The sequence below is a fragment of the Pelobates fuscus genome, chromosome 2 (assembly GCF_036172605.1).
Source record: "Pelobates fuscus isolate aPelFus1 chromosome 2, aPelFus1.pri, whole genome shotgun sequence".
NCBI lineage: Eukaryota > Metazoa > Chordata > Amphibia > Anura > Pelobatidae > Pelobates > Pelobates fuscus.
The window spans coordinates 155,050,515-155,194,693 of NC_086318.1; the positions used below are offsets into that span (position 1 = coordinate 155,050,515).

Here is a 144,179-nt window from a genome sequence, read left to right on the forward strand (position 1 = left end):
GCAAATGCCTTGTTAGCCTTGCGGCTAACTGGGCTGCCGGTCGGGCTGATGGGCGGTGAGGGAGCTCTTCCTCTGAGCGCTCTGCTCAGCTCCCTCGCGCACCGCAGAGTGAGACTGGGAGCAGGAATATGACGTCATCTTCCGGCTCCCAGCCTCACTCTGCGGCACGCGAGGGAGCTGAGCAGAGAGCTCAGAGGAAGAGCTCCCTCGCCAGTGCACAGCAGCCTGCACGCCCGGCCGGCAGCCACTGGACCACCAGGGAGAAAGAGACCCCCCCAGCATTCCCAAAGGTAAGGAGGCTGGGGGGTAGGTTAAATTAAAAAAAATCTATATATATGTGTTACTGTGTGTGTGTGTATGTGTGTCTGACTGTGTGTGTGTGTGTGTCTGACTGTGTGTGTCTCTTAGAGTGTGTGTGTGTGTGTCTGCTAGTGAGTGTGTATGTGTCTGACTGTGTGTGTGTCTGTTAGTGTGAAAGTGTTTGTGTCTGTTAGCTAGTGTATGCATATCTGTCAGTGAATGTGTGTGTGTGTGTGTGTATATTTAGAAGGCGGGACGGGGGGGGGGAAGGGTTGGGTAGGGGTGGTGCGGGGGGGGGGGGGTGAAGGGCGCCTGAGTTTTGTCCTGCCTAGGGCAGCACAAAACCAGGATACACCACTGCCTGGCACCCAGACCACTTCATTAAGCTGAAGTGGTCTGGGTGCCTATAGTGGTCCTTTAAGCATAACTTTGCAATTCCCTACAATCCACAACTGTTTAATCCAGCACTGTCAGCGTTATTCACTGAAGTGAGAGAGTTCAATGTCAATTCAAAGTATATTTTAAATTTAAGGTTTAAAAAATAAAATAAAAATTAAGGACTAGAAAAATTCTGTTGGACATATTGCCACTTAGGCCATATATTTTAAATTAACTTTGACTTATTACTTTAGTAAAAACCCAGTAAGTGTTAACATGCAAATACGGACACTAGCTGTTTAACTCTTCTTGCAGAGATTGGACCGGTGGCAGTCACTAACATGTGCTTCCATTGATGCTATACATTTGTCAATATGCTTGTTTAACTTCACATTCTGTAGGAAACATGCTGAGGCTGCATATCCTCAGTTCCGTTAAGCAGGTGTTTCTCTGACTTGTACTTTCATTATTAGCTTTCTGATATTATTATTTATAAATTGCCAACAAATTCTGCAGCGCTGTACACTTTTAAATGATTTTAGTAAACCTACAACTCTCAGAAACCATTGCATTATAGGACACTAGAGAGACAAACAGAGTTGTAACTTGCAAGAAGAAAGTATTTAATAATGGAGGAGGATGCATAAAGCTGCTTTTTGTTTTGTAAGACTATAACCAAAAAATAAATAAAATACAAGTAGTCTTTTAGATCTTCAATTTAATATAGTTGTGTTGGAGCATGGAGCAGAGCTTATCCAATAATCAATGTTTTATAAATACAGCAAAGGTTTCTGTGAGTTGCAACTGACAAGTGAGCTGGAACTCCCACAACCCATAACAATTCACAGCACTATTTAAGTAAAAAAAAAAAAAAAAGGGGGGGGGGGGGGGAGGAGGAGACACTGCAGGCTGGGGAGAGTAAGAAATTGTGAACTTGATGGGAAAATAGCAAACCGAGGGGAAAATAGGCTTGCTGTGTCTTCAGATGAGTTGGAGAAGAATTTAGCTATTTTGGAATTGAAGAATTTAGTGAATAAACCCTTAACCCTTAAGAGCTGAAATGTTAAGAAACAGCAGAGAATACAGAAAATTATGTGGTAGAACATTAGAAAAACATTTTATTTCAATCAAAATAATTATAGTGGCTAAATAAGAACAAAAAACAACAGTGTGTTCTCAAAATGGTAGATTTTAATTCAAATTGCCACACCGTCTAAACAAGTATTAAGCAATTTAAAGACAAATACAGCAACATTTTATATTTATATATATATATATAACATTCTTAAAAATATGGAATGTATTTACAGAAATAAACAACCTGGAGGTTTCTTATAAATTGTGTCTAGTTTACAAGTTTCGAACTGTCGTTCTATTTAAAAAAAAAAAAAAAAAAAAAAATGTACATACACAAATGCATTCAATTTGAAAATTCCAATTATCTGTTCATTTTAACCATTCGCAATTTTATAGATACTATTTAAAAAGGCAACTAAATCTTGGTGATGTTGAATACTGGTTGTGCTTTTTAATATTATACAAAGCTTGGTAGACGTTCAGAACATCCCTTTTCTATAGAATGGAACCCTGCTCGGAAAGGTTGGTATAATCCTGCACCTATTAAACAGTGATGCTGTTTTGCGAAAATGTGGAACAAAGTGGTTTTGCCTCTGCTTACAATGTTTAGAAGTTGATAAGGTCAAAATAAAAATGTAATTGTATGAAAGAAACAATATTTATCTAAAAACAAGTGCTTTATTATCTTCTAACCAACGTATAGCGTTCTGTAATGCAATTGGCATTTATGTGAACATTTAAGACCTTCTGATTCTATATGGTGTTTGCTTTTAATGGATGACACAATGAATAGTCAATTTGTGTCTTGAGCAACTTATTTTATATTTATTATGTCAAAGGTTGATATATAAACAGAAGACACTCTGTTCCCAGAAAATTATTTGGTTGTCTTTACAATTTTATAGAAAAAAAATTGAAGGAAGAATTTAATTTCTGATTACATAAAAGTAATTCTTTATGTCACATGTTGCTGACCCAATTTCTATTTATTAACCACTTAAGGACCAAACTTCTGGAATAAAAGGGAATCATGACATGTCATGTGTCCTTAAGGGGTTAACGTGGATACTGCAGGCTTCTGTTTACAAGAAGCTGGACTGCATATATGAACTGTGAAAAGGAATTTATACCCAGTTATAACTTAGCATTACACTTTCTTTAAAAACGTACTAGTTCTCTAAAAGGCTTGTCACAAACATCCTTATATGTACAGAATTACAACAAATAGTACTATTATTAACTCACGTGCATTGTATACACACCAAACCTCAATTGTCCCAATATCGGGACAGTCCAGATTTTAGGGTCCTGTCTGGGATTTAGGGAACTATCCCCAAAAAGCATAGCAAGAATGCATCATTAGATACGTTCATGTTACACTGTCGGCACAAGGACCATGTAGAGAGAACAAACAACACTCCTTGCATAGTCCATCCTCAGTGAGACAGCTTGTTTGGTTGGTGAATATACACATGGTTGATCTGCCAGTAATTTAGGCAGATCTAACCCCATTCGGGTCAGTGCCAGTGACGAGATTTGCATCACTAACCCACCCTCTTTCCCCCTTGCCAATGGCTTCCGGATACTTGTGAAACTGATGCTAGAAGCTATGACATACAGACATGTCTATATAAAATTTTAGGAAAACCAAATGAAGTCAAAGTCTAGTTTTGGACACATGTTTTTGTTAGGCAGACTAACACCATTTATTCCCTTAAGGTGGACCTATTACTTCAAAAGTAGTATGTAAGCAGATCAAGAAAATTAAGTGCATGATCAAAGAGTTTTAAGGGGAGGGGGGTGGAGGGGTATTTCTACAATGTTGCACCATAAACAGGCTTCTTTGCTTAAAGCAGTTCAACTCAATTAGTGCTGTCAAATGGTTGAGTGTGTACATTCACAAATAAGGAAGTCTTCTAAGAATATGCAGGTGTGGCTACAGAGGTAGGCAAATGGTCCAGCATTCTTCAATTCACTTCCAACCCCACACATAAATGACAACATATTAGACCAAAACCTATAAAATACACGAAAGAAACTCATGAGAAGCCTTGAAGAAAAAGCATGCATGCACACAGGCAATCTACACAGTCATTCACTTATCTGTGAACTATATTACAATTTACTAAGTGTATGAATGACAAGTGCCAAGATCGGCAAAGCCCTTCACTTAAACTTTGAACTATAATTGAGAGGACACCCTCACAGATGCCTTATTGGCAGTTGGGAAGACGTGACAGATGTTTTCTAAAAGTACTGATTTTCTCCTGAAATCCGCACATTTATTAAATAAGCCTTCAGGGTCAGGCAGTTTAACTCTAAAGCAGATCAGTAAGCACGACTACATAAGGGAATTAATGAGAGAACAGGAGCAGCAAACCTTCCTCGAAACTGCACTTACACTATTTTGTTTCAGTTTAAAAAAAGGCATCTTTCAAAGGGTCTCTGTTCTGTTGCACACACACAAAAAATAAAACGTTTACAAAATGCTAAGAATAGAATGTCTTAGCATTTCAACTGAGATTCCAATGCAGTCAAAAGATGTCATAAGACTTACTTTGTCCTATGGCAAATGCATAACTTGACAAAACTTAAAAAGTTTTGTCACTTCCCAAAGCTGCTATGAAATAGCTATAGAGGCTTCAGTGGTCTTGTGGGATCCTCAATAGACATCAGTGTTGTACTCTCACGCATGTTTGAGAGTAAAGCACTGACATGGACTTGTGGTGAATGAAGCACCAGAAGCTGAAGATATAGAGAGGGCGGCGTCCGTGGGGGACAGCATCAGGTATGTATAAATCACCTCTGGCCACGGCAACACAATTGGCGATGTCAAAATATGCAAAGACCCCAGAAGGTGACTGAGCCGCTTTAAATTTAGCCTCCCCCAAAAAACATTCTCTGCAGTGATTTCAATTCAGGGTGGAAGAATAAACATGTTTGTTTTAATAGACAATTTACAATTTTAAATTCCAACAAATATATTACATCAATATTTCTTCAACAAACAGTCTATTTTTACAGTAAAATCAGATATTTAATTTGTACATTTTGAACATAGCAATGTTTGCATTAACTCAGTGCAGTTACACCGTTAACATTTATAGTAAACTGTTTTATATAGATGCAGATAGCAATAAGGAGATATATTTTAAACAAGCTCTTTCACTGCAGCGTACTAAATCCGCAGATCTGGGAAGATAACCTTGGTTCACATATACTATACAAGGTAGTTCCATTCATTAAACAGTGAGTTTGGAACAGACAAAACAATTGCAGAGTTTATATAGAAATATAGAGGGGGAGGGAAATACCTCTGATTCTGTTGAAAGCTTTTAACCTATATTTTGCAATTTGGTTTTGAAATCGGTGTAATACACCACACAGTTGGAAAAGCTCCATAAGGCAGTCTGTAGCAAACCAATTTGTCCACAGAAAATGAGATTCTATGTATGACTTTGTATAAAATTACTCCAATTAAGACAACTATCTAAAAACAACATATAAAATGCTATTAACCGCTATTGGGACAGTGTTTTGCAAATCCAAATGTAAGCGCAATCTGAAGAATACAGCTAATCACCTTGTCAGCCAACAATCCTTACCTTTCTTAATACTCTTGCTGCAATGTCAGTGGTTTGTACAGTTTTTTTTTTAAACTAGTGCATATAAATAGTTTAAGATGCATAGTAAAGGGAACCGTCAAAAACTAGGATTTTTAACTTTCTTATACTTATTTAACATTAATTTGGCATCCTGTCAATCATTGTCTTAAACTCTGCCCTTTTAGATAACTGTGCATATTATGTGGACATAGAAAACAGAAGCAACATTTCTACAGAAAAATGTAGCATCACGTGAAACAGGTTAACACAAATAATTTTATTCGATTGTGTCATTTCAAGAAGAGTGATGGTTCTCCTTTAACGTTTAAATATAAATGGACAAAAGAGAATCCCATGGACTGTTTTATAAGCTATAATTATAATACCTCCTGCCAAACATTGCACATGTTTTTATTGTACCTTGGAAAAAAACAGAAAATGGTGCAATATCAGATACGATTCCCCTTTTGTTTTTATATAATCTTTACGTGTTTATTGCATTTTCAGTTAATCAGATGAGATATTAAAAACAAAAATCTACATGTATTTTGTTTTTAAATGTCACGATCTGCTTGTTCTCACCATGGGCCATGTTTACAAATCCTGCAAAATACAATGGGTGAAATAATAAAGTTCAATAAGGTCATAATGCACAGAGACTGATACTGGGATACACAAGTTCAGTGCTACCTGAAATCCCAGCATATCACAAAAGGGAGGGTAAATTACTAATCTTAGACACAACAAACTTGTATGTCCCAGTGTTGTCCTATGATTAGACCCCTGAGAAAATTAAAATGAAATCCTGACAGTCCTGGAAAGTCATTAAGACCTTAATTTTTTTTATTTTTTTTAATAATATATATATTTTTTAAATTATGTAATCTGAAACATATTTAACACTTTGGTATTGTGTGTTATGAGGTGTCCAGAGCCAAATGGCATTCATTTCCATAATACACATTCCACTAATGTATATCCTCTACATACACCTATGTGTGTTTATATGTATGTATATACATATTGCTTTAATGATACAAAACTAAAAAGTCAGAGTGGACACATAAATCTAAGGTATCCAGCAATGGGGAGATCTCCATACATGATAGATACATCTTCAGGAGTTTCCTAAAGGATGACATTTTAGGAAAAACATGAAAGCATCAAACATCAAAGTTCTACAGATCTGAACATTGTGTCTTTGGTCTCCCCTTAAATTGTAATTCATTGTACACAAAGCATGATCAAAATGTGACCAAAATGTCAAGTAGAAATCTGGAACTGCTGGCATAAATTAACAACAACGAGGAACTATTTAACCATCATGTTTAAATAAATGTCAAGGCACTTGATGTAATAACCCCAATTAACCTTTCACGGTTAGTGATGACTTCAACAAACACATTAAAAATTTAACTATATTCTACAAACCTATAAATCAATAAAAGACCTAGTCAACAAAAGTTAGATGGTCAGAAAAAATAGAAAATGAGAACGCTAAGGAGTATATTTTGTGAGAAAAAATTCAATTAACATTTAGTAAAATTAACCGATTTAAAAAACTCTCCAACTCCAAGCTACAGTCACAGCTCAGTTATTTTAGCTTAAATGTGGTCAATTGGATTTTAACTCACTGCATTTCAGAATTGTGTGCATAAAGCCATTTTGTAACAAAGTAACATATTTTCTAGACTACAATAGAACTGTGAATTCTGTAGGAAATTATTTTATGCATTTTACTTACAAAATGTTAAAGTGAAACTGTAAATGAAGTGGAGTTTCAGAAAATTAACCGCATATACACCATTACAATATATACTACTGTTAATAAATTCTCTTGTGTGTATTGTATTCCAGTCCAGGCTTTAGCAGCATTTTCCTCTCCAGTGAATGTTAGCCTTGTCCTACAAAGATTTGCCAATCCTGGCAGACAGCATTGCAGGAAACATACAACTGAAGAGACAAATGTTAGATGGCCCTGATTAAGATCCTATGCTCTTTATGTCAGATCTTGGATATTACTGGCTGCAATTTCTAAGAAGCTTCCTCACATCTGCCTTTGTAAAGTAAGCCAATGGCCAGGGCCAATGTAATAATATTTAATGCACGCAAATAGAAAAAGACACAAAACCTGGAATATAAATTCAGATAATGCAGCTTGAATCACAACTAGGAGTGTTTGTGTATGTATAAACACACAAAGCTCACCCTTCATTCATATTTTACTCACAAGAATGACACATGGACATTAAGTTTGTAACATATCATTGCAAAAATATACTTCAGAAATGTAATAATTTAATAAAAACGAGATTAAGTTAAAATATGGGTTTCAAGACTCATTTGGTTGACTTACAATTACAGGTATACCTAAAATGCTTGAAGCATTTATGCTGTATGCTAGACTTAATTGTGTTCAAATGGCAATTCTTGTGATTAATATGTGTCTGAAGGCAATTTAACAAAAATGGTATTCGTTTGAGAATTTGACATAAGTGAATATGACAAGTCAGTAGAATGGAACTTCTATAAGTTCTTCTTTATATTCACTGAGCTATGCCTTCTCTCACAAGTTGACATGCATGAATTGAATTCGTACAATAGCCCTTAGTCATTTGTATTATTATAATGTGCATATCAGGAAGTTACTAAATTTCAGATTTTGCTGTTTTTAGGCAACATTGCAAAAGAGACATTTAAAGAAGCATAAGGGACATCAAAAATGTGATGTTGATGGCTTTGTACAGAAATATATTTAACACGTGCATTTACAAAGACCAAATATTTGAGAAATTCACAAGAAAGTGACAATCTACCTAGTATATTTTTTTCCCCCCTCATAATTTCAATTTAAGCGAAATGGAATCCTGTCAGTTTGTAGGGGTTGCAACACTGCACTGTACAAATAGTTTTGTGATCCAGGACTCATCCTCTCCCCCCCCCCCTTTTTTTTTCTTCTATTTCAATCTTTGTAAGTATGCATTACCAATCAAAATATATACATATGCAGGATGTCTGAAGCAAAGATTTCTTTATACATATATTCTCTAGCTCCAATTATAAACTTGTTTCGGTCTTCTGCCGTGCTTGTGTTTCCCAGAGCTGGGATGTCCTAAAACTTTAAAAGAACAAAATAAATAAAATCATAAATTAAAAAAACAAACAAAACCTCAGTCGGTCCCTGATGTATCACAGAAACTTGATAAAGGACTCAGAGCTAGCATACCCAAAGTGTCATCTCTGGCCAAAACATCCACAAAAGGAAATGGATGTAATGTGTACACATGTAACAATGTCAGTAATCTGCCCCAGTTTCCACAATCAAACATGAAAATGTTCTCTTGCCTTATGCATAGTCAATCTTCCCATACTAGTCCTGTCCATCACTTGCAGACTGTTTTGCAGAAGGCTATTGATGTTAGGCACACCGCGATAACAAGATTGATGTCTGCATTTGTAAATATTTTTTTTCTGCAACAGTCTAGTCTAGAATACAGAGATATGCACAATGTCACTGACAATGCAGGTTCTTCTCATACAGATAAAAATCATCTGGGTATTCTCCAAGTTTGGTGAGAGAAAAAAAAAAACATTAAACAAATGTTTCAAAATTCTATTCAGGTGAATAAAACCAGCCTTCAGTATTGCAGACAAAAGAGCTTCTCATTGTACCTCCTCTATTTGTCTATTAGCCCATCCTCTTGGTTGAGCCAACCACAAGTACACAAGAATGTTGCAGGGCATGAAGTGGGATTTCTTATGACAAATAAAACGAAAAAAAACAACAAAGTGCTTCAGATGTTGGGAGTGGTAACAGGGCAGTGTCTGGGTGCTTTTTTTTTTTTTTTTCAATTCATAAAATGTAACGAAAAAACTGTTGTGGACTGATTGAAGCTTTAGGTGTTGTGTGTCATGATTTTAATGATGCTGATCCTGCACAACAGTGATGGGAAACATGAGAGTGCATCAGTTCCGGATCCTAGATGAGGTTGTGGAATCAAACTGTGGTGGGGGACAGATGTTTTGGAGGTGCTAAATCCAGCAGGGCCTGCACGGTTCCTGCTACTTCCACCAAACCAGTTTCTTCAAGAATATGGGGAGGCAGACACAGACGGTCCTATACAGGATAGCAGTGGAAACAGGGACAACAAAAGACAAACAAAATAAAAAAAACAAAAAAACTAAATGAAAATAATGATAACATTAACTAAATGCAATAATACATTGAAACACAATATAGCAAATAAAATAAAACATAAGTGAAAACACAAAACGAAAAAAAATAAAATCACAAAACTGCTTTGCACTGCAAAACAACAACAACAATAATAATAATAATAAATAATCAAACTTGTAAGGAAAGATATAAATTTGAGTCAGTGACAGATTCCATTAGGCATAAAAACACCCAGATGACCATGTGTGATGAAAAGCAGGAAAGGGTTACAGCAGACAGACACCAAGGGTATGAATGAAAGCCACATCAATCTCAGCCAAGGAGAAAGAATAAGACACACAGAGAAGATAAGCATCCTTTGAAGTCTGTAGCAAAATTTATTTACAAAAGTTCAGCAAAAAAACAAAGTGCAGTTGGCATAAAAAGACGGAGGGAACAGTACATGTCAATGCTCTGACTTATGGTTAATCCAATACATTTTAATTTTATCCATAACAAGAAATTATCAAAAAATCATTGCTACAACTGGAATGAGAAATTCAGTATGACTAATGGGATAGGTAAGGCAATGTAAACAAAGTTAGCAAAACACCTATTTACCAATTGTTGACCTTCAATTTGCATAATGGAAAGAACACATCCACTGGCATAAAGGTGGCATTGTACTGATCACTTTATTTTGTAAAACGGAGATAACACATGCACTAGTTTCCTCTTCCTCACACTGCTGTCAATTAAGAGAGAAAACAAGGAAGAACACAGACAGAATATTTACATATTTTACAAAGACAGGACAAGAAAGAAGACTGTCAAACTCATTTCTTATGCCTCATAAACGCATGAAACATAATAAGCCCTTGTCAAAATGTAAAAATATAAGTGTCAAAACACCTTAGAATTTTTAATTTGTTGAATTTTGCTGACTGAAACTTAACTGACTTAATTGAAAATTGTCTTCTGATATGGGTTACGGGTAAAGACTAGCCACTAAACAAAATGTTTACATTAAAGAGAAACAAAGGGTTTAACTCGTAACCTTTTCATAATGCATGAAAATAATCTTGAAATAAAATACTTTCCAAGATCACCACACCAAGACACCATACAGCTAAGATAATCAACTACTTCACAGACAGTATCCTTGGCAGGATGATGCTCCACATATTAGAAGCCTTTAATGCTGGTCTATCTATGGGCCTGACCTTATTACATAAACCTCTGTCCAGCAGCAGTTTAAGGGATAAATACTTATCAACCATCAGATTTCCACTCATCATTCTTTAAAGTGACACACCAAAATGGCAGTGATACCTATTTTTTAATGCATTATAAAAACAAGGCATTACCAATAATTATAAAACAACACCCACAAACCTCACCATTGAAGATTTGTATTAGACTCTGCCCAGAGGGTCTAATTTTTCTCAATAGAGTCTCAAATTTTCCAATAAATTCCAAACCAGCAGGGGTTTGAAGCATATATATGATGATACAAAGGATAGATGCCTAAATTGTTAGCTGCTGGCACTATCATTGTGTTGCCTCACTCAGAGAACCTGTAAAGGGAGGTACGGACTATAAAGATCTACTCTGGGACAGTGTGTGCACACCATACAAATACTGCAGCAGGATTTTTGCAAATCAGTTCTGTAATAAGCAGCAGTGTGCAATGAGACATTGCACCATTATCTAAGGAGGGTAGGTTCTGGTGCTTGGAGTGTCGCTCTAGAATTTATGTGAGTGAGTTTTGAATAAACGTTATAATAGTAGGGCATTCAAAGCTTATAATGACTTGTTATTAAAATAAGGTTACAGTCGTGTAAACTGTGCAGTAAATTGTGGTTCAAGGAGGTTGTGGTTATCCCCATCATACCTTATTTGCCACGCAAACATACAACTAGCTACAGTCTCACATAAACACACAAGATACTAACAAACATTTAACATAATTATTCCCCCTTTACTGCTGCATTTCTGCTGTGAGTAGAGGAGGGATTTTGGGGGAGGAAAAATCAAGATGCAGTACTTACCGCCATGGTGCCCTGGGAGCACATGATGTCAAATTTGAGTCAGGGCGTTGCAGGAGAGTGCAAAGTGCTTGAAGCTATCTATAAAAACTATAGCACCCAGAACCCAGAAAGGAGCAGCTACCTTGCAGCCAGTGAGGGGAGATTTTTAGAATCTTTACGCCTGGTACCATTTCTGTGTAGTAATGGCAATTTGGCTCTGTGAATTTACCAGGCCCAGTTTTAGAAGTAGTGATACTTATACTAGAGAAAAACAAAAGCTTAACTGCTTTAAAAATATACTGAATACAGTCTTCCTCTAGTTAGCTCCCTTGGAAATGTAAATCACTGAAAAGCTAGAAACACATACACACAAATATACATTTAAAAGAAGAAATAAAGAATTGTTATGCTTTCCAATGCTTTAACACTCTATGCCACTGTGATGTGTTTCAAGTAGTATCCAGAGGGGAAAAAAAAGCTTTAAGTTGGGTTTACATTTTCTATCCTCCCTTATATCACATCACACAACCTTTCGTTAAATCAGTCTAACATTTAAGGACAATTTTGGTTGCAGTGCAGATCATTAACAACCCCAGCAAAGAAGGCACTGGATTATCACAGTTAAGTCACTATTCAAAGTAGTGATGCAGAAGACGATTTAGAAGAACACCTCAGTACACATCAGCTCAGATAGCACAGTTTCTTTCTTGAAATATCTGGTGCATGTTGATTCACAGATACTCTCAATGTCTTACCTGGTGTGGTAGAGGATCAGAAAGAAATGGTATAAAACTTTGGTAGAAATAAAGCACCAAATCTAGTTAGCTAGGGAGTTTCCTTTGCATAGGTATAACAGCTCATAAATATTACAGGCAGCTGTTAATAGGTGAAGACATGCTACAGGGATTTCCTCAAAATATTTGAGCAGTACAAGTGGAGCTTCATTTTACTGGCAAAACCTTAGTGGGGATACTGGTATTAGTCTTTGGAATAAACTGATGTGGAAGGTTTAAGGCTTCCATTGTTAATGTCTTTATGTTCAGTAAATACAGCATATAATAAGGTATTTGTGCAAATAACTGGACACCTAGTAGCATGGAGGGTAGAAAATTCAGTTTTACCCCTCATTAACAGTCAAAGCATAGAAGCAATATAGGTGGGTCTCTTTTTTTGTCAGTGTATTCTTTAACAATCATTTTGTGGTACCTGAGGCTGACCTTCATTTCCTAGATGTTTGCAAAAAATACTCTCTGAAGCCTCAAATTATGGCTTCTTCTTCGTCCCTTAATGAAGGTTTTATTAACAATACTTGTGACCATCTCTTACAGTAGCAACTCAACACTGAAATTGTGCTTTATGAGCAAGATTTTTGTGGAAGAATAGAAACGGTTAGGATTTTAATAAAACCCATCTCATAAGTTAGTAGAAAGCGTACCCCCCGCCTCTTCAAGCCTTTGTCCAGAAGGTAAAAACCCAGCGATAGAGCAGGAAGAGGAGAAGCATAAGAGTGCAGTAAAACACCCCAAAACCCAGGAGGTGGGAGGGAAGAGCAGGTGCTTGTGAGCCTTCTCCAAAAGAGAGAAGACTTTCCAGAGTCCCCATAACGCTGCAGAAGTTTAGCTGGAGGATATCTGAAGGAAGACAAACTTTGTCCTGTCCAGAAGGGGTGAGCAGGGAAGGAAAAACAGAAACGCAGAGTCAGTCATGCAAACACCAACATGCAGTTAGAGTCACATCACTGCAGATTTTAGAACCACAAATAGGGTAGACAAGCCAGGAGAATAGGCCATAGACAGCAAATGTTCTTACCCCATATTAGAAATTATCATGACAAAGCATTTTCCAGTTTAACTTGTTACATAAAGTTATCTGTTAACACTGTATTGCTCCTTTCAATCCCATGTCATAACTATTATGTTGACTACTAATTCATTATTACTCTATGGTCAAATATTCATAATGGTGATTAATGTCCTGATATAAAAGCCAAAATCCCCAGCACTTTTCTACAAATGTTCAGTGTGTTTCTTGCAAACTGTTTACTATTCCCAAGAACACCCAGAAAGTAGAAGTACAGAAAAGGTTGTGACAGAGTTAACCAAGATATAAATTACAGAGACAAAAAGTAAAATAGACAAAACAATTACATTTTACTAAAATTACACTAAAGGTTATTTTAACTTTTGCTTCATTGTTTCACAGTTTCTGCAAAAGAAATAGATGCATATTATGCAAACTCTAAGGATTCCGTGTAGAGTAATCATAGTAGTCATAGGTGCAGCCATTGTATTCCAGGTACACAGTTGTTTACTCACCTATGCTGCATTTTTAGCCCTCTATCAAACCATAATGATTCCTTCGGTGGATAATTAAAAACTGCCAGAATGTTGAGACCACTCCTGTTTAATCTTCCTCCATTACAAAAAAATATATATATATTTTCTCTTCCAATTGAAATTATGTAGTACACGGCTAGACAAATTTACTTTGAATCTGGAAGTCAGATTTTGTTTTTGTTTTTTTAAAACTAACAAAGCTTTAAATGTGTAAAGGGACAGTAGTGTCACTAGAACCACTACAGTTTAATATAGTGGATCTGGTGTCTATAGCTTGTACCTGCAGGCTTTTCAATGTAAATACCGCCTTTTCAGAGAAAAGGCAGTGGTTTATATTACTGCCTAGTAGCACTTCTAGTGGCAGTCACTAAGACGGCCACTAGAGGTGCTTTCTAGTCCAGTGCTGCAGCTACATTCAGTGTCTTCACATTCTGCATGAAAGCAGTGAAGGATTCCCTTAGAGATGCACTTATTCAATGCATCCCTAAGAGTAGATGCCGAATGGCACAGAGTGGCATTTTGCTGCACCTGAACAATAGCCTCCCAGTGATTTCCTGTGAGTGTTTACAATTTTGAGATGATCAAAATTGGTTCTCTCAGTCATGGAGGCAGGGCCAGTTGCAGCAAGATGAACACAGTGTGGAAGAAAAAAAAAAAAAAACAGAGTAAAAACACCTTTCCCATGCGATCATAGGGAGGCTGGTCATCTAAACAGACCAACTGACTGACAGACACATACATTTACTGACACACACTCTGACAGACACACACATTCAATGATTTGACTTAAATTTTTCCCATACACTCCCACATTATTGTTATTTTTTAAAATTATTTTTATGTCCACCCAACCTCCCTACCTAGCATTTATTTGTACTACTTTACTATAACCAAATAAGCTAAGCTTAAGTGGGAAAGTATTTGGAATTTCATACCGTTTGTTCTATCCTACTGGGATGCAAAAAGGGAAATTTGTCAAGGCTTTACAAATATGACCAGGAAGACAAATTAGGTGGGTGAAATACTCAAACCACTTATGAAAATACCTTTTGCTTGTGAGGAAGGAAGCAAGGTACATTTAAAAAAAATGAAGGAAATGTAACTTGTTTTTGAGGACTAACACGTATTTTTACTAGAGCCTCAAACCACTGAAAGAGAAAATCCAAATTTCTAGCAAACATGGAACACAAGTTACAGTAGTACTGCAAATGGTGGGCAGATGAACAGATGCTATCCATACCTGAGGAACACCTATTTTTCTGCAAGCTTCAAGGAAGTTTTCCACATTTCGTCTGCATTTTGCCATAGTGAGCTTTGGCTATTAAAGAGAGAAATTATTATTTAGGAGGAACCATACACACTCTTGCCTCTTTTAAAAAAAATACTGCTATATACTTACAACAGCTGGCGAAGGAACATGGATACTTGGTACTGATCTAGGCCGTACGTGATTGGCTAAATGGCACAGGACCACACCATCTGTCAGGGCAGCTCCCAAGTCGTCGGGGAGGGAAACTTTTAACCGTGACTCAATGTTCTAAAGAAAATAAAATATCTTGTCTTACAAATAAAGCCATAGGCATCTGCAATAAGGTAAGCTATGCACATTACCGATGATCTGTATACAAATAATAATTAACATAATTAGCATTAGCCAAACAAAGCAGTAATCAAATTCAAGATGAGAAGCATTCTTATTGCAGATATACCGTAACTACAAAAATACTCTCCCAAACAAAATCCTAATCACAGTTCAGTAATGAGAACCTCTATGGCCTAATGTTTGAAAAATACTTTATCAAAACTGATCCCAAAAAGGCAAACACTGATTTTGAGTTAAAGGACTGTGAGAAGGAGCCAAATCTACTCACACAAACTGATATAAGCTAAACCTTTTACAGGTCCCACCTCTAGGACTAAAAAGTAAGGTTGGGTACTAGTATCACTCCATGAAGTGATAGCCTCCATAATAGCCATTTGTGTAACAAGGAGGCTTTCTAAGGCAAACCACCATCCCACAACGGAGAAATTCTGAACACATATTGCGACTCCGATGCTAAACTATTCAATCCACAAATCATAGTTTGCAAAGAACTTCAACGCTAAAATTAAAAATTAAAGTATCACTAACTCAGAAGCTGTGTAAACCCTGGAATAGGCATTATACGTAAAGGGATACTCTAAGCAGAGCAAGCACCAGGACACATTTAGCTTTATGATGCAATTATAGTGTACAGATACAATTAGGTTTGGAAATATTTGGACACTAACACAATTTTCATAATTTTGGCTCTATACACCACCACAATGTATTTAAAATTAAACAACCAAGATGCACTATAAGTACAGACTTTCAGTTTTAATTCAAGAGGTTGAACAAAAATATTGTTTGAAACATTTAGGAATTGCAACCATTTTCATACACGGTCAATTTATATCAGGGGCTCAAGTATAATTGGACAAATTAACACAATCATAAATAAAATGGAACGCATGGAAATCACCAAACGCTCCTTTGTGGTGCTTTGACAGGCCTTTACTGCATCTGTCTTCAGTTGTTGTTTACTCATCGGTCTTTCTGCCTAAGGTTTTGTCTTCAGCCAGTGAAATACAAGCTCGATCGGGTTGAGATCGCATAACTGACTCCGCCATTGCAGAATATTCCACCTTCTTTGCCTTAAAAGAAAATCTCCTGGGTTACTTTTGCAGTATGTTGTGGGTCATTGTTCATCTGTAAAGTGAAGAGCCGTCCAATAAACTTCACTGAATTTGGAAATCTGAGCAGGCAATATATCCCTATACACTTCAGAATTCATTCGGCTGCTTCTGTCACATCATCAATAAACTCTAATGACCCAATACCATTGGAAGCAATGCATGCCCATGCCATCACATTGCCTCCATCGTATTTTACAAACTATGCGGTATGCTTCAGATCATGAGCTGTTCCAAGCCTTCTCCAAACTTTTTTCTTCCCATCATTCTGGCACAGTAGTTTCGTAGTTTCATCTGTCCAAAGAATGCTATCCAGAACCAGGCTGGCTTTTTTAAATTTATTTTTTTATGTTTTTTGGCAAAGTCAAATGTGGCCTTTCTATTATTGGGGCTTATGAAAGGTTTGCTCCTTGTGGTGAACCATCTGTATTTACTCTTCTGAAGTCTTCTCTTTATGGTAGAAATTAATATGCCTACCTTTTGAAGAGTGATGGTCACTTGGTTGAATGTTGTGAAGGGGTCTTTATTGAACCCCTTAAGGACACATGACATGTCTGACATGTCACGATTCCCTTTTATTCCAGAAGTTTGGTCCTTAAGGGGTTAAAGGATGGAAAGGATCCATCCTGCACTCATCCACCACTGTTTTCCATGGACCTTCAGACCTTTCTGTCTTATGATGCTTTGTTTTTTTTCCTAGAATCTACAGATGTGTGCTCCACCTATTGTATGTATCATTTGTATTTCTTATAAGTGGTAGAAGGGGTTCCCACTTAGGTGGTTTGTAGCTGTTCAGCTACCACACTTTTTTTTCTTACTGTATATCTATTTCTTTTCCACTTTAGAATGTAATAACTGTTGATTTGGCCACTCCTGCTACCTCTGCTATTTTTTTTTTGCCAACCTAAGGATGGCCTGTTTCACTTGCATTGAGAGCTCCTTTGAACGCATGTTGAGGGTTCACAGCAACAGCTTCCAAATGCAAATGCCACACCTAGAATCAACTCCAGATCTTTTTTTTTGCTTTTTAAAATTCTTTATTTAGGTTGTGCATGGATTAACAGACATGGTCACACCGCCACAACAGCCGGTGCCAACAATAGACAGTAATAAACAACAGTGTGGCTTGTTATGCAGTGCACATTTTGTTTTGTTTTTTTAATAGTCCAATGTTAACCAGTAGGCTAGAGGTACAGGTCTAGGCTGAGTATGTCCTGCATTTTCACACAGGCACAATTTCAAGATATAAGCAAGTGCAATTAAGTGTAATTACTAAGGTCGTTTATTAAGCTATTCAGTCGATTTTAACTGCTATCCGTCGAGACCTGAGCTAACACATTAGATTTAGCCAACGAGATACACTTTTAATATACTTGACTAGTTAATCAAGAATACATTGGTGGTAGTTTGAACGAGTGTTCTACGAGTGAGACCCCCTGGGATCCCCTACATGTGCAAACATAAGGACATAAAACAAAATAAAAAGAGAGTAGGTGTCAGCAAATAATATACTTGTCCAATTGAGGCATATAAAAACGGGTGGCATTGGGCACCTTGCCTGATAGCGTGTCACAGTCACTATGGGGTCAGCCGATGCCCAGTTGTGGCTGAGTGTTGTTCGCCGTAGCACTTGCCTTTTCTCCGGTGTGTGGGAGCTCCAAACCGCCGTCTCTTGTGGAGGTGTGTTTGTCGGCAGGTTTGTTGGTGGGTATGTTGCCCCCTTAACAGGGTGCTGCACGGCGTTCTCCTGTGTTTGGCTGGGGCAGCGCTGTTTGCTCCGTCTTATTGTGGTCGCCTGTTTGGGTCTTTCACCTCTCAGGATCGCCTGTCTGGTTAAGCTTATCTTTCCTTTCTGTGGCTTAGGTCTCCGATGAGGGTGCCGTTGGGCATTCTGTTTCGGTATCTCCTGGACCCCAGGTCCCGGTTTGCCGCTCTTCACCCTGTGTCGTGCGTGTAGTCTCGGGAGGGTGCCCTGCTGGAGCTCCGCTTTCGCGGGTGTAATTTTTGGAGGAGCTCGTGTTCCGCTTCTGCATGCCTCATGGTGAGTTGTTTGGCCTGTCGGCTTTTGGAGATGTGTGCACCGGGCACTGTAAGTGAGCCTTCAACCGCTGCCAAAAGGCGGTGAATGTTGCTGTAAGCCGGCGTTCCGTGTCTAGCCAGGCAGGTTGTGGACATGTGTGTGTGGTGTCCGCCATTTTGAGGAGCTTTGTGGTAGCACAGTCCGGGCTCGTTGTGATTGTCTCTGACCAACCGTTTTGCAGGGGGTAGACCGGGATGACCCCCACCGGTCCAGGCTCAAGGCTTGAAGCTTGGTCGGTCGTGGCAATGGGAGAACGGCCGTCTCTCCTGTGCCCGCCGTCTTGATAGGCCTCATCCTCATGTCAGGTGAATGGGGTTGGTTCGGCGCTTATTTAGTGTCTTCGTGTACACCCCAACATCACCCCGCTCCAGGTAGCCTTTCTGGCCCGATTAGTTGCCGTTTTTGGCTTGATAAGTCAGCTTTTTTTGTCGATATTTGCAGGAGCTACTGTAATCAGCGTCTTCCCTGCTCCATGGTCAGGCCCCGCCCCCCTACTCCAGATCTTTTACCTGCTTAATGGATGAAGAAATAACAAAGGAATAGCCATCACCAGTCCATGAAACAGATTTTGAGTCAATTGTCCAATTACTATTGGTCCCTTGAAAAAGAGGGGGCTACATATCAAATGCCTTAACCTAATTTGGATTTGAATACCCTCAAATTAAAGCTGAGAGACTGCACTTTAAGCTCATATTCATTATTTAACTGTAACTTGAATGTATTTTGGAAAACAGCCAAAATAACAAAACTTCTGTCAGTGTCCAAATATTTCCAGACCTAACTGTAGAAGTTAAATCACTTTGTTTACACAGCTTTTGCCACCCCTACCTGTCTGTGACTTACACCGTATCCATGAGGAAAAAAAATAATTACAAGTTCTTATTGCCTGCCTATTAACTGAACTTTACTAACACAAATGAGACAACTGCAGGCTCCAACAGAGCAGGAAAAAGTCTAAATCAAAAACACTGTGCAATAAGCAAAGCATTGTATGCTCTAGCTGTGCTCTGCATTATACCATAGTGTGTTTAGAGTTCAAATACTAACCTTCCTTAGCATTTCTGTCACTTCCACTTCTTCTTGTCTTAATTTAGGACTGTGTGTTGTTCTGGAAGTTGCAGACTCACTGGGAGAAGCATTGGGTGGTGGGGTGTTACCTAAACAGAAGCAACATTTTCAATAGGCTATTACTTGGATAAAAAACAGATGGAATGCACAACACTATTGCATAGTAAAGCAAAGACAAGGCTAAAGGTTAAATATCCATTACAAAAGCAAGCAGAATAAGACAATCTTCCAAATGACCAGCTAAAAGTGAGCACACAAGACTCCACAGGAATACAGAAATCCATTCTGCATTTTGGAATTAAGCATGAAGGTACAACAGTGATGTTTGAGAAACAATACCATCCAAACCAGGGTTGCAACCCTTGCTTACTACGATATGGATATGTCCTTTCTGTAATTTGATATATATAGCACTGGCCTTACATAATATTCATTTACACATTACCACATGTATTGTTTTTTCTATAGAATTTCCATCTGCTATTGTTATTTAAACAACCACTGGAAGGAATGTAATGTTGATGAGAAATCTTTATACAAACACGGGAGAATATAATTCAGTCTGTTGTATGGACACCATGTGTGGATTGGTAATTTTGTACACTATTTGAAAAAAATTCTGTAATATATAAGATGTTTCAAAGCTGTTAGACCAGGCAGCTGATACTTGCCTCTCTTAACTTCTTCTCGCACCGCAGCTCTAAACAAAAAACTCTCGGGTCGTTGTGGGGAGTATCGGTAAGCAGAGGAAGAAGCTGAAGAGTAATGACATGTTGAGAAAAAAAATTAACTAATTTTTGTAAACAACATATAAAGCCCCTAAAAACCATAGAACACTGTAGGGAAAGAGTACATTCCGTACCATTTAATAAGTTAAGGTTATCATTACTATGTTACTAACACTGACTAAAGTCTAAAGAAAGTGACTATAGTCTAAAGAAAGGGTTGTCATTATTCATTGTATGCCCTCCAGAGCAAGGCAATGCTGCCTTAATTTTATGGTGATGAGGTAATTTGGTCCTCTTATTACTAACCTATCTTCACTGTTGTGCAAAGTCTTTAGTACATTTTGTGTACAATAACCCACCTCAAACGAACTAGGGACTGCTACTTTGAAGTAGAAGAGAAAACAGAGCCAGACAGTAGATGAAACACATGTAAACCCTTTGCACTTTGCTTACTAAACTGATAGTTCCAGCTACTTTGAAAGGTAACTATAACAATTACTGACGGCAAACTGTTCCTTCCCTAAACTAAATTACCTCCTTTTAAACATTGCTTTGAAATTAACCATTTTACCTGCCTGACGCCACAAAGTTTACATATGTGAATAAAAAAAATGCAATGTGTATTAAATAATCTAATTTTTTTATCCTAAACGTACACACCTGAAGGCATAAATTCACTAAGGGTTTTTCTCACTTTGTGTTACAATTCATTGAAAAGTCAATATAAAGGTAATAAAGCATCTGAGATTTAAATACTTGTGGTTTCATTCAGTAAATGGAACTTGGCTTATTATGCCATTAAAGAAGTGTTTTAGAAAAAAAAACAAAAAAAAACCTCATCACATGGAAGAATCGATGGTTTCCCTAACTTGTTACATAGGTATCTCAATGAGAATGGCCCAGACAACGCTTTGCTCACTTGAGCAACCGTAAAAGTACAATGAAATCAGGGTCTATTAAAGGCAGTTGTGCAGCCCTGTCCATTTTCTTATTGTTTGGCAGACACGCCATACTTTTACATTTTTTTTTATATAATTTAGGTCTTTGCTTTAAAGGGACACTCCAGGCACCCAGACCACTTCTGCCCATTGGAGTTGTCTGGGTGCCAACTCCCACCACCTTAACCCTGCAAGTGTAATTATTCCAGTTTTTATAAACTGCAATAATTGCCTTGCAGGGTTACGTCCTCCTCTAGTGGCTGTCTGTCAGACAGCCAATAGAGGGACTTCAGTGTTCTTAGAATCCCGATAGGAAAGCATTAAATAATGCTTTCCTATGGGGAGGTCTAATGCGTGCGTGCGAGCGCAACCATTGCCACGCATTCGCATTAGGTATTCCCCGCCAGGTGATGGCGTGGTTGGAGCCTGACCCAGCGCCAAGGGAAATTGGCGCTGGATTCCGGTAAGTTACTGAAGGGTTCATGGGATGAGGGGTGGGAGGGAGATGGGCACTGCAGTGTCCTGCAGTGCCAGGAAAACGGATATGTTTGCCTGGCACTGGAGAGTCTCTTTAAGCGACTTAGTTTTGCTATTTTTACAATTTTGACACTCTTGCAGTTCTACCCAAATACTAATGGGAGAGATTTCAGCCCAGAAGAGCAAAATATAAAAGAGGACTTTGATAAATTACAGGGTTGTTGCTACAATGACACTTGTCTCTTAGAAGTTTTTCTTTTTGACAATAATTTTTTTTTCTTTTCTTCCATTTACACTTCATATACCTCTTATCAGATGTGCAATATGAACTGCAAAACCTCGAACTAAAAGGATGATGGCTGTCGGGATTGACACTATACTCGTTTTTCAAAGGGGCGGGGGAGGACAGTGCCGCTTTAAAGGGACTCTCCAGTGCCAGGAAAACAATCCGTTTTCCTGGCACTGCAGGTCCCCTCTCCCTCCCACCTCCCATCCCCGGTTGCTGAAGGGGTGAAAACCTGTCCCATGTCACTGCTTCTTCCTCCGCCGCCGCTCCTCCCCTTCATTACGTCAGCCGCCGCATGCGCATTAGACCTCTCCATAGGAAAGCATTGAAAATGCTTTTCAATGCTTTCCTATGGGTATTTTAGCGACGCTGGAGGTCCTCACACAGCGGGAGGACGGCCAGCGACGCTATAGCACAGATAATCTGTGCTATGATCCTGGAAGTGCCCTCTAGTGGCTGTCTAGTAGACAGTCACTAGGGAAGGACTTAACCTGGCAAGGTAATTTTTTGCAGTTTATGAAAACTGCAATAATTACAGTTGCAGGGATAAGGGTAGTGGGAGTTGGCACCCAGACCACTCCAATGGGCAGAAGTGGTCTGGGTGCCTGGAGTGTCCCTTTAAAGTTTGAATTTATTTACGTATAACTATTTATTTACAATAGGACACTGATCATCAGTTAGGCTTACTTGTCTGAGAAGCGGGTGAAACTGCAGTAAGAGACGATCGCTCATCGGTCTGTAGGTAAAATAGAAGTATAACGAATATTAAATACAACCTGCAATATACCAAAATTACTCATTATAACCAAACATGGCATTCTGCTGATTTAAATGACATCTGTACATATAAGCAAGACATTCAAGAATCCAAACTATATTAACCATGCAATGTAAAAGCTAAATCTGTTATCATCCCTACATACAAAGAAGGGCGAGACATAGCCAGCACATTGACATTTCAATACATACAAATATAAGAAATGCGGTATCTATTTCTACACCATATGTAAATGATGAAATTTCCTTGTTACATTTCCCTTCCTTTGGTTGCATTATAGCAGGCAATTACAGCTGTGCAGTATTAACAGGGCATGTGGGAGTTTCAGCACGACAGGAAATACCAAGATACCAGTAGTCTGCATGCTTGATTCACCTGCATGTGGTTTCCTGGCCTCCTCTTAATGGTATTGGTGCTATTGTCAACCTCAAAGAAAAAGAGTGGCTCAAAGCCATTCTGTCAGCGGCAGAGAGAAAGAAAGAAACAGAAAAGAAATATGGAAAGAATGCAGTACGAAGTTGTTAGGATGTACAGAAACAAAGTGTAAAGCAGAACAATTAATATTAGTACAATGTAAGCAAAGCTCACAGAAAGTTTATAGATACAAAGAAGATATGCATTTGAACTAACAAACTCATATCATAGGGATACAAGCAATTCCTAGATTTAAGACACCTATATAAATTCAAAGGAAAAAAATTAAAAAAATCTAAAAACTATTCCTAGCAAAAAACATTTATTATGCAGTAAACATCAGTATTGTAGCATTTATCAAATCAGTCAGGGACTTCTCACTTGGTAGTGAATATAAATATTCACTGGCATTCTTATCTGTAAAGTGCCTATTCATTAGAATGTTAGCTTGTTTGAGATGGGCCCACAGCACCTACTCTACCTTCATGTCCAACTGGATTTGCTGCGAATACTTGTTTGTTATTACACCAATTCTGCAGCACTGCATTATTTGTTGGCACTTATTATTATTATTATAATAATAATAATAATAATAATAATAGGGACAATTACCCACAAATACTGTTTTCTGAATACTTATAATATAAAACAAATCAGCCCAGAGTGCTACCAATCAGCATGACAGTTAGGGGTCTTCCCACAACGCCATTCCAAACATAGCTAAGATGCCATCAAAGCACATGTTCGACTTAAAATACACAAATACAAATACACTGAAAAATGCTTTGCTGGAATAAAAGGATAATGGACTCGTTTGTCCAGTGTCAATGAGCACATATTTGGGCCCCATACATCAGGACTATGTCAAACTTAAATAAAGAAAATACACAAACAAAAAAAGTAAAAACAATGGAAACAAGTTAAAACACAAGAATATATACACATGCCAAAAGAACAGATTACAAGGAGAATATAGCATAATTAAAGGTTAAACACAATATGGTCCTGCACAAAAATGATTAAAGGAACACTATAGGGTCAGGAACACAAATGTATTCGTGACCGTGTAGTGTTAAAATCTCTCCTCCCTAGAAAGGGATAAAACTTTTTTTTTTTTTTTACAGGGCTGCATGAGACCACAGGACCACAGACGCTGTCCCTGCCCTAACCCGCCTTTTTGGCTGACATTAGGGAAAGCATTGGACTGGCTGAGATTGTCAAGAAGGCGGTGTGGGGACAGGGTTAAATGCCTGCCTGGCCAATCAGCATCTCCTCATAGAGAAGCACTGAATTAATGCATCTCTATGAGGAAAGTTCAGCGTCTCCATGCAGAGCGTGGAGACACTGAACCGCAGTGCTGCACTGCCCCATGAAGCACTTGTAGTAGCCATCTGAGAAGTGGCCACTGGAAGTGTGCCTAGACTTCAATGTAAACACTGCTTTTTCTCTGATTAAGCTGTAGTTGTTCTGGTGACTATAGTATCCCTTTAATTGTAGTCATCAGGCAGAACAACTCACTTATTAAAGAGAAGTAATAACATTTCACATGGTTCTATGCAGGTTACCAGTTTTCCCACCCACCTTCACTCTTAGTATGAAGATGGTGAATGGGGGCCAAGCATTCTCATACAGTGTGGCCCCCTTGAAAACCAGGATGCAATGTCCGGAGCTCTGTCTAAGCTAGACAACCTATTTAATGAATTTTGGACGAAGCTGCAACTCGAGTACCTTATGCCTGTCCCACAAGCCTCACCACCGTACTCACCTGAGAGGTCCCCCCGATGTCCCCAGGGCTAACACTTGGCTTTGGGCTGTCTGGCAGTGCGCCTCAGGTGGCAAAGACTGCACTGGCCACATGCAGGGAAGGTGCCGCATAGACCTGCACTGAAGCTGGGCTTATACAAGCCGAGTCCTGGATTCCCAAGAGGGCTAGAGCGAGGACGACATAGGGGTTGCTCTACCATCCTGGTACCATATTGCAACACGCGTGTGGCACTTGTCTTGCTGAACAGCACTATTTTGAGGGACTGTTTCCTGGCAGGAATAGGCTGAATGGCATACGGGAGGTCTTCATTTATTTCCACTCATGACTAGACTAGCTGATTTACGGAGGAGCTTTGGTTTGAAGGTTTCCTACACTTTTTTTTTTATTGATGTTCTTTATGCCATTTTCTATCAGGTTTTGGAAATTTGCATTTTGCAGCTCATGAAATTTGTTACTTTGTAATGCGATGCACAAACAAAAATAATGCACAAAAAAAATGGAAATGGATTAAAAGGTAGACGGGGCAGAGACGCGAGTAGGCGGGGGTAAAGGGAGAGAGAAGCAAGTAGGCGGGGGTAAAGGGAGAGAGAAGCAAGTAGGTGGGGGAAAGAGAGGAAAGCAAGCAGAGGGGAATAGAAAGACGCAAGAGAAGGTGGTAAAGGGAGAGACACAAGTTGAGGGAGTAAATGGACAGACGCAATAGGAAGGGGTAAAGGGACAGACACAATTGAAAGGGTAGAGGGAGACAGCCAAATAGAGGAGGTAGAGGAAGAGGGTATGTGACAAAACACTCCAAAATAAAACACTCCTGCATTGACACACAATGCTACAAGTACTTGTTCACTAATGCTGCAAACACAGTAACATCTTAAAAATACATATATTTGTTTACACACATTGGTATTATACATAAATATATCCATATTTACTCATATACAAATGTAAAAAAATTAAATAAAAATAAATAAAAATCAACAATTGCAATCACACACATTCCATAGACTATATTCCCACAGATTACACAAAAAATCCATACATTTCAGATAGCAACACTATGCACTAATACAAACTTGAATTAACACAAACTTGGGGTACTAACACACAGTTCCTTGTATTCACACTGACAGACTGCAGCTATGTACAAATGCTTAGAAACATAGAAACATCGAATGTGACGGCAGATAAGAACCATTCGGCCCATCTAGTCTGCTTGTTTGTATCTTGCCATCACACACAAATACAAGCCTATAAAAACCCTGACACGATACCCATATACATCCCATTGGGAAACTATGTTCATATACACAAGCATACTAGTATTACCAGCAAATTCACACAAGCATTTACAGTGATTATATGCAAAAACACAAAATGGCACCTATATTCATCCTGACAAGACAGACTCAAACATGCATACACATGGGGTACACTATATGCAAACATGGCATTGTGGAGAACTGACAAGAGAAACCTTTCTCATCAAGTTTCCATGAAGGGGGCACAGAGCCCATGTTTGTCCTGGGTTCAGATTGTTCTCATTCTGTCCCTGCTTGGGATAGAATGACAAAAAACAAAAGCCAAACCGGTTGGTGAGGATTCATCAGCCAGCATATTAGAGAGTGTGAACTACAGCTCCCACAGCTAAGGCATGCAGACCAATCTATGTATAGATCAAGGAATTTATTAATGCTGGAAGTACTAGCAACATGGAGTGCAAGCCAAAGCCATACAAGCAGTCGTTTGGTCCTGATTGAGTTGAATAGTACTCTATCAAGTTAATCAGACGCATTTAAATACTGCACACCCCACCTCCCCCTTTTTAGAATAGTATTTCATAAAGATAAAATCCATTATGAAATACTCATTATGACTGTGTTGGTATCTCACTGAAATTCCAACCCAGCAAGAGATATACAGAGACAAAGTATGAACTACTTTGTCTCTGTATTTCTCTTCCGCCCGACTTGCTTAGACTTAGGGCTGAGTCTAAGTGTTATAGTGCAGTTTTATGTCACTGATCAAGAAATCATAAATGACTACCATACATACTATGAGGGGCCTTTTAACATTGCAAAGGTTACAGTAAATCACCAGCTAAGACAAGCACCAAGATTCGTGTTGTACAAGGCCATATTATCTGTTCACCAATCATTAGTGGGAAATTACATCAATATTCTAAGCAACCCGTAGTTAACTCTGTGGTAAGCATGCCAATTCTAGCTACCATTCTTAATGATGTATATGTAAATTGCAATCCAACTAACTGTAATGTGGCAGATTATTCAATAATTGTATTAAGGAGCACCAGATAAAAGTGAGATTATTCACATAAAGTAGCCAATTATGGGATTAATGAACATATTTTAGATCTATATAGCATTCATCTCAAATCGGTAAGCAGTTATACTTGTAATTTTAACTACAGCTATGCAGAAGACAAATGCACTTAGTCACTTCTTGGTATAGCACCAAGTGTAAATACATGGTTTATATGCTTCCCCATGCATTTGGGTCCCAATAATTCCATGTAAGATTGAGCCATGCTGAATTTACACACTGGATTGTGGTAGATTATTCCATGCACAGTTCTTACCACTAACAAGGCACTATCATCTGTGTGCTGGGAGCGTCTGGATGGGAGGGGACACTGGGATGAAAGCAGGGAGAGATGGAGCAATGTCAGAAACACACACACACACACAAACAAGGCAAAAATAAAACAAGCAGTAAAATGAGGATGAGAACACAAAAATGGCAATGTCCTATGAAAACTGAAAAAAAACAAAAAAACAAACAGAAAGTGTCAGTTTATAAAATAGAGAAGAGCAAAAGTGGAAATTAGGCATGTGCATCCATTGATTCGCTTGGCATAGAACACCTTTTGATTCATTTTTAAACTGATCGTTTCGTCTATAAATGAATTGTATGGGTTCTTTGTCAGATGAATCAATTTGTTGTCAAACTAATCGACATACTTAATGGTAATGCTACATCAACATATCACTTTGTCCCCAGATCTAGTCACAGCAAAAAGGTCATTCATGCACTCTTTTACTTGAGCTTGAAGTACTGCCCGATGCTAAATATAACACTCATTAAAAAAGCAGTCCCTACTTCTTCTAACAAAAAAAGAAACAAAGAGAGATAGAGAGAAAAATTATAATTTAAAAACAAAGCCTGTAAACAGACAGACAGTTTAAAGGATTTTTTCCTGCAAATATAGGAATCATAAATCATTGCGTATTAAAGAAATCAAGGCAGTTGACGGGTGGCGAACAACACTATTATATTGCTTCACCCCCTTTGAATGATCACCATAGTAACATAATACAGTCTCTCTAAGGCTGTAAAGTAAGTTTAGGTAAATGAGGATCCCAAAGCCATCAATCAGGTGACTTGAAATTCAGGCTTATAAGAGCTTTAAAACATGAGTAGGTGAGGGCACAACATGCTTTGCTCAATGAGCTATGCTATAGTCAAGCAACAGAAGGTGAACTCTTTCACCGACTGAAAAAAATGTGCATTTTTTTGCACCAGTTCAGTAAAGTGTTTGTCAGTTGAATCCCCAAATCATTATTGCTGATTACCTTTATGAGGTTTGTCATCATTGTTTAATAGATAAACACCTGTTGGGCAGCAGTACACACTTATGACTATATCAAAACTTTATTGAATGCGGACTAGGTAAGTGTAACTCATAGTCTATTGCCTTTGGAAAAGATGTGATAAATATGGCAGGCTCATTCAATTATCTGGATGTAGGAAGACACTAAAAATAATATTTTCTCCTGATACCAGTTATCAGCAAGTAGGAACATGCACCATCACCAATTGGATTTTCTGTGTTTTCATCAAACAACCTATTAGTATAGTTTAAAGCATTTCAAATGTACTATTAGACAATACTCATAAATAAGTGGTCAAAACAATGTTAGTATCATATGCGGACATGCTAGTGGAGGTGTTCGTTGAAATTAAAATACTATTATTATTTTTTTTAACAATTAAATACATCATTTTAATATGTGCTAACTAAAATATGATATTGTTGAATAATTTCCTTTAAGAAATGTTCTTTAAAAAAAAAAAAAAAAAAATTGCTATACAAATCCCTAACATTCATTATGGTGTAACCATGGTGGCATGCTACTGTACAGCAATAATAACAAAGTGAATAACAAAAGAAAATTAGTTAAAGCATAAATCCAGAAAAGCAGAGCGTTCAAGCACTTTAGATTATTGTTGTACTAATATAATGATCCACAAAGTGCCATCCCAGCATTCTTCTGAAGTGCCCAACCTGCTCTTTTAAGTTATGCCAAGTGCTAATGAGATATATAGCCTGCTCCAAGTGAGCAAGAGGTTTACATAAATACACACTGTTAGATTTCTAGTGGTTGTCTTGTCACATTCTAATAAAACAAACTGCCATATTTTACTTACCTCATTGCTCAGTGGACTTGGTTTCTGAGGGCTCACAACATTCTGCTGAAAAAGCAAAACATATTGGTCACTTGAACAGAAACAAAAAAGATTAAAACCCTACTGTACACCGCAAAAGATCCGTGATGGCATTGTTGGAACATGCCTGTAAAAAAAACTAGCTAAGACAGACTCAAACAGGGTAGGTCTAGACAATAAAACAAGACTAGCAAAGTCTCAGGAACCAGTCTAGGTACCATAGAAGGGATTTCAATAAACATAAAAAATGCTATTCTGGAGGCAAATGGTTTCCAGCTAAATCGGCACAAAAGAAGCTCCTGGGTAACAAATAACAGATTAACACATTACAGCTGTAATGTAGTAATAGATATACCAATTAGATAGTGAACAGTTGATAATTCCTGTTGGTGCCCCAGCTTCAATTACTTACAAACCCTCCGTTTAAAATCTGTGTTGGAACACTTACTATACTCTCTAAAGCATTATTTCTACAGTATTGTATTGCATAAAGAAGAAGACGAATAATGCTACCCTGTTGGCGAGGAAAAAAAAAAATGGCAATCCACAAAGGAAGATAGACGATTATCTGTTCTTTAGAGAAATCGTATAGAACACCAATGAGTAGAGTTTCTTACACCATCAGAAGCAGTGGTGTATCCTGGTTTTGTATCAAAATTTTAACATTTGGGTTTATTACAATTTTTTTTAACACAGAATTATTTATTTATTCTCTTTGTTTTTAATAATGACATTGCCAACAGTAAACACGTGATAAATTTAAATGCGTGAATTTGATAAATTGTGTTATTAAGTGCATGAAAGACAAGAGAGTATCAGCACAGTATCATCACAGTTTTCTGGCAAATACAAAAACAGATACAAATACTGCAGTATCCAGGGCCCAATGTTGAGTATGGGGGAGTAAATATCAAAGGTTTTTTTGTTCTAGAGTACATTTTCCTTATTTTTATAGATAAGCCAGGGATTCCATGAATCTCGGTAAGAGATAAATTTTCGAGAGGAAACTATACCATTACTTTCCATTGTATATTGATAATCTAGTTGATTAATTATTTCTTGCCATAAGGGAGGTTGGTTGGATTTCCAATTACGAGCTATAGATATCTTAAGTGCATAGAGAATATGGGTAATTAAATATTTATATTTTTTCTCCATTATGGGGAAATTTAGATAAAAGACGAAAAGGGAAGGTGTGAGTAAGATAGTGTCCGGAATTAGAACTGAGATCAGGGGGGGATATACGGACTTTAATATCTTTTAATATACCACAACTATACCATATATAAGAGTATCATACCAGTCTCTTTATTACATCTCCAACATAGAGGTGAATATGCTTCATATCTTTTATGTAGCTCAGAAGGAACCAAGTACCATCTATACATGATCTTTAAATGTAGTTCCAACAAAGAGCTACAATTAATATTTTATTTTAATTGGATAGTAGTTTGGTAGTAGTATCCACCTATTTATTTTTATATCTAATTGATTATCTGTTCTTTACTTTAAAATCAAAGAAGATTGATACATTAAACTAAACAAATTTTGAAAAACTTGGTATAGGACAGGTCTGTCAATTATGTAATTTTACTAATTATGCAATAACATAAGTAAAATATAAATTAAGATATTAAGTCACATTTCAAGATGTTAGAAAACATTAGTTTTTATTTTACTGTAGAGTACATGCTGAAAAAAAATATCAAAATGTATTTATAGTGTACTTTACAAATGCAAAGTGGGTTTTAAAAGAACACAGCAAGGCTCCTAAAAACTGTACTCTGAAATTTGGGTTGTACATGGAAAGTGCAACAAAGTCATGGAGAGCAATTCATACTTTATGAAAAATATATGAAAAGATTTTTATAATATATATATGGAAGGACTCAACTCTCATCATAGAAAGCCAGCGCCTGGGGAGCATTCACCTTTATTGTAACCAGCAAAACCAACATCTGAACTGCTGAATTTGGGACGCCGAGAACAGTATAAGGTCTGCACCCAGTATGCACTTTCTGAATTGATTTGTAGGCATATAATAACGAAGCCTCAGTATTACTTATTCAAAGATATCTGGAATTTGTTTTAATTTAAATTTAAATTTATTTTGAACCTTTTAAATATTGACACTTCGCTCTGAGCTGACTTTGAGAAAGTGAGTTTATTTTTAAACATATACGGATTGCTTTTTTGAATTGAAGCAGAAAGCTACTAATTTACCTTTTTCTTTGTATTTTTATATCTATTTCGGTCATAGAGTGACACTATCAAAGAAAACACCCAGAATAAAGGGACTTGCACAGACCATTATTGGACTTTATTATTTAGTCTGTTGCATTTATTATATGAGATATTCAATTTACTTTTATTTGTGTTTTTCTGCTGAGTATGCTATACCACTGTCTAACTATTTTATAGTTACAGTTTAGGTGGAAGAATCAGAATCATTATTTTTATAAAACTTGGATATGTTGGTGAACAAAACAGACAACCATATTTCAACAATCAGCATGACAGATTTTATACAACTTACCCTCGGAACACCTGCTTGCATGAGGCTGTCCTTCTTTCTCTCCTCTTCATACCTTTGAGCTGCTATCTGGGCCTGCTTTCTCGTATTTTCGATAATTTCTTTTCTACGGTCTGCATCTGTCTGTGGCACCAGGGAGAAGTAACTGAGTTATACAGCCTTTATGAAATCTTGCCTTATTAGCATAATGCTGTTAAGGTACGTGTAGGGCCTTGAGCCTGAATAAAACCGTAAACTAGCTGCGTTGAAATTTCACAAAAATTCCAATGCAATCCAAAGATAACACAAGACAAAGTAGTGACTACTCTGTCTTATGGTAAAGCCTGAGGTTGAAAAAAGGCAGATCTCAACTTTTGTCCAATGCCAGCAGCCATCACAAGTTATGGCTGTGAGATTCTGACATCTCATTCATTGTCAGGCAGGATCCTCCTCAGTGCTGAAGTCAGATATCAGAAAGAATATGTTGGGGGTTGTAAGGGACAGCTTCAGGTAAGTACACATGCCTTCCAGTGCATTCCAGGGGGGGGGGGGGGGGGGGGGGGGGTGTTTGTATCTGAATGATCTACCCAGTATCCTGCATTAGAGTGCCAGGAAGAAGTCCAATTAAAGCATCATAGCAGTCTGCAGTGACAGTCTGATTTGGTTTAAACACCAGAAATAATGCTGCAGAATTGCCCTTGTAGAGTAAATGGTTAAATAAAAATTTGCAAATTGTGCAATGGAACGACAAACATCTCCATTTTTTTTTTAATGTATTTATTTATTTTAAAAGTCTAATACTTTTACCAATATCTAGGATCTCACTTTCTTTTGTTTGGTCAATTTATCCATAAATTAAGAATGGAATTAAGCATAAGCATTACTTCTAGTTGTCTTTGGTGATGTAACATGTCATTAAAGGTTACCAACGAGCAATGGAAGCTTGGTTAAGCAAAGTTTAATTCTAAAGGAGTGAGGACACATCATTCGGACTCAAGCGAGGAACAGGTTTGCCAATTAATCTTTTTTTTATATTACCTGGTTAGGGCTGTTTGCCATAGAGATTAGGTGATTAGAATTCAGCACATTCCTAAAAGAAAAGCACAACAATGAAAAAGACAAATACTCTAAATAAAACCTGCTCCAAGTTATTAATGATTCAATAAGTAGGTTAGACATTCAGAGTAAATAAACAATATGCTTATAATTGTTTATGATATAAACACAGAATGAATGGACTTATCCTGTAGCTCCACAAATAACGCACTTTATCATGTCATAACCTCTTCTTTTAAATCGTTCAGTAAGGTCATTATGAACAATAACTTTTATTGACTGAAAAGATCACAGATACATTACAATTATTACAGTTTAAGTACCTGCAAAGTGTTTGCTAGCTACTCATTTCAACTACATATATATCGAGGAAAGAAGTATGACTGCGGCATCATGAGATTAACCCCTTAAGGACACATGACATGTGTGACATGTCATGATTCCCTTTTATTCCAGAAGTTTGGTCCTTAAGGGGTTAAACAATTCCTGACTTTCTGAACTAAAATGAAAACCTACTGCTAGACTTGGCCTCAGTTTTTATTAATCTGCCACTTACTTTCATTACACTCAGCCTCAAATTTATACTTTTCACTTTACCTGCATGGTGAAGGTTGTCTATCTTTGCTGTGTGGTAAACTTAGTGACTCTGGCCTTCTTAATTCTTCAGGGTCTCTGTGACAGATATAGTCATATCAAAATATACGTCACGTAAGACTCAAGAAGTATACACAGATAAGGTGAAATCATGGTACCACTTTGAAAGGAGCACATTTAGATGTGTTTTTTTGGGGTGTTTTTTTTTTTTTTACCTGCTTAAATGCCTCTGCCTTTCGTCAGATTTGTGATATCCTCTAGTTGGAGTTTGTTTTGAAGGAGACACCTACAAATAAAAAAAAATAAGCGTTAAAAGACTGAAATAAAAACCGATTATCACATGCTATTTTACCTTTATTTCAGTCTGATGCTGGCTCTGCCTCTTGTCAACCTCCTTGGCTGACATTATCAGAAGTAATGATCTCGGCAAAGCACAATCCTTTCCCATAGGAAAGCATTGGATTGGCTGAGATTGTAAATTCTGATGATGTAAGCCAAGTAGGCAGATCAGGGGCAGAGCCAAACACCACACTCGCCAATCAGCATCTCCTCATAGAGATGCATTGAATCAATGCATCTCTATGAGGAAATGTAAGAGTATCCATGCAGAGGGTGGAGACACTGAATGCCAGTGCTGCATAGCCATAGGAAGCACCTCTAGTAGCCATCTGAGGAGTGGCCACTGGAGGTGTCCCTAGACTGATGTAAACACTGCATTTTCTCTGAAAAGACTTTACTGTAAAAAGCCTTAAAGGATCACTATAGGATCAGGAACACAATCTTGTATTTCTGACCCCAAAGTGATAAACCCACCATCTGACCAATCAGGACTTCCTCATAGAGATGCATTGAATCAATGCATCTCTATGAGGAAAATTCAGCGTGGGGACGCTGAACGGCAGGGCTACTTAAAGGCAGTGGTTACTGCTCTGAAAAGGCAGTGGTTACTGATCTGAAAAGGCAGTGTTTACATGAAAATGCCTGAAGGGAGCTATTATACTCACCACAACAACTACATTAAGCTGCAGTTGTTCAGGTGACTTTAGTGCCTTTCTTTATCAGTCAGTTTTTCAGTACATTTGACAATATAAAGGCAAACATATAGAATCCTGTAACAACCTTACAATATTATAAAACATTCTATTAAATGCCAGAAATCATTCTACATTGCACAACAATTACATACATGGAAAGTAAAAGGGACAGGACTCCAAATTTAGAAACTAGACACCTAGGTTTCATACATGAGATATGTTTGTCTTGATATTTCAGAGCACAGCGCTGTCCATTATTACGTTTCTCTAGAAAATAAACCAGCCAGCACAGAAAAATCATCCTCCCTAAATTGGTTTTCTGCTATTAAGGTTTGACGAGGGGTATACAACAAAGTAATTTATTTAACTCTGTCTAAAAACAACTAACATTTCTATATTCCAGCAGTGGAAAGGTACATTATCTATATGAATTTCAATAAGATGATCTAATATACATATGAGATTTTATGACGTAGGCCTCAACAACTCTGCTTGTAAATGTTTAGTCATTTAGTGGCCAAATACATAAAATAAAAATGATCTTCCAACAGGCATCTCACCCCCTGCGATACTCGGCGCTCCTCTATGTATGCCATGAACTGTGAACTTAGACTGTTTCCTCTAGATAGCCTTGCGTCTTCCTCTTCCTCCTCAGTAGCATAACTGTCTATGTAATCAATCTGATCCAAATCATGCTCCACTGTGAATGAGATAAACTATCAGTATACAGGCATTTTGATACTCTTATGGAATTATTTACATGCACAACAAATAAGTCAATATTAACAACACTTAAATTGCAAAAGCAATCACTTGCCTCCCCCATTAGGAATAAATACGTTGCCTTTGTGCTCCGGTGGTTGGGGGTCTTTCCGCAAACGTAGATCTTTATGAGCATCAGAAGGGCGAAGAGGAAGGTCTGTAAACTCATCTGTTGGCTTCAAGGAGTAAAGGAGAGCCCAATTTGTAGATAAGGCAAGTTAGCACAATGTCATATCAAGAGATTTAAAAAAAAAAAAAATTTAAATACATAATAGTTTTGCATAACATTTAAAAGAAACTACAGCCAAATATCTTGCAACGGGCAAGCTAACAGAACTGCGACTGAATTACAAAAAAAAAATGTTTTTTAATATATTTATCTACTTCCCTTTCTTGAAATAAAACAGCTTGCTATGTAAGTGAGATAATTTAAGAAAGAAGAGTTAACTGTGATGGCAAAAGGGAAGATTAGATTTTATTTGTGAATAACATCTTTTAACCCAATTTTTTTTTTTTTTTTTTTTTAAAGAAAACAAAGAGACTTTAAAAAAAAAATTACAATACTCCATAAGAAGTAACAGGTGAATTAGAAAAATCGGCTGTGAAGTGACAGTGATATGACTTAATTTCTCCTATGAGCCATTTTCTTCAAATTTTTATTTTTCTTGCAAAATGTGTTTGCAAAAGAACATATGAATAGAAAAAAAGCAACTGATCCTTATTGGAAATTTCACAGCACAGATTATCGAATTAAAGTCCCAAACCAATGTTTACAACTTTTAATTTTGCATCTTACCAGGTAGAGTGACCGGACTACAACAAATTGTAGATTGATAAAATGATGTGTGCTTATGGTTACTGCGATTAAAGTTGCAAATGTTTTCAGCTAGCAATGAAAACAAATAGTCTCATAAAATATAATAAAATCAAGTAGATTTAGTGTGCCCAAACTGCCCTATACAAATGCTAATGAAAGGTTATTAATACAAGCCACAGTAGCTGCACAAGTTCGCCTAGTAAATGCTGAGCTTGCTGTCAACTAGGAATAATTTACAGAAAGTGTGTGCTTACCTCATTCCCTGACCACCGCTTGTCTCCACTGTCAACACTATTAAAACCAGAGTCAAGAGCACCGTAGGTTCGTAAAGGATAGGTGTCATCATGACTACAAAAACAATTAGTGGGAGCTCAGAGATCAAAAATTATTAACATACAATATATTCTTGTAACATACAATATCTTCCTTTCCCAGCTACTGCCAGGAAAGCAGAGTTGTTCAGACTACTAAATACCAACACCGACAACTCTGATGCAGGGAAAGGGCCTAGGGGGTCTGAGATGCTGGCTCTTCATGCTATGATGACCTCATTGAGGTCTTCCATTGGAACTATTAGTGATAGACTGGAGAAATTGGAAGTCTGTTCTTCCCATGTGCCTGCAGGTCCTGTTATTCCCGATTTAGCAGAATCAGCTGTCATGCCCGGTAACTCTCTTGCCACATTTAAGGTCCCTGAGAGCTTTTAAGTTACTTCCCAATCACCCTTCACTGAGGCATCTGCACGGCATTAAGTGGCAAGGCTTATGGCAGGGGGGATTATAGATATAGATATAGATATAGATATAGATATAGATATAGATATAGATATAGATATAGATATAGATATAGATATAGATATAGATATAGAGAGAGAGAGAGAGAGAGAGAGAGAGAGAGAGAGAGATTGATTGATTAATGGAAATAAGGCTTGCACTCACGGTCTTTTAAGGATGAAATGTTTCTTCTTTATTCCAAAATAGTTAAAACATGTTAGTAGTCATCAACGTTTCAGCCATCGTCCGTGGCTTTCATCAGGATCAGTTCAGCACAAAAATACATTTACACACATTTGCATTTAAATAGCTAAACAAACTGATATTGAAATCATTGAAAAACACTCACCACCTGTGTTACCGATCGCCCGTCGTCTCTCCCATTGTACTGCGCATGCGCGATGACGTCCGTACCCGGAAGTGACGTGATCGCGTCTTCATCCGTTGCCAGGGTAACCCGAAATGTTTACAAGCTACCTGGCAACGAGATGATACTACAGAGCGCCCGGGCGATGACATGGTGGACAAACATGACGATTAAAATACTTATACATTATACATATTAAATCCACTTCTTTTCAGAATATCAGCATAGTCTGGGCAAGTTTGCAAATGTCCTATACTCACTGTTGAGGATCTACTGCCACTACCATATAAGAAAAGAAGTGGATCACGTCACTTCCGGGTACGGACGTCATCGCGCATGCGCAGTACAATGGGAGAGACGTCGTGCGATCGGTAACACAGGTGGTGAGTGTTTTTCAATGATTTCAATATCAGTTTGTTTAGCTATTTAAATGCAAATGTGTGTTAATGTACTTTTGTGCTGAACCGATCCTGATGAAAGCCACGGACGATGGCTGAAACGTTGATGACTACTAACATGTTTTAACTATTTTGGAATAAAGAAGAAACATTTTATCCTTAAAAGACCGTGAGTGCAAGCCTTATTTCCATTAATCTCTGTAATATTTTGGCTATGGCTATATTGAACCCGGCAATTTTCTATACTTGGAAGTGTGTGTGCAGGGTACCAGTGGAAGAGATATATATATATATATATATATATATATATATATATATATATATATATATATATATATACACAGCGGTCTGGAACTGCACTCTCGGTCCTTTTAAATTGAAAAATTTCTTTATTGCATCAAATATATTTGATGCAATAAAGAAATTTTTCAATTTAAAAGGACCGAGAGTGCAGTTCCAGACCGCTGTTTACATTTTCCACCCTTAAAAACGAGCACCCGGCAAGTAATAGTCTGTTACGGACTTTAAACACAATTTGAGCTTGAGTGCAAGGTATTTTTGTGTATATATATATATATATATATATATATATAATTTCATTCTAAGTGTATTTTGATATAAATTATATATATATTAATTAATTTTTCTAAAATTATTTTTACAGTTTATTTTTCATTTATTTTATATACACACAATATATAAAATTATATATACATATATATATATATATATATATATATATATATATATATATAAACACACACATATGTAATTTTACTCTAAGTGTATTTTTATATTAATTAACAAAAAATACACTTACTATGACGTTATATATAAAAGATATATATATATATATATATATATATATATATATACACACACACACACAAACACAACTTTATGTATTTTTTTTTTTACATTTATTACCTTTTATCTTTACTTTTTCACCAGCAGGGGCACCCTGCTGGCAGCACTGTGGACACCTATGGGGGCCATGTGACCGCTCTTTCAGATCAGTCACATGGTCCCTAGGGGTTCTAAATTGCAGAGAGGGGACTCACTGGGCTCAGCCCAGATAATCCCCCCTACGAAGAAGACCAATCGTCGGCGGGGAACAGCGGCGATCGGTAAGTACATGGGGAAGGAGAGGGAGGGTAGAGGGTTAATTTAAAAAAAAAAATATATATATATTTTTTTTCATTTTGACATTTACCGAGTGCCTCGACCCCTGTATGAAGGGGGTATTGCAACGATGTCTCAATATCGAGGCATCGCTGCAATACCATTAGAGCTGCTGAAAGGACCGTTTTTTTTTGTTGCATGTACCGGATACATCCTTGGTCCTTAAAGGATAACTATAGGGTCAGGAACACAAACATGTATTCCTGACCCAATAGTGTTAAAACCACCATCTACCCCCCTGGGCCCCTCATGCCTCCATAAATATAGTAAAAATCTGTCAGGATTACTGTTTGGTCCAGCACGTAGAACTGTATAGCACGGACGACAAATAAGTAACGTATTACCGGTCCTTAGAATGGCCGGATTTAACGTACAAAGAATAGTCAAAAATACTAGCCGAGGTCAGGGAACACAGAAAGGGACACAGCGATAAGGAAAGCCAGGAGTCAGGATACCAGAATGTGGACAGTAAATGTCATTAACCACATTTTTATAAGCAGATGAAAACGTGACATTACCCCCCCCACCTGAAGAACGCCCACCAGGCGGGCAGGACCAGGCTTGAGAGGAAATGATGGCGTGAAAATCGCGGATCTTATGGCCCGCATGCAGGTCAGGAGCCGAAACCCAAGAACAATCAGCAGGACCGTAACAGTTGGGCCCCCCCCCTCATTATCATTATGGTCCCCACCCCTGGGGGGAGGACAGTAGGTCGCTCCCCCCTCATTATCATTATGGCCCCCACCCGCCGCCCAGGGGTGGGGGCCAGGGGATGGACAGTAGGTCCCGTCCCCCCCCCCTCATTATCATTACGGCCTGTTTCCATTGCAACAGACAAGATGCCAAGTTAATCTTTGCAGTGATGTGAATAAATGTGCATAAACAATGTTGTTAATTAATGTTTGGAAATGTCAGGGTGAGTATCAATAATGTATCCAGTTAATAACTATCTATAGTTAACCTTACCACGTGCTAAAGCCATGAGGTCTTCTTTCATAATCAGGCAGGTCTGGTGCACTCTTACATGCTTCAATGTTTAGATATTTGAATATGTGGATTTTGCCCTTAATACAAATCTGTTTAGAAAAAAAAAAAGGTACATTGATGAAATCCATGTGAATGGTATATAATCATATGTACACATGTAATAAAAAAAAAAAAAAAAAAAACATTCCTGAAGATCAATATTATATTGTAAAGTTTGACAATTTGCAGACAGCTCACATACATACTTAAATGTAATAAAATACGGTAACTCAAGACATAATCCCACTTTATAAGCAACTCATTTTATTTTTTTCAGCAATTCAAACTATTAAACACTTTCAGTCCACCCTGAAAGCAAGCTAGAATGCTCAGTTCTTGACAGATTACGGAGGATGACAACTAAAATGCAAATATACACACTACTACTCTTGTGCCTTGCTTGTTGTCAATCAATATGCTGTAACAAGGATAACTTGTTCTTAATACACAATTGCTAGCCATAAAATTTAAAGCATTTACATAACAAAGGCATTTAAGCTTTGCTTGTCTAACTGCACAGCACTGCTTGAGGAGGTTAACAGCTGAGAAAGGCAACAAAGTTGCTTTTGGTGACTCTCTTTCATTAATTACTACCCCCTAGTTTCTAGATTAAATCAATACATTTGGCCCAGTCAAGGTTACTTCTATTGATTATTTGTAAAAGCAGAAACGTCTTATTAAGAAAAGCAGAGGTTGCCAGTGATCTGAGCATCATGCATAAATCATACTTAAGTATAGGGCCTCCCTGGCAGTGGTTACTATAGTATGCCTTTAAAACCACTTAATGCCTTTTTTTTTTATATCCCAAACAAAGCAAATTTTTTCAGCAAGCTTGCTTCTTTAAGAGAAACACAAAAGTAAAAATGATCTGAATGTACAAGTTTTTTGTCATGTGAAAATGTGGATGCCTCACCTGAGCCGGCGGTGACTGTAGAGGGTTGTTATCAAGAGTGATGTTCTGCAGGTGGCGCAAATTTCGGTAACATACTGGGATAGAGGTAACTTTATTACATGAGAAATCCAAACGAACCAGAGGCAGGTCGGCGAGTTCTAAGAAAAGTAAAGAAGAAATACACAGATTATTTTCATTTCCATCTATGCACCAACCAAATTGTATTTTTTGGTCTTCATATATAGACCACCTATAACGTTCACCTGAGAGAAGGGGAAAATGTAAAGGGTTACTCCAAGTTCCATTACCTCTTCATTGATTTTGTTAAGTGCTAATGGAGACTAGAGCCTGTGTGTACAGCATTTCAATTTGAAACGCTGCACATACAGAGGTTTAACCCCTCGACTGCCAGAAGTTACTCTACCCTTTGGCAGCATCATTAGCTAGCCGGAACAAAGTTCCAGACTGGCTAATGTTTATTTTGTACAAAATTGGCAACTGAAGCAAGCATGCACAGCATATTGGCGCCAGATAGTCAGTGGGGCATAGCCTCCACCTCTCCTTGTTCTCCTCTCAGTGTTTGGCAAGTGGAAATTATGTCAGCCTAGCCCTAGGGCGACCAAGCTGTAGGAAGAACTTGACTTGGCACTGGAACGGAGGTGAGCTTTAGTGTTTTTTTTTGTTTGTTTTTTTATGTGTGAGGGGAGGAGGCACCTCCGAAAGAGTTTATCTAACTCATGGATGTCAAACTCAAGGACCGCATGCGGCCCACACTGAATATCTTTGCGGCCCGGCAAAGATATTCACTGCTCCAGTCACCTGGAGGCGTGCAGATATGAAATAAAGCAGGCGGAGACAGTCAGAGGCTGGCAAACGGCCCAGGAGCGAATCTTGGCGGGCGGAGGCGGTCCAGGAGAGAATGGAGGCGGTCCAGGAGAGAATGGAGGCGGGCGGAGGCGGTCCAGGAGAAAATGGAGGCGGGCGGAGGCGGTCCAGGAGAAAATGGAGGCGGGCGGAGGCGGTCCAGGAGAAAATGGAGGCGGGCGGAGGCGGTCCAGGAGAGAATGGAGGCGGTCCAGGAGAGAATGGAGGCGGGCGGAGGCGGTCCAGGAGAGAATGGAGGCGGGCGGAGGCGGTCCAGGAGAGAATGGAGGCGGTCCAGGAGAGAATGGAGGCGGGCGGAGGCGGTCCAGGAGAGAATGGAGGCGGTCCAGGAGAGAATGGAGGCGGGCGGAGGCGGTCCAGGAGAGAATGGAGGCGGGCGGAGGCGGTCCAGGAGAGAATGGAGGCGGTCCAGGAGAGAATGGAGGTGGGCGGAGGCGGTCCAGGAGAGAATGGAGGCGGTCCAGGAGAGAATGGAGGCGGTCCAGGAGAGAATGGAGGCGGTCCAGGAGAGAATGGAGGCGGTCCAGGAGAGAATGGAGGCGGTCCAGGAGAGAATGGAGGCGGTCCAGGAGAGAATGGAGGCGGTCCAGGAGAGAATGGAGGCGGTCCAGGAGAGAATGGAGGCGGTCCAGGAGAGAATGGAGGCGGTCCAGGAGAGAATGGAGGCGGTCCAGGAGAGAATGGAGGCGGTCCAGGAGAGAATGGAGGCGGTCCAGGAGAGAATGGAGGCGGTCCAGGAGAGAATGGAGGCGGTCCAAGAGAGAATGGAGGCGGTCCAGGAGAGAATGGAGGCGGTCCAGGAGAGAATGGAGGCGGTCCAGGAGAGAATGGAGGCGGGCAGAGGCGGGCGGAGGTGGTCCAGGAGAGAATGGAGGTGGGCGGAGGCGGTCCAAGAGAGAATGGAGGCGGGCGGAAGGGCACAGAGGTGCACAACGTTACGTCCTGATGTGACGTCTACAGGCTCCGCCTTCAAGGAGTTTTGTGCCACAGGCTGCGGACGGCGCCAATGGAGGTATAGACGCAGGACACCAGATGCACAAGGTAAGAAAAAAATGAGAGTCTGGATGATATTGAAGGGGGATTTGTTTTTGTAAAACAGGGAATGGAGTTTTGCACGTGGGGGCTGGGGTTTTGCAGAAATTGGATGGGAGGGCAGCAGATTGTAAATGTGCCAGGGGAGGGGGAGGTTATCAGTCACCACCACTACTTTCAAACCCAATAAGGCTCCATCCAGGCTCTTTTACACTCCATTAGAGTCTTTAATGAAGATTGAAAGGGAATAAATAAATAAATATGCTTTAATTATTAAAAAAAATAATTATTATACATATATACACACACACACACACAATAAATAATGCACAAGATCCAGCGCACTCGCACTCTCCTATCTACTAAACAGCAACTTCAATGTTGACAGATTTTATTAATTTTTTTTATAAAGTTTTTTTCTAAAGGTTTTTTAAAAAACACCTAATCTAGGCAACTTATTTTTTGCCTAGATTGTGTTTTAAAAAAAACAAACACACCTTTAGAGAGAAAAAAAATTAATAAAATCTGTCAACATATAAGTTGCTGTTTAGTAGATAGGAGAGTGTGCTGGATCTTGTGTATTGTTTATTGTATAATATGGCCCCCAGCAGCAACCCATTTAAGCATGTTCAGGTGAGTGCAACCACCCCCCTCCCCCATGTTTCATAGATACCATGTTTCAAACATACCATATATATATGGTATGTTTGGGGTCAGCAGTTATATGAAAATATAAGGTTTTTTGTGTGGCCCACATAAACCTAAACCTTGTTTATTTGGCCCATGTTAGCCTTTGAGTTTGACCTGCTTGATCTAAACCAAAACCAGTGTATTATGAAAACATAAAATGCAAGGGCTGAGGAAAGATTACATTTTATTTCAAAGCTATAATTCAAGATATAAGTGCTCATCATTAGAGGTAGAGGAACTATAAGCAGACACTATGCACTTTTAAAAAATAAATCTACAAATAAGCATTATGGGAAAGAAAAGAAAAACATTCTATTTAGCTTTGAAACAACATGAGCGAGTAAAACCGTTCACAAGCTGCTGTTTAAACATTTTGGGTCTTGTCTTTGAAAATCTATTGAAACATGCCAATCTGGACAACATATGCTCAAGCATATACTTTATCTTGACCCTTCTGTAACAGCTATCTTTTTGCTTGATTTCACTTGAAATTCTGAGGGGTTTTAAAAATCCGTTTTCAAAGAACATCTCCATACCCAAAAGCACTTTAGCTTGTTGAAGTGCTTTATGGGTGAGAGGTATCCTAGTATAAGCCAAGTTTATTAAAGTGCTGATTTCTATGCAAAATCAGGCAGGGAGGTCTGAAGTCTCCTTCCGTTAGCTCTACTTGAGCGTGCTTGCCTCCTTCCACACAGACTTCAGACCAGCTCCTCCAGAGCTCAGACCAGATATGCACACGTGCACATGTTCAATTCAGAAATTTCTCAATGATGTTAAGATCTGCAGCTTTGCAAGCTCTTTTAAGATTTACCCCCAAATGAAGACATGCACGGATAATTTAAGCATGTATTCATTGGGGTATAGCAACTAAACAGCAATTAAAAAAAACCTGGACAGTAGAGTGTTACTTTAACAATAAATGTATTTTGAGACGTGAGGGTAAAAATATAAACATCAAACCTGGGGGAGTAATGGAAACGGCTAATAATAATTTGAAAAAAATAATCTTAATATCAAATCCAACGGAAAAGCGGATTCACATCTAGTTGATTGAATTAGCGGCAAAAATGAAGTCTAATAATTAGCACTTTGGGTTTTCAAAAGAACAGAATGCAAACAGATTGTCAAAGCAGGTAAACAATCCAATATAGTAACTGCAGTAATCTAGAGAGCATCAACAGATGAAGATTGCTCTTCATGATCATAATAGCCACAGAATATAAGGCCGTTTTACCTCCTACATGTTGCAAACACGGTGCCTGATGTTACGGGATGATGAGGACAGTTCAACAGTATATGAATATGACGAGTGTTTTTATGATCCCCACGATACAGTTAAACCCCTACCACAGCATCGCCAATCACAAAATCTAAACACCTTTACGAGAAAGCAAAGTGTGGCCCTAATCCTAGTTAGGTCCTTGACATTAACATTCTTAGAAGTTTCATTTATTTTGTCCACTTCATGTTTTCCGTTAAAAATCAAAGCAAAAATGTGGACAGCATTTGGAATGTTTTACTTACCATATGAACAGGCAACAAGCTCATATTGGGAAAAGGAATTTATGGAAGCTCACAAAGGGTGTTTTCTTGGACACTTCGCTTTTAATGCCAGTATGATAAGGTTTAAATAATCCATGTTTCAGAATGAGAAAATTATATATATATTTATTTTTTATTTCCAATGAATGTGTTAAACTGACAGGAAAGATTAATGAGTCACAGATGAAATACAGTATTTCATACCAGAGTTCATCCAGTGCCAGCATATTTCAAGCATTGCACACAGTAAACCTCTCAATGTGCTCTTGCAAAGTTCTGATAGTAGCAGCAAGGGGAGTGTGGCAACTCCTTGGATAAGGGAACTTCCCTATCTCTGGCAGCAGGTCAAAGAAAAACTACCTCACTATTCTGGTTCACATTACAAGAAATTAAATACAGCATGACAAAGTATTACTGCATACATTTTTACACAAGGTTCTTTGACAGGAAACAAAAAATGGCCTATATTAATAAAAAATGCCCTGTTTACAATTTCTGCCAATCCATTCTGTTTATTCATAACACAATTATTAGCAAACTTAGGACAGCCTTAAAAGAAATGGAGCCCAGAGTTAAATTTAGAATGGAAATTATGAGACTGCAAATGGAAGCCTTAAAGGGACACTATAGGCACCCAGACAACTTCAGCTCAATGAAAGGGACCCTGGGACCCCAAGTGCAATAGGGTACAGTGTCCCTATTGCACTTGGTGCTGCAATGTAAAACAGAGAAACTAAAACTAAGAGACTATAGTGGCTGTCTACCAGACACTAGAGGCGCTTTCGGAATGTAACTGGACTTTTGGTCCGCTTACTGACGCTGGACATCCTCACACTCTGCATTACCATTTGTCTGCTTGAAAGCCAAGGGGTGTAACCAAGTTAATTTATAAAAGTGTCGATTTCTAAAAAAAAAAAAAAAAAAAGAGAACAAATTCTTCATAAATAAAGCCTTTCAGCAAGCTACAGATGTTTAGGGGTCTGGAGTGACCATTTAATTAATCAAAAAAACCCTGAGACAAAGGAGCAGACAGCTCTGCGGAGAAAGAAAGGTGCACACAACTCTGCAGAGACAGAGAAAGGCACAGACATCAAACGGCTTTCTGCAAGGAAGAAAGGCAAAGACAGCAGACAGCTCTGCAGATAGAGAAAAGCAGACATATTTATCCACCGATACACGTTTCCACCATGTGGGTACTAGCACTTTTGATGATCCCGGTAACGGCTGCCGGGTGAAACGCGTGTTGAGTGCAGACTTTGGCGTTTCCTGGCGGTTCACCTTTTTGTAATTTATGTTAATTTTCACTCTTCCGCTCAGGATCCCACGTTTATTTTTACTTGTAATTATTTTTTTCACTTAATCTCTCTCATGTTGATACTTAGTTGAGGAACCTTGATAGAAGTTACCTTTTTCAGACAATTCTATCTATTTTGGGTCACTCATATTGTGGGAACGTGCGTCGGTGGCTAAATACGTAGGGACTAGCAAATCATCCTTTGGCTAAACTTTAGACCAAGTGCAGGGATCAACTGACACACGCACCCTCCCTGTGTTCCCTTATTCCTATATGTGAACTACAGATTTACATTATATACCTGCTCTAGTATATGCACCTCATTTGCATATATGCCACTGTTAGATTTATCAGTTGACTTAGATATGTGTGTATATATATATGTATATATATATATATATATATATATATATATATATATATATATATATATATATATATATGTATGTATATGTTTATAGTGGACTTTAGCCCACTTGATGTATTAGACTTTCCTCATATCATTTGAGCTACAAGGTATTAGTTTTTTGGCATCTAGTGATATCAGGTGGCAGGTTACTCAATAGCCACACACTATATGTACCTTAGAATCTGGTCCTGGTTGCCACTTATCTACCTATCTGGTTATTTGGTTTCTCTTGTCATTTGACAAGTTATTTCACTGTTTACCTTTTTGTTTTGTTTTGTTTCTCGTCTCATTTTAGAGTACATTACTGCCATAATCCTTATGTTGGATAACTATTAGTTTGTCATTAAAAGTTATATTTTAATATTTATCTCTGGTGTTTCACCACATTCCATTCTTTTCTAATTTATTTATTATTACCATTTACAGAGCGACAACGTATTCCACATGGCTTTGCAATTATATAGTGAAGGCCCTGCTCAAACGAACTTTCAATCTATGAGTACTTATGGTAGATGGATATATTGTTAAGCCAATATAAAATAAATGTACAGTGGAACCTCGGTTAACGAACGCCTCGGTAAACGAAAAATTCGGTTTACGAATGAAAATTCGTAAAAAAAAATGCCTCGGTTTACGAATTTTTTTCGCAATACGAAACAAGTGTCCCGGTTTATAGCTCCGCCCCCTGCATACTGAAGTGTGGGTAGCACGTGAGTGTGTAGTGTGGAGGTGTTGGAGAGGTTTTGGAGCCATTTGCAGCAAGTTGTGGAGCCTTTTGGAGCCATTTGCAGCAAGTTGTGGAGCCTTTTGAAGCAAGTTGTGGAGCCTTTTGGAGCCATTTGCAGCAGGGTTTGGAGCCTTTTTGGTGCATCTCAAGAAGTGGAAAGGTAGGGAGCTGAGCTTGGTTGTTTGCATGCCTTTTACTGTGTGGTCTGCATTCTGGGGGTGATTTCCATGCCAGCTCATGTGCTGTGCATGCCTGTTACTGTGTGTTATGCATTGTGGGGTTGCTTTTCATGCCAGCTCATGTGCTGTGCATGCCTGTTACAACTGTACTGTGTGTTTTGCAATGTGGGGTTGTTTTCCATGCCATCTCAGGTGCTGTGCATGCCTGTTACAGCTCAGGTGCTGTGCATGCCTGTTACAGCTCAGGTGCTGTGCATGCCTGTTACAGCTCAGGTGCTGTGCATGCCTGTTACAGCTCAGGTGCTGTGCATGCCTGTTACAGCTCAGGTGCTGTGCATGGCTTTTACTGTGGTTTCCATGCCAGCTCATGTGCTGTGCATGCCTTTTACTGTGTGTTTTGCATTGTGGGGTTGTTTTCCATGCCAGCTCATATGGGTGTAAAGCATCTTTAATTTTTTTTTGCATACTTAGGGACGGTGGTGTCATGGCACCCAAGAAAGCAGCGGAAGCTGGGAAGAGGAAGAAGGTGATGATTCTGCTTGAGGACAAGAAGGAAATCATCAGGAAGCATGAAGGAGGAATGCGATTGACCGACCTTGCCAAAGAGTATGGAAGGAGTGCATCCACAATCGGTACAATCCTAAAAATGAAAGAGAAGATTACTGGGAGAGATGCAGCCAAGGGAGTCACCAGGGTCTCCAAGCAACGCCCACCTGTTCTGGACGAGGTCGAGAAGTTGCTCCTGCTCTGGATTGAACAGAAGCAGCGTGCAGGGGACTCAGTGACCAAGGCGATCATCTGCGAAAAAGCCAAGGCCTTGCACGCTGACCTCCTCAAACAACAGCCAGGAACGTCAGCAGATGCAGAAGGCTTCAAGGCCAGCAGGGGGTGGTTCGAAAGGTTCAAGAACAGATCTGGCATCCACAGTGTGGTCAGGCATGGAGAGGCTGCAAGTTCCGATGTTGCTGCAGCTGAAGAATTTGCTACGGAGTTCCTGGAGGTCATAGTTTCAGAGGGCTACCTTCCTCAGCAGGTCTTCAACTGCGACGAGACTGGACTCTTCTGGAAGAGGATGCCAAAGCGTACCTTCATCACAGAAGAGGAGACCTCATTGCCTGGCCACAAGCCGATGAAGGACCGTCTTACCCTCCTGTTCTGCGCCAACGCCAGTGGGGACCTTAAGATCAAGCCTCTGCTTGTCTACCATTCAGAGAACCCACGGGCCTTCAAGAAACACAAGGTGAACAAGGAGCAGTTGAGCGTTTTGTGGCAGTCTAACGCAAAGGCTTGGGTCACACGCCTCTTGTTTGTGAAGTGGGTCAATGCGGTTTTTGGTCCTGCTGTGAAGAAGTACCTTCTGGACAATAACCTGCCACTCAAGGCCATGCTGCTCATGGACAATGCTCCTGCCCATCCTCCAGGCCTCGAGGAAGACTTGCTGGAGGACTTTAATTTCATCAAGGTCATGTTCCTTCCGCCTAACACCACCCCACTACTCCAGCCAATGGACCAGCAGGTCATCTCCAATTTTAAAAAACTCTACACAAGGGAGATTTTCCGGCGATGCTTTGAGATGACAGATCGCTCAAGCCTCACCCTCCATGAATTTTGGAGAGAGCATTTTGACATTGTGAGCTGTCTGCAGATTATCACCATTGCCTGGGCCGGGGTCAGCCAGACAAACCTAAATTCTGCTTGGCGCAACCTTTGGCCAGACTGTGTTGTAAAACCTGCCTCCAGTGCTTCTGCACCTGCACCAGAGTCAACAGTGTTGGAGGAAATTGTTTCCTTGGGGAGGACCATGGGCCTGGAGGTGACTGAGGAGGATGTCTACGAGCTGGTGGAGGAACACAACCGTGACCTAACCACCGAGGAGCTGGTGGAATTGCAGAAGGAGTCGATGGAGGAGCAGATCGCATTTGAGGAGGAGGAGGAAATGAGTGAGGAACAGCTCTCTTCCACGGAACTCAAGGAGGCATGCCAAATGTGGGTAAACCTACAGACTTTTGTACAGCAGCACCACCCAGATAAGGCTCTAGCCCACAGACTTGTGAGCAGTTTTGACACAGACATCATGTCCCCTTTCCGAGGGATGCTTAAAAGGCGCCAGAGGCAGCAGACAATGGAAAGGTTCCTACAAAAACAGCCTAGACATGAAGAAGAACCGGCTTGTGTTAGTGCTGCCCAATTGCCCTCGTCCTCCTCATCTTCCAAACAGTGTTGAAATTGTTTTGCTATTTTCCATGTTTTCCCTGTTGACGTGTGATTTATGTACAGTTAAAGTGTACTGTACCATGTTACCAACAGTCTGCCATGTTTTAAAAGTTGATGTGTGATGTTTTAAAACATAAAGTTGGATGTTTGAAATGTTATTTCTTGATTAACCATGTCCCTGTACAGTATTTATGCCTTTAAAGTGCACTTTATAAAGAGTTTTGAACAGATAAAATACTTTGACTTTTTTCTCACCTCCGGAACGCATTAATTGGTTTTCAATGCATTCCTATGGGAAACCGTGTTTCGGTTTACGAATTTTTCGTAATACGAAACGTCCCGGAGAACGCATTAAATTCGTAAACCGAGGTCCCACTGTATATATAAATATTATTATAGGTTAATACCTGCAAGAAACATGTTTATAACAAAAGCAGGGACATATTGCCCAGAGAAAAAAGTGGGTTACTTATATAAATCTAATTTGTTGCAAAGTTGCAAAATTGGAACAATCTGCAGTAACATTCATTGGTTTTTTTTTTTTTTTTTATGGATGGTTGATGCTCCACAATCACTTGCACTGCTTATCCACTCACCGTCTGGCAGCTGCATTAGGTGATTCCTTCTGATGTTGAAATCCCGTAAAGATTCTAATTTTCCAATCTGTGCAGGGAGTGTCTGGATTTCATTGCAGCTGACATCCTTGCAAGAAGAGAGGGAACAGTATTAAAATAACTTCTATTAAATGTATCTGAATCATCCATTACTTCCATTGCTGTAAAATCTAAGTTTCTATCATTCACTGTCCAGGCACTTTTTCAGTCTATTTTCTGCAATGTGATCCATTAGCATGTGGAATCGATGATTCCTTGTATAGCATCAACTAACCATTGCCAAGATTGCAAATTAAATAAATAGCTGATTTCATGCTGGGAGCACTGCACTCTGACTGATCTGTTGAGAATTGTGAAGATTTGCATTTGTTTTTTTCTCCTAACCCAGAGACTATTACAATTTGTTGGGTCTGGCACTGAGACTAAGTCTTCCCCTCCAGATGAAGTTATATGTGCTTAGTTTATATAAATTACTATTCTCATTATATCTCCTTTTGCCTATTTATGACTTGCAGAGACCTTTTAGCGAGGCTAAAGGCAAGCTCAGTTCCTTTGTCAAGTTTGTCAAGCTTGTATTGCCTTGAAATCCACACTGACTTCAGTTTTAAATAGAAATGGATCAGAAATAAAGAAAAGAAGAACAAAATCTAAAAGACAAAGAAGAGAATACGGCTAAAATACAAGTGCAGATGGGGAGGTAGGGGGGACAGGGAGGTGAGATAAGGTGCATGGCCTTTTTATTGGCAGGGAAATCTAATTCACTAAACTGGGAATTGCCTGGAATGGCACATTTTAAATATCTAAGGACATGTAATTGGTACACTGAAGCCATCATAGCCTACAATTTTACTACATGACAGGAGGCTCGACATTTTTCCTAAAACGCTTTACTGAAAACATGGGGGGTATGAGTTTTTTTCTTAATTATCTTTCGTCAATTTAGTAGACAACTTCCTAACTTGGTAGCCATATATTTGGAAATCCCACGCAAAGATTCTACTAAACAGCTGAAATATCATAAATTTAAAAAAAACAACAAAAAAAAACACAACTTATTTTTAACCTTCAGAAATTTACTAAATAGCTCCCAATTTGTTATTCTTAAATATTGAAATCCCATGTAAGGAAAACAATATTAAAGAGTTGTCTACTAAACTGCCAAAACTTTGAAATTAGGAAACAGGTTTTTTTTTTATAACTTTGATAATTGAACAGAGTAATCATTGTCTAGTTTGGTATCCTCATGTGGGACTGCCACATAAGGTTACCTACATATGGAGCTTTTTAGTAACAGCTGAAAGATGTAAATTTTGAAAAACCTATATCTTTATTCAGCAATTTAATAGATAGCCGCCAAATTTAGTATCCTCATATATCACAATCCCACATCAAGATAATAAATGAAAGAGCCATGTACTAAACAGCAAAAAGATCAAAATTAAGAACAGCTCATTTCTGATTTTTGATCTGTCAGTAGTTTAATGGACAGCAGGAGCGTGTTTGTATGTATTGCTGGCATTTAAATGCAGGTGTGCATTTGTGTGTAGTGTTGGCGTTTGAAAGCGGTGTTTTAATACAGGATAGTATGTGTATGCAGTATTGGCATTTTTAAAATGAGGGTGTATTTGTGTATAGTGTTGGCGTTTGAATGCCAATATGTATGGACATATACACATCCACTACTACACACATAGTGACACAGATACACACTCACAGACATACCAACACAGATACACATACACACTGAAACATACAAGATGTAATTTATTTATTATAGCCACTCACTCCCATTCTTCCATACCTTTTGGGTGCAGGAGGGTGGCTTTCCTGCCGCCCAGTATGAACTGGCTGCAGGGAGTCTGGTACAGCCTGTCTTCCTATTAGAGGCCGGTTGTGCTGTTAAAGGGCCCTAGCATGCCGATCGGGTATCCACAAGTGTGAGCGTCACCCAACAGCCCCCAAGGTTGCGAGCCCTCGTTAAATAAGGGATATATAGTTTTACACAGGAAACAGGAAGTGGAGCAACTGAACTTAGATAATGTAAGTTCAGTTGCTCCACTTCCCACTGCCTCTGTGGGGGTGGGGGGGAAGAATTTTTACATTATGTGTTCCTGGGGGTGGGGGATTAATCCCACACCTCCCGGTTTCAACGTTGATGCATAGAGGCACGGTTGTACTACACTATTTTAAGAAATGGCTGTTAATATCCATGGGCTTTACACTTTAAAGTCACAAAATGCAAATTGTTTAACACATGTTTAAAATTATAATATGTCCCATAAAATGCAGAAATTCATGGATTATGTTTAGAAATGGCTTTTTCCTACACTGCTCATGGTTAATGAATGTAAACATTATGGAATAAATGTTTGGACTTTACTTTATCCATTTAATTATTGCTTCATTTCAATTCCAAGGTGCTGGGAACAATGGTAAAGCAATGCTAGTGTCACTGTTCAAATACTAATTAAATAAATTGTTTATCACTCATCTGGAGTTTGGAAAGGTCAGTCAAAGTACTAAAGCATTGTTAACTAAACCTTTTTGAAAATTGCAAGGGCACAACATACTTTAGAGGTCAATTATGTACTTATGTATTAAACTTTAGCGATATGTGACCCATTTTATGCAAAACTGGCCCATCTACAATGCTTCATAGCCAATGCTGACTTTAAAATCTATATATAGACTGATACAATTTGGTTTAAACATGACAGATTAGGCAATACAAAACAAACTCAATATTTAAAAAAAAAAAAAAAAAACACATAAAAGGTGCATCAATCACAGACATCCCAGAATGTTTTGCAGAAACAAACGATAACTTAATAATTATCCAGGGTTTCAGTGCCATCACTTTCACAGTAATGCCTTGATTCCACTGAGCGGTATGGTTCGGGGTAGTACGGTTCGGAAGGGTTAGAATTATCCAGCCTATTCAGGTGAGTGTTTCCACTGCAAGTCGGACCGTCAGGGGGCATGCAGGGTTTAGACCAGGGGTAGGCAACCTTCGGCTCTACAGATGTTGTGGACTACATCTCCCTTGATGCTTTGCCAGCAATATGGCTGTAAAAGCATTATGGGAGATGTAGTCCAAAACATCTGTAGAGCCAAAGGTTGCCTACCCCTGGTTTAGACCAAATGCCTATCGTGTCATTTGTCGTGAGCATTGATGTTTTCCTGTCAGCCAATCAATGGATTGTATAGTGTGATGCCAGTAGCTCCGCCCTAACCGTACCGTACAATTTCCTATGGACCTCTGTAACGGATCGCCTGGCACCCCGACTGGGTATCTCCGTTAATGGATGCTCCTAGCGCTTCCTGAGGACTCCAAGCACTCTGGCAGACACCACAATCACCGTATTGGAGAAGCATATGAATCCTCTCAAGCCTCTGAATGCTGTAGACAGTTGAATAGGAACCATACGAATAGGTTTTCAATCCTAGCAGTCAAACTGGAACAGCATGCAATAAATCCTTCCCCCAATAATGAGACGACACTTCACTTTGAGGGTAAAACAGGAACTCTGGACTGGCTCATCCAGCCTGGCTTTTATTTCCATCTCACACATACAGGCCACACCCAGGGGGAGGCATAAAATGACCGATAGTATCACGGGTGCAACCCACACATCCCCCCCCCCCCCCCCTTTAGTGTGACACATAATCCCATTATGCATACAGTTTAAAATATACTTTTTACACAACTTCCATAACTCTAAAACCATACATCACATTCACATAAAAATACATATCCAAAATCAATCCATTCAGGGGAACAACATATTAAAAAAAATGGCATGAATCCGACCAGGGGTTCAAAAGTTACTAAAAGTATCTTTTGTCCCTTACTAGCCGCATGGCAAACCGGTTTAGACAGGTTTTACATAGGCCTCTATCCTGGAGACAAAGAGGGAAGTAATCCAATTATCCAGGGCTAGAAGCAGACTCCATTAACCACATGGTTACAGAAAGACATAAAACACTTTAAAATACAGAAAGTTACTTTTTATCCATAACACACACATATTTCACATATCCCCAGATAGCTGGGATCTGAGCGCACAAAACTACCGAATAGCGCGCAGATCCTATTCACACAGTACAATTGCCATATAGCTATCTGGGTTAACACATTCACATAAAGTCTGGTCCATAGTCCAAAGGCAAGAGGCGGGCAAGCAGCCCCCTCCAAGGACACGTGGCGAGGTCGGTTTCGCCACAACCTGCATCTGAAAGGGGCCCAGGAATGGTGCAGTTGTATGGGCCACTTTCACAATGGAAACACTCAAAATAGCGTACCGTACCGACCCAAACCGTACCACTCAGTGGAATAGGGGCATTAGATGCCCAGAACAGCTTTCCTGAATGCTGTATAGGCTGCATATTCTACATGGATGTGTTAGAGCTGCCAGGAACTGAAAGAAATTCAACAGGTGTGCACAAATAAAACTGCAATGAACCCTTGTACAATGGCACAGCTAGAGAAGATGAGTGGACAGAGAAGGAAGAGATCACATTATGCCCTGCTACAATTTATATGCTGTCCTGACTGTTACACTCACTAATAAATACATCCTGACTCACTACTAACTCCCATTGTAGCTTTACTCTAATCACTAAACTCTGTGTGGGTACTCTGAGTTGCTGCGCAAGAAGTCAGTACTATTACAGAAAATACAAAACTACAATCTGTACATAATTTTAGTTGCAAATACTGATACCAATTTGATATAAAATGTGACAGCAAATCATGATTTCAAACAAAACTAATTGCCACAGCTATATATAATTAATCTCTTTGTACATTGAATACATTTATCTAGTTTTGTAGCCTGGGTGCACTTTGTTCTGACAATCCAACAAAATATTGATTTATGTAGAGTAGGCAAGACACTGCATGTTAATGCTCATTCGGCAGTTATTTATTGAGGTCCTCCACTTCTAGTACTGCTCCAATCTTAGCATTGTCCACCCAGAATCTCTTGTGTGCATTCCTATCGTTTATATTTTAGGAGTAAACCATTACCTAAATAAAGATTGCAATCTTACAAGAATATTAATCAATGTCCTTTTATGCACTCTGGGGGTAATTTCCTCTACCCTTTCCAAGCAGCTGCATGCATTTTAAGGATCTAGTTTAGTCCATGGTTAGGCTTTTCAAACTGATCCAAAATGATGTGCATTGTGATATTTTATTGTTGTTATCATGTTTGAAATTTGCACAGAAACCTAAGCTGCCACAAAACATATCACTGCATATATGTTGGCAAAGATTTATCCTTTACAGAGAGGGTATATTTAATTTTCTTCTCCTTATGAACACAAATCCTTAGAAGTTGCAAACTCAAAAAAAGCTTAAATCATTAATTCAAGCTCTATATGCGTTACCTTGCTTTAATCAAAACATACACACAAACACACATATATATGTTCCTGATGAAAGTCCCAGATGAGGACTGAAACGTTGAGCGGTCATTTTTAACAAAATCTTCAACTGAAAACCGTGAGTGCTGGTCATCTTTACCATTAGGATATTTGGGAGGGGCGTGGCCAGCGGAGCAACCGACCAGACGCGTGTATGCAGAGCTCCTGCTCCATAGACTATATTTATTGACAAAAAGCCACGAAAACGGCCAAAAACAGGAGCCAAATTGTGCCCAATACCTCCACAATTAAGATGGGGCGCAAAAACCGAAAATCAGTCCACTCGGAAAGCCTTTACCAACCTGACATCCGAAGATCCTTTGACGGACCGAGGCCACAGGCCCAATCCAAGATGGCCCCCAGCAGACCACGAGTCTCCAGCACTTCGGAGGGCTCTGATGGGGAAGATGGATCCGCGTCCTCACAGGCGCATAGCGGAGTGCACCGCACGGCGGACTCGGATGCCGACACGTCCCCAGCCACTAAAGGGGACATTAAGAGGCTGTTACTGGACCTCCGAGCGGTGTGGAAAACAGATCTAACTGGAGTGCAGGCAGAGGTCAGCGCATTAAGTCGCCGTGTAGACGAAGTGGAAGCCAGAGAAGGTGACAGGGACAGCCAGCAACTAGGGACGCAAGCACAGCTGGAAACTATGGCCCAACAGGTCCGGAGCCTGACCAGGACAGTCACCGCTCTTGAGGCCCGGCACCGCAGGAGAAATGTGCGGATGCGAGGGATACCGGAGACTGTGAACCCAGAGGCCCTAATGGACTTCACTGATAAGGTTGCCAAGGCTTTGGGCGTGCGGGGGGACAACAAAGCACCCCCACTGATCACAGCATTTAGAGTTCGGAAAGCACCCACCGCCCCAGCTGACGCACCACGAGATACAATAGTGGTGACAAGAGACATCGCGGTCAAAACGGCCATTCTCACCCGATCCAGAAGCCAAGCCTCAGTGACCGTGGACAACTGCCAGATTAAAATATTTGAAGACCTACCATTCGCAATACTGGCAGAACGTCGCCGGTTCCAACCGGTCACCAGAACACTGAGAGACCATAATATCAGATACAGGTGGGGAGCGTCTGGAACCTTAGTAGTTCCCCACGGAGACACAGTGCTGATCCTGTCTGCAGGGGAAGACCCTGCGAAGCTCCTCAACACGCTGCAGCTACCTCCTGTAACGCGGCTAACACAGGGAACAGCCGAAGATGCCAACGCTATGACCCTGACACCGAGAGGGGTGACCCGGAACAGAGCTCACCACTCGCCACAGAATGGTCCGACAGAAGAAGATCAACCCCCATGATTAAGAGAGGGGCTCTGCATTTCGCCCAGGTACCGCACGGACAGCATGAGAACTCCAGTTCCTACCTTGTGGCCCACTGAGACCTGACTCTTTTTGTCATATGCCCTTACTCCTGAAGACTCACCCGCCAAGCTGTTAAACGAGAGCAACGTAAACTTTGCAAAGAGACAGATTAGCTATAAAGGCAACCCATCGCTGCCCCCATGCCGTTTTAGCATACTTTAAGACTGATCTTACTGACGATTGCTGTTCTTTCCTTTTCATTCCCTTTTTTTTCCTTTTATTTTTTTTTACTTGTATTTTTTTTTTATTATATATATTTATTTTTTATTGTTTAGTTAATCATATATGTATACCAAGCATTTTATATGAAGTTGGTCATGCAGGTGGGAGGGGGGGGGGGAAGAACACATAGCAACACACTTCGGGTTGCCCCGTACCCCCCCAAATACAATACCATACCAAGGCACACTATTTCGCGCCCGCTGCCCATAGCTGGGCTCAAGCCGACAATCACACCGTGGCTCAGACGGACGCGTTATACCAGTTGAGAACGGTACCAGCCCATCACTTACACTGCAGAATACTAGCAGCAAGTATCATGTCACTTACCTGGCGCTGACCACGCTATATCACATCAACCTTATCTATAGGCTCACTGAGAGTCCCCCCTTGGTCTAGCACACCGAACCCACACAACAGCGCCAATCAGCAACACTGCCCAGTTAACAGGTCTAACCTGATTACTCCTAACACTCTTTTATGCCAGTATATGTTTATATTTGAATATCTATTATATTATGATGTTGCCCTGGTACTCAGAGAGGGGGACCACCATGTAGAGGCCGAGGCGCGTAACGCATGCAAGGCACACAGACCCATACGTTTTAACCGGACCCACTGTTAGGTTTCTGCCACCTACGGCTCCCTCAGAGTAAATCCATGAAGATCTTGCCTTTTGTAACTACCCAGATAGCTAGCAATACCATTAGGATATTTGAATTTCCCCCATACTGCAAGCACCTGGAATTTACACTTTGAGCCGGTGTGCAAGGAATTGGTGTTTATATATATATATATATATATATACACATACATACATACATACATACATACACACACACACACACACACACACACACACACTTTTGTAGAAAACAAACAAAAACAATATAGTTATGCATACCAGCTCAGTTAAATGTCTCAATGCACCGATTTCTTCTGGCAAAGAGTCCAACTTATTGTTACTTGCAATGAGGACTTTTAGAGGCAGACTGCAGAGGTACCCAGGGAGTGAAGTCAACTGGTTACGGCTTGTGGAAATAAAACAATATCAAGGTATTAATAAAAAAAAAGTTATATAAACAAATGGAGGATGATATAGTAGCTTAGACAATGGGGGAGCCCATAAGGCAGTATTTGGGAGGCAAATAGAAAGGCATGCACCTGCTCACATCTACTAAAGACATCTTAGTGGACTTGAAAGCTAGTCTTTGGCAGGTTTTAAACCCTTCCTCACCAAGTACGTTTTGTTTTTATAAAAATATTAAAGGGACACTATAGTCACCTGAACAAATTTAGCTTAATGAAGCAGTTTTGGTATATAGAACATGCCCCTGCAGCCTCACTGCTCAATCCTCTGCCATTTAGGAGTTAAATCCCTTTGTTTATGAACCCTAGTCACACCTCCCTGCATGTGACTTGCACAGCCTTCCATAAACACTTCCTGTAAAGAGAGCCCTATATAGGCTCTCTTTATTCCAAGTTCTGTTTCATTAAGATTTTCTTATTCCCTGCCATGTTAATAGCTTGCTAGACCCTGCAAGAGCCTCCTGTATGTGATTAAAGTTCAATTTAGAGATTGAGATACAATTATTTAAGGTCAATTACATCTGTTTGAAAGTGAAACCAGTTTTTTTTTTCATGCAGGCTCTGTCAATCATAGCCAGGGGAGGTGTGGCTAGGGCTGCATAAACAGAAACAAAGTGATTTAACTCCTAAATGACAGTGAATTGAGCAGTGAAATTGCAGGGGAATGATCTATACACTAAAACTGCTTTATTTAGCTAAAGTAATTTAGGTGACTATAGTGTTCCTTTAACATAACATTTATATAAAATCTAGAATACATAGCTAGCACATAAATGTAGGACAAACATCAGAATGGTGCATACAGATTGCTGTTCACAAATACATAAAAACTTACATTATGCAAATTATTTACATAAATAATAAATATGGAGTTAGAAATTGACAGATTATATAGTAAACTTTTCTGGCCATATTCCAAGTATTTGTGTGTCAAGTATTCGTATACAGATTAAATTCACAGTGGGCTCGGGGCCTTTCGAGGTGGCGGAGATGATGGATTCTCCCATTAGAGAAGAGGAATTATTAGCAGCCATTAAAGGGACAATTAATGTATTAATTAATGCTTAATGTAATTGTTTTGGTGTGTATAGTCTGTCCCTGCAGGCATTTTAATGTAAACACTGCTATTTACATTGCTGCCTAGTTACACCTCTAGTGGCAGTCACACAGGTGGCCACTAGAGGTGCTTTCTGGGTCATAAAGGGTCAATGTGCAGCACTGATGTTCAGCATCTCCACGCTCTGCACAGGGGTGCCGAACATTCCCTATAGAGATGCACTGACACAGTGCAACTCTATGAGGAGATGCTGATTGGCGCAGTGCGGCGTCCCAGTGCTTTCCTATGGGACTGGCTGAGATCTTCAATTTGGATGATCGCAGCCATGGAGGTGGAATGGGGGCGGAGTCAGCTGTGACAGACTTGTGCGGATTTGTATTGTTGATTGCCCTCACCACCCTACCTTGGCCCTAAAAACAAATACTGTTCCTGGCCCTTGGATTACCTCAGGGCAGTGTTGCAACTTTAAATGGGCACTTCGGATACCGTCGAAGTGCCGAAGTACTCGTCGAAGCTGTCGAAGTCGTCGAAGTGTACGGCATCGAACAAAGGACCACGTGGCGGCGGCCATTTTAACTTCGAACACCGCCGACCCTTACCATCGACTCCACTTCAACACTTCGACTAACGTCGAAGTACCGCCCACATTTCGAACGGGACTTAGCCGTTTTTATACCAGAAATTGACCGACCGCACAGCTCAAATCTATGGAACTGTTTTGGGCAGGAAAATGTGCTTGCGGTCTGTCCTAAAGGGACCTCCAGCTAACTTTTGATCTACTGGAGGGATTGGGACGATTTTTGGTAGTATTACTAATTGAAGTCTGCTGATTACAAAAATGCATATTTTATGTTTGTAGCACTAATATTGTAGAAGTTATAGATATTGGGTAACAGTTATGAAACTGTATAATAAGTGGATTATCTCTCAGGCTGAGGGGAGGGAATCTGTGGGTTGCACCCATGATACTATTGGTTGTTTTATGCCTCCCCCCGGGTGTGCCCTGTATGTGTACATTTGTAATAAAAGGCAGGCTGGATGTACCAGCCAGCAGTTCTGCTCCTGAAACTGTGTGTCGTCCAGTTATTGGGATTGCTGTTGGGATACTGCTGTATTACTTTACCTGCTGGAAACCTTGCCTGTGGATTTATCATCACCTTGTTCCTGAGCCTCACTGGGATCTTTAGAGGAGAATAGCTGTGAGATATCGGCTCTCCGCTACACTCACCTTTAACAATGATTACAGGGGCCACACCCCTAAATAGTGCTATTACCTGTATAGTGACAGGAATATATATGTTTGTTTTCCTGTCACGATAGTGTTCCTTTAAAGTGGCTAAAACGGCAAAGCATCTACACATGCTACACATCTACATCTACACATAGACATGGCAGATTTTCTATTGGTTTTTATAAAAAAAATTTGCATCAGAACAGATACCTAGATTAACAAAAGTGCTGAATGCGGTGACAGATGGAAAAGGTTTAAGTCCAGAGTCATTGGCAGCCACAATCACTAACCATCTGAAGCCAGGCAAAGACCCGGAGGTGTGCGGTAGCCATCACCCAATATCGCTCCTTCACATGGATGTCAAACCTTTCACAAATGTAGTCGCAACCAGACAGGGTTCATACCTGGATGGGAGGCTAGGTATAGTAAGCTACGACTCTTTTCCTTACAAGACCTGGCCAGACGGAGGGGTAAGCGGATGCTTCTTTTGTCCACCGATGCCAAAAATGCAAATGATCAAGTGAACTGGTCCTTCGTGTTGGGGTTAAGATACTGAATTGGACCACAGCATTATACAGCTGCCCGAACGCAAGGGTTTGTGTTAATGGGGTTTTGACTGCTGGGCTACAGATTCGCAACGGGACCAGGCTTACCAAGTATGGAACGCTGTCCAGCCTCTTGCTCAACCCATCTAAAAGCAAGGTTCTGAAGTGTCCACTCCTGCGGAGGAGTTTGCAGCCCTTCAATCACTGTTGCTGTTCCACTAACGCAGCCAAAAATTTAATATTTAAGGGTGTGGGGGACAGCACTATCAAAGCACTTTCCTTCACATTACTGCAGAGAATACAGGAAGACCTCAAACAATGGTCCTATCCACACATATCTTGGCATGGTCAAGTGGCTGTGGTTGAAATAAATATCTTGTGAGGGGGTTGGCACTGCATGATTTCAAAAAATAACCATTAGGAAAGACACACTTCATCCCAATACCCAGAGTAGTTGGCAATGTAGTTCTGATGGAGGGGCGCGGACTCCCCTGATTTTATTCCGCAATCAAGACACTATTACAATAAAACGCCACGCAGAGGACAGCGGCATTGAGAGATGCCCTGGCACCGAGCTAGAGAAGGCAGTGTCGGTTTTACATCAGCACTTATTGGTGTGGGGTAGTTCAGCACAAAAGCTTGGTCAGTTCTCAGGACCATCCTGTTTCATTTCAAATATCTCCTGCTTTGTTAATAGTCTGCAAGAGCCTGCAGGTGCCCTCTGTGTGTGATTAAAGTTTTTTTTTTTTTTTTTTAAAGTTAGTCTCCTAAAGTAAGTTTAAGATCGGATTGAAAATTAAACAATTTTTTCATGCAGGCTATGTGAGACAGAAACAAAAGAGATTTAACTCCTTGATGTCAGAAAATTGAGCAGTGAGTCTGCAGGATATATACAACCAAACAGCTTCATTAAGCTAAAGTTGTTTTGATGCATATAGGAAGGCAAGCCACTGAAATGCTGTTTGAATTTCAGCGTCAAATAAAAGTAAGTACATGTATACACCAGATTCCTAATTTTACATATATCCACATATTTATACAGTTTTGTTTTGTTGGCCTTCTTGAACACAATTAAAAGGCACATGCTCTTACTTATGCACAAGTGTAAGCACCGACTCCCGCATGGTTAAGTATTTCATATATGTTCCATTTGCGCAAAATGCATACAAATATCCAAACTGTTTCTGTTCCTACGCATGTGAGACACAAATACATTTTTTCTACCAAATGTAATGTTTGGCTGTAAGCCAGGCACCATCACAAAATAAACAGTATCAGAATGAAATGCTTTCTCGTTTCCAAATAATGATGTCATTGCTTTTTTATCTAGCAAGACAATGTCAAGTCAATATACTTAGGCAGGATTGCCCCTGGATACAGAATATAATAGCTCACCACAGTGTTCTATTACACAGTATTGATTACCATGTAGTATGAGGAAGAGGGTTACCTGATATTAAGGAAGGTCAGAGCCTGCAGGTTTAGCGTGGCCTCTGGCACATAGCGAATGCAGTTCTGATAAAGGTTTAGACTCTCCAAGGAAATGTAGTGACATATTTCAGCCGGGACTTCTGATAATCTATTCCGAGACAGATCTAGAATATTTTGAAGAAAGAAATAAATTTTAAAAAAATAATAATAATAAAACCACAATCTTAAGAGTCCATCCCTGTTTTTCAAATTACAATAGAGTTCAACTTAAATTTTTCTCCAATAATAAAATATTTTTGTGATTTTCAAAAAACATGTATTCGCATATTACAATTACATGTTGTTATGTGGTATGTTAACTGTTTAGTTCATTTCCTGACTTACCCAGGTCCATCTTAAGCCATCTTTGGTCAGAAGCAATACTAATCTGCAAAGACCATGCACAATTTGAATGTCATGAGAACATCAAGATTTAAAATTTGCTCATTAGCTCAGTGGTTCCCAATCCAAACCAGTTTGGGATTTAGTGATTAACCAGTTGTGTATAAGGTGTGTTTTTTGGAGTTTCCCCTCCCCCGCCCCTAAAAACACCTTAGACACAACTAAATACTGGACTGGTAGGGGTGCCTTGAGAACTGGTTTGGGAATGGCTGGATTAGCTCTTGATTACCTGAATGGGTCTGTGCTTCCAACTAAAAAGCATTTAAAGATAGCCTCCGCCTCAGATTAAGGGAAAGCCAGGGACCCAATGATAAGAGGTATTTACTTACATGTAAGCAATACAAATACCGGTAAATAGAAATGCTACAATATATGCATTCTCTTATTTAGTAAAAAAAAAAAAAAAAAAAAAAATAGAACAGATTTCCTTTAACTTAATAGGGGAGATTAGTAAGTATTGAATAAAAGTGGAACAAAGTTGAAAATGTGGGACAATAAATATGGAAACCATAGGAATGCACAGAAAGTATGTTTGTCAGATGATTCTGAAAATACAGTAATATGGTAATTTCCACTGCAGTTTTACTTAGGTCTTTCCATGAATGAGAATGCTGCCGAATGCTAAACTGCAATTTATACCTACACACATTTGAATAGTCATTCATACTACATTCATTCGCGGTGGAGGGGGGATTGACCATAGTGTCTTCTTAAACTGCCAGATCATCTTTATTGTTTGATGTTCCTCAATGGTTGACCTGTTAAAATTGTCTAGCTCTTGCACAGGCAAAGGTTTGCCATTTCGCTCATATTTTTGTACCGTATATACATTCAATTAATTGTTCATTAAAAAAAAATAAAAAAATCAGTTCTCCATTGAACACTGGTAATTTATTTGGTTTATATTTTATGCCAATTTTGACTGTTTTGCTTTTGACAATATCTCACCATGCATATTTGTACTGCTACCATAATGTGGGTCATTACAAAGAAAAGAGGTTAATATAAAAGTAGGTAGTAGACAGAGTACACCAGAGACAGACCCTCATCGTCTGCGTGCAATCCATCATACACCAAGTACAAAAGGGAATTTTTTTTACAGTATTCTCATGTGATGCACTGTTGTGCTAAACATGTTGTTCAATGCTATTGTCTTTTGCCTTCTGTACTCACCGAACAATCTGATATTTACCTCATCTATTTGCCTTTACTGAAAATAAAGATGATAAAAAGGAAAGCGGTTTATCCCATTGAGGAAAGTCTAAATGAAAGTCAAAGGGAAATCTTTCCTTGTAATCTCTCTAAGGTGGTCATTTAAGTTCCTTTTTAAAGTATCTACCGGTAACCCTGAAAACTCCCTCCAAATGTGGAAATGAGATCCTTCAGCGTTGTTACATCTCCAACATTGGTCAGTATATTTACTATATATTTTATTTAGTTTTGTTGGAACCATATACCACCTTTATAGAAGAGCTTAACCAAACGAACACAGTGGTACTCTGTTTGAGCCTTTTTATTCTCTGTTTCCAAGTTAAAGTTTCAAATGATTTTTTTAAAGTTCCCATTTTATTATTGAGGGCTCTTTGGCAAAAATTTCAGAAACAGATAAAACATTTGAGTGATCAGGATATTCTTTTGAAGGGTTGTGATTTCCTAGAAATTCAGTAATATTCTGTTCTTTATCTGTTTTGTAGCTACATAATTCTTAACTCTGAAATACGTAAATACTTCGCTTGAAGCAAGAGAATATTTAGATTGCAGTTGTTGAAATGGCATTAATTTACCATTAAAATAAATATTCGAGACCTGGTTAATCCCGCATCTCCTCCAGTTTCTCAGATCTATATCTCTCACATTAATTTCTAATAGTTCTATAGGAGCAGATAATGCTATACCATTAATTTGTTATATTTTTAACCGTTTAACCATTTTAGTGAATAACCCTGATATTCTTTGGCTATACATATACAGTAGGGAGGGTTCTTTGCAGAAGAATCAAAATTATGTGAATTTCCAGCAAACTGTAAAACACTGGATTTATTTATTTTTTTGCTTTTTTCATACATTACCTATATAATAAGTTTGTTTTTGGTTTTAAATGAGAATCTCTAGTAATGGTAAGTTACTTTCTCACACGGTTTTCTGAATGGGAATCTAGTGATACGCTGAAAACAACAGCTGACACACTCAGCTACCAATGGGGCACAGTTCCAGGCTTCCTCATCAAAACCTCAAACATCATGAGAAAATAAGACGAAGACCTTACGTGCACTGTCTTCACAATTTTGGTGTTAAAAAGATATAGCCCCTAGGGGTAAGATGCAGCCAAGGACCTCCAGGAATCATAACAATTTCATCGAGATGCTGTTGTTATGGTGTCTGTAGTGTTCCTTTAAGTGCCAAACATCTTTATTAATTAGAGAATACAAATGTACGCTGCCACAATTTATATATAATAAACTGGACTCTCACTTGTCACTTTATCCTGAGGAAGGTCCCTGTGCGGACCGAAACGTCGATGATTTTGATTAAATAAAGAATTTGTTACATTGGAAGACCGTGAGTGCAGTTCCAGTTTATTATATATACTACATTCCCCTGAAGACTGGCACCCGGCAAGTAAAAGCCATTTTTGGTTTGAATTTACTATTTGGCTTGAGTGCAAGGATTTTATATATATATATATATATTTTTATATATAAATTATATATACATTTTTATATATGTTTTAATTTTTTTTACATTAAATAGCTTGGCACAGCCCTGCTGATAGCACTTATTCTACAAGACATTCAACATGAGAAGAGGGACTTTATAGTACAAATTTGATTGCCTGCATTGCTGTTTTTAAATCTGCCTCGGTTTTGTTTCCTAAAAAGATACAGCACTTTCAAAAGAATCTATGGTGGAAATGATGTAACACAGAAAAATTATATACGGTTACAATATATACAACCTAGAAGGTTTCTCCTTAAAAGGATTTTTCCTCAATTTGTCTGATAATCCTATTGACTACTAAATTGAACCATGAGTTGGTAACTTTTCTAAGAGTATCAAGTTGCACATCATTTTCATGTATTGGATTTAATTTTGAAATGATAACATATCACTTTACAATGTAAATCATCTTCCAACATTCAGTCTACCCTTTTCAAAATGTTTAGCCCCAACAGTATCCATAAAAAATTAATTTCTACAACCAATGCATATAAGGCAAGAAAAACGCTTTAAAGTATGTACAGGCAGTTCTCACTTTCCAACCGGGACCTGTTCTAACGACTCGGTCGTAAAACGAATTAGTTTGTAAGTGAGGATGCGCTAGCGAGCATGCGCAAGAGAGCAGGTCTAGGTTCGAGGAAGTCCCTCAAACATAGACCAGTTCACGACCACCGAGAATCCCACAAATCTTACCCCGAACATAGATTAGCTCACTAGCGAATAAAATCAAAGAAATCTATGTTTGGGGAAAATTTACTGAACAGACCACCAATCTAACATTGGGAATCCCTTGAATCCCCACGCTAGAGAGCTGGTCGTAAGTGCGAGCAATCGTAAAAATGGTAGGTCGTAAAGAGAGGACCACCTGTAATAAAAGTTTATAAATTTACTATGAACTTAATCAGATTGCATTTTGGGGCATGCCTCTCAGCTAAAAGAGTTTCAGCCACCCCCTCCCTCTTATCTACACATCTCAGTTTCAGACCAGTTCAACAATGGCAGAAACAGTGCATTATTGTGCAGCAGGAGAAGAGACAAACTCAACACAGGAGCCTGCTCTGTATGATCACAATGATCAGATTCCTTCACTTCTATCTTTGTGAGGACATTGTCAGGTAAAAAGAACTTCCAACTGCACATGTGTAAATCTGTCAGACATGCCCAGTGAACATTTCAAGCATTCCAAGGGATAGGACAATGATTGGTTAGATCAGTATCCCCCTCGAGTGGAAAGCCTAAGAAGACGCAGATAAATATGAAACAAAAATATTTATCTGCTTTTTTCAGCCTGCAGCTGCAGCTGCAGCTTTCAAATGAAACAGTTGTCCCACAGTGATGCATGTCCCTTTAAATCAATCAATCTAAACACTATAACTTGTCATCCTTGCAATTGCGCTGTCTTGGCGTTATATTTGATTCTGGCCTCACATCCAGTCTGTTACAAATCCTGTAGATTCCACCTTAAAAACATAGCCCGCATCCGCCCAATTCTTACACAAGATGCTACTAAGGAGCTTGTCCGTGCTCTAGTAATCTCTTGCATGGATTAATTTAACTCACTCCAAATAGGTCTTGCCACAAGTCGTATTGCCCCGCTAGTCTGTAATGAATGCGGCAGCTAGACTGATTTTCCTCTCCCGTCGCTCCTCTCAAATCTCTCCCCCCTGTCAATCCTTACATTGGCTTCCTGTATGCTATAAGAGTCAATTCAAAGTACTAATCCACACCTATACAGCACTGACCAATTCTAGCCCCTCCTATTATCCACTCTGTCTTGAGCAAGACATAAGGAGCAGTCTTCCAGCAGCCAGCAGGAGCCTGTAGTAAGAGCAGGGAGGATGGCAGTCCTGGTCCCTACCTGACAGCACACAGGAATCATGTGACCTGGTAATTAGGCACAGCAGGGCAGCCCACGCGGATCTTCTTAAGATTTGCTTCCTGTGTGTAGACTGCTGGCAGGGAGGTATGTCAGAGCTGCTGGCTGGGAGTAAGAGGGGTGAGCAGGGAGGCATGTCAGAGCTGCTGGCTGGGAATGAGAGCGATAAGCAGGAAGGCCTGTCAGAGCTCCTGGCAGGGAGTGAGAGGGATGAGCAGGGGGCCTGTCAGAGCTGCTGGCTGGGAGTGAGAGGGGTGAGCAGGGAGCCTGTCAGAGCTGCTGGCTGGGAGTGAGAGGGGTGAGCAGGGAGGCCTGTCGGAGAGCTGCTGGGATTGAGACTCCCTGTCTTATTTGTCATCAGCCTGCTTTCATAGGATTTTAGCAGTACCCTTAACCTCCCAATGTACAAATTTACTGTGCTTTGGATTCCCTCTTCAGCTGGATTAAAGCTTCCAGCCAGGAGCTGAGTACAGACCATCTGAAAGAGCAAGGTAATTTGACTGATTCTTAGGGTATATATATTCTGTGTATATTTGAGGGTGTAATTGTATGCTTGCTGGTGTTTTTGGCAGTAAACCTGTGAGGGAGTAACGATTTTTTTTTTCTGTATTTGTGAAGGTGTTACATGTGTGTCAGTATGGATCAGTGTGCGCGTGTCAGTATGGATCAGTGTGCGCGTGTCAGTATGGATCAGTGTGCGCGTGTCAGTATGGATCAGTGTGCGCGTGTCAGTATGGATCAGTGTGCGCGTGTCAGTATGGATCAGTGTGCGCGTGTCAGTATGGATCAGTGTGCGCGTGTCAGTATGGATCAGTGTGCGCGTGTCAGTATGGATCAGTGTGCGCGTGTCAGTATGGATCAGTGTGCGCGTGTCAGTATGGATCAGTGTGCGCGTGTCAGTATGGATCAGTGTGCGCGTGTCAGTATGGATCAGTGTGCGCGTGTCAGTATGGATCAGTGTGCGCGTGTCAGTATGGATCAGTGTGCGCGTGTCAGTATGGATCAGTGTGCGCGTGTCAGTATGGATCAGTGTGCGCGTGTCAGTATGGATCAGTGTGCGCGTGTCAGTATGGATCAGTGTGCGCGTGTCAGTATGGATCAGTGTGCGCGTGTCAGTATGGATCAGTGTGCGCGTGTCAGTATGGATCAGTGTGCGCGTGTCAGTATGGATCAGTGTGCGCGTGTCAGTATGGATCAGTGTGCGCGTGTCAGTATGGATCAGTGTGCGCGTGTCAGTATGGATCAGTGTGCGCGTGTGCCGGTATGGATCAGGAAGACAGCCACAAGAGGCTGGATTAACCCTCAATGTAAACATAGCTGTTTCTCTGAAACTATGTTTTCAACTGCAAGGTTAAAACTAGGGTGAACTGGCACCCAGAGCACATTGAGCAGAAGTGGTCTGGGTGCCTATAGTGGTTCTTTAAGACTAGAATTGTAAACTATGGCTTAGAGGAATTGTCTGGCAGGACTGTGCAGTACCTTTGCTCATTTGTGCTAGCTGAGGAATGTGCAAACTCTAAATAGGCAACTTTGTATTTTAATGCTACAATTAAGTTTTCACTGAACGAAAGTAGAAAACCAAACTATTGTGTTTGTACTTCACAATAAATAAAACTAAGCATATTTTGTTATGGGAAAAAAATGGCCTCTAAAATTGGAGACTGATGCGCATTCGGGGCAAGTGCTGCATACACATCCAATACTTCTCATAAGAAAACACTGACTTCAAGGGATGTGTTTAACCCAGTAATGTAAAAATTGCAGCTTCTACAAAATGTCAATGTTTCACATTGCAGGCTTAAAACTACATAGCCATGCAAGTAGTGACAGTTCTAAAGGAACACTATAGTCACCTAAATTACTTTAGCTAAATTAAGCAGTTTTAGTGTATAGATCATTCCCCTGCAATTTCACTGCTCAATTCACTGCCATTTAGGAGTTAAATCACTTTGTTTCTGTTTATGCAGCCCTAGTCACACCTCCCCTGGCTATGATTGACAGAGCCTGCATGAAAAAAAAAACTGGTTTCACTTTCAAACAGATGTAATTTACCTTAAATAATTGTATCTCAATCTCTAAATTGAACTTTAATCACATACAGGAGGCTCTTGCAGGGTCTAGCAAGCTATTAACATAGCAAGGGTAAGAAAATCTTAATTAAACAGAACTTGCAATAAAGAAAGCCTAAATAGGGCTCTCTTTACAGGAAGTGTTTATGGAAGGCTGTGCAAGTCACATGCAGGGAGGTGTGACTAGGGTTCATAAACAAAGGGATTTAACTCCTAAATCAGTGTTTCCCAACCCAGTCCTCAAGGCACACCTACCAGTCCAGGATTTAGGGATTACATAGCAGTGGCTAAGGTGTTTTTAGAAAAAAAAAAAAAAAAGAAAAAACACCTTAGACACAACTGGGTCACCCCTAAATCCTGGACTAGTAGGTGTGCCTTGAGGACTGGGTTGGGAAACACTGTCCTAAATGGCAGAGGATTGAGCAGTGAGGCTGCAGGGGCATGTTCTATACACCAAAACTGCTTCATTAAGCTAAAGTTATTCAGGTGACTATAGTGTCCCTTTAATTTGTAAAAAGTAAAACTGTCACTACTTACATTCTCCTCTTCAGCACTTCATTGATTTGCCCTGGTTGGGAACACTTCCCCAAGCAGGTCAAACCTTCTCCATGATGCAAACATGTTGGCTTCGTTTCCAGCATCTTACTGGAGCGATGTCACCATAGTAACCACAGAGCACATGCGGCGTTTGCTATGGGTAGAGAGAAAATGTACCTCTTTCTTCTGCTCTCCATGCTTCTCAATTCCTCGGAATTGAGTGGCAGATCGGAGAAAACACTTTTTTAAATAGTTTTATTTCCCCTCACCAAATCTATACATTTGCCAGCAAAACAGCTAGCATTTTTTTTTAAAGAGCATAAGTAAAAATCAGCACAACAGTTTCACTTTAACCCCTTAAGGACACATGACGTGTGTGACACGTCATGATTCCCTTTTATTCCAGAAGTTTGGTCCTTAAGGGGTTAAACTATTGCCACATTGCCCACTCTAAAAGTATGGAAATTATTATATTATGGGTTTTTTTGTGGGATCATTTATTTGACCTTGTGCATTACATGCCCCTTTCCTCCCATAATGTATACCCACATAAAAATGTCAAATAAAAAAATAAAAGGTTATTTTTCAAATTTGTCAAAATTATTTTAGGATATTGTTTCTTTCTTATGCACATACCAGGATTTTATGGATAAAATGAAACCTCTGTATATATATTTGTGCCGGCCAGGAAAACAAATAATCAGCCAATAGCAGTCTTTTTCATTCAGAAATCAATGTTGGCTTGGGAAAATAATTTTGATATTGTAAGAGTGTAAAAAAAAAATTACTTTTAAAAGCCAGCATTGCCGAAGGACTAGACAAAATCAAATGAGACAAAATGGAAGTATTACAAGTTGCTTATGTCTCAGGGTGGTGCAGTAGACATTGCTTACCTAGATTTCAGTAAGGCTTTTGACACTGTTGCACATAGAATGCTTATCAATAAACTGCAATCTTTGAGTTTGGATTCCAATATTGTTGAATGGGTAAGGCAATGGCTGAGTGACAGGCAACAGAGGGTTGTAGTCAATGGAGTATATTCGAAGCTTGGGCTTGTCACCAGTGGGGTACCTCAGGGATCTGTACTTGGACCCATTCTCTTTAATATTTTTATTAGTGATATTGCAGAAGGTCTTGATGGTAAGGTGTGTCTTTTTGCGGATGATACTAAGATATGTAACAGGGTTGATGTTCCAGGAGGGATAAGCCAAATGGCAAATGATTTAGGTAAACTAGAAAAATGGTCAGAGTTGTGGCAACTGACATTTAATGTGGATAAGTGCAAGATAATGCATCTTGGAAGTAAAAACCCAAGGGCAGAGTACAGAATATTTGATAGAGTCCTAACCTCAACATCTGAGGAAAGGGATTTAGGGGTGATTATTTCTGATGACTTAAAGGTAGGCAGACAATGTAATGGAGCAGCAGGAAATGCTAGCAGAATGCTTGGTTGTATAGGGAGAGGTATTAGCAGTAGAAAGAGGGAAGTGCTCATGCCTTGTACAGAACACTGGCGAGACCTCACTTGGAGTACTGTACACAGTACTGGAGACCGTATCTTCAGAAGGATATTGATACCTTAGAGAGAGTTCAAAGAAGGGCTACTAAACTGGTTCATGGATTGCAGGATAAAACTTACCAGGAAAGGTTAAAGGATCTTAACATGTATAGCTTGGAGGAAAGACGAGACAGGGGGGATATGATAGAAACATTTAAATACATAAAGGGAATCAACACAGTAAAGGAGGAGACTATATTTAAAAGAAGAAAAAACTACTACAACAAGAGGACATAGTCTTAAATTAGAGGGACAAAGGTTTAAAAATAATATCAGGAAGTATTACTTTACTGAGAGGGTAGTGGATGCATGGAATAGCCTTCCAGCTGAAGTGGTAGAGGTTAACACAGTAAAGGAGTTTAAGCATGCGTGGGATAGGCATAAGGCTATCCTAACTATAAGATAAGGCCAGGGACTAATGAAAGTATTTAGAAAACTGGGCAGACTAGATGGGCCGAATGGTTCTTATCTGCCGTCACATTCTATGTTTCTATGTTTCTATAATCCCCATTTTTTTTTATTAATATGGTTATACTATAAACTATTCCAGCACATTTTCTTAATTTACACATAAAAAGTTGGAAAGTATACTATATTACTAAGCTAAGATATGAAGTAAACTGTTCCGACAAAAAGAAAAGAAACTAGTTTTACAAAGACAAAACAACCAGATCATGATGTTAGCTGGCATGCAGATATCTGGAGAATGAGGGAATGTGACCTGGTATTCAGCTCCTGCACAGTTTCAGTAAGGAATGAGACTCTGCAGAATTCTTTATGTACACTGTGCTGTATATATTAATACCAAGGAGTGCTAATGACGGGCAGAGGATTTTATCTTTACAAATCTGCCTTTGTTAGCCTCTCACTGTACTATGCCGTAGTTTTCTTCCGTTTCTACAAAATATGGAAGCCAATTATTTGGGGGGGAGGGGGAGGGAATATTACCTTGCTACGACAACGTTTCATATTCTATACTTCTGTTATATAGCGACAAGCTATATTTAATCTGCTTTGATGGAGATTTGTGTTTGACAAAATGTATTTATTACACAGGACATGACAAATCTATCACCAAGTACGGTATGTATGAACCATACAAAAAACAACTCATCACACTAAGACCAAGTGAAACTGCAAAGTACATACAAGCACAAGAAGTTAAGTTTTGTCTAATAGCGTCAACCACCTGCACTGCAACTATCAGTCTCTAAGTTTATTTTTCGGGAAAACCGATGTTTTTAAGAAAACAAAAATATATTTTTAACATCAAAAAAGAAATAGGGGGACCATACAAGGATGTTAATAGAGCTTCTTTAAAATGCAAGGAAATCTGTACGGTTATTGTAGAGGTGATAATTTTATATGACTTGTACATGGAGGTACATTGCCTCAGTATGTGGATGGGATTTCCTCTACGATTGCTCTGTCCTTCTGCCGTTTTCTGCTAACTCTACACAGATGACCTGGCAGTGCATCAATATATTTCAGCATTTCTGCAAAAAAAAGACTTTCTTATTAATTCTTACAATGTGGATGTTACAGCCTTGTTTACGCAGTACAATGGTCTCTGTTCCAGATGATGTCATAGTGTGAGGCATGCCCTGGGGGAGTTCTAAGGAGAACATAGAACTTTTCACAGTTATTCTCCCCCTCCACATTAAGTGTGTCCCACTGGAACGCAGCCTGTGGAACCTTCTGAAGGGACTCTTTATGTTGGTGGACTATTGAAGCAGGGATTTGACGGAAAATGGCATTAATTAAAAGTCATTAGATATATGTAAGATGTAGAGAAGTCTTAAGTGACAGGACATATTTTATTATAACATTTAGGCTGTCCATGAATATGTGAATATTACATGTTTAAATGCAATAAACCCTTCAAACACAGCACTGCCTTCCATAGTTTTCTTTGAATGCATATCTCTATAAAGAAAGGCAGTATGGTGCCTTTCATTCGGGTGAGAATTTTCAGGCACTTTGAAGATGTACTGTATTATAAGAATAAATCAGAGTGCTGCAGGGCATTTCTCTTTGTATAAGGCATCTGCGAAATAGAGGAGACTGCACCCAAAATGCTATTGTTTCCATATTGTCAGTTGAGTTGGAGTCTTAAGTTATTTTCCTCTGAGTGGTATAAAAAAAAAAAAATTATAAATCAGAAAAATTTAACATTTTGTTTTTTTGTCTGTCAACAAAGCAACTGTTAAACTCAATTACTTTGCTCATTACAAACATGTATTTAATGAAAAGGGCACAATACTAACAAGTAGAGAGAAGAAAATACAGGATTTATTTTTTTCAGTTTACAAGCACTACTGTCTCTTTAAAGAATTGCAAATTCTTTTACAAATGCCTGAGCTTTAAGGCAGGTTGAAACAAGAGAAACTATTCCACCTCACAGCCCCAGGAGATATACAATCACTGAAACCAGGTGCTGCTCTGTAAAGCACAGGATATCTGAGCTGGAATGATTATTGTCAGTTATTTCACCAAAAACACCATTAATGTGTTTGAGATATTGAAATACTGCCGGTGAAAGTGAAATTTGATAGATACACAACCCCATAGAAAAAAAAAAAGACCACTGAAATCTAGGATGTCAATCCTCACCTAGGTAAGCACAGATCAAGAATTGCCCGAGTATGATGGTAATCATCAAGAGTCATCCAGTTAGGCATTATTATAAGGTCATGCAATAAAAAAAGATCAGAATACCACATTATATGCATTTACAGGATGCAGTCACATACGGTAATTGAGTCCTATAATTTACATATATGAAAATTCTATATGCGAGTTTAATGCACAGCTTTTTATAAATGCCTTATACAACATACTAAGGATCAGTGATGCAGTAACATACATGATTTGCATGTAAGGAATTCCAGAGAAATCAGAAAGTTGTTAAAATTCAGACAATGACCAGAAATATAAAGGTATGGGTCTCACTTGAACACCTGCCAGCCCAGAATCAATATGCTCGGCAAAGTTATTTTTAATGGATTTAAAGAATTGTATGCAGCGCTCACTTTTAGCGCCATATAAAATTCATATTTCAGCCTGAGGTCACATTTTGTGGTCCCTGACAGAGGGGAGCCTCTGGTATCTATTGATACCTGGGGTTCCCTTGTGTGGGCAAGGATTTAACTCTGCTCACATTGCATTGCAGCAATACACATGTAAGTGCTTCTTAAAGTGGTTGTAGCAGTGCTCACTTTGAGCACATCTGTCAATTTAGGGCCACTAAAAATGGCCTCAGCTGACAGAGGGATACTGCAAATATGAATTAATACGTGGGACTTACAGGTGTGAGCAGGGATTTAACTTTGCTTACACCAAAACCGTAGAACTTGTCAATACATCCTAATGACGTTAAAGACCATTGTAATTAGGATATCATGACAGATCCAAACGTTATGAAGTAAGCAGTCTGTTGTAAGCAGCTGTCTTGTTCCTGACTACTACGACTCTTTAGCCCAGTGCCAATGAAATGTCATTGTAACTTAATCTTGGGGGTTTATCCCGTTTGTAAGAACCTATGCTATAGGTATTAAATAAATAATTTAACTTTATTAAAATGCCAACCATGACAGGCCTGTTTTAAGCTGCATTTGCATTCAGCTTCTTTCATGATTAGTCCACACTGACTTTGATCATAGTGTATTTACACAAATCACACATATTATTGACATTGTAAGACCTGTACAGGTGTGTTAAAGGACCACTCTAGTGCCAGGAAAACATACTCGTTTTCCTGGCACTAGAGTGCCCTGAGGGTGCCCCCACCCTCAGGGACCCCCTCCCGCCCGGCTCTGGAAAGGGGAAAGGGGTTAAATCTTACCTTTTTCCAGCGCTGGGCGGAGAGATCTCCTCCTGCTCTCCTCCTCCGATCCTCCTCTTCTCCTCCCCGTCGGCTGAATGCGCACGCACGGCAAGAGCTGCGCGCGCATTCAGCCGGTCAAATAGGAAAGCATTCATAATGCTTTCCTATGGACGCTTGCGTGCTCTCACTGTGATTTTCACAGTGAGAATCACGCAAGCGCCTCTAGCGGCTGTCAATGAGACAGCCACTAGAGGACATAGGGGGAAGGCTTAACCCATTCATAAACATAGCAGTTTCTCTGAAACTGCTATGTTTATGGAAAAAATGGGTTAACCCTAGAAGGACCTGGCACCCAGACCACCTCATTAAGCTGAAGTGGTCTGGGTGCCTAGAGTGGTCCTTTAAGTAAGTTACACTGTAGACACCCAGATCACTTCATCTCATTGAAGTGGTCTGGGTGAATTGCCCATCCTCTAAACCCTGCAACTGAAAAAGTGCAGTTTTAGTGGAACTGTAATTTTAACATTGCAGGGTTTAGACAACCTCTAGTGGCTGTCTTCCGGACAGCCATTAGAGGTGCTTCCGGGAAACGACGTTGGACATTCTCATGCTTTGTTTGAGGTCGTCCAGTGTCATGGAGAAGGTCTAATGCCGTGTACGTCCGATTTCTGAACACTGAGGCCACTTTGTAGCAAAGATCACTATGCTTCTCTCCCCACAGATTAAAGTGAGGATAGTGAGGACAGAGAGAGGTAGATTACAATGATCACAGCCAATGTCTAAATTCATGACCGGACTAGGAGCATGGCGATTTGCTGCGGGGGAACTACCTGGGCTACCGCACAATATACCCCGATTGGATCTGGCTGAAAGCCCATGCTTTCCAGAGCGCAATGATATGAGAAAGCCCGTGATTTTCAGAGCGCAATGATATGAGAAAGCCCAGGTTTTCCATGACATGTACTAATGTTAAAAAAGGGTTAAACCTCAGCAGTGCGTGACTTTGGACACTTGCACGGTGCTCTCAATGGAAAAAAAAATGTCACTGAGAAATCTCCTACATCGTCTGGTTAGATTTGCAGGTGAGTCTCATCTTGTTTTTTTTATTATTGTATTGTAGCCAATTGCTAAATAAATAAATAGGGGTAAGGTTTAATTTGAAAATGGCATTACATGGTTTTAGATGAGGAAATTAAACTATGTAGCATTGTTACTAGAATGTATAGAATGTCCTCATTCAATTTACTCCTCTGTTCATAGAGTCACCAGTCTAGAGCTACTTGTATTGTTTGTCTTTCCTTCAGTGATGTCATTGAAGCAGTCTCCTGTTTAGTTTCAGTGTCCCATGGTGCTGCATTCCAACAAACCCAGACTTTTCTCCTTGCCTTCTTTGCTATAATGAATTAAAGAGCATGCAGTGCATTAACTCAAGCTCAGTTTTTACCTCTGAACACATTCAGAAAGTATATACATATGAAGCATTGCCTACTTTACACTCCTTGCTCATGGTATGCAATGGTGTATTTTGGTTTTGTGCTGCCCTAGGCATGTCTAAACCTGGGCAGCCCCTAATCTAAATTTGCCCCACCACACCCCTTCCTCTTTAGACTCCACCTTCTCCTACTATATTACTATAGTGCCAGGAAAGTAATAAAAGATAAAAAGATGGCAATAATTTTAAATATGCATTTTCCTGCAAAAGACATTACCTTCAAAGTAACTGTTCCCTAATAACAAAAATGGCCACCACACTCACGAAAGCCTGCAATACAGGTTTTACTTTTCATTGATTTTTTTATTTTTAAAGTAAACCTTTTAAGCCGCGCTTGACATTATATTTCTAATTTGTCATTGTTTACATAATTTATTTTCCCTGAGGCATTTTAATGCATACCTATTGAGTTGCACTTTGTACTTTGCATTTCAAAGGCAATAGATTTCTATAATTCATCATGCAGGTGTCCTGGATCATAATACAATAATGGCAGTTTGTGAACTATGTAAAAGTCACTCCAGGCTTTCAACTTTTCAGTGTAACAAACCACACTTACGACATTTGTTTTTGTTTTTTTTATGTTCCACAAGCCTGCCCATTGTGACTCCAGCAAATCCTGACAACTAACCAGACTGGGCACACACAACAAGAAATGTGCACCCTAGCTAACTGCATTGTTTTGCTATAAGCTTGTAGAATGCACCTGACTGAGGTTCCTGTGCTGGGGACAAAACAGCATGTTTTAGAAAAAGACTGCCATTTTAAGCTTAAACTTTTGCTTTTACTAAATTAAGGATAAAACAGTGTGGTTGGTTAATATGGTTATCACCTTTCTAAAGATTTCACTCCGTAAATTATAGGTATTTTCTACATAAGCCTAAAATTTCTCACACTAATTTTCTGCTACGATTCCAGCTGCCTCTTTAACCTAAACTCTTGCAACAATTAATCCAAACCTTTGTGGCAATTTCCAATAAACACAACATTTTGTTATTAAACCAGCACTGTCACTTTGCAGTTTGTTTTGTATTTTGAGTACCAAACCAAATATCAAAAACCTTCCAATGCCCGTCAATTACCATTAGTAGTATTTATATAGTTAAAATAATTCACAGCACCATTAAAATACCATCTGTCATAGATTTATACAATGCATGGGAAACCACGTAAACTTCAGTACCTTGTATATGCTAGTATTTGCTATGACCACGGCGAATATGTTTGTGTATGATCCTTAATACTCCTGACTCATATGTGAAAACGTTAAACATACATACGTATGTACGTATATATATATATATATATCCAAAAGATGCTCAGGGTGCACTACTATTTTCATTGTGAAAGATGATTCTGTATTAAACGTGTGTTCCTTCCTTAATTCCCAACGTACCGTGGGATTTTTAAGGGAAAGAATACCTCCTCTCCTTTTCCGGATGTCAACACCATAGTGACATTGATAATAGATCGGCTGCTTAGAGAAGTGGTAATATCCCTACCTGCCTTAGAACTTGGAAAACCAAGTTTGAATAACAGTAAGATCTCACCAGTGGTTAAGCCTGAGCAAAACACACATACATTATATATATACATGCATTATATATATATATATATATATATATAATCCAAATCATCACAGATTATAAACCTGTTGACCTTTTCACCTCTTGTCTCCGTTAATATTCTGTATGTCTACTACTTTCAAGTGATACTTTCATTTAGTGAAAAAAAATATACAGTTACATCTGCAAAAAGGTCGGCGTTTCGACCCTGGTGGGTCTTTTTCAAGATCTTGAAAAACGCCAGGGTCGAAACGTCAACCTTTTTGCAGATGTAACTGTATATTTTTTTCACTAAATTAAAGGATCACTAAAAAGTCCTGTGAGTATATATATATATATAAAATCCACAGCACTTCTAATAAGGGAATATTTCAGAACAAGTAGTTGACATACAGAATATTAACGGAGACAAGAGGTGAAAAGGTCAACAGGCTTATAATCTGTGATGATTTGGATTAGAGATATATATTATGTGTCTTGCTCAGGCTTAACCACTGGTGAGATCTTACTGTTATTCAAACTTGGTTTTCCAAGTTCTAAGGCAGGTAGGGATATTACCACTTCTCTAAGCAGCCGATCTATTATCAATGACACTATGGTGTTGACATCCGGAAAAGGAGAGGAGCCCGGTATTCTTTCCCTTAAAAATCCCACGGTACTTTGGGAATTAAGGAAGGAACACACGTTTAATACAGAATCATCTTTCAGAATGAAAATAGTAGTGACTGTTTCTTTAAACATTTTTGCACTATGATTGACAACTGTCAATGAGAGGCAAGCTCTCAAAGTAAATCCTAAAACTCTTGTCAGATGTGTAAGCACTGCATTGCAATACGAGTTAGCAAGCATTAAACATTATGGAAGGGGAAAGAAAGAGTGTAGGACTTCATGTTTATTAACAGTAAAAGACAATCCAACGGTTTCCAAGAGTCTAGAATCATGTGGCAAGCCAAGTGTTCAGTTACACAACATGTTATTTTTAAACTGCTTAGTAATTTGGAGCATATGTAGAACTCGTCTGGGGATCTATCACTACCATAAACACTAGTCTGTTTGTGTTTGGTAGAACGGGTGACAGCTTGACGGTCTGCTGAAGATTGCGCCATTTCCTGTAAAACTTGTTTATGGTAAAGGTCGATGACAGTCTGCATAAAGTGAGGCAAAATTCAAGGCACACCAAAGCATGGGTTGTAAATAAATGGCAAGGGTTTAGCAAAAAGATGGCAAGAAGTGCACTATCCGATTTACTAAAGGACTCGTGTACACATAATGCTTAGGGTCCATTCACATACCACAGAATTGTGTATATAAGATTTTACCAACTGCACGTACAAATAGTTTATTGCATAGGAATTTTGTTTGCAATTGGTATCCACTTTGCAGAATGGACCAATGCTACATTTAAGAATATGAAAGTAACACGAATCAAGAGAGTCATACTTGCTCAAATGTCGCTCTAAGTAACAAGGACTACGTCAGATGCTAAGGAACCAGGGCAATCTGACGACAAGGGCTACTTGAATAAACCATTCCTGGACATAAAGTGAGAAATTAGACCCGGTTGACTACAACAGCAAACCCAATGACAGAGGCTACATGAAACATATGTGGGAACTATGGATTAATAAGAGACCTTCATCTACACCAACACCTACACTTACAGAGAGCTGCCAATCTGAATCTCTGCCCCAAGATGGCATAACAGCAAAAATAAGAAAGAGAATCGTAGCAAAGCTAGCAATACTTGACGACCGGACAAGAATACCAAAGATGACTGGAAAAATGCCAGCAGACAGTATGCTAGCAGTGGTTAATGAGGGACTGTCCACAATCCCAACCAAAACATCACAGAGACCAACAAGTTCATAAATGCCACAGCATAGGTGTTCCTCAAAATGCTTGACTACAAGATCAAGCCAAAAGAAAAACTATGTCCATCATGGAGACTAAGACTGGAAGTCAAGATAAAGGCATCAAATAGGGAAGTTAGTCAATTGGATCAACAGAACATAAGTGAAAATATCAAGGATAGATCCCCTATCCAAACAGCTGAGAAAAGGCTGACAGCTCTGACAATTATACTAAGCAGATGCACCAGAGAATAAATGCTGTTTACCAAAGAACCATCCAAGGCGCAGGCATAGCTGCAGGGTAACCACAATGCGACAGCAGACAAGAAACATTTGGTCCATCTAGTCTGCCCAATTTTCTAAATACTTTCATTAGTCCCTGGCCTTATCTTATAGCTAGGATAGCTGTATGCCTATACCACGCATGCTTAAACTCCCTCACTGTGTTAACCTCTTACCACTTTTGCTGGAAGACTATTCTATGCATCCACTACCCTCTCAGTAAAGTAATACTTCCTGATATTTTTAAACCTTTGCCCCTCTCATTTATCTCTTGATGTGGGTAGTTTTTCTTATTTTAAATATAGTCTCCTCCTTTACTGTGTTGATTCCCTTTATGTATTTAAATGTTTCTATCATATCCCCCCTGTCTCATCTTTCCTCCAAGCTATACATGTTAAGATCCTTTAACCTTTCCTTGTAAGCTTTATCCTGTAATCCATGAGCCAGTTTAGTAGCCCTTCTCTGAACTCTTTCCAAAGTATCAATATCCTTCTGAAGATATGGTCTCCAGTACTGCATACAGTACTCCAAGTGAGGTCTCACCAGTGTTCTAGTAGCTGCTAGACCTGAACGCAGACCACTGAATGCTCCCAGAAAATAAACCAGTCACCATCACAGTGGGAGATAGCCAACGAGTAGCCCACATAAAGAGTTGGTCAGTCCCAAGATGCAACATGGTCCACTCCTACTAGATAAAGACACTTACAACAAGGCCGAGCAATACCGGTGATGAAGGACCCTCACAAAGGAACAAGATCATCTAACCACTGGTCACCTACCTCCCCATGACATGGAAGGTCCTGTCAGGCATCATAGCCTTTAAGATCGATTGACATATGAGAAACACAAACGAACATCAAATGTGGCATATTTCAAGGTGATTCGCTATCTCCAATTCTGTTCTGCATAGGCCACAACCCCATTAGCCAGATCATCATGGTTCAAGAGTGAAGCTGCCATCATCCACCTATTATACATGGACGACATGAAGCTGTATGCCAAGAGTGAGCAGGATATTGACTCACTGGTCCATCTAAATAAAAATAATAGGGGCCATTAGGGACAAAAAAGCGGTGGAGGTTACAAGTGTCCAGTGTAGTGTCCTTGGAGGCTCTATCCCCAGGTGTATTCAGGACACAGCAATGACCTGGGCATTATTTTTCAGTAGATTGTAATGTTTCCAAAAGAGATTTACCCTACTTTTGTCTATTTTCTGCAAAAGAAAACAAAAACAAAGATAGGGTAACTGACAAACAGCAAATTAATAACATTAGGATATCAACACGTTTATTTCACATACTTTTTCAGCTTCAGATTTGTAGCCAAATGTCTCGCTATAAAATATGCTTGTTTTGGGTGATAATGGTACGTAAGGGACTGTTACAACGTGATGTCTTTATGTCAAGTAGCCAGGAGTGCATGTTTGTGAGTGGATGGACAACTGAAAATACTTGTTTAGATGAAATACATCAAAATAATTTGTTAAAAATAGTAAATTAAAGCTATAGAAAAGATTAAGGGAATATGAAATAGTTTTGGTCAAAACCAGTGAAATAAGCTACAGCATTGAACATTATATTATATATGTAAGAATCTGTGGTGAACAGCTAGTTCTTGGAAAATGCATGGTGTCATGGTAAATGGGAAGATGCTCAGAAACTGTGTAAATGCTCAGATTTTTGGGATGAAGTAGCAGTCTATCAGGGTAAACAAATTAACTCTTGGAGTCAAATGGCAAATATGTGACGCTTAAAAGGAGAAAAATACAATTTTTAAGATGCATGAGTGAGTAGATACTTAAAGTATGTATACAGGGTCACATTTCCAGAGATTCTGAGGACATGAGCAGAATGGTCAAACTCTCAAATGCTCACATTTTCTGGACTACATTATCAGAAGCTATTTTTTTTGTCTATGTCTGCCTTTTCTATGTAAGCCCTAAACATTTAAAATTTGTCAATTCTCATTCTGGAAAGCGAGCTGCTGTGCCAATGCTTTTTTTATACCCACTGTGGCACATTACTGCAGAAAATATTTAAGCACAATATTTTGAAGGCAAAAGCCTATCCAGTCAATTCATTATTTTAAAAATGTTTTTGTGATGGCAAAAAGAAAAAATCCTAATGAACTGCATAAGGAAAAATTCTACGACTAATATTTTGGCAACCAACTACGCACAACCTCTGTAGAAATTATGCCATGTGAATTCATTTGCAATAACCTGTGTGACAACTTAGCTTGAAAACACGTCATACTTACAGAAAAAAAATGTACTCTTATGATTCAAACAGAGCAGTCAAAAAGGCTGATTTTAATAAGATGTATGTGGAATAATAGGATGTAATAGTCAGACTTATAAATATACTTCCAAGAAACTATTTGAAGCAGATCTGTCACCTCCAATGGTGACTTTGCCGCAGGGTGTCCTATTGCCACGGGGTGCAGGAAAAGGAGAGTTATACTTAGCTGACCCCATTCCTCATTGCTATTGCCATGCTCTTCCTGCATGTCCTCATCAGTTCCTGGTGCTTCATTTGCTGGAAGTCCAAGACAGGGTGGTTCTCTCGCGCATGCGCAAGAATACAACACAGTGATATGAAGGATTCTCAGGACTGCTATATCCTCCATAGAGAGAGTCTTTTCACCCTCATCTGTAACTTGACAAGACTTGAGAAAAGTCCCTACTTTGCCTGTGTCTAGGTTGGAATTTCCACGAAATTCATAAAGATTTTATATTTTAAATACTATTATGAAATACTTATCTTGGGGGAAGGGGTGCAGCTTTAATAAAACAATTTACATTGTGTCACAATTCTTAAATGCATGAAAATAGAAAACACGTGTTACAATGTACAAAACATAAGCGCTTTTATTAAAAAATAAATAAATAAAAGTTATCTGGTCTGACCGCCAAGCCGAACAGACGTGGGGGAGAAGAGCTCCTGTCAGTCGGGCAGCATAAAGGGCACACACGGCGGCTACAAAGCCCAAAACTCTCCAAGGGGGCACTACCCAAGTTGGGGGTGCACTCCCGTATCGGATGATACCTTTCAGGGGCCCATCGGACTCAAGTGACAGAAACGCCGACTGCGGCCTATGGGAGCGGGAGCCGGAGAGAGGCGGCCGGTCACTCCGGCACCGGAACCCCCACAAGACTTTGTTGCTCTCCTACCTCCCCCCTCTGGACCAGCGGGGGTCATCCAGGTCCCCACTGGACAAGTGGACTACACTTACAGACGAGTGAGGCCAGTTACAAGGCCTGCGAGGGGCACGGGACCACCGGGACCCATCCAAGATGGCCGTCTGGCATGGGCCAAAGCAGGGGAACACGAGCAGTCACTTACTCTCTCACCCCCTGGAAAATCTTGATCAGCTATGCCTGAAACTCTGTGCGATCCTGGGTGACAGGGGAGTACCCTATCGCCGAGCGGCCCGCGTGGTGGCCGCATGGATCCGGCCTACAACACGCCGAAGCTATTACGACTATCCTCTCCTGGCCTTCAAAGCAGTCACACGGCCACGCAGGCACCGAAAACCGACAATGGGGGAAACAAACTCAAGCTACCCAAGCACATGTACCCGCTCCCACTCGCAGGCGAGCAAGCACACCGGGCAACTCACGCTCCGGCATCCCATCGGCCCGGGCTGCCCCACACAACCCAGCCCTGAAACACTACTTACCCGGGCCGGTGGTCAACACGAGATCCCCCAGAAATTACCATCTTCACTCCTCTGAGGTCCCCAGTCATCCCATGTTACCTAAGGGAAACCGAGCACATGATCCGCTTGCACGCAGACAGGAGACCCATGCCCACCATCCACGCAGCAGCATACAAACACCACCTGCCTATCGCAACGCTAGCCTCACCACGACAGACCTGAGGGGCAGAGGACTGCAGATACCCACCTCACGCCCAGCCACCAGAGGCTCCCCACTGCAGTCAGGACTGGACACATCACAGCTGAACGGCACCCGCACACTCACGTTCCAGCACTCACAGCAAACCTACAGGATGGCACACGAGACTACTGGGGAAGCAGAGTGGCCGGTCTCCAGCTCAGAGCCGCCAAGAGGCATAGGATGACTCAGCCTGATACCAACTGGGCGCACAGAGTATGGGCCTTATTCGTTTTTATTTTGTTTTTCTATTTTTTTCCACCAGCCCTCTCTGGACTGACACTGTGCTGCATGATTTTGCTGCCTAATTACTATTATTTGTATTATTATTTGCATTATCCATAACTCACTGTTTACCCATGCGCTGTTTGCCCATATGCTATGTGCCTAAGCACAATCTGCCTACTAAGGCTGCAGCCTCCATGCTGCAGAACCACCTTCTGGCCCACACCTATATGGGTTACTTGCTGTGTAGCAGTCAAAAATGCTGTGGTCTCCCATAAATCTTGTACATGCCTCAATAATCTTGCTTATTAACCGTGTATCTAAGCTAACGCATATTAGCGACGTCCTTACCGTTACTTGCTATTATACTTTTTTTTTTTTTTTTAAACTGTGCCACTTTTTTTAATGCCATGTATATGTTCTACGTTGACATCATTGCTTATTTATGCTGTCGTGGCATTAATATGTGCACTATTTGCCCTTACGCTGTTCGCCCATACACTATGTGTCTATACACTATGTGTCTATACACTATGTGTCTATACACTATGTGTCTATACACTATGTGTCTATACACTATGTGTCTATACACTATGTGTCTATACACTATGTGTCTATACACTATGTGTCTATACACTATGTGTCTATACACTATGTGTCTATACACTATGTGTCTATTCACTATGTGTCTATTCACTATGTGTCTATTCACTATGTGTCTATACACAATCTGCCTACTGAGGCTGCAGCCTCTATGCCGCAGAACCCCCTGCTGGCCCACACCTATATGGGTTACTTGCTGTGTAGTAGACAAAAATGCTATGGTCTCCCATAAATCTTGTACCCTAGCTTTGTACATGCCTCAGTAATCTTGCTTATTAACCATGTATCTACGCCAACGCATATTAAGCGATGTTCTTACCGTTACTTGCTATTATACTTCTAAAAAACTGTGCCACTTTTTCATGCCATGTATATGTGCTGCGTTGACATCATTGCTTATTTATGCTGTTATGGCATTGCAAGCCTTTGTGCAATCATGTGCACAGAAAAAAATAAAGAATTAAAAAAATAAATAAATTATTATCTGGATAAGAAAAAAAAAAACTGGAAAACTCTCTCGAATCTATGCTATTTGGGTAACAAAACCACCACTGTTAGACGCAATTATCAATGTCCTTGCACATTTTTAAAAACAAGTTAGAAGTTTTCTTCCAGTTTCAATAGGTCTTTTTTCTTTTGGTCTAACCAACTTATATATGTTCTGCTAAAATTCATATATGTATGGGTACAATGCTTTAGTTGTACGTAGGGTTTTTTGCCCAAACAATGTAACTCATTGATATGATGCAGCATATAATGTATTGAATGATTCCCAAATTGTACAACAGTAGCGAGATGTGAACTATTAAAGGGTTACTCCACTAATCATAACCACTACAGCTCGCTGTAGTGGTTGTGACGGCATCTGTACCCTGGCGTTGTTTCCTGTTAATGGGGCTAATCTTTTATATCTTGCCCTCTTATCTGGGTCCTGCCATGCACTGGATCTAGTGTGCACTTCAAATCCCTCAAGTGGTCATAGAATAAGATGCGTGGAGCGGTGTTAATTATATCTTGAAGAAATGGCTACAAAATTGCCAAACTACAAAAAGCTTGAATCAAAAAAAAAAAAAAGAGAGAAAGGTTTATCAATACAAATTACACTGGTGATAAGATATTCAAAAATGTAGCAAATAGAATATAATAACATTAAAAATTAAAATTACTAATCAGAAAACAAACAAAAGGGAACAGAATGTTTACCTGAGAAGAGGAAGTTATTACATGTAATGCTCTAATTTTGCTTCTATGACTAAAAAGGAGAAGCATTTTTTGTGAATGAGCACATTCCCCGAAGAGCAGGTGGCAGGATCTCATTGTGCTCAACACAAAGTGACTTTTTTTCTCATTAGAATCATAGGCCACAACACGAGTTTAACTGGGTGCAAGCCAATCAGGATTTCCAAAGGGAAGCTGGCACATTAATCTGTTAGCTCCAAAAACAACAGTATTGTCTATATGTCTCTCTGCCTGAACATCTTTACATGTATACAACATATTGTCACCATTAATCTTGTAGAAGGATGATAACAATGTGAAGTAAAAGCAACATGCTGGTTAAAAATGTCTCAAAACAAATCTATTTTAAGAAAACATTGCTATTGTCAGAGATCTGGAGAGCTGCATGAAGGTAAAATGCCTTTAAAAATATACGGTAAGGGGCGCAACCGACAATGAACTCTACTAGACGTGCTGCAGCGGAGCTTCTACACAGCCCCGAGAAAAACCTATCGTGACCAACGGCAGTATTTTACTTACCTTTTCGCACCACCCTCCAGACGACAATATAGGACACAAGCACAACAAGTCTCGCCACCATGAAGGCTCTGGTATGCCAGATATCAGGCGTTCGAGAGAACTGCGGTGCGACAGAAGCCAAAGATGTCGCCAAAGGCACAAACCGAGGCGGAGACCCCTGATGAATCCAAGGCGGATGCAGAATGCACGGCCGCAATCGGTTCCGGAGGAATTTATAAAGAATACCAAAGGGGATATTAAGAACCTGCTGCTAGAGCTGAGGCAGGTGTGGAAGGCCGATTTGCAGGAGACACGCATGCGAAACTTACTGCAGTGGAAACAAGAGAGAAGACCAGAGATGAACAACTACTGGAGACCAAGACTTAGGTGGAAGAACTTAAAGGGACACTATAGGCAGAACAACTACAGCTTATTGAATTTGTTCTGGTGAGTAGAATCATTACCTTCAGGCTTTTTGCTGTAAACACAGTCTTTTCAGAGAAAATGCAGTGTTTACATTACAGCCTAGTGATAACTTCACTGGCCACTCCTCAGATAGCTGTTAGAGATCCTTCCTGGGTCATGGCTACCTAAAATACATCCAAACATTCAGTGTCTCCTCCCTCTGCATGCAGACACTGAACTTTTCTCATAGAGATTTATTGATTCAATTCATCTCTATGAGGAGATGCTGATTGGCCAGGGCTGTGTTTGAATCATGCTGACTCTGCCCCTTTATCAGTCTCAGCCAATCCTATAGAGAAGCACTGTGATTGGATCAGGCTACCACTTCTGATGATGTCAGCAGACTGCTTGTTTTTTTGGGGGGGGGGCAAACAGCATGCAGATCTACAGCTTATGGCTTGAATACAGCAAGATTTTGCTATATTTATGGAGGCATGAGGGGCCCAGGGGGTCTAGATGGTGGTGTTAACACTATAGGGTCATGAAAACATGTTTGTGTTCCTGACCCTATAGTGATCCTTTAACCTGCAGGTCAAGAAGCTCAATAGGGCTGTGCTGGGGTTCAGACACAGATGGCAGAACATCCGCCTCAGAGGAATCCCCAAAAGAGTAGGGAGCGAGGAGCTGCTAACCTTTTCCCAGAGATTGATCGCCTCGATGGGCCTTAAGGGGGAGGCCGATCCCTTGCTGGTGAGATTAGCATTCATGGTTAGGGAAGCAGCTGTAGCCCCGGTGAGGACATCCACAGATATCATCATAGCAACCAGGGATGTAGCAGCACGATTTGCAGTGCTATTGGAAAAGAGGAAGCTAGCCCCTGATTGTTAGGAGACTGAGTGGTCACTCCAAGTATCGATGGGGAATGGAGGGCTTTCTTATTGTCAAGAGAGGGGATGACCTACTAACCCTGACTTCTACTGATGACCCGGAGAATTCCTAAAAACGCTTGACTTCCCGGCCACTCCTCAGACGACTACTGTGCATCGGGGCAGAGGTAAGACAACTGCCGTATGATCCGGTGGAGGGAACTTACCAGTCTAGGACTTCGGTTGCATTTGAAGTCTCAATGTATGCATATCAAGTCATAATGTGTGCATATAGCTTAGTCTTGTAATCTCTTTGTAGCCATTAAGCCCTTTTTTTTTATGCAATCTGCCTCTAGTATACAAATGCACAAAGATTAAAGTCTAGTGTGCAGAACAAATGTTCCCCATCAGAACCCAGACTGTTAACGGTTAAAAAGGCACCCTGGACATTCATGTGAAAGTGTTTTGTTTAGTCTATAGCTAAACCCTAAATTGCCTGCTAATCCACTATACGTGTCACATCACATGAGTACTACTTTTATATTATACAATAGTCAACTCGCAAGAGTTTTTGTCAAATATATTTGTTTCTTGTTATTTTTCTCATATACGGTCATAGTTGCATATTGTGAGTCAGTAAACTCCAATAAACTACAAACGGGGGGGGGGGGGGGGGGGGGATATAGGGTAACATGCTGAAAGCCCTGTCACAAACAGCACTTTGATAGGAAATGCTGGTGACTGTCACAATGCAGAAGGCAAAGTGTGGTTTTATCAGCTTAGAAATCTTTCCACATTAGACCTCCCTTCTCAGGAAGTAAGCTGCAAAATTCTGTGAGCATCAAACAAACCTATATATATATATATATATATATATATATATATAGACACTTTCAGATTTTCAACCAACTTCCCCCCTCTTAATCACCTTTGCTTCTATTTAATTTTACCTAATTTAATTGAAATTTGTTTTGCCTAACAGCTGTTTTAAGACAGTATTGTATATTTGTCACAGCACAAACACGCTAACACACACAAATACAATAACAAATCCACCCTTAAAAACATTAGTTATTTAACCCCTTAAGGACCATGTCCCATGGCCCAACCCGGACGAAAACGGAAAACCGGGGCCTACCCCACGTTGTCCCTGCCAAGCCTAGAAGCACTCCTCCGGCAACGGGCGAACGACTGCTCTCCCCAGGCACCACCGGAGGCCTCACCCCACACGCCAGCGATGGGTCGCCGATCGCAAAAGACGGCAGTGGTGGAGCACAGAGACATCGGAACGATGTTCCAGAGGCCCATGCAGCTCCAATCCACACCCGCGGCAGGCCGCTGATACAAGGCCTGAAACCCACACTAACCATCACGAACAAGCAGGAGCGGAGGGGCCGATGGACACTCACCTGCAGCCGTCAGAAGCTCCCACAGACACTTCACCAACGACCAGGCAAGATCTAAAGGTACTACTGATGGACTTTCACAAAATACTAGCTGCCGAACTAGCTCCAATTAAAAATAGCATGAAGGCCATCACAGACCGGGTACAGGCCTCGGAGAGGGACATAGCAGAAGTCCAGACACAGATACATGAACTCCAGACCTCGGTCCAACAATTATGGTCTCACCAAAGGGCTGTCACCTCACACATCACAGCAATGGAAGATCGTCACCGCCGCACCAATGTTAAGATAAGGGGTGTCCCAGCTGCAGTTACAGCAGATGAGCTCCCTCACTATGCCAGACGGTTGCTGACTTCCCTCTTGTCCCCTGCGGTAGCCAAAAAAATGATTCTTGAAGGAGTATACCGCCTACCAGGACCCAGGGGGACACCGACAACGGCACCAAGAGATGTGATACTAAGGTGCTCTACAACACAAGATAAAATACTCATAATGTCATCTCTCAAGGGCAAAACCCCCCTGCAATTTGAGGAAGCCTCCCTGTCGTTTTACCAAGATCTCAGTAAAACTACCCTCCTGTGGCGAAAAACGTTCCAACCGGTGACCAGCCAGCTTCAATCAGCTAAAATAAGCTATAGATGGGGAGCAAACGGATCCCTGACGGTATCCAGGAACGATGGCGTACACACGCTCACCTCCATGGAAGACACTGCATCATTCCTAACGGCCCTGGGACTGGCACAGCTACCGGACACCACAAGACAAAGAGCCTGCACCTCAACGTCGACCTGGAACCCGGTGCATGCAACACCCTTCATCCCGAGAATGAGGAATGAGAGGACGGCAGAACCAGGAACAAGCACCAGTGAGGTCCCAACATAAGACGACAGCCCGGCCGAAGACCAGCCAGCCACACCAGCCGGTCTCTAAGTTCACCTTGAGACTGTCTCAGGACATTATGTATATCCCATTGTTCTCCCAGTTCCCCCCCCCCCACACACACACCCTATACCAAGGGCCGTGCAACTGTTTATTCACACCAATAATAGGGCACTGCAGATACATAGGCAACCACACCTAAGGTTGGGGACATCACCAGCACTCTACCCCCCATAACGGGGAATAGCAGCACCCCACCACATTCACACATGTGGCAACCGCCAAACTTCTCCCACACTCACCCCCCCCCCCCCCGCAGCTCCCATGGTCAGGAGCCACTACACACTACACTAGGCGTACTTTATATACTCAACACCCCCACAGGACTCACACAACTTACGCCTTGTACCGAAGAGGCTACAAAACACGCTACACCACAAGCTGCACGAACAAACCATAGGACCCTCTACGAACAACCACAGCACACCGACTCTCACCCATAGATCAGCTAATACACAAACACCTCAGAACAGAGTGATGACACAATAGCGATCAAGGCTTACAAACATGTTAAAAAAATAAAATAGTGCGAGAAAGTAATGTGACCCTGCTCAAACGCAAAATGTCTAAGTTCCTCTTACCGAATGCTGTAACGACCATACTTCGCACTGAAAAATAAAGAATTAAAAAAAAATAAAAAAAAATAAGAGATCAAATGTAATTTATTAACTGTCCAGTCATCACTTACACTTATGGACAAGCAGTTCTAAACTGGTAGGACTAATTGTGCAATCAGGATGTATATAAAATGAGTTAATCTCCAGAAATTGTCTGATGACCTCTTATGTACTTGCTTATATGATGCAGGTGTATTGTTCTTTTAACGTAAAGGCTTCCCAAGCTTTAATACACGAATGTTTCCACAAAAAGCTATTTCATCAGTTTTGACAGAAATGTGTCTGTATATCTATATATAAACAAACATTTTTGTTCTTATGTTCTGAATTTTAGAACTGATGAATGGGATTGTTCAGGCATTTTTCTCATCCATGAGATTAAGTGACTTTTTGAGAGCTATGGAGCTTTCAATACTTTTGCCAAGTTGAACAAGTAGGGGATAAAATGGTTGAACAAGAAGTGTCCCATGGACCAAAGTTACAACCGTTTAACAGCAACGTCTGCCTTTATTTCATTTAGAATCAAACCTGGAAAGGAAAATGATTATATATATTTCAATTTCAATTAGGTTATGGTGGGGAAAAAATGTGATTGAAAACCCCTTCCACCTGAAGTCTGTGGATAGTTAATACAATGTTAAACAAAAATCTGCACACCTGTGGAAAAAGCAAGTCTTATGGCTTGACTTGTGTGCAGATTTTTGTTTAACATTGTATTAACTAATATATATCTTTTCTCCAGCATCGAGACTCCAGCACTGCCACTCGCTTTTCCTCCAGTGACGTTACTCGGCTCTGCAGCCAATTAGGGATTATTCTAGCCTCGGTGAGGGAATAATCTAAATTTTATTAAAGACAGGAGGCGAATATTTGCTTTACCTTCTTTACTGAAACCTCCAGCAGCAAAGAAACAGTTAACAGAACTTTTCAAAAAAACCAATCAGAACAAAGCAACAGTAGTATAAAACCCCTAAGCAGGCTCTTCCACTTCCTCTTTCTTTGATGAGGTCGAGCAGGAGAGCAAGGAAACCAACGAATCCACCTTGTAGCAGATATATCCAGAGAAATAATCGTCAAGCCCAGAGAGAAAATAGATTACACTGCAAGAAAAAGGAAAACATTGTGAAAGTAAACTGTCAAGGCAAGATGTCATATCCATACAATATCACTTGCACATTATAATACCTGATGAATAAACAAAGTCTACAGATCTTATGAAGACCTAGTATCTAGTATGTACCTAAACTAAAAAGGCATGGACGAAACATAATTACAACACAAACATGATGAATAAAAATGCACACAGACAATCACTAAATAATAGAAATAACCTTTATTATGTAAAACAATGCATTCACAAAACATAACAATATCCCCAATTAATTATAAGACCCAAATCCAGGGAGGGAACGTAAGAAAAGGGGGGGAAATATTCGCCTCCTGTCTTTAATAAAATTTAGATTATTCCCTCACCGAGGCTAGAATAATCCCTAATTTTATGGCAGGACAGGAGGCTTCATATTTGCAATTTTAACGCCCAAATAGTAGAACCAGAAGCAATATGACATAGGACTGAAATGAAAGGAGAATGGAAAACCCATTCCCTAAACCAAGCAGCGGTGTATAGAAAATGCAGAAACAGATCAAAACGTCCGTACGCAGAAATCAACAGCTGTCCATGAGTAGACGGAGGAAAGAACCAGATCCTGGATCTACATGGTCGTGTACAACCTGTCAGAGCCGTGGCCTATCCGGAGAGTAGGGGTACAACACAGAGGACGAATAGAAATGAAATATGTCTGGAGCAGAAACCGATGTACTGAACGGCAAGAAGGAAGAAAACACTACGTCAATACCATGACGTCAGAACGTCATGAAATACAAGATGTACTAGGGAAAACCGTAAGCGGAAAAACTGGCGCAAGGCAAGTCCTTGTCATCAGGTCATTCCTCAAGGAAATGCAGAACATACGATACCACTAGACTTGAGGAATAGCAAGAGATAGGGCTCCTGTAAGGTATACTCCTCTTGGTAGACTGCAGACCACGAGATCCTTACCAATGCCAGAATCTTGCGAAAACGCACATGAGTCGTCCTCTAGCTGACATAGGACGTGAATGGCCCCATACGATCCTACCCTGAGAGGGCAACTCAGCCAGACAATGGGGACAGCCATAGGGACCCAAACATCTCTCCCGACACCAGTCATGGCAGGCTACCCCTGTGGATCCCACACAGGACCTGGAGACAGGTAGTCGTAGATTGCCTTCCCATGGCAAACTCCCGCAAAAGGGGAAAGCACGGAGGACTCCTCCGAAGTGGTGTGGCCAGGCGAAACGACACTCCCAGGAATTCGGTCTGAAGCAAAGCCTGAAGTATCCTGGAAGTAAACAGAATGCGTACGCCCCGAAGGAGACCAAGCTTGGAAAACACGTCCCTCGCCTTGCTGAGGGTCCGGCAGCCAGCTGGAGAACCGCTCCGTATGGCAGTTCGTACCGAATTTAATCATGCCAGTAGTCGAGACCCCGGAGGGTGAGGTAACCAATCATTGGGGTCTCTCCATGGTCGGATGAAGCCGTCCGCCACATGAGTGTCTCGTCCCGCAGACATTGTCACAAATGACGAATACTTGCCCAGACGCTATAGATAGCGATCCTACGTGAGATCCGACTGCAGTCCAAAGTGGGCAACCAGTGATAAGTCCAGGCCGGAAGGTAGCGAGCAGTACCACTTCCCCTGGGAAAGCTGTAAACGTTGAACAAACCTGCAGATAGTTCCATGCAGTTGGCGTGAAGAGGTTCCTCCTTTGAACTCCAGAGTCCAGGCCGAAGTTGGTTGGGGTCCGAAACTCCTAGGTAGGCCAGGTCCCCCTATGTCGGAGTAATAAATTAAGTTTTAGATGATCTTCATCCGAAGGTCACATGATTCGGCTATACCAGGCCGAGGACCCGAGAAAGCGTCATGTTGGAGCGGCTGATAGTACCGGATCCTGGAGGTATGGCCTCGATGGCGAATAACAACTGGTCAATCGACCGGGTTGGGCCCCTAAGTGTGACCTGCAGGTTGCGGAGCATATGCCTGGCATTTTCTGGGAGTGAGTCAGATTCAATATGTCTATGTTGATGGCAAATCCATGTGGGTTTCTCTCATGTCCAGTTGAGGGAGAGAACCAATCATCCACGCCGAGCAGCTCTGAGGGAATGAGTGCCCTCCATCTCAAAGTGTCCACAGGCGACATATTCATTGGGAGCATGTAGGATGGGGATGGGGCGGGAGTCCACTCCGCCGCACACTTCGCCCAGCATGGCAACTTCGGAATGGACGCCTCTTTTGGTCATGCGTATTGCTCCTGGAACGGTCCAAGATTCTGTAACCTTGATCCCCGTTTTGCGGCTCTCAGGGGTAGAAACCAGCTAGGCGATACCTATAAGTCATATAGGTACATTCCAAAATGGAATTTAGTATTATTCGCTTTCCAAGCTGTAACATCTGTGTCCGCGTGTCATCGACATCCAGTGGATAGTCCCGGATAGAGTGCAAACCCTGTATCAGGTGTCTGCGGGGACCTTTCCGGACTCCGTCATGAAGACTGATCCTCTAGATGAATCCATCCGTTAGCCAACGCGTACCAGGGGTGCTCGGTGTAGCGTCTAGGATGGCCGGTGGAGTGTCCCCTGTAGGGTACCGATGGTTTCTGGCAGTGAGGTCAGCGGGGTGGCATGAGGACAGGACAAGTGACCTTCTGGGCACGGGAGATTTGTCCTTTAGTCGTGATTGCATAACTGTCATAGAGGTAACACTGTTGGAGTGATACCTGGTGAGGCCGGCTGGGGGTCACCCAGCGTGCAAGAGGGGGTCACCCAACAAGCACAAGCATATTATGCAGTATAGGCCGGCAGGGGAGGGGGTCACCCTCAGTCTGAACATAATCGGACACTGTAGGTACAGTAGTGCCGTAGTGGTTGGCCTTCAGACGTGATTGCATAACTGCCATGGAGGTAACACTGTCTGAGTGATGCCTGGTGCGGCCAGCTGGGGGTCACCCAGCGTGCAAGAGGGGGTCACCCAACAAGCACAAGCATACTATGCAGTATAGGCCAACAGAGGAGGGGGTCACCCTCATTCTGAATATAATCGGACACTGGAGGTACAGTAGTGCCGTAGTGGTTGGCCTTCAGACGTGATTGCATAACTGCCATAGAGGTAACACTGTCTGAGTGATACCTGGTGCGGCCAGCTGGGGGTCACCCAGCGTGCAAGAGGGGGTCACCCAACAAGCACAAGCATACTATGCAGTATAGGCCAACAGAGGAGGGGGTCACCCTCAGTCTGAATATAATCGGACACTGGAGGTACAGTAGTGCCGTAGTGGTTGGCCTTCAGACGTGATTGCATAACTGCCATAGAGGTAACACTGTCTGAGTGATACCTGGTGCGGCCAGCTGGGGGTCACCCAGCGTGCAAGAGGGGGTCACCCAACAAGCACAAGCATACTATGCAGTATAGGCCAACAGAGGAGGGGGTCACCCTCAGTCTGAATATAATCGGACACTGGAGGTACAGTAGTGCCGTAGTGGTTGGCCTTCAGACGTGATTGCATAACTGCCATAGAGGTAACACTGTCTGAGTGATACCTGGTGCGGCCAGCTGGGGGTCACCCAGCGTGCAAGAGGGGGTCACCCAACAAGCACAAGCATACTATGCAGTATAGGCCAGCAGGGGAGGGGGTCACCCTCAGTCTGAACATAATCGGACACTGTAGGTACAGTAGTGCCGTAGTGGTTAGCCGTATAATAAAGTAGCCAGACATTGCCAGTCCAGCAGTGCAGACGGCAGGAGGGGGTCACCCTCATATAACCATAACCGGGCATTGCAGATCCAGCAGAGCTGTAGGTAAGAGGGGGTCACCCTCAGGGTGGTATCATAGAGGTCTGTACACCCAGTAGTGCGGTCAGCGAGAGGGGGGGGCCACTCTCATTACGGTTATGACAGGACTGTATGTGGGGTCGGTTAGCCCCCTTGAGGGGTAGAAGGGTCCATACAGCTAGAAGCTGATGCACAGCTACAGACCACACAGGCATAATAATAATAGGATACATTTGAAGTGTATGTATAGTGGAAAATTTTAAGCCCCTTGCAGGAAGGGCAGCAAAACCTTGGCAGGGGAGCTAGGTGCTGAAAACAGACCATATAATGTTTGTTGAGAGAAAGGCTTGATTAGCATATATTACATTGGCATAGTCTTGTTACACAATGATTTTTAAACAAAGATATTTATTTGAGCAGTAATACCCCTGTAAATCTAAGATTCTCCTTAGTAGCAAAAGGTGTGGCAAGTTTACTGCTAGGATAGAGAACCTAGTCACATTGCAGCAGACATCATAGTAAGCTGCAGTGTGAGCTGTGAGAGTGCCTGGGACAGATCCTGCTATCCAGGATCTGTCACACATGCAGCATGTGAGACAGGCACAGTAAGTAGGGGGATAGCTGAAATATTGGGCTATCTCCCCTTGTATAGGGAGAGGGAAGGCTGGCCACATGGCCAGCAGGTAGCAGGGCAGCTCGGTGGGTGAGACCGGGCTGTATGCGATGCATGGAGGCCATGCGGCTCCAACAAAATGGCAGCCGAGGCTCCAACAAAATGGCCGCCGCAGCACTGCCACAGTTGAAAAAGTTGCTCAGCAAGCGGCCAGGGGCCGCAGGGAGCAGGTGGGGAATAGGGGAGAAAGGGTATGGGCTACAGAGCCCAGCAGGGAGACCCAGGGAGGGGAAACAGAGTACAGGCAGAGTAAAAGCATTAAAGCAGGGACATCCAGTCCCCATGCAGCAGAGAGAGAAAACTGCATGCTACATAGCATGGAGTGGTATAGGAAATAACACAGAATAAACTGCCTAGCTAAACCCAGCATGAGACTGCCTAGCTAAATGCAGCATGAGACTGCCTAGCTAAACACAGCATGAGACTGCCTAGCTAAACACAGCATGAGACTGCCTAGCTAAACACAGCATGAGACTGCCTAGCTAAACACAGCATGAGACTGCCTAGCTGAAGCCAGCAAAAGACTGCCTAGATAAACACAGCAATAAACTGTTAAAATAAATTCAGCAAGAAGCCTGCCTAAATAAATGCAGCAATTAAGCTGCTAAAACAAACCTAGTAAATAGACTGATTAAACAGACTGTTCAAATAAGCAAGCAGCATGTAGGATAAAAAAAAAAAATAAAAACAACCCAGAGCAGAGACAACTCTGAGTTGGTGAGTGCTCACCTGGAGGCAGCAGCAAAGAAAGAGGAAGTGGAAGAGCCTGCTTAGGGGTTTTATACTACTGTTGCTTTGTTCTGATTGGTTTTTTTGAAAAGTTCTGTTAACTGTTTCTTTGCTGCTGGAGGTTTCAGTAAAGAAGGTAAAGCAAATATGAAGCCTCCTGTCCTGCCATAAAATTATGGAGCACTGTCGCAAGTGCATCCAAGTGCTTTTAACAAGAAGCCATTGATTGCAATGCCTTTCTATGAGATGCAACATCACACAACCAAGTTTTACTTGCCAATTTTACAGGAAGCATCTCTAGTGGCGGTCAGGAAGAAAGTCACTAGAGGTGTATTTAAACCCTAAAATGTAAACATAGCATTATCAACAAAACTGTAATGTTTTACATTGCAGAGTTAAAACTACAGTGCCATTGCATCCAGTATCAGATCACCAAAGCAAAATACCTATGTAATGTTTTACATTCACTGAATGGCAAATTAAGCACAATGCATTTGAATTTAATCTGTTCAAAGCGCAGGATTAAATTAACTGAATATAATAAAATGAGTCACCGACTTATTCTTAATACTGTGCAACCTCAACTTGTTATGAGTTATGTGGAGAGGGACAGGCTACTTATAAAAGAATATCCAAATTTGAAAAATACATCTAAAGTCTGACTATAGTAATTACTTTTCCACTAAACGGACATGAATTAGTTAAGACAACGGTCTCATTTGAAAACTCTAGCTTTGAATGAGATAGTTGCTTCACTCTGCAGGTTAAACATGGTTCTTTTTCATGTTTACCTGCTTCTTTTTCTTATGCTTTCCACTCACAATCCAGGGGAGGCAGATCTAACCAATTAGCATCTTATCCATATGAATGCAGTAAAGGTGCAATGGGCGTGCTTTACAGGTTTGCACATGTGCAGTTGCAAGATCTCTTTACTTTGCTAAATCCTCAGAAGGAGTCTGATCAGTGTGATCATGCATAGCAGGTTCCAGTGTTGGGTTTCTTGCTGCTGCACAATGAACCCCTTTTTCTGTCATTAGTGAACTGGTCTGAAACTGTGCTGGGTGGGGGAGTGTGAAGAAAGTCGCCTAGCTGAAAGATATGCCCAATAAGGCAGTTTGAGCAAATGTATTTATTATGTACTTTGTAAAGTTATTCTTCAGTTATTTTGGTTTGTATATTTTTTTTAAAGTGTTTGCTTGCTGGTTTAAAAAGAATTGTCATCAAGTGATGCATGTCCCTTTAAATTCCTCTACAGTCAAGAAGTATTACTTCAAAATAATGTATAATATTACATAATGTAATGACTGAAAAATCTAAACAACCCAGAGAAGCATTTTTCCTAACCAGTTATTGTTGCTAACATATGTTTTTCCAATGTATTGAATTTAATGATTTTTTTAAAACAGGGAATAGCAAATAAGAAGAGCAAAACAATTTTTAAGGAAAACTCCAGACACACAAAGCACTTCACCTTGTTTGTATGGAGTCTGCCATATTTGCAACAGTTTCTAAAAGTGCAGATTTCAATAAAAGTTGCCATTTCTATAAGTGGAGCAAAAAATCCTCCATTTCTGTCACTCAGAAAGTCATGGAGATTTTCTTCTGCTTGTGTTAACTCCAAAGAGCTAATGCTACTGGCAGATAAACTGGGTTAGTATGCCCCTGCCTTCACCCATCTGAAAGACCAATCAGTAGCTCCCCATCCATTACAGAAAAGGTACTCTTATTAAAAAAAAAAAATAATAATTATATATATATATATATATATATATATATATATATATATATATTCAAATTTGTAGTAAGGTGCACTCACAGGACTTCATCAATAACTTGCTTTTATTCTTAGAAGTGAATTACATGTGAAGAAATATCATAAATCGACGTTTCGACCCATATAGGGTCTTGATTTATGATATTTCTTCACTTCTAAGAATAAAAGCAAGTTATTGATGAGTGCACCTTACTACAAATTTGAATATTTATACCTACGCTGAGGTCTGCAGCCAGGCAAGAATATTGGAAAGAAAATTTTGGAAGGGTGAGTGCCAAGTGTGTGTGTGTGTATGTATGTATATGTATATATATATATATATATATATATATATATATATATATATATATATATATATATATATATATATATATATATATATATATATATATATATATATATATATATATATTTACATTGACAAACACAAATACACCTACCCAGAATCACTTGCAGTACTGAGAGCACTGTTAAAGTTACATTTCTGTTGGAAAAGCAAGTCTTATGGCTTGACTGGTGTGTGTATGTGTTTAGCAATGTATTAACTATCCACTTACTTCTGGTGGAAGGGGTTTTCATCCACACTTTTTTCCCCACCACAACTCTGTTGGCACAAACCCAGCCCAAAAATGTGAATTACCCTCACAAATTGAGACAAGACACACAGATACCATACCACTGTGTCCTCCTGATCGGATGACGGATGCCATTCTTTCACACACCCCAAAAACATTTTTTTTTAAATATTCAAACGCAAGCCTGCGGCCTACTTCTCTCCGACCGTTGCCGAGATTGAATCGCTATGCAGCGGTTCCCCGGTATTGGGCCCTGCCCGATCCAAACAGCCTGAAGACACCCTGGCAATGGAACGTCGATCTCAAAGGCAACCCACAAGTACCACTACCAAATAGGGATATCAGAACCTTATGGCAGCGACCACCGCCGCAAAAGATGGCAGCCGCGGAAAGTCCAGGGGCCCCAACACTACCTTGCATAACAGTACCGCCTGAACCAGTTTCACAGCCTATACCCCTAGACACGACACTAACACCCCTGACTAAAAGGGAAGGGTTGGAACTGGCTAGCAAACAAGATATCCAAACCTTCCTCCAATACACTGCTAGAAACGGATATAGCAGTAATAAAGTCAGTCACTGACAGAGTGAGGTCCTCTGAAGAAGACATAATTGATATACAAGACGAACTGTCCACCATGCGTAACATTATAAAGAGGGTTGAATCCTCACACCAAGCACTTGCTACCGAAATGGCAGCTATGGAGGATCTGTATTGGCGGCACCATATCAAAATCAGGTGCATACCTGACACTGTTCCACCTGAAGAACTGCCGCACTACTTGAGACGCCTAATGGCCACTACCCTACCACCACACCAGAAAACTATCCCCGGATGGAGTATATGGTTTGCCTAAGTGCCCAAGAGCACCTATTAATACATTCTAAAGTCCGGTTAAACGTTATCCTTAGTCCTAGGTGTGATACTATTCTGCGTGCTGGATCAACAGTAATCCTGACAACAGCCCCCACATAGCAAACCTGGGATCCTAACCAGGTGATATCGTTTGGAATGGAATGCAGCATTGACTCAAAGCGGAACCTGACTACCAAGGAGATGGATGTCACCAGCGAAAGGGGCCACAGCTGTGGCTCATGTTTCCTTACTTCTTGATGCCTATGTTGTTACACCTTGTTGCCTAGTTATAATTTTTATTTGCTTCTCTTGAGTTTCCAGTTTTGATATGCAATGTGCCCACTTGAATTTGTTAGGAGCATGTACGTGGTCTTAGACCATCATTACATTAACTTTATGAGAGTATGTCTCCCCATCCTCTGCTGCCCCCTAGGTAAGGGGCACTTAGATCGTTAATTAGATAACTATGAAGCATGATCTTTACCCATACTTAACCATATATTGCTTATTAATACTTCAGACACCAAATGGCACTCATTCATGTTAACCTTGCTTGTTGAATTACTTATTCTTAGGATTAACCACCGGCCAAGAACGTAAACTACATCTTGAGGCCCAGTTTTTTTACATGTGGCTGGCTAGCTTGCTCTCTACTCATGTATAAATGCAATAACCTTCTTTAGAACATAACCATGTGCACATAGTCTGATTGAAGCTAACCAGCAACCTCTTAATGGGCCCAGTTGCTCTTACATAACTCGGTTCGGAAATATCTAAAAACATGCTTGTTTCTACTTCAATATTGCCTATTTCATATGTACAGACTCTCTACTAGTTTGCTAATCTCTTAATTATATAATGCTTGACTTCTCATACTCCACTTGTCTTTTATAAACAAACAAAAAAAAAAACAGTACATTTGTCACCCTGTGGAATGTATACACATATTTTGCCTGCCAATTTTGCACTGCAAAAAAAATAAAAAAACACTTTTTTTTTTTTTTTTTTTTTAAACCTACCTAGGAATATTCAAATGGGGAATAAATCCAACAACAGATCACAAGTGGTACATAGCGTAATGCAGATAAAAGAGAGAACCCCCCTGTAACGGATCCACTGGCACCCCGACTGAGTACCTCCGTTAAAGGATGCTCCTAGTGCTTCCTGAGGACTCCAAGCACTCTGGCAGACACCATAATCACCGAATCCAAGAAACCTTTAAATTCTCCCAAGCGTATGAATGCTGTAGACCATTGAATAGGAACCATACGAATAGGCTTGTACCCCTAGCAGTCAACTGGAACAGCATACAATAAATCCTTCCCCCAATAATGAGACGACACATCACTTTGAGGTTAAAACAGGAACTCTGGACTGGCTCATCCAGCCTGGCTTTTATTTCCAACTCACACATACAGGCCACACCCAGGGGGAGGCATAAAAGAACCAATGACATAGATGTTACCTCCCACACATCCCCTCCCCTTAGTGTGACACATAATCCCATTATGCATACAGTGTAAAATATACTTTTACACAACTTTCATAACTTTAAAACCATACATCACATTCACATAAAAATACATATCCGCAATCAATCCATTCAGGGGAACAACATATTAAAAAATGGCATGAATCCGACCAGGGGTTCAAAAGTTACTAAAAGTATCTTTTGTTCCTTTCTGGCTGGCAGAAAAACATCCCCACAATGCACCCTGGTTTCCTCCCTTCTGCCCTGGAGTTAATTGGAGAAGTAACCCAATTATACAGGACTAGAGGCAGACTCCATTAACCACATGGTTGCAAAACGACATAAAACACTTTAAAATACATAAAGTCACATTTACACATAACACACAGACATTTCACCTATCCCCAGATAGCTGGGATCTGCACGCACAAAACTACCGAATAGCGCGCAGATCCTACTCACACAGTACAATTGCCATGGAGCTAAAGTCTTTCCCATAGTCTTTCATTATATGAATAGGCTCCATGGTATAGCTATCTGGGGTATCACATTCCCATAAAGTCTGGTCCATAGTCCAAAGGCAAGAGGCAGGCAAGCAGCCCCCTCCAAGGACACGTGGCGAGGTCGGTTTCGCCACACCCCCCCCCCCCCCAAAAAAAATCTAGGTATTGCACTCACAAACAAATGGTAATAGTTAGGGTCATCACTCCTTCGGGCTATATCTCGTGAAGCAATAAATGATACCGCACTCAATAAATTTGAGAATATAATGTTGTATTTAATAATTCATGAATTTCAGAAGTATTTCATAGATATTTAAATATGTACAAAAAGTGAAAAAAAATTGAAAAAGTAATAATTTAAGGAAAATGTATCCTATAGCAACCAGTATAACTCCATGTATAAAAAATCCTTACAAGAGCTGGCTCACTAATATACAACAAATGCCAAACTGTATAGTATCATAGAAAATTCCAAATTTGGAATATAGATGGTACTGACAAGGAAATATATACACAATAGTGGAAAAATAAAAATAAAAATGTATAAAAATGAAAAAATGTATATACAGTCCCAGTGTGTACACACTATTGGATTTAGGTGGATCTCACCAAAATGTCCTGTTGGAAAAAAGTCCTATTCCAAGTGAAGTATCCATACTCTGCTGTCCGCACAGTCAAACTGTTCCTCCTTGCTGGATGAAATGTTTTACATCCTTGGCAAGTCCTTGTCCGGTATATGTGGAGTGTTTAAGCTCTTGAAAAGCTTGCCAAGGACGTAAAACATTTCATCCAGCAAGGAGAAACAGTTTGACTGTGAGGACAGCAGAGTATGGATACTTCACCTGGAATAGGACTTTTTTCCAACAGGACATTTTGGTGAGATCCACCTAAATACAATAGTGTGTACACACTGGGACTGTATATAAATTTCTTTTTTTCGTATTTTTTCATTTTTATACATTTTTTTATTTTTATTTTTCCACTATTGTATATATTTCCTTGTCAGTACCATATATATTCCAAATTTGGAATTTTCTATGATACTATACAGTTTGGCATTTGTTGTATATTAGTGAGCCAGCTCTTGTAAGGATTTTTTATACATGGAGTTATATTGGTTGCTATAGGATACATTTTCCTTAAATTATTACTTTTTTCACATTTTGTACATATTTAAATATCTATGAAATACTTATGAAATTCATGAATTATTAAATACAACATTATATTCTCAAATTGATTGAGTGCGGTATCAATTATTGTTTTATGATTATTAGGAGGTTAATGGGCTACCTGGATACCTTGCACCAATAAGGATAAAAGGGTGCCTGTATATATGATTCTTTTTGTATATCTCGTGAAGGCCTGATTTGCAATCACTGCCTTATTTGCTGCATTAGAGCAGTCTGGCCAGTTGAAAAGCGGAATTTGCCTGTACCGTGTGTTGCTGCCAGCATCATTAATAAAGCTTGCATTCGGCACAGAGCAGTGAAGTAGTCTCCATCAAGAACTCAGCCACGATCTGTGTATCGGTTTTGGTGCACATCCGGCAGTACAGATCTGCAGCCCCCATTGTAAAGACAACTTGACCAGCGGGGCCCAGCTAAATTGACTTTGAGACTAGAGACTCAGGTGTACTTGGGTTTTTTTTCCCTAAAAGGTTAACTTCTACATACGTCTCTTTGGTCCCTAAAGTTAACAAATACATTAGCTAACCAAAACACACAATCATACAAATATATACTTCTATACCATAAATGTAAGAATTAAAGATCTTATACAAATACACAGAAACTTATGCTACTAATTTTTTTCTGGTCATACACAATGTATAGTTTTTTGGAGTTTCCAAAAATTGTCAGTACTTTCCGTGATGACTGAGTTTACATGTTTATGTCAACATTTGTATACTATTGTGCTAACTTCTATCTTTATTATGGCAATATTGACCACTTACTATAATAGATTAATGTGACACATAAGACAGAAGCTAGTATAATAAATATTCATGGATATTAGATTCAATGCAGCAAATAAATATTTTATATACTAATCCATAAGCCAAGCTTTTCAAAAAGCCCTCATGCAAACAAGATAATAATATGACCCACAAGCCAGAAGTATATAATTTCCCCCTGTATGCAATATCTGCTAACTAAACATACTGTGTCATGGTTTAGGTGTACGAATAAACTGGTATATTAAGTTACAGCACATTACAAATATGTCAGTAAGTCTGTGAGTTTAAAAAAAAAAAAAAACTTTGTAAATTCTATTAATTTGTCAAACATTTACCACACTGTTTCAAAGAACTTACAACCAGGTCCTGAAAAGGCAACTAAAAGATACAGTTTCCTTTATAACAGTTATCAGCTTGTTACTTTTTTACATTTCAGGCAATATTTTCTACTTCAACATTTTTACCATTTATGTTTTATTGAAACTAAGTGATGTCCTTCTCATGTGTAATTTCAAGTTATCTACCAACTCTTTATTTCTCCCAATCTGATGGGAGGCTCTCAGTTTATTAAAACCGAGGTCCAACTCAGATCAAGATGTACACCATCATCTCATGCTACAATGACTGTTCTGGCCCAACTCCTAAATCATAACCCACTTACCTACAACAAGAAGTTTTACAATTTCAGGGCACAAGTCTAATACATTGTACCAAGTCAAACTCTGCAAACAAAGCTTTGCAGTCACATGTAAAAAATCCCCCTTTCACTTGAGAACACCCTAACCAGGGCATATACTATCACCCCTTAAATCCTGGCACACACTTGCACTACTCAATGACCACATCACAAGTCCGACTATGGAATGCTATGGAACACCTAGAATCGTTTTCTATAACAAACAAATGTTTTTTGTTTTTTTTTAACTAAAAGGCAAGTTCTGGGCCTAGATTGGCCTATAAACAAGCACACACTACTCATATGCATTGGTCATTCAAGTTAATACCATTTACTAGGATTTAGAGGTAAACCAAGTGGTATACGAAGACATACCACAAGAACAAGCATATATTGCTCATGGAAGGCTTGGACAGCCGATTTCTAGAGCTGACAACCCAGGGGCCAATTCTCTGTCACCGGAGAACCACTGGCCCGGTCAGTAATGCTGCCAGTCAGCTGTGGCTCCCGGGGCCATGTCTCACAGTCAGATCAGACACCTGATGTCATTCCCCTGTCATCCTGGCAGTGTGCCCCCCTATTGGCAGTACCCCCGATTCTGTCAGCACGCTTCCCCCACTCCCCTATCTGGCAGTGCCATCCTCAATCAGTAACCACCCCCCCCCCCCCGCCCCTCATTCTTTTAGTACCCCCCATTCTCTCGATAACCCCCCCTATTCTGTCAGTAACCCCCCTGACCCACATTCTGTCAGAAACCCCCTATTCTTATTTTAGTAACCCCCCTATTCTTTTAGTACTCCCCCCGTCATTACCCCCCACCCCATTCTGTCAGTAAGCCCCCCTATTCTTTTAGTACCCCCCATTCTGTCAGTAAGCCCCCTGACCCCCTATTCTGGCAGTATGCCCCCCCCCCATTCTTACAATGCCCCTCATCCTGTCAGTAAGCCCCCCATTCTGTCAGTGCCCCCCCATCAGTAAGCCCGCCATTCTGGCAGTGCCCCCCCATCAGTAAGCCCCCCATTCTGGCAGTGCCCCCCCCCCCCCCCATCAGTATCTCCCCCCCCCATCCTGTCAGTATCACCCCCCCCCCCATCCTGTCAGTAACCCCCCTGACCCCCATCCTGTCAGTGCCCACCCCCCATTCTGGTAGTATCATCCCCCTCCCCATCCTGTCAGTAACCCCCCCATTCTGGCAGTGCCCCCATGACCCCCATTCTGGCAGTGCCCCCATGACCCCCATTCTGGCAGTGCCCCCATGACCCCCATTCTGGCAGTGTCCCCCCCCCCCCATATCCTGTCAGTAACCCCCGACCCCCCCTCTTTCTGGCAGTGCCCGACCCCCCCCCTCTATCTGGCAGTGCCCCGACCCCCATTCTGGCAGTGCCCCCAATCCTGTCCCTTACCGGCCTGCGTGGTGTCACTGAGGTCCTGTCGGGCTGCGCTCCGCGGGAACTCTCTCAGTTTCCTGCCGCTCAGGTTGAGGGCTCCGGTCACCGCCGCCTCCTCCAGAGATCTCTCCAGCGAACGGTTCCACGCAGCGGGTCCCAGGCCGGGGACAGATGCCGCTCCGCCGTGACCGTTATGTATAATCCCAGAAAAACCGGACGAAACCGAGCCCTCGGCCAACACTGCGGCCGCCATCACACCGACTGCTCACTGCGCCTGCGCGGCCCTGGCTGACGGGAAACGAGATTCAGGGGCGTGGTCTGCGCGTGGTGCGCATGCGCGGACTTTCCGGGCTCATTTTCGTCCACTGCGCACGCGCACCTTCTCTAACCCCACCCAGCTCGCGAGCGCGCAAACGCGACAGGAAGCTGAGTATAGTTTGTCCTCTCTGGCTATCCGTACTGTACGTAATCCTCGAATCCCCTTATGGGGAACTAGCTTGCTCATTATGAACAAGTCACTTCCCTTATAGCCTTACTGCTAATGTGTCGTTTGCCCCCTAGTGGTCAGGTCCTGTATAAGCATGGATACTAGACTGGTGACAGAGCCAGATTGATAATGGTCATTCTGACCCTTAGTGGTTAGTCCTTGTGTCCTTATTTCAAATAGGCAGTTCACTGTGATAGAGACAGACCCCACTCAGCTTTATTTCCATTTACAGGTTCTCTGTCACGCCTGGTCATTAAAGGGACACTCTAGGCACCCAGACCACTTCTGCTCATTGGAGTGGTCTGGGTGCCAACTCCCACTACCCTTAACCCTGCAGCTGTAATTATTGCAGTTTTTTTATAAACTGCAATAATTACATTGCAGGGTTAACTCCACCTCTAGTGGCTGTCTACTAGACAGCCACTAGAGGTCACTTCCTGGGTTCTAGCACAGGAAACCTGTGCTAGAGCGTCGCTGGACGTCCTCACGCTGTGTGAGGACCTCCAGCGTCGCTCAAAACCCCATAGGAAAGCATTGAAATGATTTTTCAATGCTTTCCTATGGGGAGACGTAATGCGCATGCGTGGCATTTCCGCGCATGCGCATTACGTCTCCTCGGCCGGTGGGCGAGATCAGTCTCGCCCACCGGCCGACGCAATCACTGGGAGGAGCGTCGCGGAGGCGGAGACAGCGGCGAGGGACATCGCCGCTGTCCCAGGTAAGTGACTGAAGGGGTTTTCACCCCTTCAGTAACCGGGGATTGGGGGGTGGGAGGGAGAGGGACCCTCCAGTGCCAGAAAAACGGATCGTTTTTCTGGCACTGGAGTTTCCCTTTAAACAAAGATAACATGCATGGAATGCTCATAGTGACCATGCTTGGCTCTTATTGAAACACCAATGTAATCACACACAATTTGGGACTCCTTTGTTTCATGACGTCAGCCAGTGTTAAAAGGTTAATAAAAGTTTCTTCCTTCAACAGCTAAGGACTATACTATCAGGGTAACAGTCCATCCGGGTGTGACAAAAAAAAAGTGGGATATCAGCCTGGCATCATGGCATGCTTGGCCCACTGAGAATAGACTACATGTGCTCTCCTGAAGTCCTCTAAGATTCATCTATTGCGTTTACTCTGTGTAATTATTATTATTATTATGTTATTTATATAGCGCCATCAAATTCCGCAGCGCTTTACAATGGGTGGTCGAACAGAAATGTAGTTGTAACCAGACAAGTTGGACACACAGGAACAGAGGGGTTGAGGGCCCTGCTCAATGAGCTTACATGCTAGAAGGAGTGGGGTAAAGTGACACAAAAGGTAAGGATAGTATTAGACTAGTGACAGTTGCAAGAGAGGAATCAGTCGGGAGCTATTAACAGTTTAATTGATACGCTTTTATGAAGAAGTGGGTTTTTAATGATTTTTTTTGGAGAGGAGACTGGGTGAGCATCTAACAGAGGAGGGAAGCGAGTTCCATAGGAACGGTGCAGCCCTCGAGAAGTCTTGAAGGCAAGCATCAGAGGTGGGAGTATGGACAGAAGATAGACGTAAGTCTTCAGCAGATCGTAAGGGCCTAGACGGGACATACTTGTGTATAAGGGAGGATAGATAGGTGGGAGCAGCATTATGTAGAGATTTGAAAGCAAGAACCAGAATTTTAAATTGAGCCCTATATCTTACAGGAAGCCAATGTAGGGACTGATAGATGGGTGAGGCATGGGAGGTGCAGGCAGACAGGAAGATGAGCCTCGCCGCCGCATTCATTATGGACTGTAATGGTGCAAGTTGGGAGCATGTAAGACCACTGAGAAGCGGATTACAGTAGTCAAGGCGAAAAAGGACAGTGGAATGGACCAGCACCTTAGTCCCATCTGGCGTTAAGTAGGGTCAGATGCACGCAATGTTTTTGAGATGGAAACAACAGGATTTGGCGATAGACTGAACATGAGGCTTGAAGGAGAGGTCGGAGTCAAAGAGAACACCTAGGCAGCAAGCCTGCGTGGTGGAGCTGATGGTAACACCGTTGACTTGGAGGGAGACAGACACAGGAATAACAATACTTGAGGGAGGAAAGACCAGAATTTAAGTTTTGGTCAAGTTTAGTTTAAGGAAGTGGCCAGCCATCCAGGAGAGAGCAATATCTTGTAGACCGATATTGCGGAGCAAGAGAAGAAGCTGTTGATAATCAACAGTGTCAAAAGCCACAGACAGGTCAAGGAGAATTAGGATAGAGTAGTGACCACGAGATTTTGCAGCTAGTAGATCATTGGATACTTTGGTCAGTGCCGTTTCCACAGAGTGCTTAGCGCTCTGTGGAAAAACTCTGTGCAAGCACTTCTATTAATGAACTTGTACTTTGTTTATTTACTGCATTTCCCCAGTGGTGGGACACTAGGCATATAAAAAACCTACTGAAACAGGGCAGATTTCAGACCAGCCCTATTTTTTGACTAGCCTAATGCTCTCAAGTAAGCTTTTCCAAACAGCTACCAAGGAGTGGTGAAGCAGAACAAAAACCTATTAGAGAATTAAAGAGACACAAATGCTGCAGCAGTGGGAATAAACTCCTCCCTGCTAGGCAGGTAAAGGGGGATTGCTGGCTTCCTCCCTGGAGGCAGGTTAGAGAGACGCTATTCTCTCCTGTGAAAGAGAGTGAAGGAGACTGAGCACTGGGAGTGCAGAAGAAAAGCAGTTAAGGCTGGCTTGGAGCACTGGGAGTGCAGAAGGAAATCAGTCAAGGCTGGCTTGGAGCACTGGGAGGACAATATTCCCAGCCTTTCTCTAGGTGGTTCCCAGCCCTTCACCGGGCGGACAATATCCCCAGCCTTTCTTTAGGCAGTTCCCAGCCCTTCACCGGGCGGATGCGTTCCCTGCCCGCTAGGCAGTCAAGCTATAATAATAAAGCATAAACCACACACCAGCTGTCTCACATGCATACACACACTCAGGAGGCAGATAGACAATCAACAGGTTCGTTTTTTTTTTGTTTTTTTTTAATTCTTTATTTATAGTTGTGCATGACATAACAACGGGCTTACGTAGCCACGACAGCTGACGTAGGCGGCAAACATCAAAACAATATATACATGGCATAGAAAAACATGTTGCACAATTTTATATTTTAAGAAAAAGAAACAACATAGACAGCGGGTGTGTATGACCCTCTGTAGTTGAGCTTTCCTGGCCGACCAGCCCCTTTATTTATTTATGCGTTCAGTGATTCTTGTCGGCAGGCCAAGGGTGATTCCCCTAGCATACACAGGTAGCCTTAACCTAACTGCATCTGTAAACATGAGCTATACAGGTGGTCAATGACAACCCACTCTCGTATCAGAGGCTGTCGTAGTGATCCCCCGAGATCTGGATGGTTATGCCAGCAGCCATTTGTCACTTCGCAAAGATAATCAGTACGCTACATGTAGTCTGGGGCATATCATGCAGCTTTAGTGCATACGGGCCAAAGGGCAGCAGTAACGCGTGCCCTCCCCTAGCAAGGAGGCCCCTGTGGTGAGTGGGGCTCCCGATAGGGCCTAGCCCACGCACAGCAGTAGTGACTACGTCTCCCGGGTAGATCCCAGCCAGCAGCCTCTGGCAAATATATGCTAACCATAAAAATAAAAGCAAAGAAAAGGGGGAAAGAGAGAGGTCAAAGATAGAAGGGTAGAAGGGTAGGGCGTGGGGCGGGGCGGGGCGGGAGCCATTAGGGGCCCACTGTCGTCAGTCTAAGTAATCGCAGTTGTCGATACCTCTGCCGGTCCTAGCACCAGGGGCTATTTTCCCAGGGCGCCCAAATTTTTTGGAATTGTGTCTGCGTTCCTCTAACCCGTGCCGTCAGGTCATCCATCACGTATACCTCTCTTATTCTGTTAAGTACCCCCGCTATGGCCGGCGTGGTCTGTTTAAGCCAATCAGCCGCCACTGCTCTCCTAGCTGCCAGTGTAAATTTATGAATGAGTTTTTGTTCACGTCTCGTCCACCCTTCTACCGTTCGACTGAGCAGGTATAGCCACGGGTCCCAGGGAGGGGGTCTGGAAAATACCTGGGCCATCATATCTCTAACCTGTTGCCAAAAGCGTACCATCAGGGGGCATTCCCACCACATGTGGATATAGGTCCCTTTCATCCCGCAACCCCTCCAGCAGAAGTCTGTAGGACACTTTCTCATGTGGCATAGCTTAACCGGGGTTGTATACCAACGAAACAGCGTCTTAACTGCTTGCTCCTGCATCGTTACGCACTCAGAAGATCTATGATTGGCTTCCCAGATCTCCTGCCATTCCACCCCCTCTAGGTGCTCCCCTAAGTCCCTCTCCCACTGGTCGATATAGGCCATGTCGCCCTCTACAGTGGACACAGAGCAGAGGTGAGCGTACAACTGGGTTATCAGACCCGTAGGCATATGGTCTCGAAGGCAGATTCTTTCAAAAAAAGTCATGGGTGTTTGGGCCGCAGCTCGGACCCATGGGAGTCTTACGAAATCCCTTACTTGAAGGTATCTGAAGAAATCTGCAGGTGTGAGGTGACCCCTTTGTTGTAGGTCACTAAATGATATCACTTCTGAGCCCTGCACTAATTGGTGAATGCGCTGCAGGCCTATGCGTTCTAGATTCCTAAAGTTCCTTGCCGACATACCCGGGGGGAATGCCCTATTTCGCAAATAAGGCATCAACGGAGACGGGGCAGACGCTAGGCCATACCTCTGCTGGGTACTATCCCATATGTGCATAGAATTCAATATAGCTGGGCATGTGGCCCTAACAATTGGTCTTTTATCTTTGGGAACCCAAATTAGTAGCTGCGGTATATCTGCCCCCACCATCAGCGACTCCAGGTCCACCCATTTCCGTTCTCCAGGCGGAGAGTGCCATAAAACTATCTGCGACAATTGTGTCGCCAAGTAGTAGCCATATAAGTTAGGTAGACCCAGGCCTCCTCTATTCTTTGGCCTATATAGGGTGAGTCTCGAGATTCTGTGACGTTTATTTTGCCACACGAAATTCCCTATCGCCTGCTGCAGGGGCGCAAGGTGCGACTTGGAGAGATGTATGGGCAGAGATTGAAAAAGGAATAGAATCCTAGGTAGTATATTCATTTTGACTGCATGTATTCTCCCTATCCAAGATATAGGCTTTTTATTCCATGCCTCCAGTTCCCTAATGAGTTGTTTTATGAGTGGTGTGTAGTTTTGTTGCAGTAGATGGTCCGGGTCTGCTGTCAATTTAATGCCTAGATATTTAATCGTCTGTCGCTCTATGTGTATGTGGTGTTCCCTCTGAAGAGCAGCCAACTCTACTTCTGAGATCGCAATAGGAAGGGCGCTAGACTTGGCCATGTTGGCTTTGTAGCCTGACACAGCTCCGAAGTCCTTTAGGACCCATTGCAAGGCCCGCAGCGAGTGGATGGGGTCAGTGAGCGTCAAGAGCACATCATCCGCATATGCCGATACTATGAATTCCCTGCCCCCCACTCGATCCCCCTGATTGTCCGGGTGTTTCCTGAGGGCCTGGAGCAACGGCTCCAAGGAGAGTACAAATAGGAGCGGGGACAAGGGGCAGCCCTGTCTGGTGCCATTATACAGCCTGAAAGGGGTCAGCGGGGCTCCAGAAATTTTTACTTGCGCTCGCGCATTGCTATACATGGCTTTGATCAGGGTCATCGCATGATCGGGGAAACCAATATGAGATAGTAGTGTGAATAGTGTGACCCTGTCAAACGCTTTTTCAGCGTCCAAAGATACTAGCATAGTCTTAGTGCGTGTAACTTTCTGCTTCCAAATGATGTCAATGTTCCTGCGGGTGTTCTCGAACAATTGTCTGTTTTGCACAAATCCCACTTGATCCGCGTCCACCAAAGTGGTCAAATAGGGGTTTAGTCTCGTCGCTTGAATTTTTGCTAAAATCTTCATGTCGTGGTTAATAAGGGAAATCGGCCTATAGCTACTCGGGAGGCCCGGGTCCTTGTCCGGCTTCGGTAGTAGGACAATGGTCGCTAGTGACATATCTAAATCTGGATCGCCTCCCGATCTAAATTCGTTGAAAAGAGCCGTTAAGCGAGGGGTCAGCTCCTCACGGAATTCCTTATAGTAGCTTCCGTCGAACCCGTCAGGTCCCGGAGCTTTCTTCCCCTTTAGGGCGGCTATAGCTTGCGCTACCTCCTCATTTGTGATTTCTGCCGCTAGTACGTCTGCCCCTGCCTGATCTAGTTTGGGCAGTCCTAAGTCTGCCAGGAAACGCCGCGTCCGAGCCTCGTCCCCAGCCTCCCGCATCTCGGAACCCGGGGAGTGATTGTACAGAGATTTATAATAGTCCGTGAAGACCTCTGCGATATCCCGTGGACTAGTTTTAGTCGAGCCATCTTTGTGTTTTATGGACGTAATGTGTCCCCCGCGGTGCCTAGGTTTCAGGACCCTGGCTAATAGGGTATCCATTTTGTTCGCATGTTCGTAGAAGTTCCTCCTGGACCACGTAAGGGATCTAGCCGTGTCGTCAAGGAGCAGCTGGCGTATTGCCAACCTTACCTCTCGCAAGCGCTCTGCGGTGCGCTCCGTCGGGTTACCCTGGTTTTGTTGTTCCGCCCTCTTAAGGTCTATCAGGAGGCCCTCCAGCTTCTGAAATTTCAATTTCTTTCTAGCTGTCGCTACTTTTATGAGTGTGCCTCTTATCACCGTTTTATGGGCCGCCCACACGGTGGCTAGTGTCACATCTGGGGTTGTGTTGGTCTCGAAAAATTGTTCGAGCTCTGCCCTAATCTGGCTTGCTATATCCGGGTCTTTCAGCAAAGAAGTGTTGAGACGCCACGTCCACGGGGTCGCTTCGCATAGCCTCCCCAGGGTTAGTGAGATATCGGCATGATCCGACCAGGAGATAGTCCCAATGTCCATGCCGAGTATCCTCGGTAGGCACCCGGTATTGACCAGGAACATATCGATCCTGGAGTAGGATCCATGCGGGGCCGAAAAGAAGGTGTAATCTTTTGTGCTTGGATGATGCGCTCTCCACGCGTCTACCAACCCCGAGCCCGCAATGAAAGTTTGTAACAGTTTGTCCTGGCTCCCCCTGCCCTGTGACCTATGCATGCCACTGTCTGTCTTCCTGTCCACTGCTGGACAAGGTGTCGCGTTCATGTCCCCCCCTACAATGATCATCCCACGAGGTAGTGTCTGTAATTTGGACTGTATTGACTCCCAGAAGGCTGCCTCTGGGCGGTTTGGAGCGTATACATTAACTAAATGGACCTGATGGGAAAGCAAGGTGCCTGAGACTATCACATACCGACCCTCCGTGTCGGATTCAGTGGCTACTACCTTGAGGGGGCAGCTATTCCGTATCAGGATCGCCACTCCATTGCGTTTGCATAAAGCCCTGGCTTCGTGGGTCGAGCTATATGTGTGGTCTTTAAGTTTAAATTTAGCCTGTCGGGGGAGATGCGTTTCTTGAATAAAAGCTATGTCTGTCCTCATTCTCTTAATTTCTCTAAATAATAGTCTCCGTTTGGTTGGGGAGTTAAGCCCCTTAACGTTCAGGGAAGTTATTTTAACTGCCATAGTCCGTTCCACTCGGTCTGCTGCAGTGCACGCCCACCTCTGTCCCCCCCACGCCCCCGCCCCCCACCCCCCCCGCGATGCCCCCGCCCCCAGGATAAAAAAGGGAAAAAGAGAGAAACTGGAATTCAGGAAAAGGAAGAAAGGAAAGAGAGAATAAGAGGGAAACAAAAAGAAAAGAAATTGAATCAAATAAAAGAGAGTGGTGCGCATCTCGCGCTCCACCAATAGTGCCTGGTCTTACTCTGTCAGGATCGGGTCAGGGATCCAACACGCAGAGTACAAAGAGTAGCTGATACGTATACCGGTCCTTAGAATGGCCGGACTAACGTATAACTACAATAGAATGGTCAGAGACAAGCCGAGGTCGAGGATAACAGAGGACAGGTAAGCGAGAGACAAGCCGGGTCAAGGATAACAGAAAGGCAGGAGAGTAAACAACAAAGCCGGGTCAGAACCAAAAGACAAGTGAATAATAAAGCACTGTGTGACTAGGCGGACTAGAACCACGACAGGGCAATGAGTGAATGAGAGAACCACCGTTAAGTATCCTGGCTAGGGAGAGGGGACACGCCTCCGGCGAGTCCTGATTCGTCTCCCGAGATTTGAGTGGCAGGATGTTTCGGGTTAGCGTCATGACGTCTACCTCCGGTCCTTCTGTTATAAAAGGAAGTGACTCCCTCGCGGCCGGCGTTAGCAAGACCGAGTGAACCGCGGGAGACCGAGGAGACATGGCGTCCGGACGGATAACCTTCTAAGTCTCTACCTCTCTCAAAGGTAGAGACTCCAGGTACCCTGACATACTCTCTGCCAGGCGTCAGTGGGGTCAAGACCCCGCATTCCAACTGCGTCCAGCGCTTGGAGGAAGATGCGGGATCGCGAGCCCATCCCCCTCAGCACAATGGAGTTTACTGAAATTGTACATAGACATTGTGACATACACAGCATGGCAACGAAATTGCCCTCCAATAGGGGCATCTGGGGCGCCGTACAGAGGGCTCGCCCGCCCTAAGGCTCCGCTACCGGTAAAACAATGTGTGTAAGCATGCAACCTCTTGACAACATAACATTTCAACAAATACATCAAAAAATACTTCAAAAGAAGGGTTAGAAACAGCAGTATGGCCGTGCGACTTGGGACTCCCTATCCCTAAAACGGGCAGTAGCCCTCACTCCTCCAATCCGTGTCCCTTTCTACTCTCAACCTCCCCCCTCGACCCCCCAGGATCCTAGTGCCGCTATGCGGCCCCCAGCGGCTATCCACATGGGATAGGCACTGCAACTATGCCCCTACGGCCCTCGGGGTGTCCGGGGTCTCCGTTGACGTCCCAGGCAGGGTCACACACTAAATTCTCGCCTCCAGGTCGTAATTATACAATAATGGCGGCATGCAGTCGACCTGCCCTTTGTGATCTTATCTGTTTGACAATTCACTTATTTACTTTAGTTCCTGCGTTATTAATCAGAAAACGATATTTTGTAAACAGTTTACATTTTTCGTTTGTACTCCTTTATCCCCCATGAGATACACATTACCTGTAACTAGTCTACATACATGGTGCAAAGAGAACTTTTGTAATGGTGGTTTCACCTTTTTTGTTTTTGTTTTTTGCGTTTTAATTCCACCGTCTCCCCCATTTTTCGTCTTTATTATTTTTTTTATTATTATTTTTTTTTTGATTTTTGATTTTTTTTTTTTTGATTTTAAGTACATTTATGTGTTAACGTGTAAAATACTGTGAAGACTTATGGTCGTCGTCGGGGGGTGACTACGGTTATGAGCTATGTCTTGTAACCTAGTCCCATTATCTCCGTCGGTACGATTGTACCCCGGCCACCCTTAATCCTTCCTAAGACATACCCCCCTCTTTTGATTCAAAAACTGGAGAAGAAAAATAACAGCAACTTCTGCACGGGTTTGCTTAGAAGCCATGGTTCCCGGCAGTACACCGGGCCCGGTCAACCTGTCGTGCAGATTACCCAGAGCGCCGGCCCCCCTAAAGCGGTAGGAAACTCACGTACCCCTGCCTTCATGCATAAAACAAGTAAGAGTGAAACTATAAACAGGGTACATCAGGCTAGGGGGCCGCTTGGGCGATAAATCTATCAAAGAACCCATAGTGTTTGTGTCAGTCCTGCAACTGTAAGCCTCCCCGGGGCCTGTATGGAAGAGTCCGAGGCTCCCTGCTGCGAAGCTTCGCTCCCATTCTCACACACACTGGGAGGCCAGTCGATCGTACATGGGAGACAGTCCCCAGCCCCCTCATCAGTTGCCTGGATGGCCGTAACAAATCCCCCAGGGCCCCCTCCCCAGTACCGCCGTAGCCCCCCGCTCACCAATCCAGTACCGAGAGCCCAGGGAGGTCCAGGGTTCCGCATGCCCAAAAACCCACCCAAGCACAGTCCCGTTCCCCCCCCACAGGGCCTCTGCTTCGAGGAGATTTATCCCAGGGCCAACATACCATACCGGCCTCCGAGGTCATCGCCGACGAGCTCCCACCTCCTGCCATTCAATCGGGAGAGAGTCCAGCACCTGTTGCGTAGGCCTCATATCTGGTAGGTCCCCTCGAACAGTTACTCCCAGGGCATCCATGAAGCCTCTCGGGTCTCCGTTAGGGGTCAGGGTAAAGGTCTTCCCCCCTCTAAAAGCCATCAGGCGAAATGGGAACCCCCAGGCATACTGTATGTTCGCCCCTCGCAGGGCTTCCGTAACGGGCCTCCACTCTCGCCTCCTCTGCAGCGTGCTGGGGGCTAAATCTTGGTATACCTGTAGTTCCTTGCCGTCGTGCATTAACTTGGCCTCTCTGGTTTTGCGCATTAGTGCTTCCTTCGTCTGGTAGAACAGAAAGCGGACAATGACATCCCGAGGGGAGTTGATTTCAGCCCTTCTCGTTCGGAGGGCACGATGAGCCCTTTCCATGTGCCATCGATCTTCGGAGAGATCCGGCAGAAGGGGTCTAAACAACGCCATAAGGATGGTCGGCAGCATGCCCTCCGTTTCGCCCTCCGGTAGGCCACGAACACGGAGATTATTTCTCCTCGATCTATTGGACATATCTTCGATAGCCAGCTCTGCGTCAGTCATCCGGGCCGCCAGGCCGTTAAGGTGGGTCACCGCCGCATTATGGGCCTTGGCTGTGGCCTCCATCCGCTCCTCGAGTTGGGCGGTGCGTGTACCCAAGGCCGCAATCTCACCTCGGAGGACCGCTGTGGAGTTAACGATTTCGCCTGCCAGGTAAGCCTGGACTTCAGCGAGGCGGTCCAAGATTTGCGAAGTTTCGCCCTTGTTTCTTCTTTCACCCAGTGCCTCGTGTGGTGAGGATGGTCGGTGTGAGGGGCTCCGTCCGGCGCCATCTTGGGGATCCGGAGACCCGGCTTTATGGGCCGTCATCAGGTCCAGGACCGACGTACCCCCCTCGGTTCCCCTCCTGGGCTGTTTCTTGAGGTTCCGTTTCTCCATGCTTGGCAATAGGTATCGATCCGTGTCTAAAATACTGCTAAAGTAAGCTTTAGATTGTGCGTTGGGGCCGGAGCTCTACACAGCCACGTCCAGTTCGATCCCTGGTCAGGCCACGCCCCCCAACAGGTTCGTTTTAAAAGGCGCCGGATAAGAGATTACCTGTCTTGTAGCTTTCTGGAAGCCGGGAGTGGACACGGAGACAGACCGGCACAAAACAGGAGAATACAGGGAAACCGCTGTATTTAGGAGGTGATCAGGCTCCGGTTGTCCAACTTTCCGGAGGTCCGCTCCAGTCCCGTTTTCCGGCCATCCGAACTGGCGAAAACCGGTGCCCCACGTTGGGTGCCAAATGATGTGGAATCAATCAATCAATTGATTATCTTGCGTATCTGCCCCCAGCCAAATTAAAGAAATAATGCGTGCACGCTCCTGAAGTAAATCACACCAGACACAGGTTTCGGGTTAATGAAAAACTTGAGTAATGTTTATTCCAAGGGGACGGCATGCCCCTTGTAAAGCAAAATTACATCATATGCATTGTCAGAGATAACATGGAATAATACATCAATAATTGGTTAGGTGTTCATTTATTGCTCTTCCTACTGGGTGTGATGTCACTGGCATCTTGGAGGTCTCCCCCAGATTCCAGCGCCATCTTGTTAATAAGGGTGTTAGTCGGTGTTAAGGGGAAACTCCCTAGCGGCCATTTTAGGTAAATCAATTATAAAAATGAATAATGCTGATTGTAGTTATGCTGAGTAAATAGGCATTTTACTAACATGAATTGGGTTAATATTTTGTCCACAACACACACACACAAACACACACATGATCACAGACCTATACACACAATCACAAATACACACACACACACAATCACAGACCTATACACACAGTCACATACATACACACATAATCACAGATGTACACACACACACACACACACAATTACAGACCTATACACATAATCAGACACACACACACAATGACAGACCCCAAAAACATACAATCAAATACCTACACACAATCATAGACACACACATGCACATACAATCACAGACCTATACACACAATCACATACCTATACACACAGTCACATACATACACATAATCACATATGTACACACACAGACATACACACACACTCATAGACCCCCACAAACATAGCTATACACACAATGACAGCTATAGACACACACAATCACAGACCCACACATGCACATACAATCTCAGACCTACACACAGTCACATATCTACACCCGCAGACATACACACATAATCACAGACGCACACACACATACCTATACACACAATAAAGGCTATACACACGCACATTCACAGACCTACACACACACACACACACACATATATACACACACACATACGCACATACACACAATCACATACATACAATCACAGACCTATACAATCACATACACACATACACACACACACAATCACAGAAACACACACCCATACATACAAACACATAATTACAGATATACACACACACAATCACAGACCCACACATATAATCACTGACTTACACACATACAATCACAGACATACACACAAACTCCCTCCCCCCCACACTTTCACTGACAACAAAATACACAAAAATCACATATACACATTTAGTACTAAAGAGGTTTTACCCAGCCTCCCCACCTTGCTCTGGGAGGGCTAGGATGGATCCTCTGTCTCTGGTGGCCAGTGGTTGCTGCTGGTCTGGGACCTCTGTGCTTTTCCTGCACAAGTCCCTCGCATGCCCAGCAGTGATGCTGATGCTGGGATGATGACATATCCCAGGGGTCGGCTCACTGCAGGGTGCACAAAAGGAGCGGTTCCCCTCCCCTTCCTGCCCCCAACCCTGTTGTCCCTCCCTCCTTTGATCTTTCATCACTCATTTCCGCCCTCTCTGCTTCCAGTGCTACTCCCTCTACTCCTGTACCTCCCTCTCCTCTCCCCATCACCCCTTCCGTCCCAGTTCCAGATTCCCCTCCCCTTCCCGCCTCCAACCCTGTTGTCCCTCCCTCCTTTGATCTTTAGTCTCTCATTTCTGCCCTCTCCGCTGGGGAGCCCAGCCTACTCAGCCCGCCCCCTCACCCGGCCCAGCCCCTTTCTCCACCTCCCTCATGGTGGCTCCCAGTTACCCGATTATGATAGTTGGGTCGAATGAATCTACCATGTCGGGACAACCTCATGCTGTAGGCGTTTCTCCTGCAGCGTCAGGTTTCCATCCCACTACCTCCCAGCTAGTTACTCCCCAGGCCATCGCTGTCGGTTCCCCGGCTCCGATGCTCCAGCCGCTCAAGCCCCTAATTCACCAGATGTTGCCAGCTATCATGGTCTCCCATTCCCGGTTCCCCCCGAGGATGACAATGTGCAGGGGCTCAGCCCATTCCGTCCTTCGAATAATAGAGTTTCCCAGAGACAGGCCACCCTGGCCAACCACATCCATGCCTTATCAACAGTGGAAGGGGCTCCCCCAATGTATGTTACTTTCAACCCCTCCCAAGCTGCAACCCTAGTAACCTCTCTCCCTGACCCAGAGAAGCAGCCCATGCCCTTCTTCCGGAGGGTTGCCCAGATTCGTAATACATACTCAGCAGCCTGGCGTGATCTGTACACTCTGTGTGAGATCAAGGCTGGGGATGCCTATTGGCCCATTATGGAAAGGAGTTTTAATGACGCTCTCCTCACTACCGATATGGATTTCCAGTCCGGTATTACATTCTGTGAACAGCTTCGGGCCTGGGCCCAGGATAAACTAGCTGAACAAACCACTTGTATAAATGACATTATACAAGATAAACTCGAGTCTGTGGAGAAGTACCATTCCCGGTTGACTCAAAATTTCTCCGATCTCGGATTCAGTATATACAACAAAGCACATACCCAAATGTTATCTGCTGCCTTTGTTGCAGGCCTTAAGGAAGCCATCAGGAAAGGCTTAGTGCTCTCCCGCCCCGAATATAGAATTATTCCTCTGGACACTCTTTTACTGGTCGCCAAGGGCCTAGAATCTGCTCTTCAGACACCCCAAAGGAAAAGTAATCCCCTTATGTTTTCCGTTTATAGCCCTGCCATCAGACCCACCCCGGTCCCCACAGTATATCCCGTGCCATCTACCCTGCCAGCTGCACAGGGGCAGCACATGACACCCGCCCCTATGCCTCAGACCAGGGCATGCTTTAATTGTAACCAACCGGGCCATTTCCAGAGAGATTGCCCACACCCCAGGGTGCCTAGACAGCTGACCACTAGACCACCTAATCCTGTGTTCAGCTATCCCATGTACCCTAATGCCCCTGCAACCACATATGGTTGTCTCCAACCAGGTTACCCTTCACAGGTACATCCTCAGGCACATACTTTGTATTACCCTCCTCAGGAATATGCCCAAACTGTCTACCAAGCTGATACTCACCCCCCACCCCGCAGCTATGCTCACCCTTCCCCTGATAGTTACGATACAGATGATTACCAACAAGATGACCGTCCTGTTCCCAGTCCTACACGCCAGACTCATCAGGCCAGTCATTCCGCCACATCCACTCGTCACTACACTGGCCCTGATCAATCTCATCTAGACCTCGTACAATAGGTAACCGGCAAACTTGTGTCTGACACCCCTGTCATGGCAGTGTCTACAGGGGACAAAGGGGGGCCTCTTGCTACAGTTGTCCTACCTGTAGAGGGTCATCCTACTACATTTTTAGTTGACACAGGTGCAGCCCGCAGTGTTCTCAGAGAACAAGACCTGCCTGACCCATCTTACCTATCCGACACAGATGTCTCTTGTGTAGGTGTCGATGGTACCCCCCGAAATAACCCATTAACTAAGCTCTTGCGGGTGGGTTCTGACATACTTTCACGGTTTGTTGTCTCTTCCACTTGTTCAATTAACCTATTAGGTGCTGATGTTCTGTCCCGTCTTCAAGCTTCTATCTCCATTACTGCTGATGGCCGGCCCAATTATTAACCCCCCTTTCTCGCAAAGATACTTCTGTCCTTTGCTCTCTGCCCCTACTACTGCACATGACATCCCCCACCGAGGAGGTAAGGGTCCCAGACGCCCCCAGTGCCATGGATAGGATCCCAACTAAACTCTGGTCCACGGGCCCTGATGACATTGGACGCCTACGAGTCCCACCTCTGGTAGTTACACTAATAAAGGGAGCCAATCCACCACGAAGACCACAGTACCCATTGAAACCTGCGCAAGCCCTCGCCATCTCCAAACAAGTTTAAAGTATGTTGGCAAAAGGTGCTCTGGTCAAGTGTGTATCACAGTGTAACACACCTCTCTTTCCAGTAAAGAAGAAAATTGAAAAAGGTCCAACCAACCAATACCGTATGGTCCAGGACCTCCGCGCTGTTAGTGAAGTCACAAACCGAGACACTGCTGTTGTCCCTAATCCACATACACTGTTGTCACAAGTTCCTCCAACCAGGGGCAGACTGCCCACTATAGTTTTTTTTTTTTTTAAAAGCATAGTTTAGGTGGCTGTCCTTTTTGTCAGAGTAGTAAAAGGTGATTTTAACCACCTTTATTCCAGCGCTGCTCCAGTCTCATCATTAAGCAATTCTAGTGGCTGTCTGAATGACTGCCACTAAAGGTGTTCCTAGGCAGCAATGTAAACACATCCTTTTCTGAAAAGCCAGTGTTTACGTTAAAAAGCCTGCAGGAACTAGCTATGGGCATTAGAACAACTACATTAATCTGTAGTTATTCTGGTGACTATAGTGTCCCTTTAATACTTAATATTTGGTTTTCGAAGGGTCTAGGATCTAATTTTGCCCGAGGGCCCAGAAGGCTGTCAGTCCGTCCCTGCTTCCAACAACTAAATTCTTCACTGTGGTTGTTCTTGCAAATGACTTTTTCAGCGTGCCCTTGGATCCCTCTTGTCAATATCTGTTTGCTTTCACACACGATCGCCAACAGTATACTTGGACTGTCATGCCTCAAGGTGCACAAAATTCCCCAATCCAATTTGCCAAAGCTATGCCAGCTGTCCTAGAACCTTGGCAGAAGTCACACCCAGACATGATCCTGCTCCAATATGTAGATGATTTACCTCTCTGTGCGGATGACTTTTCAACTGCTGAACAAAATTCCGAAGATCTCCTTTGTTTTCTCGCTGAAGGTTGTAAAGCCTCTAAAACGAAACTTCAGTGGTGCCGGCCCTCTGTGGTCTTCTTGGGACATTGCCTTTCCCATGGCACCCGTCACCTAACAAGGAACAGAGTACTTGCCATTACAAATCTCTCCCTTCCATCTACCTCTCTATGATGCCTTGAAGAGTGAACCCTTTTCATTGTCTCCTACAGCTCGCACCTGTTACCACGCCCTTCAAAGGGCCATCTCCTCCGCCCCTGCTTTGGGCCTACCTAACTATCAGCTACCGTTCAAACTTTTTGTTTTCGAGAAGATGGGCCATGCTTCAGGGGTCCTTACTCAATCACATGGTTCCCAACAACGCCCTATTGGTTACTTTTCATGCATGCTAGACCCCGTAGCTAGGGGTGGTCCTTCCTGTTTGAGTGCTGTTTTTGCTGCCAGTGCCCTGCTGGACAAAACTAATGACTTTGTTCTTGGACATAAACTAACGGTCCTCACTCCCCATGATATCGCTGCAATCCTGAATCAAGTCCAGCCTAAACATCTCTCATCTCAGAGACATCTCCGCCTTCAAACCTCCCTCCTCTTGCCTGATAATGTCTCCTTACAAAGATGGGCACACTAAATGTTACTCCTTGAACCCGACCAGTCTTCTGCCACTTCCCAAGGGGGGAGTGCCGCAATACTGGTACAGTTTGGACATAAATCCCGACGTTCATATGAAACTTCAAGTGAAAAAGCCCACGGTTCCACATGATGAACAGCCCGAGAGCTACTTACATTGCACCCTGTCTTTCAGGAACACCCCAGGTCCTGACCAATACTATGAAGAAGAATTATTCAGCCTGGTGGAAATACACATCACACTGACAGACCTGTTCTGTGACTCCAAAGGAAACATTGTTATCTTAGTCTACCTGCCCATGGAGGTATCGCATTTATATCATCATTGGGAGGTGGCTGTTCCTCATATTTCTTTCACCAAGTCTCCAGATCTCTCATGGAAAGAACTCGTCCCAGTGGCCAAAACATGGAGTACTGCAACTCAAGAACAGCTCACACTGACGGGGTCACTAAAAGAACCATAAATTGCAAAACAGTTGGTTATCCTCGATATCACACAGAGATATGTGAAGACATCCATCCTACAGAACAGGACCCGTATGCCCCTCATGATTGCTTTGAACAGATGAAAATGTAAACCACCCATCTCCCAACAGTGCACGAGGCTGCTCTACCTGACCCTGACTACACCCTGTTTGTGGATGGTTCTAGATTCGCAGATGTGCAGGGACAATATCCTACCGGGTATGCAGTCACCACAGAGGACCAAATACTCCAAGCATCTTCACTTTCATCATCTAAATCAGCACAAGAAGCCGAACTAATGGCCCTTACAGTAGCATGCAAGATGTCTGAAGGGAAGCGTGTTAATATTTACACAGACTCAAGGTATGCCCTGGGCGTGGCACATGACTTTGACTTAATCTGGAAAACCAGGGGGTTCCTTACAGCAACAGGTACTCCTGGAAAACATGGCGCAGCTATCAAAGAATTGATGGATGCCTTACTGCTTCCTGAAGAGGTGGCCATACTGAAGGTAAAGGCCCACAGGAAACTGAATTCAGAAGAAGCAGAAGGATGCGGCACGCCAGTGTCGGGAAGTGGACAGAAGAGTGTCCGTCGAAAAGACTCCTATTTACACTATGCAAACCTTACCCACCGATCTCAAGTTCCTAAGAAAGCCACCCCTCAAGAAAAACAAAGCTGGAAAGAAAAAGGGGCAACCCTCCAGAATGAAGTATACACAATCAACCTCAAATTCTGTCTACCCAAGAATATGTACCCAGCTGTCGTTCAGTGGGCCCATGGACCAGCTAATTTATCTAAGCACCTCATGAACTCTTTGATTGATAAATATTTTGAAGCACCTAGAATCACCAGCTTGACACGAAATTACTGCAGATCTTGTACTATCTGCGCCAGATGTAATCCAGGGAAAATAATTAAAGCCACCCCGAACCATTTGGCCAAACCACAGTACCCTTTCCAGAGGATCCAAATTGATCATATCCAAATGCCAAAGAGTGTCCGGTATGAATACGCACTGGTCATAGTGGACATGTTTTCAGGATGGCCAGAAGCTTTTCCAGTCGCTAATCTCACTGCCAAGACCACGGCAAAGCGCCTACTTCCTGAAATCATCAGCAGATATGGAGTTCCTGAGGTGATCGAAAGTGACCAGGGAACATCCTTCACCGCGTTGCTAACCAAGGAGATCTGGGCAGCATTAGGGGTGACCCTTGCATTCCACACACCCTATCACCCACAGAGTAGTGGTAAGGTATAACGCATGAATGGCACTCTGAAAGCCAGAATGCTTAAAATGTCCCAAGAAACTAACCTACCCTGGCCGGAGAGTCTTCCCATAGCACTATTTAGTGTAAGGTACACCCCAAGAGGGAGGTTTAGCTTATCCCCCTATGAAATTTTACTTGGAACAGCACCCAGGTTAGGCTGTTATTTTCCTCACCAACTTCAAATTCAGTCAGATGCAATGGTAGATTATATAACTGCACTCTCTCATGCCTTGACCAAAATCCATGCACAGGTGTTTTCTTCTATTCCAGATCCAGAGTCAAATACAGGAACACATAGGCTACTTCCTGGTGACTGGGTCATGGTCAAGAAGTTCCTAAGAAAACACACTCTTGAGTCAAGGTTTGATGGTCCATTCCAAGTCCTATTGACTACATCTACCTCTGTAAAGTTGGCCGGGAAGAATACCTGGATACACGCCTCGCACTGTAAGAAAGTCCCTGATTCAGAGGAAGCATATTCCACCAAACCATGAGCTTCCTGTACTTATTTCTGCTGCTAGGCCTATTAAAGGCCCAACAAGTTGCTATTACCAAAGACAATCATGTTTACACATTCGTAAATCAAGTTGTGGTGACATGCAGTTCAGATCTAAAATGACTGGCCTGTGGTGGGGAGAATGTACTCTGACCAAAGCTATCATGCCCATACGCATCATTTCTGATAACCACCAGGGCCCACTTGATTCACCACACACGTATTTTAGGGTAAAGAGAGAAACCACTATTCAAGGTAGTTTCGACCCACACATATATGTTGATGCCATTGGAGTACCAAGGGGGGTACCAAATGAGTTCAAAGCCAGAGATGAGGTGGCGGCAGGATTCGAATCCTTGATCCCACTCATCACCGCTAAAAAAAATGTTAACTGGATCAATTATATCTACTATAATCAGCAATGTTTTGTCAATTATACTAGAGATGCCCTCCAGGGCTTGGCAGAACAGTCCCTTGACCTCGGCTATTCCTGACTATTCTTTGGTACGTTAGTCCGGCCATTCTAAGGTCCGGTATACGTTATCTATCAGTCCTCTGTGTTACACCATTCTACGTGCTGGATCATACTGTACTCCTGACAACATGTTAAGTTCCTTTAACTTGTTAGTTTTATCCTGCAATCCATGAACCAGATTAGTAACCCTTCTCTGAACTCTCTCTACAGTATCAATATCCTTCTGGAGATACGGTCTCTAGTACTGCGTACAATACTCCAAGTGAGGTCTCACCAGTGTTCTGTACAATGGCATGAGCACTTCAATCTTTCTACTGCTAATCCCTCTCCCTATACAGCCAAGCATTCCTGCTGCTCGATTACATTGTTATCCCTCAATCCTTTTCCTCAGATGTTGAGGTTAGGACTCTATCAAATATTCTGTACTCTGCCCTTGGGTTTTTACATCTAAAATGCATTATCTTGCACTTATCCACATTAAATGTCAGTTGCCACAACTCTGACCATTTTTCTAGTTTACCTAAATCATTTGCCATTTGGCTTAACCCTCCTGGAACATCAACCCTGTTACATAACTTTGTATCATCAGCAAAAAACATACCTTACCATCAAGACCTTCTGCAATATCAATAATAAAAATATTAAATAGAATGGGTCCAAGTACAGATCCCTGAGGTACCCCACCGGTGACAAGCCCATGCTTCTAATATACTCCATTGACTACAACCCTCTGTTGCCTGTCACTCAGCCACTGCCTTACCTATTCAACAATATTGGAATCTAAACTTAAAGATTGCAGTTTATTGATAAGCCTTCTATGTGCAACAGTGTCAAAAGCCTTACTGAAATCTAGGTAAGCAATGTCTACTGCACCACCCTGATCTATTATTTAATTACCCAATCAAGAAAATCAATAGACATGTGCATTCGTTTTCGAACTAAAACGTTTTCGGCTGAAATTCATGTGGTTTTCGTATTCGTTGGCAGAAACGTAAACGATAATGGAAAAGAAAGGATAGTGGAAATGCCGAATGATTTCCTTTTCATTTACATTTTTGTTTATTTATTTATTTTTTTAATTCTTTATTTTATTTGTGCAAACTGGGAACAACCGTTTGCACTGCCACAACATCTGATGCAGACAAATACATAAACATCTTAGAACATTGGTATGGCATCAAAAACAGTGCACATTTTTGTTTTTTGAGAGTCAAGGCATAGAATAAGTTGAGTGTGGAACAGGTTCATACAAAGGAGATTTTGCCACATAGTTACAATGGTAAGCAGATGAATACAGGATAGGTTTATCTAGTGCTTGGGGATATTAGACTGGTGCATCTGCTGTGGTTTTCACTGGAGGAATGCATTAAAGTAAGCCTGCAGAATGAATAATAGTGAGACAAAGTTCAATACCTAGATGAGCAGCGTTAGATTAACGTATTGACTATGTGATACCCAGCGTCGCTCAGGGGGAAACATGCTGTTAAGAACCCTGTTATATTAATGGGCTGGCATTGGGTGTATATAAACAAAACAATACACGCTAGGCTTACTGGCTACATTGCCATATTTGGCATTAAAATGGTAAAATGCAAGCGAGTTAAGCAAACTATGAAAAGTGTAACAGGAGGAGTTCAACAGTCCACTGGTACCTGCTCCGCTCTGCTACGACTGAGGTGAGTAGGACGGTACATGAGTAGTCAGGTGAGGTGCACCTCAGTTAATAACTTAGCTCATCTGCAGAACAAAAAGAAACAGAGTCCTCGGCAGTCCAGTATGAAACATGACAGCCATGCAGGTAGGAGCAACAGGCGTCCTGGTGAAGTGTAAGGTAGGTATGGGACACATGCAGCCAGTCCACCTTAGGCCCTCAACCCACGCTAGTCCTCGAGGCCCGCCGCCCGGCAGCAAGAGTCCGCTCGGCAATGTGTTGTGGCCAGTCGTTCTGTAAGATGCAGGGTGTCAGGCTATGAGCTGCTTTGATCGTCGGCGTGTAGGGCAGTACAGTCTCTTGGGGAAGAATTTCCGCTTGTGTGCACCGGGTCAGTATTCTGGAGGGGCGTTTGGGGCTCTGGTGCATCGCTTTTGCCCTTCTGCCCTGGTGCCGTTTGAGTGCCGATGCCCTTGCGCCACCAGCCTGGGTTCCGGTGCGGCCCAGGGACTTCCCTGTCGGGATTCTGTGGTGGGTCCTGTTCTCAGGTCGCCATCGTGAGAGTCTTATCACCCTCCGCCGGTGTGGCTGGCATCCGTGGGCTACCACCCCTTTTGCCCTCGGTACAGAAGGGCCCCTTTTTTGGGAGTCTGTAGTTTTGGGCTCCAAAACACCTGTGTTTCAGGTCTCCCTTCTGCTGTGACTGCTTGTTTTGCAGGTTTTATGTGCCTTGGCCTGGTGGTCTGCAGGCATGTCAGTAATTTGGCCCATAAATTTTCGAAGATTATGTCCAACAGGTCTCTCATGTTCTCATTAGTGCCCTGCCTGGTAGGCTGGTGCTTGTCTCGCGTAGCCAGGTCATATGTGTCTGCCATATTGGAGGCCCCGGGCCCCACCTTGCTTGTTTGAGTCACTGGCTGGATCGATGTGCATGGGGTGTGGGGTTCTCTGTCTGGAGGGGACAGGGATACCCCCCACCGGACCATGGGGGGGGGGGGAAGTAGCGTGTGCTCGTATGTAGCTGTGTGCAACTGGTGGGAAAGTGGCCGTCTTTCACCCCCACCTCCCACGATAGGCCTCTGTGGCAGCAACAGCCACTTTTAAACTGTGGTTATTTGAATATGTATGTACCCCTTTAAGAACCAAGTGTATGCATGCATAATGTGTGGTTCAGGTCTATGGCGTTCATATGCTGGCGGCATAAAAACCCTTCAGTATTCATGTAATCGTTTCACGAACAGTGAATTTCATCTCTGTTCGTGAAACGAACAAACTACCGAAGGGAGACCACACACAGGAGGTCGTGTGGCTCCCATTAAGGATTGCAACATTGTTGCAATCGGTAAATTAAGAGGATTCAGGGTGGCCGTCGTTCAACTACCGACCACGCGGCGGTCGGCCATCTTGGATCCTTTGTTAGCCCAGCGGTATTTGGTCGTCGAGTGCCTGGAACTAAAATCGGCTACTCGGCGGCACGAATACCGCTGGACTTCCAAGCCGTTCGGGAGCCCCGGTCCTTCGGTAAAGTGGTCCCCTACAGTTGATCTGTAGTTTGAATGTAACTTGAATGTAATGTTGGTTTCGTGCGGCGTTCGGTTATTTATGCTGGGATCTGAGCGGTACTTTCACGAAATGTACACTCAGACTCCAGCTATCTACCGAACGTCCATTCGTTTGAATCAGACGAATATTATAGGAGTTATGCATTTTAATGTAAATTGTATGTTCTGCTGCACCGAGGGATAATCCACTTAACTGTGTATTCTAGTGGGAGTATCCCTCGCGTGCAGCAGGGGCTGCTGGGAGAGATATCCACATTGTTCAGTTTCCCATTTAGTCGTCCACTGTATAACCCCTGAAATGTCTGTAGGGAAACCCCTTGCATGGGAAATCCCATAAATACTGGAAGTGTGTGATTAAAGCCTCAGTTGACCTCCAAGCTATGTGTCGTCTAGTTCTTGGAGGGAAGGGATTGTAACTACGCTACCTGTCTTGTACCTGTCTTGGATTACCTTTCCTGTCTACCAGCGGAGATACCTTGGATAATACCTCTACTCCGCTACAGCCTCACCCCGTTGTTGCGCTGCCTGGTTATCCCGGGTGTCGAGTTTGGCATCTCCAGATTCGGGTATGTTACCCCAGTGTAGTGGACCGACTTGTGACAGGTTTGTAGCACCGCAGCCTGAGATAATCATCAGATTGTGTGCTCGTCGGCAGGAGCTCATACAGAGCTCATATTTTTGTTTATTTAATTAGCCTCCGTGCTGCGGGATAATAACCCCCCCTGCATTAAAATCCATGGGGGTCACTATGACCATCATATTAATAAATGGGAGGTTAAATCCTCCTGAATGCCCCTAGGCAGTAGGGGCATGTCAACTAAACAGCATTAGGTCCCCCCCCCATTATTAAATTAGGGTCCCCACCCGCCGCTCATGGGTGGGGACCGGGAGGGACATTAGGTCCTCCCCCACCATTATTAAATTAGGGTCCCCACCAGACGCTCATGGGTGGGGACCGGGGGGGTCATTAGGTCCCCCCCACAATTATTATATTAGATTCCCCACCCGCCGGCAATGGGTGGGGACGGGGGGGGACATTAGGTCCCCCCTTATTATTATTTTAAGATCCCCACCCGCGCGGGCAATGGGTGAGGACCTGGGGGACATTAGGTCCCCCCACAATTATGTTAGGGTCCCCACCCCGCGGGCAATGGGTGGGGAGTGGGACCTGGGGGGACATTTGGTCCTACCTAACATAATTATGTCCCCTCCATTATTACTATGTCCCCCCACATTTTAACTTGTGTGTTCCCCACCATGGGGGAATGGGGGACCTGTGTCAGGTCCCCCCTTATTTAACTAGCGACTGGACAGCAATAGCCGCCCAGTCACTAGTGTTTTAAAATTTTTATTTAGGCGATATGCCCCTACTCGTGGCATGCCGCGAGTAGGGACATTGGGGAGGGTTTAACCTCCTTTTTATCAATATGGGGGTCCTATTGACCCCCATATTGATTTATATTTAGTTTTATGACAGCGAGCCGACATTTAAACTTACACAGAAGTGAGAGAGCTGGTAAGAGTACCGTGGGAAAAGTAGCTATTTAGATCTAAATAGCTACTTTTCCTTTTGCAACATTGTTATAGTTTTACTATAACATTTTGTTACATGTACTCTCTCTTCCCATAGCTCTCACTCACTTCTATGTAAAATACTGATTTAAATGACAGAGAGCAGCCACTGGCTGTTTAGGTGACATGCCCCTACTGCAGGGAGTGTGGGGGGGGGGGGGGGGGGCTGGCACAGGTAGGGGCAGCAGGATTTTACCTGTGCCACCCCCCCCCCCCCCATTTATTGCACTAGTGACTGGGCAGCAATAGTTGTCCAGTCACTTGTAATTTAAAATTTGTTTAGGAAATATGCCCCTACTCGCGGCAATAGGGGCAATAGGGAGGATTTAATCTCCCTGTTATCAATATGGGGGTCATGACCCCCATATTGATTTATAATTAGTGTGTAATGACAGTGAGCAGGAGGATTTAACCTCCAATTGATTAATATGGGGGTCATAGTGACCCCCATGAATTTTAATGCGGGGGGATAATTATCCCACAGCACGGAGGCTAATTAAATAAACAAAAATGTAAACGAATAGGTAATCATTCGGCATTTCCACTTTCCTTTCATTTTCATTATCGTATGTTGCTCTTTCATTTACATTTCTGCCGACGAATACGAAAACCACAGGAATTTCGGACGAAAACGCTTTCGTTCGAAAAGGAATGCACATGTCTACTTATGACTTGCTTAGCCTCTTTCTGTCTAATCTTTTAGATCTGTCTATCTTCCTCACTCTGGTTTTTGTTTATAATTGCAAAATGCTAACTTTTAGTTTTTTACTGTTTTGGCCACATCTGTGGATTTCCACAGTGTTTTTTTGAATTTTTTGCTTTTACTGACAAGCCTAATGCAATTTTCTGTTGCCTTCACCAGTGCAACTTTTAAATAATCCCATTTCTCTTTGACTCCATTTAACCCCTTAAGGACACATGACGTGTGTGACATGTCATTATTCCCTTTTATTCAAGAAGTTTGGTCCTTAAGGGGTTAAATTGCTCCAGTCTGATAATGACTCCTTTACACATATTCTAATTTTAGAAAAGTCTGTTTTTCTAAAGTCTAAATCTTTTGTTTTTGTGTGGTGTGACTCAGTCACTGTTCTTATATTAAACCACACTGACTGATGATCACTGGATCCTAAACTTTCACCTACAGTAATATCTGATACCAAATCTCCATTTGTGAAAACTAAATCTAGTATTGCCTCCTTACGAGTTGGCTCCTCAACGACTTGTTTTAGAGACAGTCCCAGGAGGGGGTTTAGAATATGTGTGCATATTTGTTGATTATCGATTTTTGCTATCTTTTTTCACATACCGCCCCTTTATCAATACGGACTCTGTGAGGACTACTATTAAGAAATTTTAACGTTGGGAGTATACAGCCAATTAACGAGGACTCCACCAACCATAGATGCAGTGGAACGCATATGCATTCCATTGCAGTGAGATTAATGATGTCACATCTTTTGTGGTGAAAACGAGGTCTGACATGCAGAAGTCCGGAAGGGAGCACAGTATGTGGAAGATGCTTTTCTTTTACAGGTGGAATCAATTATGGACCCGTGCCTGATTGGCTAACAAGCTTTGAGGCAGGGATGAGCAGGACATTTAAACGGAATCAGAAGACAAGACTGTAGGACACTAGCCGGATTTCCCTGATGAAGTCTTAGGACAAAACGTTTAGGGAGGTAGGACTGCTTTAATTTGCCGATTTTATTGTATATTTTATTTTCATACTCACATTCTTTCTATCCTGGGTGTTTACAAGCTTCTTCCCGGATATTGAAGGCCTGCTGCGATTTTTGATAGGCTTTTAACCACTTATTTCTTGTGAGTGCAATCTAATAAAGTATTTCCTTTGGTTTATACAGTCGTACACTATTTCTTGTATCTCTCTTTTACCCTAAATCATTTAGAGTGTGAGAAGAGAAGAAAAGAAACCTACATATAATCCATATATTCAGCGAATTTTACCGTACGTTTGTGAGTGTATCTTAGTTTTTTCTTTTCATGGTGTTAAGTTTTATCTACACCATTTGTGGTCCCTCTTTGTTTTTATATATTTTAGGTTGTGTATTTTTTTTTATTCATACCTAACTTTCTCTATCTCTTCCAATTAATTATGGAATCCTAACACTTGTTTCTTCAACTGAAAACTTTCCTATTTCCCACAATTCTCTGATACTTGCATTCACAATTCCTGGGACATATCTCCAAGCCTGATAGACATCCTACAAAAGAACTGGTAATTATCCTGGTTTTTATATAACTTAATTTAAATTAAATTAAATTAAACTAACTTTTACATAAAAGCCAAATATATCTGGGTGAAGGTTGGTCAGGTTTCTAACTTAGAAATCATAATTAATGAAGGAATATATGGTTATAAAAATTCCATTTCTGCAGGTGGAATAATGAAACAATATATTCACTGGTAATTTTTTTTGTTTTTTGTTGTTGTTATTTTGTATCTCACTGTTAAAATACACTTACCATTAAAATTATAAACTGATAATTTTTTTGTCAGTGGACAAACGTTCAAAATCAGCAGGGGATCAAATACTTTCCCCCCACAATGTATTTTTATTTGTGTGCTGGGGACTAGTAGCACCTACAGCACACATGACCTAGGTAGCCCAGAACTTTACTGTTATGCTTTATCCCCTGCCCTTCCTTCTCCTTTCTCTCCCTCTCCATTTGCTGTCTCAGAGCGTGTGCATGCGCTCTAAGCCAGTCAAATAGTCAAATCAAAGGCCTCTCAAGGCCTCTCAAGCCTGTGACTGACTATCTGCGAGGCTCCTGTGACATAAGACTGGATCATGCCAAGCCGTGTCGGGAGTTTCACAGTCAGGTGCTGGATTAAGTCAAGTTAAACTTCTTTTACAGCCATTTTAAACATTTTTGAGGGGGGGCCTACAGAATAATGCCCAATCGAGCATTATTTGAACAAGGAAAAAATGGTTGGAGACGTGGGTACACTAGAAAAGAAAAATGGGGGAAGTTGTTTTGTCTGAATCATTTTACCTGAAACATTCGCATAGATTAAATTCTTCTGAACTAAAGCACCATTCATCTAAACAAAAACATTTTTTTCAGACATGTCGATGTAGACAAACCACATTTTTTTTTGGTGTATGTAGACAAACCAAATTTTTTTGCCATGCACAAGTCTAGCTCTTTCTGTCTTCAGAGTTGCGTGCATGCCAATCACTCCAATATTGGGTGAATTTATTGACTTGGAGTGCCCTTTTGATTGTACACTTTTTATTCTATTTGAACAGCCAGTGCAGGATTATGGGAATTGTGGGCCTGGAGCTGAACATTCTATCTGGTGCTTTGAAGATGATGTGCCTGTGATGATGATGATGATGTGATGTGACTGCCATCTGCAACTAGACATTAGAGTCATATTTAAAATCATCCCCATGTACATTAACTGGGAATTCCAAGCAAATAAAATCCATCTTCAGAAGTGGACCGAGGCACAGAGAAAATCACTGAGAGAGCAATGGGTTAATGAATTATGAGGGTCAGATGGAGAGGGATTACGTGCAATGGGCATGGAGCAGAGATAGACCCATCCTGTGATATACAGATTTCTATATAAATTTCAAAAGCTACCTTTAGTATGTGATTATTTTGGAAAGTGTCTCTTGTACTGCTCAGACCAGGTATGATATATGTGCCCCCTTGGTCTAATACAAATGTACTAAATACTTAAAGGACCACTCTAGTGCCAGGAAAACATACTCGTTTTCCTGGCACTAGAGTGCCCTGAGGTGCCCCCACCCTCAGGGACCCACTCCCGCCGGGCTCTGGAAAGGGGTAAGTGTTTAAAACTTACCTTTTTCCAGCGGTGGGCGGAGAGCTCTCCTCCTCCGATCCTCCTCTTCTCCTCCCCGTCGGCTGAATGCGCACGCGCGGCACGAGCTGCGCGCGCATTCAGCCGGTCACATAGGAAAGCATTCATAATGCTTTCCTATGGACGCTTGCGTGCTCTCACTGTGAAAATCACAGTGAGAATCACGCAAGCGCCTCTAGCGGCTGTCAATGAGACAGCCACTAGAGGAAATAGGGGAAGGCTTAACCCATTCACAAACATAGCAGTTTCCCTGAAACTATGTTTATGAAAAAATGGGTTAACCCTAGCTGGACCTGGCACCCAGACCACTTCATTAAGCTGAAGTGGTCTGGGTGCCTAGAGTGGTCCTTTAAAAGCAGAAGCAGATCACATGAGACAAATACAACAATAAAGAACAGTCAGTGGGCCAACAGCTATGTCTGTGTCTTGAGAGTCCAACTGCCCCTATTTAATTCTGGCCCTGTGCATAGCACAAGTTTCTCTTCCTATAGTAGCATTACAGATGGGTACCTCTTCCACTTTCACAAATTAGACTTAGAACTTTATTAAATTGCCCTTAATATGTACTTCTTGGTTTTGGTGACTATAGTGTCCCTTTAAGTTAAATTTGTAATGTTACTGACCACCTGATGTTGGAGCCGGCAACTCTACACTTCTATTTCAATTCAAAAGAAAAACAACAAAAAGATTTTATAACAAGACACCGAGGCTCATATTGCATATTCCTTTCTTTACTGTCCACCAATAGCAGCAAAGAATACAAACAGAATGAAAAAAAAGAATGAACATGTGATAACATAGGCCCCTCCCCGCTCAGGTCCCAGTATAACAGGCAGCACTTCCCTTCCATTTCCTTCTTTCTTTGCTGCTCCGACACAAAGATAAGTACATGTCATTTTCTCTCTTCATATTCTCTTAGTATACAGATTTTTAGTTCATTGATATTTTCTGTCAATCTGCTTACCACTTAACTTGGTAGCATCCTATTTATCTCACATTTATTTGTATTTATTTATCCATTTATTTATTCATTTATTTATTCATTTACCGTATTTATCCGGTATACCTCATTTTAAGAAGGAAATTTCCCCCCCTCCCATAGTATTCTCCCCCCCTCCCATAGTGTTCCCCCACCCTCATCCCATAGTGTTCCCCCCCTTTACATAGTATTTTCCACCACCTCGTCCCATAGTGTTCTCCCCACCTCCCATAGTGTCCCCCCTCCCCTTGTCCCATAGTGCACTTTCCCTCCCCTTGTCCCATAATGCACTTTCCCTCCCCTTGTCCCATAATTACTTACCTGTCTTGAAGCGTGGGCCGGCTTCACAGCGTGCACTGCGGTACAGGAACTTAAATTTCAGGTTCCGGTTTCCGGCGGGACTTAAAAGGAAGTGTGCACACTGAGTGCGCACTTCTTCAATTTCAGGTTCCGGTTTCCGGCGGGACTGAAAGGAAGTGTGCACACTCAGTGCGCACTTCCTTTCAGTCCCGCCGGAAACCGGAACCTGAAATTGAAGTTCCAGTACCGCGGTGCGCGCTGAACACCGGACCACGCTTCAAGACAGGTAACTAAACCTTCACATTCGCTCCATAAGACGCACAGACATTTCCCCTCACTTTTGAGGGGGAAAAAAGTGCGTCTTATGGAGCGAAAAATATGTATATCGGCGTATAACACGCACACATCATTTGCCCCCTGTAAGGAAACCAAGTTTAACCAAACCGAGTTCGGTAGTTTCCTCCCGGACGGTCAGAGCATAAGGTAGCGAGAGTCCGGTTCGGTAGTCCCAGGAACGAAATCCCTACGGAATATAACAGCTGCATAAGATAATTCCCTTGTTACAGCATACGAATTCCAAAATAACAGTCAGAGTCCAGATTCAGGATACAAGCAGAACTAACGTTTATTCACACACATGGCTTTTTATGCAGGTCCCCATGCAAGGGGACATCCCACAGGGAGGAGTAATATTTATCCAATCCTGGACAGTAAAAATATAAAACACACCTAATACAAACAGGCAGTTCCCTCCCCTAGTCCTGGAGATAATCAGGTCTGATATAGTGCCAACCTAATTATCTCCAGGCTGAAAATTCACCATTTTCCCCAACTTCTGGAACACCCCTTTATACCTGGGGTATCCCCACAAATACTATATCCCCTGATAGCCCCGATCCGGGTGACCAACATATCCAAATTTCACCCGGATCGGTTCAGGGGTTCGCAAAAAGTATGGAAGTCCTTTGTGACCGGTCCACTGGGGCCGGACTGCCCAAAATAGTTCCAGAGGTTCGTGTGGTTTTGCCGGTCACTTCAGAAAAAGGGAAGAAATGCATAAAAGTACCGAATGAATTCCCCTGGCTCCTAGCAGCGATTGTTCCCCTCATTCGTGTGCATATTTGTACCGAATAGCGCTCTCCTAGCTAATCGGTATCACTAGTTCCAGCGTTCGCATGATGGAGACCGGTGTTTGGGAAGTCGAGTGTCCGATTTTAGTTCCAGACACTCGACGACCAAGTCCCGCTGCCTTTGTTTGGCGAAAACAAGATGGCCGCGGTTTTCTCTGCCACGTGGCGTTCGACAGTACGAACGCTGACCGCACACATAGAGGGTGAAAGTGATGCCGGCTTTGAAGTTAAGTGAGCCAGGGGTGGTCTCGGTTCGGCAGTCCCATCTGCCGAATGAAAAGTACACAAAAAAAACAAGAACTATGCAACAAAATATCGAATAATATAGTCATTTCTTCACACTGCTCCCCTATAAGTCCATAGGTCGGCATACCCGCCTAGACCCTGTCGGGTTGGCTTGGGGATGTCCGAGAAAAGTAGCGGTTTAGGAGTCCAGTTCGGTCTGGCGTGACAGGCCATCCGCATTACCATTTTGTTTTCCAGGCCGGTACTGCATAGTAAAATTATAAGGTTGAAGGGCTAGGCTCCACCGTAATAGCCTGGGATTGTCTCCAGCTACCCGGTTAAGCCATACCAGGGGGTTGTGGTCCGTCATAAGGGTAAATGCCCGCCCATACAAATAGGGCTGGAGCTTCTTGAGTGCCCACACGAGGGCCAAGCATTCTTTTTCTACGGTGGCATAGCTGACCTCTCGGGGTAACAGTTTACGGCTGAGGTATGCCACCGGGTGGTCCATGCCGTCTGTGCCCACTTGGCTTAGCACGGCTCCCAGTCCGAACATGGAGGCATCTGTGTGTACAAGAAATTGTTTAGTGTAGTCAGGTGCTGCCAACACAGGAGCCTCACTCAATGCCGCTTTAAGCTTCTGGAAAGCGTCCGTGCACTCTGGGGTCCAGGAAACCTGTTTGGGGAGGGCCTTTTTGGTAAGGTCGGTGAGGGGTTTGGCCAGGGCGCTGTACTCTGGGACAAACTTTCTATAATAACCGGCCGTCCCTAAGAAAGCTAGTACCTGGGTTTTGGTCCTAGGTTGGGGCCAGTTTGCTATGGCCTCTACCTTCGCTGGCTCTGGACGCTGTCTACCGGAGCCCACCCTGTGGCCGAGATACTGTACCTCGGCCAGACCTACGTGACATTTGTCGGGTTTTAACGTGAGCCCGGCGAGGTGGATTCGTTGGAGTACCCTGGACACATGGCCCAGATGGTCTCCCCATGTGCGGCTGTAGACGGCAATATCGTCTAGATACGCGCATGCGAAGTCCTGAAATCCCTCCAGGAGCCTATCGGCCATCCTCTGAAAGGTAGCCGGGGCATTCTTCATCCCAAAGGGCATAACCTTGAATTGGTATAGCCCGAAAGGGGTGACGAATGCCGACTTGGGGATGGCCGCAGGCTCCAAGGGGATCTGCCAATAACCTTTGCACAGGTCCAGGGTAGTCAAGTAGTTCCCCCCCGCCATACGGTCTAAGAGCTCATCTATTCTGGGCATGGGGTAGGCGTCTGTTATGGTACGATCGTTAAGCCTCCGATAGTCTACACAGAAGCGCGTGGTACCGTCGCGCTTCGGTACTAGGACTACCGGGGAGGCCCAAGGACTTTGCGAGGGTTCTATTACCCCTAACTGTAACATATCCCTTAACTCGGTGAGCATACTCTCACGCACTGCTTCCGGGATCCGATAGGGTTGTTGCCGCAGTGGCGTCTCTCCCTGGGTTTCCACGCGGTGTACCGCAGCGGAGGTATAGCCTGGGGTGGCTGAAAACATCTCTTGATATCTTTGCAGCAGTTGCGTGGCCTCACCTTTCTCCAGGGGGTTTAAATTTTGACCCAAGCTTACTTGGTCAATGGTACAGGGAGCGGTGTCTAGTAAATCGGGAAGGGGTAGTCCCTCACTATCTTCTGTGGCGGGCGCACACACGGCGCCCACATCCTCTGTTCTCTCAAAGTATGGTTTGAGCATATTCACATGGAAGGCTTTGGTCAGCCTTTCATCTGAGCATTTGCTCACGATGTAGGTGGTCTCGCTAACCCGTTCTACTACCTTAAATGGTCCCTGCCATGCGGCTTGTAGCTTATCCTTTTTAACTGGCCTCAAAGCTAACACCTTCTGCCCCAATTCTAGTACTCTATCTTGGGCTCCCCTATCGTACCATTTCCTCTGGTCCTCCTGGGCCGTCTGCAGGTTCTCCCGAACCGATGCGGTGAGCGCCCGCAGACGGTCCCGGAACTCCAGAACATACTGGACGATAGGGACTCCCCCCTCGTCTGTATTGCCCTCCCAGTGCTCCCGTACGAGCTCCAGTGGGCCCCGAACTTTTCTCCCATACAGGAGTTCGAAGGGGGAAAACCCAGTGGAGGCCTGGGGCACCTCACGGTAGGCAAACAGAAGGTGGGGGAGGAATTTTTCCCAGTTCTTGTGGGACTCCGTAAAGGTTTTTAGCATCTGTTTCAGAGTGCCATTGAAACGTTCACAGAGCCCGTTAGTCTGGGGATGGTACGGGGCGCTGAACAGGGGTTTCACTCCACAGCTCTGCCACAATTGTTGTGTCAGGGTAGCCGTGAACTGAGTTCCCCGATCGGATAGGATCTCTTGTGGGAAACCTACTCGGGTGAAAATCTGAATAAGGGCTTCGGCCACGGTCTCGGCCTCTATATTGGTGAGGGCGACTGCCTCCGGGTACCTAGTGGCGTAGTCGACCACGGTTAGTATGAACTTTTTGCCCGACTGGCTGGGTCGGCTGAGGGGTCCTATTAAATCTACCGCTACTCGGTGAAAGGGCTGTTCTATAATGGGCAATGGGTGAAGTTTGGCCTTCCGAAGATCTCCCCTTTTTCCCACCCTTTGGCAGACGTCGCACGTCCTGCAATAATACTTGAGGTCCTGGGTGACCCTGGGCCAGAAGAAGGTTTGGGTTAACCTGTCTCTTGTCTTTTTAACCCCTAAATGTCCTGCTAGGGGAATGTCATGACTGAGTTTTAACAACTCAGCCCGGAATTTACGGGGTACAATTAATTGTCTTTTGATGACCTGGGTGGCCCCCTGTCCCACCCCCTCGGTCACTCTATATAGTAACCCCTTGTACCACTCAAACTTTTCGTGCGGGTTGTTCCCTGGGGTAACGGCCGCTGCCTTCCTATAACCCTCTAATGTGGGGTCGGTACGCTGCTCTTGTTCAAACCCCTGGGGGGTATCCCAGAAAGGGAAGGTAGGATCGGGTAAGGGGGGTATTTCGACTCTTACCTGGTTTTCCTCAGAGTGCAGCGGAGCTTCCAGTCTGGCTTGAGCTCGGGTGGTCACTGGGTATGCCTCAGCAGGGGGGTCTCGGGCCAGTTGGGAGGTCAAGCAACCTACATCATTCCCCAACAAAACCTCGGCGGGTAGTTCTTGCATAATCCCCACCTCTAGCTGTTTCGACCCGGAACCCCAATCAACAAGGATATTAGCGGTGGGCAGTTTGTGAATAGCGCCCCCAGCCACCCTCACAGCGACTGTGCGTCCGGTGCGAGCTTGCGCTCTGATCGTGTGAGGTTGCACCACAGTCAAAGTAGCCCCAGAGTCTCTCAGAGCCCGGGCCCCCACGCCATCTACGGTAATCCATTGGCGGTGGTGGTCCCGGTTGTCACCCCCAGCTTGAACTGGGTTGACCTCGTGCAATACACTCCACTGTTCTTCTTGGTTAGGAACACCGGTTGTGCCTTCCTGTTGCACACAATGAGCAGCTGCCCTGGGTTGTTGTGGGGGTTGCCTTTCCCAGCTTCCCCGGTTTAAGCGAGGGCACTGATTCTTGTAATGCCCTGGTTGTTTGCAATAATGACACACTGCAGGGGGACGTGGTGTGTTTGCTGGGTTCGGTGAAGAGTTACTCATGGCGGGTCTAGGAGGGGTAGGGGTTGTTGGAGCCTGGTAGTTAGGCTTAAAAGGTGGTCTGCTCACCCCTTGCTCCTTCCTCCTATTATCCTGATACTCATCCGCTAACCTGGCGGCTTCCTCCACAGTTTTTGGTTTTCTATCTTTAACCCAGTCTTTTATGTCCTCTGCAGCGTGATTAAAAAATTGCTCCAGTAACATAAGTTGCAAAGCATCCTCCAGGGTGGTTGCTTGGCAGCCCTTCATCCAATTGCGGGCCGCCCGTTGTAGCCGAAACGCCCATTCCGTATGGGAATCTCTCCCAGTCTTTCTCAGATCTCTAAACTTTTTCCGGTATGCCTCCGGAGTTACAGCATATCTGGCCAACAAAATGTCTTTTATTTTTTCATAATTATGTATGTCCCCCTCAGGTACTGCTCGCAGCGCCTCGGCTGCTCTACCTGACAATTTACAGCTAATGACTGCAGCCCATTTCGTGGAGTCTAATCCCTCCAGTGCACATTGGCGTTCAAAGTCTTGCAAGTAACTGTCAATTTCCATCTCATTGTCATTGAAAGATTTAAAGGCTGCATAGTTTACCTTCTTTGGGATTTCCCCAGTACTTCCCGGGGAGTGTAGTAAATCCCCCTGTGACGGTCTGTCCCGGTCCTCTCGCTCTTTTTGCGATTGTCTGGCTTGTGCCATGACCTGCAGAACCGCCTCTGTAGCTGGGTTGGGTCCCAACAGACTGAGCATCCATCGGATGTCCTTTTGCATCGCATTTTCTTCCTCTTGATCCATTTCTGTGTTGCTGGTATTATCGCTCTGCATTAATTCTGCAATTAACGTGGCTTTTGTCTTGTTACTTGCCACTCTGCCTCGAGCTTCCAGTAAATCCTTTAGTGTGGTTCTTTTAAGTAGCTGGTACTGCTGAGCCATTCATTCCCTTGCTTGGTTTGCAATGTCCATTCGGGATTCGAATCCCTCCGCTTGCCACCAGTTGTAAGGAAACCAAGTTTAACCAAACCGAGTTCGGTAGTTTCCTCCCGGACGGTCAGAGCATAAGGTAGCGAGAGTCCGGTTCGGTAGTCCCAGGAACGAAATCCCTACGGAATATAACAGCTGCATAAGATAATTCCCTTGTTACAGCATACGAATTCCAAAATAACAGTCAGAGTCCAGATTCAGGATACAAGCAGAACTAACGTTTATTCACACACATGGCTTTTTATGCAGGTCCCCATGCAAGGGGACATCCCACAGGGAGGAGTAATATTTATCCAATCCTGGACAGTAAAAATATAAAACACACCTAATACAAACAGGCAGTTCCCTCCCCTAGTCCTGGAGATAATCAGGTCTGATATAGTGCCAACCTAATTATCTCCAGGCTGAAAATTCACCATTTTCCCCAACTTCTGGAACACCCCTTTATACCTGGGGTATCCCCACAAATACTATATCCCCTGATAGCCCCGATCCGGGTGACCAACATATCCAAATTTCACCCGGATCGGTTCAGGGGTTCGCAAAAAGTATGGAAGTCCTTTGTGACCGGTCCACTGGGGCCGGACTGCCCAAAATAGTTCCAGAGGTTCGTGTGGTTTTGCCGGTCACTTCAGAAAAAGGGAAGAAATGCATAAAAGTACCGAATGAATTCCCCTGGCTCCTAGCAGCGATTGTTCCCCTCATTCGTGTGCATATTTGTACCGAATAGCGCTCTCCTAGCTAATCGGTATCACTAGTTCCAGCGTTCGCATGATGGAGACCGGTGTTTGGGAAGTCGAGTGTCCGATTTTAGTTCCAGACACTCGACGACCAAGTCCCGCTGCCTTTGTTTGGCGAAAACAAGATGGCCGCGGTTTTCTCTGCCACGTGGCGTTCGACAGTACGAACGCTGACCGCACACATAGAGGGTGAAAGTGATGCCGGCTTTGAAGTTAAGTGAGCCAGGGGTGGTCTCGGTTCGGCAGTCCCATCTGCCGAATGAAAAGTAC

At 42.3% G+C, this 144,179-nt stretch overlaps 1 protein-coding gene across 6 annotated transcripts; it reads right to left on the reverse strand.

The window, feature by feature from the left end:
* Positions 1-8,312: 8,312 nt before the first annotated feature.
* On the reverse strand, positions 8,313-107,624 carry LRCH3 (leucine rich repeats and calponin homology domain containing 3). Of its 6 annotated transcripts, none has more exons than XM_063442863.1 (21): positions 107,363-107,608; positions 62,985-63,129; positions 58,517-58,643; positions 50,574-50,679; positions 41,027-41,163; positions 40,054-40,163; positions 36,622-36,715; positions 35,606-35,726; positions 35,349-35,488; positions 33,970-34,040; positions 33,758-33,832; positions 33,143-33,194; positions 32,129-32,248; positions 29,575-29,619; positions 23,328-23,408; positions 22,862-22,910; positions 20,417-20,500; positions 19,725-19,834; positions 15,282-15,419; positions 15,123-15,200; positions 8,313-9,477 (listed from the first exon to the last, which is right to left on the reverse strand). In XM_063442863.1, exons 1-21 carry the CDS (start codon positions 107,598-107,600, stop codon positions 9,358-9,360), a joined length of 2,241 nt encoding a protein of 746 aa, XP_063298933.1. In that variant the 5' UTR covers positions 107,601-107,608; the 3' UTR covers positions 8,313-9,357. The 6 variants fall into 6 exon arrangements, with proteins under 6 accessions (XP_063298933.1, XP_063298934.1, XP_063298929.1 ...); XM_063442864.1 differs by lacking the exon at positions 8,313-9,477 and adding an exon at positions 12,359-13,199 and having other exon boundaries at positions 107,363-107,624; XM_063442859.1 differs by lacking the exon at positions 8,313-9,477 and adding an exon at positions 12,359-13,199 and having other exon boundaries at positions 29,575-29,616.
* Between the last annotated feature and the right edge of the window lie 36,555 nt (positions 107,625-144,179).

What these genes read in the sequence shown, in the direction of transcription:
- LRCH3 (XM_063442864.1), bottom strand. Translation starts at nt 107,600, where the DNA reads ATGGCGGCCGCAGTGTTGGCCGAGGGCTCGGTTTCGTCCGGTTTTTCT. An exon ending in TACAGTCACCGCCGGCTCAG is followed by an intron (nt 40,164 to 41,026) that starts GTGAGGCATCCA and finishes TTTTCTAAACAG; the next exon opens with ATTTGTATTAAGGGCAAAAT. An exon ending in ATTTATTCCTAATGGGGGAG is followed by an intron (nt 35,489 to 35,605) that starts GCAAGTGATTGC and finishes TCTCATTCACAG; the next exon opens with TGGAGCATGATTTGGATCAG.